Consider the following 144,179-nt stretch of genomic DNA (forward strand, 5'->3'; position numbering starts at 1 on the left):
CTTTCCACAGCACTGTTGTGGGAGCTTCTGGAGTAGACTCGGGGCTGCGGCTGTGGGGGGCCTCCTGGGCAGCCGGGGCCCTGCTTGGGGGTGTTCCCACCTCGCTGGTGGGCGGGGTTATTTACTGGACAGGAGCCCTCTGGGCCTAGCGTGTGTCTGGCTTCATCATTCAATGATGTGGGCTGTGCCTGGGCCAGGTGCTCTGGTCTTCCTGCTCAGTTTGGGTCTGTGCCTGTGTCAGGTGACCCGGTCCCCCGATAGCCTCAAGACGAGGCAACTTGCCAGAGAGGCCAGAGAGCGCAGGACGAGCTGGTGCAGGACGAGCTGGTGCAGGCGGGGCCCGTGCACTCTGTCCGGCCAGGAGAGGAGGGCCGGAGACCCAACTGATGAAAACTCATGCATGCAGATGGCACCCAAGAGAGCTGCCGTGGGTGGCCAAGAGGGCAGGACCCCTCAGTCCAGGCTGTCCACATCCCATGGCACACCTTCAACAAGCAGGCAAACCTCAGATGGGCGCTCCTGAGCTGCAGCCTGCCCCTCCAACGCAGTCAAGGCTGACGGGGTGGGAGGGTGGCCCCGGGTGGGCTTGTCTGTGGGGATGCGCTTGGGGACCACGCCCTCAGCCTGTGCAGTCTGTCTGTCTCGGGGAGACTTCATCAGAACAGAATCAGGGAAAGCCTGGCTGTCTGCAGAAGCGTCCTGTGTGAGAGCAGAGGGGAAGGGTGAGCAGAACTCTCCCCTGGAAGCAACCAGGGAGGAGAGTATAATGTGACCTGCAGCTGGCCTGTGCACGTGTGGGGGTGTGTGCACGCGAATGTGCACGTGTGTATGCACGCACATGTGTACGGTGGTGGTGGTGGCGGCTCTGCTGTCACGTGGTCTGCTCTACTGAGCGCCTGCCAGCTGAGGCTTTCTTGGCCCTTTGCCAAGTCTGTTGCAAACAAATGCTGATCTTGGAAAATGAATTTTAGAATACATTAGTTAACTGAATTTGAACAAGACCCTGCAGCGGATGGACCCGCCTGCTCCTCTCCCAGCAGAGGGCGTGTGCGATGACTGCAGTGCTCAGCCTGCAGGCATCTTCTGGTGGTGCGGGGGGACCCCTGCTCTCAGGCGAGCCCCGCTCTGGGCTAGTCAGCACGGGGTCCTTTGGGAAATCCCAGTCCACAGCAGCCAGGATTCAGACCAGTCATCACACCCAGCCGTGCTCGCCCCCCAGCTGTGGAAGAAGGTATAGCTGAACCCCACACGGTGCACAGCGGAAGTCTCCAGACACCAGAAATCTGCATACGCAAGAAGGGGGTGCCCAGGTTTGGTAGGGTAAGTGTAACGACAGTGGCTGAGGTGCAGTGTGTTCCCATGGCTGCCGTGTCTGACGGTGGTCCCTGGAGGAGGTGGGCCCTGCCCTGCCTGGCTGCCATGGTGCTGCTGCTTCAGAATCACACTACCACTGAATCCTGCTTCTTGACAATGAGGGCAACAAACTAAAACCAAGCTCATACCCTCCTCTAGGGTCAGCCTGTGGCCTGTGTGCCCCAAGCTGGGACCCTCCTCTCGGGTCAGGCTGCAGGCCTTGTGGCTGTGCTCCCCCCACCCCATGCTGGTTTCCAGGCGGAGTCTCCAGCCAGGTTACCTGAGGGTGCACCTGGGTCTGCACGAGGTGGACAGCCCCCCCATGTGCCGGCAGTGAGGGCTGAGGAAACCATGAGGCCTTAAGGCGGGCGTGTTCTGACGCCCTCAGTGCAGCGGAGGCTCACAAAGAGGCCTTGGGTCTTGATTTGCCTCCCAGGTGATGGTTACGCCCAGGAAATGCCACCAGTCCTGGGTGGCTGTCTCTGCACTGGACCCGAGGCTTGGGATGGGCACTGTGGACAGGCCTGGTGTGGACAGGCCTGGTACGGAGCCTGCCCTGCTTCTGGTTGGCATGCAACACAGTTTTCACAGCATTGACAAAGGTCTGACCAGGAATGCATACCCTGCCGGGCAAGGGATTCACAGCGTCCTGAGATTGCTGCTGCCTTGGTCACACAGAGCCATGGGCTGGGCATGTCCCCCCCCACGTCCCCACCCCGGCTCCAGGGCAGCCCGGGCCAGCCCTCCAGAGGTAAGTGGGTCTGTGCGGCACGTCTGCTGGAGGGAGCGGTGCGGCGGGCTGTGTGCACACTCTACAAGAAGAGCACTGGAGTTCAGAGGACGAGGGGACCTGGCTGCATGTCCTTGCCAAGGGGGCCCCAGAAGTCCAGTTCCATCTCCTAGACATGACCCCATAGCTGCAGCCTCCCAGCACAGGGCTGACCGAGGGCCCCAGGGTCCCTGTTCCCAGTTTCTGATCCTGCCGGTGTGAGCATCTCCCTGGATCAGTCGGGGACACTGAGTCAGTCCCTGCTCCTAACCCTGTGCCTAGTGCACACAGCGCCTCCACCACTCTCACACACTCATGTGTGCAGCTCATCATCCACACATCACAGCACAACACACATTCCCGTGTGCCCTGGGGAGCTCGCACTCGCCCTGCGCCAGTCATCCCCGAGTGTGCCACACGCCCGCTCACCAAGGAAGGAAGGAACCCACACCTCGGCAGGCAGGCCCTCTCTGCTCCGTGGTTCTGTGTCATGAGTTCAACCACAGGACACACAGGGCTCTCACAGCCCGGCTCTCAAGTGGACACCAGAGGGAAAATCATTACTGAAACACAAGCAGCGACATTTCATGCCGGGTTTCCTTGGCTGAGTGGTGAAGCACTTCTTGACTCTGCCAGGGCACCCGGGGCAGCAGGGCCCAGGGCCTGGACGGGGCCCCACCTGCCCAGGCCTCCTTCCCTGTCAAGGATGAGACACACACACGCATGTTCAGATTGAACAGCCTCACCATGGCAAATAATGAAAAACACTGTAATTTGTCTGGACGTCTGCATCTACAGCACGTACACAGCTTACACAGATTCTGCACATGTCAGCGATGGAAGCAGGGGAGGAGACTGGGTAGGTCCAGGGGCTGAGTGCCTGACGGTCCTCTGCTGCCCATCTGCTGACCTGAGGGACACGGGGAGTCTGTGCTTGTGTGGCTCACTTACAAGCTTGGGTCAGGGCCTCCAGGCTCTGTACTCAGATACCGAGGGCCACCTTTGCATGGCTCCTCCCGTGGCAGAGTGCTGCCCCGAGGCCTTGGACTCAGAGAGCCCCTTCCTCAGGGCTCACATTAGGCTGCTCTGCTCCATGAAGCCGCCTGTCCAGGGCAGAGCACAGTGAGTCACAGTGACACTGCTGCTCAGGGCTGCAATGGAAACCCCAGTGCTCATGTGGCTAGAAAACACACCAGTTCTGTGTATGAACATGTGCATATATGTGTGCATGTGTGAGTGTATTGTGTGCACACATGTGTGGCAGTGTGCAGACACATGCACGTCAGTGTGTTCTGTAGTATGTGTGTGCAGGTATTTATATACACGCACACGTGGTGCATGGGTGTGGGGATGCAGGTATGTGCATGTGGGATCACGCAGTGTGCCATGAGCACATGTGCGTGGACATCTGTGCACAGGAGTGCATGTGTGTTCAATCGCGGTGTGCGCGTCTGGCGTGAGGCAGACAGGGAGAGGGCAGGCGCAGTCTCACAGGAGCAGCCACTGGACACTGCCTCTCTGTGAGGCCCCTTCCTGGGGTCAGACATCAGCCCGTCCTTTACGTTGGGGCTGTGTTCTCAGAAATCCAAAGGAAATACATGTTGTGTTGATGAACGTCGGACCCGGTGAGCCCTCTTCTTGGGAATGAACATGGAATTGTTGCTGCTCACGCTGGCGAGGAGCGGGTCCTGACAGTGGATGGCTCTGGATGTTTTCCAACAGCACAGTCCAGGAGCCTGGCAGCGTCAGCTGCACCCCCTCCTCTCAGCCCTGGAGCCCTCGGGTCCTCCAGCACCCTCGGTGCTCTGGATGCCAGCCACCCCAGGGTGGATGCTCTGATGGACAGAGGTGCTAGAGGGGTCCAGTGAGGATGCAGGGGTGGTCAGCATAGAGGCTGTGGAATCTGCCCCGAGGAAACTCTCAAGCCCACACTGGACAGAGCCTCCGCGGAGAGCACCTGGGCCATGCCTGGTGGCTCAGGAAGGGCCCCGGGCCCTGCGCTCGGGCTCCAGGCTGCCCTAGGCATGGATGTACAAAGAGAAAGTGGGCGGCACGGCCACAATCTGCCTTGGGACTGGTGGCAGCTGGCCTGGCCTGAAGTTTTCCTACTGGGTTCTCCCGCACAAAGCGTCACAGCTGAGGGTGGAAGCGGCGTGGCCCTGGCTTCCCTGGCGCCGACTTTGTGTAGCAAATGGGCCTCTTCGCACTGAGGCCCCACCAGGGGCGGCCCCAACTATACTGTAGTTTCATTTTTCCACGGCCCCGTTCGGATGTTGCCTGTGCAGTCGGTGCCGAATGGCAGGCCTCCCCGGACACTGCCCTGGAGAAGCCCATCCGGGCTGGGCCCGCTGAAGGACAGGGACGGCGTCCTGCGGAGCATCTCCAAGTGGGCTGGGCCCGGAGGCAGCCGCATGGGGCAGCCATAGAGCCCAGGGCTGGCATCGCTGCCCTCAGGCTGGCTGACCATGGGGAAGGGGTCGGCCTGGGCACAGCAGGCCAGGGTGTGCATCCCCATCGGGCCCTCAGGAGAGCTGGGGGGACTGTCGGTGTGCGAGCTGTGGGCGCTGCCGTCCAGGCTGGAGGGGATGTGGTAGGCGTAGCCCTGATAAGCCTGGTGCCGGCCGAAGTAGGGAGGCTTAGTTCTGCCCTCCAGACACCTGTGCAGGTGCGGGTCGTGGGGGAAGGCATCTTCCTCGGCCATGTGCACGTGGGCCTCCTCCTCCATTAGCTGCTCACAGTGCATCTTGGCACAGCAGGGGGTGGCTGGTGACAGGCAGCTGACATGGCCCTGAGCAGCCTGCAGGTTGGTCATCTTACAGTGGCCGGCGGGAGGGTGGCCAAAGCCCCTGGGCTTGCTGGCGCAAGGCGAGTCCTGAAGGCAGGTGGTGTGGCCCAGAGCATCCCCGTTGGCATTGAGTGTGGGGGGGGCCCCGGGCTTGGAGGTGGCAGCGTCCCCCGGGGAGGGGCAGCAGGACCACCAGCACTGCCATACGTCCTCCCGCTTGGCACAGTGGTGGATGAGCACAAAGAGCCCCAGTGTCACGCAGAAGGCTCCGTACAGACAGCTGAAGACCATGTCCAGGAAGTGGCCCTGTGACACAGCCAAGGCCCCGAAGGTCCACGTGGCCATGAACAGGAAGAGCGTGCAGGCGGTGGCCCTCAGCTGGGCCTTGAAGGAGTGCTCGTTCTGCAGCTGGGAGGCAGCCAGCGCCTCGCAGGGGGGCGGCGTGCCGGGCCGCAGCCCGTGGCGGTGGCCCCCCTGCGGCAGGGCCAGCCTCTGCTGCTCCTCCGTGCGTCCTCGGAGTTCGTACCGGCGCTCAGGGTGGCGCCGCAGCTGGATGTAGGTGCCAAGGAAGTAGACGCAGGTGACCAGGGTGATGAAGGCCGCTGGCCCATAGAACGCACCCAGGCTGGGCTCCCAGGCCATCCAGCAGCTGCGGGGAGATGAGTCAGAGTGGGCCTGGGTCAGGCCGCACACCTCCCTAGCCCAGGGGACACAGGACCAGGTCAGCAATGAACTGCAGCCATCTGCCACGGCGGCAGAGCCACAGGCTGGGGGGGAGCTGGGGCTGAAGTTGCCTGCACTGGCAATGGGTGGCCAGGTGAGCTGGGGTGGGAGGGGAGGTCCTGGGCAGGGAAGGTGGGCAGAGGTGTGCTGGGGTGGATGTGGAAAGCACAGGGAGAGCTGGGGTTCCGAGGGTGAGGAGGCCAGGATGTCCCTAATTCAGCTGGGTGTCTAGGCCCTACCTGAGTGTGCTGCTGAGGCTTCACTGCACCAGGCCCTTCCTGTTTGGGGTCCAAAGGAAGGGGGTGAGCGGACACGGGGGTCTGTCAGCAGGGGGGAGCCTGCTGGAGGAGGGGGAGCCAGGCAGGGGGAGAGGGAGGGGAGCCACAGCTCCAGAGGTTGCTCAGAGGCCAGGCCCTAAGCCTGGTGGCTTGTCTCAGGGGATCCCCTCAGTGTGGGCGCCTTGGCAGTGCCACACGAAGACTGCACCCCTGGCTGGGTCTTCTGACTCCCCTCATCCAAGCATGGGCACCCTCGTGCTCTGCCTGCCCTACCCCCCCTGTGAGGGCCAGTACTCACTACGCAGCATTCTCGTCCTCTGTCCCATAATTGCTGATATTTGTGGCGGCAGTGACACCACAGATGATGAAGGGAACTCCTCCGCTGATGAGGTAGAACCTGCCAGAGGACAGAGGGGCTGAGTCTGTCAGGGCGGGACATCATTTTCACCTTGTAAGGAGAGGTGGACAGGATTCTGGGTCAAGCAGCCTCTGGGAACCCAGGCCTGGCTGAGTTGCCCAGCAGCTCCCCTGCCTGGCTGGTGGCTGGGGGCTACAGGTACCAGGGGTACATGGTGACTCTGGTCTGCTGGAGACTTTACAGAGCCTGGTGTGGAGTCGGGACAGGTGCCAAGAGGAGGAGCCAGCCTGCCTGTGGGGCTGTGGGTGAGAAGGTGCCGTGCAGGAGCTGAGCACGCATGCTCGGGTCTGAAGAGCTGAGTACACGCGCTGAGGTGTGGTGTCCTAGCGGAACTCGTCCTCAGAACTCCAGAGTGCAGGCCACACCCCTCCCCTTCCTCTGCGCCAGCCAGTGGTCCCGTGACCACGGCAGGAGGGTTTCACAGCTCCACTCAGCCTAGGATGAGGGGCTCAGGCCCAGCCTGGGACCTGCTGGAGAGGGGCTCACTTTTAAGCCACGCCCTGCTCACCCCAACAACAGTTGGCCATGGCCAGGCTGACTTCCCCTCTACAGGGCCTCAAACTAATGGCTCCACAGAGGAGGATCAGGGCCAGTCACTAATACGGTGTGGTGTCCTGGCTTTGGGCCATGACAGGCTGAGAGCTCCCGGTTCTACCCAGCCCTGGTGGCCTCTTGGAGCCACTCAGGGATGAGCTCCAAGAGGGTCCATGGAAAAGGGCCAGTCTCCTGGATGTCCCGGAGAACCGCAGTGAGCAGCACAGCAGCATGTCCCCACAGCAGTCGCTGGGCAGGGGTGGGGCTAGAAGGGCCTCTAAGCAATCTTGGTCTCCCAGAGTTCTGTTTCCAAAGAGAACCAGGTGCACAGCACCGTGACAATCCCAGAATTTAGGGGACTGAGGCAGGAGCACTGTAAGATAAAGTCAGGAGCTATGATAAAAATGCTTCCCTATAAAAATGTAACTAAGAAGTTGTCTCAAGTCAACTGTGCTTCAAGAAAAGCTTCAGGAGATTCTTCAGGACATTGCACCAGAGAGAAGCCTGGACATAAGGAAAGAATGAAGAGCGTCAGGAGTGCCAGGTATGCCAGCTGCATAAACTGGTACCAGGAGGGTACAGGCACTGGCCATTGAGAATCCAGCTGTTGGGGACGCTGGGTATCAGGTGTCCAGCTACTGGCGACACTTCCTAGCAGTACCAGTCATGAGGAAATTAGTCCTCAGGGAGTCAAGTCATTGAGAGTATTAGTCATTATGGAAGCCACACGGAAACACTTTTTTAAAAAGTCATATATGGAGGGGGGAGCATGTGACATTTGTGGAGTGAGGGTGCTGGGAGCATCCCGAGCTGCACATTGTCTCTACGCTTCAGGCAGCAGAGTAGCACAATTATATTCCACACAACTTGTCAACAGCTGTTAAGCAATCACCATAAGTCAATTAGAAGGAGGCTGATAAGAACATTGAAATGGACAGACACAAGAAATTAGAAGGAAGAAAAAGAAGACAAAAGAACAGAAACCAAACAATACAACAAAAGAGGTAGAAGGGAAAAAGAAGTAAAAGGGAGACAATACAACCAAACAAAAATTAGATTATCCCATTAATAAACATTCCAGTTCTAGGCAGAGTGTCGGCATTGATGGGCAGGCCTAGAGCCGAGTGCTAGTGGCTTACACTTGTAATCCCAGCTCTCCAGGAACCTGAGAAATAGACAATCACAGTTTGAAGTGAGCCAGGGAAGAGAAATCTGTGAGATTAAGTGTTAAAAAAAGAAGATATGGAAGTGGCTGTGGCTCCTATCGGGAGAGCACTAGCCTTGAGCTGCAGAGCTCATGGGCACTGGAAGAAGCCTATGTGCATATAGGAAATAATGCCACGGGCGAACTCCTAGGGAAAAAGGGTAAATTAGCAAATATTAAAGGCAGAATTACTTGACTCTAGTAAAAATGTCAACCTCAGCATCTGAGCATGCGTAGTAGGCTGACGGGGGGGTGTGTACCACTTCTGAGTCAGCTCTAGCCATAACAGCAGCCCTCAAGGGTGAAGGACAGGGCCCCTCGCCCATTCCGAGGCTGTGGGGGAGCCTGATCTCAAACCCAGACCCGGGCATTGAGAAGGCAGCGCCCATCTCCCAGGGACAGCAGTAAAGCCTCTAGTAATAATCATACAGAGGCAAGAGAAAGCCAGGAACTTCATAGAGAGGACAAAGCATTACGACCAACAAAGACTGACCCCCAAATGGGGAGAAAGTCAGTGCAGTCCAACATGGAACAGTGTGATCACTGATGGATGTCTGGAAAACATCTGGAAAAAGGACAGGTTTTCACCATGAAAACACAGCGACATAGGCCATAAGGCCCTTAGTTTCTACAGGAACATACAAAAAGTTCTACCAGGTAACCAATGAGAAAGTGTTTCCTTTTCTAGATGGCACTGGGATTGCATGACAGACGCGGGATTTGTAAGACGGGGCTAGGCCTACGGCGTGTTGTAAAGGTCACAGACATCAGTCTGATAGGGACATAGCCTCAGGAAGCAGAGTCACAGTCCCAGCAGAGCTGCTTTGTGTAAAAGTTGAGAAATGTACTTTAGAATCCATTCTGGAATATAGATGACCTGGACTATTCAGAGCTGTCTTCAAAGATGCATACTAACACCAAACTATGTCCTAGGGAAAGGACTTAATTGACAAAAGCAGGGCAAAGACACAGAGCCAAAGAGCCCCAGGACAGACCCACAGGCACAAGGAGATGTTCAGGTTAGAGTCATGGTGGTCTAGCGGAATGATTTTGAGCTCATCACAGTAATAGGGAAGGACAGTCCCTTCTGTGGTAGAAGGAGGCTAGAAGATCTTGGAAACTTGGCGTATTTACACTGAATACGAACCTGCCCTCTAGAGTGTGATCCCATGGCAGAATGCTAGCTTAGCATGTGTGGGGCGGGGGTCCTGTCTTTACCCATCCACATCAATAGATCTGGAAGGAAGATCAGCAGGATCTGTGGGGGTGGCTGGGGCTCTCCTCACACGTGGTCAGGGCGTGGGGTGACGGAGGCTCTCCTCACATCCTCCAATGCTGGGGTGAGGGGAGAAGCAGCTCCTGGGTGAGGCGCCTTCCTCGAGGAAGCTGAGCACATCTAGCCAGCAGGACTGGCCTTTGCGTAGGGCCTGGTGTGAAGCTGGAGCAGCAGGGCAGCTACCTCAGGACAGAGCTATGTGGGCTTGGAGAGGAGTGGGGGTCTGGCTGGGCTGGGCTGAGCTCTATCTCCAGGCTTCTCACACACCCTGGCAGGGCCCTCCCCCCTTCCCTGGATCTACCAATGTCCCCCTGGCTCTTGTTGCAGGTCAGGTTGGACTCTTAGTTCTCAGACTTGCCTTGAGCTCTGGAGCCCATGTCATCTGTGCCTCTAGCTTTTCACCTCTGGTTAGGGACCCATTCTGCCCACTCCAGGATCCTGGTACATCCACCAGACCCTGCCCAGGTTCTGTGGAGATTCTTGGGTTGCAGTGCAGCCTGACGAGGAGCAGAGCTGCCTGCTCTGTCCTGGCCTCTGCCCCACCTGCCCCATCTGTGAGGAGGTGGGCCTGGTGTCACACAGTTGCCAGGCCTCCCCCACACCTCTACCCCAGCCCTGCATGGGTCTGGCCTCTGTCTCCTGCACACAGAATGTTTCCTCCCAGAGGCCACGCTTCCCCAGGGGAGGGGCAGGACTGGACTCTCATCAGGGCAGCTTTAGAAACCAGGATGTCCCTTAATCAAGAGGCAGCACAGTCACCCAATGACAAGGACCATCGAGGCCAGACACCTGTCCCCTTCCCCAGCCACCCCTCCAACAGCAGTGTCCCCCGCCCTGCCTTCTTGGCCTCTTCCTGCCCTGCCCCGCCGCTCTGCTCAAGCCCTGGCCCTGTACGCCTGACGCCCCCTTCCTTCACCTCTCGGTTTCCCAGCGAATCGGGGCCTCAGTGGACCCCCCCACGCCCAGCGAGCAGGGAACGGAGGGAGGTGACTGGTCTCTGTCCTAAAGGGCTCCTGGCCGTTGTTGTTGCTTTTCCTGGTGAAATGGGGAGCATGGAGAAACCCTGGACTTGCCATGTGACCCACACCTCACACCACCACTCATGAGGAAGGGAGCAGTGGATTTATCAGGAAGACACTGTCCCAGGAGGTCAAGGGGCCAGCCTGAGGCCAGACATCAGGAGGTGCGCCCTGGCCGGACGCCTCCGGTGTGCAAAGTGGGGTGCGTGGCTGCGGTGCCGGGGGTGTGGGAGCACACACCGCAGGTGAAGGGACAGGCGGCAGGAAGGCTGCCGTGATCACCATGGCTGAGGGAAGTTTCACGTTCCTCCCCGATTTACACGCAGGGACACATTCTGTCAGCAGAGGGCGCGCGAGGCCACTGCAGAAGCCTTCCCTGGGCTCCCCGCTTTCCTGGTTGCTGGGTGGCCATCGGGGCAGAGCCTGTCCAGGAACTGCCCAGGGGCTCTGAACTCTGTGTACAAACCCAGCCTGTCCTCAGCTGGATAGTGACCGTGTCCGGTGGCAGCGGATCTTGGCAGTGGTGGGCTGGGATGGAATCTCCGCAGGGGAGCCCCGGGGCTTCCTCCTCTGGACCCCTCGTGTGCCTCGGCAACTCATGTATCACTTTATGCCACAACAATCCCCCCTCAGGGAAGCGCTGTCTTCTGAGAGCATCCGTGCTCATGGATAGAGCCCCTTGTGACATCACCCCCTGGTGACAACGGCTCCTGGTGACATTGGCCCAGGAAGCAACCAGCCATCTGCACTCCTGCTCAGCATCTAGCATTTAGGGCAGGGGAAACTGGCCCTGTCCATGAACCCACAAGTTTTCCTGTCTCTCAGCTACTCTTGAACACTCACAAACACCATAGCATACAAGCACACTTGCAAACACACGCATGTCAGTCCCACACACAGTCATGTGTCTGTGCTCTTACATGTTCCCACTTGTTCTCAAAAGCATTCACACAGTCACACATACAGCGTATACTCTACTACACTCACCTGTGTTGCACATGCCACACACTCTGTGGCACTTGTGTTGCACAAAACTCCTGTCTTAGTAGTGCGTCAGCACAGCTCTCTGAACGATACTAGGGTTGGTGAGGCAGAAGCCTCACTGCAGCCTCAGGCCTGTGGCAGGCAGGGAGCCTGGCTCCTGCAGCTGCCCTCGGTGCACTCTGGGCTCCCGGTGTGAACAGCTCCTGATGCTTCTCGTGGGACCCTCGGCCTGCTTGCCAGCTGTCCAGGAGGGGTGTGTATGGTGAGCCTGTGCTCCTGAGGTCTGGAGAGCCCGGGCTTCGGCTCTGCTCCTATGTGGACTTTGGGAGGTGAGTTTCTGGTTCCATGTGGACCTTAGGGTTTGGTTACCCTATCTATCTACTAGTAGACACCAGTAGACATGGGGTGGGGGAGGTCTTTATCCTTTTTGAGTTTTTTTTTGGCCTAGGTACTGTCCCTGAGCTTCTTGGTTTTGTTTGTTTGTTTGCTTTTGTTTGTTGAACTCAGGGCCTCAGCACTGTCCGTGGGCTTTTTCCTCAAGGGTAACACTCTGCCACTTGAGCCACAGCATCATTTCTGGCATGTGGTACGAGGAATCGAACCCAGGTCTTCATGCAGGCTAGGCAAGCACTCTACCACTAGGCCAAACTCTTTGTCCTTTTGGAGTGTGGCTCGGTCCTTTGCAGACAGTTGAGCTCTCTGGTAGAGCACCAACATAGACCTTTTCAGGTGGTAGGATCTTGACAGGTATGAGCCTGTCATGTCCTCAGTGGACACCCTGTGTGTGCTGGGTAGGTGGCCACCATGGCAGAGCCAGCAGAGGTCTGGAACCAGAGTGGGTCTGGGGTGAGGAGGGAGGACTCAGGGGAGGCCTGGTGTGAGGAGGGAGGACTCAGGGGCGGCCTCACCTGCTGTGTGATAGAGAGACGGACTGTGTACAGGGCTCCCTGTTACTGAGGAGCTGCCTCTTGTCTTCTGGTATCCCATTCTTCCCAGGCTCCCCACGGGGAGCCAGACTGTCGTTCTCTGATGTCACTCGTCCCTGGTGGCACTGTCCTCTGAGGTTACCCATCCCTGGGGGAGACTGTCCTCCCTTGAAATCACCCATCCTCAGTGGAGGGGCTGACACTATCTTCTCCCAGACTCCACCCTGCCCTGGTGAGGACAGAATGTGTCACCCGAGGCTCGTGCACAGGTCCAGATGCCGTCTTATCTATGCCCCTATGCCAGCATCACCCACCCCCATGCCCCTGTCCCACCATGCCTGGCACTTCCCCGCGCTCCATACCTTTACTGGTCTCAACCCCTGTCCCAGGACCCCACCTCAGTCCTGAACACTGTCCTAGCCCCACCCCATCCAGGCTCTTGGCCACCTAGCTGAGGGACCACCCTTAGGCTGAGTTCCTGAGGAGGCAGCTTGCTGGCCAGGGAGGCATGTCACAGTCAGGGGTACCTAGTCCCAGGTGGCAGAGGGGCTGCGGGCACGCTTGATTACCTGAGCAGGGGCTGCTTGGGGTATGGTGGCTGGTCTGCACCAGGGCATGGAGGGGCCTTCTTGGTCACTTGCTTGTAGATGTTTCTGGCAGTCACCCCGATCCACAGCATGGTGGACAGTGTGGAATAGTGCAGCGCAATGCCCACCTAGAAGGGGAGAATGTCAGCTAGCCCAGCTTCTCCTCCCCCAGCCGGCTGCCCCTCGAAGCTGACCCTCTGAGCACAGCACGGCCTTCCACGGCTGTGAGAGACCAGCAGAAGGACAGTACCCCCGCCCCCATCCCTGCAAGAGGTGGCCTCCTTCAGAGGGAGGGGCCCAGGTGGAAGGAGGTGTGGCTGTGCTGTCGCTGTGGCACTGTGTCCTGGGCACTGCACCCTGAGCACTGCATCCTGGGCATTGCACTGTCGGCACTGCACCCTGAGCACTGCACTCCAGGCACTGCACCCTGAGCACTGCACTCCAGGCACTGCACCCTGGGCACTGCACCCTGGGCACTGCACCCTGGGCACTGCATCCTGGGCACTGCACTGTCAGCACTGCACTCTGGGCACTGCACTCCAGGCACTGCACTCCAGGCACTGCACCTTGAGCACTGCACTCCAGGCACTGCATCCTGGGCATTGCACTGTCGGCACTGCACCCTGAGCACTGCACTCCAGGCACTGCACCCTGGGCACTGCATCCTGGGCACTGCACTCCAGGCACTGCACTCCGGGCACTGCACTCCAGGCACTGCACCCTGAGCACTGCACTCCAGGCACTTCACCCTGAGCACTGCACTCCAGGCACTGCATCCTGGGCACTGCACCCTGGGCACTGCATCCTGGGCATTGCACTGTCAGCACTGCACTCCGGGCACTGCACTCCAGGCACTGCACCCTGAGCACTGCACTCTAGGCACTGCATCCTGGGCACTGCACCCTGGGCACTGCATCCTGGGCATTGCACTGTCAACACTGCACTCCGGGAACTGCACTCCAGGCACTGCACCCTGAGCACTGCCCTCCGGGCACTGTACCCTGGGCACTGCACCCCAGGTGGGGTTCACCCCCCTCCAATGCAAGTCAGTGACTCCTCGCCATGGAGACAGCAGGGGAAGCACAGCCCATCTACAGCCCATTCACAGCACTCTGCACCAGCTAATTGTATATTCTAACTCCTTCATCTCCATCTGATTCCATAAAACGAGGCTACCTTGGAGGTAATAGGCTGACATTTTGAAATGACAAGTAAAATATTGCTATAGTTGGAAAGGACATAATGTTTAAGGAATACAGAAATTCCTTGAAGAAAGGTAACATACCATTATAATGGTTTATCAAATCCAGAGCTCAAGTTTTACTTGTGAGCAAGCTCTGTAGCAGTGGATGTGGAAAGTTTAGAGTGGCATGTGGTTTCGGGTGGGGTTGCTGGGGACAGCAGGCAGATGATGGTCAGCCCTTTTCACCTTCCTGGCTCTTGGGGGAGGGGGCTGGGTGGATAGATCCAGGATGTAGGCCTCACCCTGCCTGGCTGACAGTGGAAGGTGCTGGAATCTCCCTGAGAGAAGTCTGCATCCAAGACTGGGGAAGAGCCCAGCCCTGGATGGCAGCGAGGCCTGCAACAAGGACTGCACTAATGCACAAATGATGCAGAGATCCTCCGCAGGCTTCTGACCCTGTCCTTGAGGCACTGACCCAGGGCCGCAGGAGGGACAGGGTTGGCCAGTCAGATGGTGTGCATGGCGGCACTGGCAGGCTCACCCAGGCCTCCTGCTTGCTGATCACAGAAGCTGTACTCCAGCTGTCTTCAGAAACGCTGTCTCTCAAATGCCGGCTCAGGGCTGGACACGTGGGGAGGCTCCAGAGAGGCCATCTTGGCTTCCTACGCTGTCTGCCATGAAGAGAAGACAGGGCGGGGCATGGTCTCTTGCTTCTGGGCCAATGCGGATGCACACTCCTGAAGTGGGACTAATGGCAGTTGTCTACTTTTGTTTATGATGTCACTTAGTACTTTAATGAGGCTCATGGCTCTCTTCCTGTTTCCATGACAACGGTCTCCTCTCCATCCATCCAGCTCCCTGGACCACTTCTCCTGATTGCACTGTAGCGACACTGAGCTTGAATTACAGGAAAGGACAGAGAGTCCTGTGTTTAGCCACTGGGAAGATGACATGGGTGGCTGGTCAAGGTGGGGCACGTCTGGTTTCCAGTGGCCTAGTTTTAACCTGCTCGGCCTCAGGCGTCTCCCTTCCGGGAGGTGAGGCAGAGTGGCTGGGCTGGCTGAGCCCAACTCCTCCCTCTGACACACTAGGCTGCCCAACAGAACCAAGCCTGGGCTCTGGCTGAGAGGGGACTCGCAGGTGCCTGAGATTCACGTTCATGTCCACAAGTGGGTGCAGAGCTCCTCATGGACAGAGAAGCTGCCATAGGCAGGGAACCTCAAAGTGCAAGGCACGTGTCACCAGCAGAGCTGGCTGTCTCCATCTCCCTCGTCCTTTCTCCAGGAGTGAGGGGTGCCGCGTCTTGGGCCCCTTCCTGCCTGCCTTTCCCGCTGCATGTCTGTGGCCACACTCTCCCAGATGGAGGCTTCCATCTGCACAAGCCCACTGGGCAGATTTCTGGCTGGTCCAGCCCTGGTACCTGGGTCTGTGTCTGGCAGGCATGCTTGCTGAGTGCAGGATGGGTGAGAGAGAGGCCTGCCTCTCTTGCAAAAGCAACCAGGGTCTGGGGTGTCTGGAGGCCACCATCTTCCTCATTGCATCACCCAGGTCTGACTGGCTCCTCAATATGCAGGCAGGGATTAAGCATTTCTCACAGAGCAGGCTCTCAACACTTGGAATCCTTCCAGACCATCTCTGCCCCGCCTACCAGACACCTCTGCTAGGCTGACACCAGCCTTGGCCTCAGGCCATCGCCTACCCTCCTGGGCTGGAGCCCGTGCCAGCCTCCCCAAGGGCACTGGGAAGTGGTTCAGTCGCTGGTAGGCCCTGCTCATAGAGCACTTGGTGGTAAAGTGCAGACATAAAGGTAACGACCCATTTGATTGCTTTTCCAATGGCTCCAGGCAGGCGTTTACAGCAGGAGAGAATGGGATTCCGGGCTCTTGCTGAGTTGTAGCTGTTCCAGCTTGTGGAGAGGCAGTAACAGAGGGTGTGGTGTCCCCCTCGCTCCCTTCAGGCCTGGGCTTCTATCCAGCTCAAGCAGTGATAGTGGGCCTGGCTTCCCGGGGGTAGATGTGTCATTTGGTCATTCATGAGTTTGGGACATCTCCTGGTCCACAGGGCTCTGGGGCAGGGGTTCCATCTTCTAGATGCGAACATCTTGTTCACAAAACAGCCAGACTCGAATTGTGTTGTTGCTGGGAAAGGAAGTGCAGCCCTGTGGCCTGAGCCAGGCAGGCCCGGGAGAAGAGGGGTCAGGTGCTTCCCTGGACGGCTCTGAGTGCTCCAAGGGACAGCCTAACCCTAAGACCACTCATCAGTGCTCCCAAGCGGGTAGACAGGCCAGGGAGGAGGTCAGCCTGGCTGGTGGCCATCGTGTTCTGTGTAGGCCATGCTTCTCCTGGTATTGTGTACATGTTGCTTCTGTGGCCGTCATGGGCATTTGGTGAATTTGTAGAGCCTGGGCAAGGAACGGGCCTGAGAGCTGGTGTGCACACCCTGCCAGGGGCTGCAGATAGACTCCACTCCTTGGCCCAGAGCCATACCAGTGGGGGTGTAGGTGCAGGGTTGTGTCGGGTGAAAAGGTCCCCGGCAGGACAGAGGTCACTTAACATTAATACCTTCTTATTTTTATTTTTATTTATTTATTTATTGCCAGTACTGGTCTTGAAGTTGGGGCCTGAGCACTGTCCTTAGGCTTTCTCAAGCCTAGAGCTCTACCACTTGAGCCACTTCCAGCTTTTTCTATGCATGTGGTACTAAGGAATTGAACCCAGGTCTTCGTGCACGCTAGGCAAGCACTCTACCTTTAGGCCATGCTCCTGTCCCTCAACCCGTTTTTATATCAAAGCAAGACCAGGGCACATGTGCAATGGCAGTCTCTTTAACTCTTGTTTTGTTGGTGCTGGTGTCGTCTCTCGCTGGCCCAGTGAAAATAAATAATCTGCTATGATCAAACATTGGGCAAAGTGCAGGAGGCCCCCGAGGAGGAGAGGCTGGAGTAGGGAGCCATTCCCTTCCTGAGCAGCAGCCCAGCCAACAGTGGGAGATTATTTCCTAAGAGAATCACACATTTCCCCATGGGGAGAGGCCGATGCGAACAGTTCATTTTGTAGCAGTACTCACCGCCTGGCACAGGATGGGGTATTTGGTGCGGTTGATGCCACCAGCAAACACAGCAAAGGTCAGGGCAGTATGGAAACAGAAGTTGAGCAGTGCGTGACGGCCTTTCTGACTGATTCGGATGGTGCTGTGGGAAATGGAGATGCCTTGTGAGAACCAGAGAGCAGGGGAGGAGGGAGGTTCACACCCTGGGTTCCCCCTCCCCACACCGGAGAGCGGGTCTGTGCAGTGGCCTCTGTAGGCATGGACTGGGCCGAGGAGGACACCTCAGGGAGCAGCTTGGAGCTATTTGGTAAGTGGAGGTGCTGAGGCCGAGCTATGACTTGTCTACTGCCTCAGAAATGGAAATCATGTCCCTGCTTCCCTCTGAGCAGGTCTTAGCGATAACTATGCCGGCGGTATAGCCTGGACATTGCCCCTGCCCACCCGGCTGCTGATACCCAGGTGTTGGTAATTTGCTGCAGTGGCCCAAACACACTCAGACAACAGGCTCACCCTACGTGATCATGACTGCTAAACTCGGGTTCTTCCATGACGAATTCTGCAGATGTGGCCAGGCCTCAGCATTGCCGATGAGTTTTTGTTGGTGGTTTGGCCAGGACCCCTCCTATCATTTACAGTGCATTTCCAGAGACAGGCACACAGTTGTCACCATGGCTCTCAGGCAGCGGTGCCAAGCACAAGCCCAGAAGAACAAAAGGCCTAGATCCCCTTCCTGCAGAAAGCCTAGACTTACCTTCTTGTGTAAAGATTAGATCCTCTTCCTGTATAAAGCCTAGATCCTAGTCCTGTAAAAAGCCTAGATCCTCTTCCTGTATAAAGTCTAGATCCTCTTCCTGTATAAAGCCTAGATCCTCTTCGTGTATAAAGCCTAGATCCCCTTCCTGTATAAAGCCTAGATCCTCTTCCTGTATAAAGCCTAGATCCCAGTCCTGTAAAAAGCCTAGATCCCCTTCCTGTATAAAGTCTAGATCCTCTTCCTGTATAAAGCCTAGATCGTCTTCGTGTATAAAGCCTAGATCCCCTTCCTGTATAAAGCCTAGATTCCCTTCCTGTATAAACCCTAGATCCCCTTCCTGTATAAAGCCTAGATCCTCTTCCTGTATAAAGCCTACATCCTCGTCCTGTATAAAGCCTAGATCCTATTCCTGTATAAAGTCTAGATCCCCTTCCTGTATAAAGCCTAGATCCCCTTCCTGTATAAAGCCTAGATCCCCTTCCTGTATAAAGCCCAGATCCTCTTCCTGTATAAAGCCTAGATCCTCTTCCTGTATAAAGCCTAGATCGTCTTCCTGTATAAAGCCCAGATCCTCTTCCTGTATAAAGCCTAGATCCCCTTCCTGTATAAAGCCCAGATCCTCTTCCTGTATAAAGCCTAGATCCTCTTCCTGTATAAAGCCTAGATCGTCTTCCTGTATAAAGCCCAGATCCTCTTCCTGTATAAAGCCCAGATCCCCTTCCTGTATAAAGCCTAGATCCTCTTCCTGTAAAAAGTCTAGATCCTCTTCCTGTAAAAAGTCTAGATCCTCTTCCTGTATAAAGCCTAGATCCTCTTCCTGTATAAAGCCTAGATCCTCTTCCTGTATAAAGCCTAGATCCCCTTCCTGTATAAAGCCCAGATCCTCTTCCTGTATAAAGTCTAGATCCCCTTCCTGTATAAAGCCTAGATCCTCTTTCTGTAAAAAGTCTAGATCCTCTTCCTGTAAAAAGTCTAGATCCTCTTCCTGTATGAAGCATAGATCCTCTTCCTGTATAAAGCCTAGATCCTCTTCCTGTATAAAGCCTAGATCCTTTTCTGTATAAAGCCTAGATCCCCTTCCTGTATAAAGCCTAGATCCTCTCCCTGTATGAAGCCTAGATCCTCGTCCTGTATAAAGTCTAGATCCCCTTCCTGTATAAAGCCTAGATCCTCTTCCTGTATAAAGCCTAGATCCTCTTCCTGTATAAAGCCTAGATCCTCTTCCTGTATAAAGCCTAGATCCCCTTCCTGTATAAAGCCCAGATCCTCTTCTTGTATAAAGCCTAGATCCCCTTCCTGTATAAAGCCTAGATCCTCTTCCTGTATAAAGCATAGATCCTCTTCCTGTATAAAGCCTAGATCCCCTTCCTGGATAAAGCCTAGATCCCTTCTTGTATAAAGCCTAGATCCTCTTCCTGTATAGAGTCTAGATCCTCTTCCTGTAAAACGTCTAGATCCTCTTCCTGTATAAAGCCTAGATCCTCTTCCTGTATAAAGCCTAGATCCTCTTCCTGTATAAAGCCTAGATCCCCTTCCTGTATAAAGCCTAGATCCCCTTCATGTATAAAGCCTAGATCCTCTTCCTGTATAAAGTCCAGATCCTCTTCCTGTATAAAGCCTAGATCCCCTTCCTGTATAAAGCCTGGATTGTCTTCCTGTATAAACCCTAGATCCCCTTCCTGTATAAAGACTAGATCGTCTTCCTGTATAAAGCCTAGATCCCCTTCCTGTATAAAGCCTAGATCCTCTTCCTGTATAAAGCCTAGATCCCCTTCATGTATAAAGCCTAGATGCTCTTCCTGTATAAAGTCTAGATTCCCTTCCTGTATAAAGCCTAGATCCTCTTGCTGTATAAAGTCTAGATCCTCTTCCTGTATAGAGTCTAGATCCTCTTCCTGTAAAACGTCTAGATCCTCTTCCTGTATAAAGCCTAGGTCCTCTTCCTGTATAAAGCCTAGATCCTCTTCCTGTATAAAGCCTAGATCCCCTTCCTGTATAAAGCCTAGATCCCCTTCATGTATAAAGCCTAGATCCTCTTCCTGTATAAAGTCCAGATCCTCTTCCTGTATAAAGCCTAGATCCCCTTCCTGTATAAAGCCTAGATCCCCTTCATGTATAAAGCCTAGATCCTCTTCCTGTATAAAGTCCAGATCCTCTTCCTGTATAAAGCCTAGATCCCCTTCCTGTATAAAGCCTAGATCCCCTTCCTGTATAAAGCCTAGATCCTCTTCCGTATAAAGCCTAGAGCCCCTTGCTGTATAAAGCCTAGATCCACTTCCTGTATAAAGCCTAGATCCTCTTCCGGTATAAAGTCTAGATCCCCTTCCTGTATAAAGCCTAGATCCCCTTCCTGTATAAAGCCTAGATCCTCTTCCTCTATAAAGCCTAGATCCTCCTCCTGTATAAAGCCTAGATCCTCTTCCTGTATAAAGCCTAGATCCTCTTCATGTATAAAGCCTAGATCCTCTTCCTGTATAAAGCCTAGATCCCCTTCCTGTATAAAGCCTAGATCCTCTTCTTGTATAAAGCCCAGATCCTCTTCCTGTATAAAGCCCAGATCCTCTTCCTGTATAAAGTCTAGATCCTCTTCCTGTATAAAGCCCAGATCCCCTTCCTGTATAAAGCCTAGATCCTCCTCCTGTATAAAGCCCAGATCCCCTTCCTGTATAAAGCCTAGATCCTCTTCCTGTATAAAGCCTAGATCCCCTTCCTGTATAAAGCCTAGATCCCCTTCCTGTATAAAGCCTAGGTCCTCTTCCTGTATAAAGCCTAGATCCTCTTCCTGTATAAAGCCTAGATCCCCTTCCTGTATAAAGCCTAGATCCCCTTCCTGTATAAAGCCTAGATCCTATTCCTGTATAAAGCCTAGATCCTCTTCCTGTGTAAAGCCTAGATCCCCTTCCTGTATAAAGCCTAGATCCCCTTCATGTATAAAGCCTAGATCCTCTTCCTGTATAAAGCCTAGATCCCCTTCCTGTATAAAGCCTAGATCCTCTTCCTGTATAAAGCCTAGATCCTCTTCCTGTATAAAGCCTAGATCCCCTTCCTGTATAAAGCCTAGATCCTCCTCCTGTATAAAGCCCAGATCCTCTTCCTGTATAAAGCCCAGATCCTCTTCCTGTATAAAGTCTAGATCCTCTTCCTGTATACAGCCCAGATCCTCTTCCTGTATAAAGCCTAGATCCTCCTCCTGTATAAAGCCCAGATCCCCTTCCTGTATAAAGCCTAGATCCTCTTCCTGTATAAAGCCTGGATGCCCTCCCTGTATAAAGCCTAGATTCTCTTCCTGTATAAAGCCTAGATCCTCTTTCTGTATAAAGCGTAGATCCTCTTCCTGTATAAAGTCTAGATCCCCTTCCTGTATAAAGCCCAGATCCCCTTCCTGTATAAAGCCTAGATCCCCTTCCTGTATAAAGCATAGATCCTCTCCCTGTATGAAGCCTAGATCCCCTTCCTGTATAAAGCCTAGGTCCTCCTCCTGTATAAAGCCTAGATCCTCTTCATGTATAAAGCGTAGATCCTCTTCCTGTATAAAGTCTAGATCCCCTTCCTGTATAAAGCCCAGATCCCCTTCCTGTATAAAGCCTAGATCCCCTTCCTGTATAAAGCATAGATCCTCTCCCTGTATGAAGCCTAGATCCCCTTCCTGTATAAAGCCTAGATCCCCTTCCTGTATAAAGCCTAGGTCCTCCTCCTGTATAAAGCCTAGATCCCCTTCATGTATAAAGTCTAGATTCTCTTCCTGTATAAAGCCTAGATCCCCTTCCTGTATAAAGCCTAGATCCTCTTCTTGTATAAAGCCTAGATCCTCTTCCTGTATAAAGCCTAGATCCCCTTCCTGTATAAAGCCAAGATCCTCTTCCTGTATAAAGCCTAGATCCTCTTCCTGTATAAAGCCTAGATCCTCTTCATGTATAAGCGTAGATCCTCTTCCTGTATAAAGCCTAGATCCTCTTGCTGTCTAAAGCCTAGATCCTCTTCCTGTAAAAAGCCTAGATTCTCTTCCTGTATAAAGCCTAGATCCTCTTCATGTATAAAGCCTAGATCCTCTTCCTGTATAAAGCCTAGATCCTCTTCCTGTATAAAGGCCCGGCCTCCCCTTCCTGTATAAAGATCCAGCCTCCTCTTCCTGTATAAAGGCCCAGCCTCCTCTTCCTGTATAAAGACCCAGCTTCGTCTTCCTGTATAAAGGCCCAGCCTCCCCTTCCTTTATAAAGGCCCGGCCTCCCCTTCCTGTATAAAGGCCCGGCCTCCCCTTCCTGTATAAAGATCCGGCCTCCTCTTCCTGTATAAAGGCCCAGGCTCCTCTTCCTGTATGAAAGCCCAGCCTCCTCTTCCTGTATAAAGACCCAGCCTCCTCTTCCTGTATAAAGGCCCGGCCTCCCCTTCCTGTATAAAGACCTGGCCTCCGCTTCCTGTATAAAGATCCAGCCTCCTCTTCTTGTATAAAGGCCCAGGCTCCTCTTCCTGTATGAAGGCCCAGCCTCCTCTTCCTGTGTAAAGGCCCAGCCTCCCCTTCCTGTATAAAGGGCACGTGCACAGCAGTGTTTACGTTCTTCAGGACATGGGCCCTTGGGGCACCTGTGTCACGAGTGATTTATTTCAACTGGTTGATGAGGACATTGTTTGTCTTGAGACAGCCTCACGGAGGAGGCCCGGAGGGCAGGTGTGCCTGCTGCCACTTGTGGGAGGGCCTGGGGCAAGCTCGAGTGCTATCTCGAGTGGGAGGTCTCAGCCTGGCCCGTGCCAGCCTTACCTCCGGTGCACGACGTAGGTGAGGATGGAGGCGAGGAGGCACAGCAGCATGACGGCGGTGCAGGCGTACACCACAGGGTGCAGGAACTCCCCGGGGAACTGGGGCTGGGAGATGGGGGTCTTTAAATCCTGGAGAGGAAGCAGAGGAGACTGGTGTGGCTGGGGTGGCCAGTCTACAAGGCAGCCAAGACTTCCTGAGGGCGCTTCAAGAGAGCCCTCCTTTGAATGACCTTTTGCAGGTCTCTCAGGACAGAGGAGGCTAGTGAATGAGTGCTCTGCCAGTGGTCATGGCGGGGGTGTACAATGCCCCAGCGCCGTGTGTGTGAGTGTGTGTATGTTCATGTGTGTGTGCACGTGTGTGTGAGTGTGTGTGAGTACATGTATGTGAGTGTGTGTTAGTGTGTATGTGTATGTGTGCGTGTGTGTGTGAGTGTGTGTTAGTGTTTGTGTGTGAGTGCATGTGTGTATGTGTATGTGTGCGTGTGTGTGTGTTAGTGTTTGTGTGTGAGTGCATGTGTGTATGTGTATGTGTGCGTGTGCATGTGAGTGAGTGTGTGAGTGTGTAAGTGTGTGAATGTGTGTGTGAGTGTGTGTTAGTGTTTGTGTGTGAGTGCATGTGTGTATGTGTATGTGTGCGTGTGCATGTGAGTGAGTGTGTGAGTGTGTAAGTGTGTGAATGTGTGTGTGAGTGTGTGTGAGTGGGTGTGTGCACACGCACTTCTCCTTCTGTCCCTTCCATCTATGCCGCTGGCAGAGGGCAGGGCACGGCGCTGGCCTGCACAGCACGCGTGTCTCCGGGCAGAACCCCACTTTACAGGAGACAGGGAGGCAGCAAGCTCCCCCCCCCACCACACATCTGCTTTTCAGTCTCCTAGAAATTCACCAGAGTCCAGGGCTGTGATGTGGAGAAAGGAAAGTGGTGATGAACAGGGCCTGGCCCCAGGCCTTCCCTCACGTCTACAGCACATCTCTGACCCAGGTCCAGGAGAAGGGGTTTTGGTCAGAGGTTAAAGAATACGAGGTGGACACTGGAGAGCCATCTAGGATGAGGGGAGGAGGAGGTGGACACTGGAGAGCCGTCTAGGATTTGGGGAGGAGGAGGTGGACACTGGAGAGCCGTCTAGGGTGTGGGGAGGAGGAGGTGGACACTGGAGAGCCGTCTAGGATGAGGGGAGGATGAGGTGGACACTGGAGAGCCTCTAGGGTGTGGGGAGGATGAGGTGGACACTGGAGAGCCGTTTAGGATGAGGGGAGGAGGAGGTGGACACTGGAGAGCCGTCTAGGATGAGGGGAGGAGGCGGTGGACACTGGAGAGCCGTCTAGGATGAGGGGAGGAGGAGGTGGACACTGGAGAGCCGACTAGGATGAGGGGAGGATGAGGTGGACACTGGAGAGCCGTCTAGGATGAGGGGAGGAGGAGGTGGACACTGGAGAGCCGTCTAGGATGAGGGGAGGAGGCGGTGGACACTGGAGAGCCATCTAGGATGAGGGGAGGACGAGGTGGACACTGGAGAGCCATCTAGGATGGAGGGAGGACGAGGTGGACACTGGAGAGCCGTCTAGGGTGTGGGGAGGATGAGGTGGACACTGGAGAGCCGTCTAGGATGTGGGGAGGAGGAGGTGGACACTGGAGAGCCGTCTAGGATGAGGGGAGGATGAGGTGGACACTGGAGAGCCGTCTAGGATGTGGGGAGGAGGAGGTGGACACTGGAGAGCCGTCTAGGATGAGGAGGAGGATGAGGTGGACACTGGAGAGCCGTCTAGGATGTGGGGAGGAGGAGGTGGACACTGGAGAGCCGTCTAGGGTGTGGAGAGGAGGCGGTGGACACTGGAGAGCCGGTCTAGGGTGGGGGGAGGAGGAGGTGGACACTGGAGAGCCGTCTAGGGTGTGGGGAGGAGGATGAAGTGGACACTGGAGAGCCGTCCAGGATGAGGGGAGGAGGAGGTGGACACTGGAGAGCCGTCTAGGATGAGGGGAGGAGGAGCTGGACACTGGAGAGCCGTCTAGGATGGAGGGAGGACAAGGTGGACACTGGAGAGCCGTCTAGGGTGTGGGGAGGAGGCGGTGGACACTGGAGAGCCGTCTAGGATGAGGGGAGGAGGAGGTGGACACTGGAGAGCCGTCTAGGATGAGGAGGAGGATGAGGTGGACACTGGAGAGCCGTCTAGGATGTGGGGAGGAGGAGGTGGACACTGGAGAGCCGTCTAGGGTGTGGAGAGGAGGCGGTGGACACTGGAGAGCCGGTCTAGGGTGGGGGGAGGAGGAGGTGGACACTGGAGAGCCGTCTAGGGTGTGGGGAGGAGGAGGTGGACACTGGAGAGCCGTCTAGGGTGTGGGGAGGAGGAGGAGGTGGACACTGGAGAGCCGTCTAGGATGAGGGGAGGAGGAGGTGGACACTGGAGAGCCGTCTAGGATGAGGGGAGGATGAGGTGGACACTGGAGAGCCTCTAGGGTGTGGGGAGGATGAGGTGGACACTGGAGAGCCGTCTAGGATGAGGGGAGGATGAGGTGGACACTGGAGAGCCGTCTAGGATGTGGGGAGGATGAGGTGGACACTGGAGAGCCGTCTAGGATGGAGGGAGGACGAGGTGGACACTGGAGAGCCGTCTAGGATGTGGGGTGGAGGAGGTGGACACTGGAGAGCCATCTGAGGGGGGACAGGATGAAGCTACAGCACCTGTGGAAACTCCAGGCTGTGGCCCACACTGCCCAAGGCCCTCAGAGGCGCCCTGTGGAAAGGACCCCACCCAGCTCACCTCGGAAGATCAGGTCCTTTCCCCTGACCTGTGCTCCAGCCCAGCAAGCCTTTTGCAGGAGTCCCCCACACCTACATGGTGACCCCTGAGCCCAGCCAGGACTGGGAGGTGGCTGTGGGGTCACCTGGGCATCTGCAGTGGGCACAGCAGGGTGGTTTGTGTCCCCAGGCTGTGTCCGTGGCTGGCCCTCGCCCCGTGGACACTGAGCCCGCAGCTCTGAGGGTGAGCGTGGAGCTGCTCTGACTGGGTGTTGACTGTCAGTGACGCGGGGTGGGGGTCTGGGGAGCCCTTGCATGGCCCTTGAGCATCAGCCATGCTCAGCATGTTTCCACAGGGACAGCGCTGGAGTCATGGCAAAGCACGCTCAGTGCTGACGTCCCGTAGAGGGCGGCTCATCCACGGCACGGATCCACTCCACAGATGTGTTGATCGAGAGAATGTCCACGAGGCCAGAGAAAACGGGGCCTCCCCAGGACCGCTTGAGCACACAGGCCTTTCCTCCCCTGTCAGTCCTCCTCCACTTACTATTACGAGCTTCAGGTGTGTGTGTGTGTGTGTGTGTGTGTGTGTGTGTGTGTGTGTGTGTGTGTGTGTGTGTGTGTGTGAGAGAGAGAGAGAGAGAGAGAGACAGAGACAGAGATAGAGACAGAGAGAGACAGAGACAGAGAGACAGAGATAGAGAAAGAGACAGAAAGGCCCAACACCATCCATTGTAAGTCCTTTCCTCCTTTTCTTGCTCTATCAGGACAATTCTTGATGGCTCCCTGGATGTAGGACTTTGCAGTGAAGCACAGGGGTCCTTCCCACAATGACCACTTCCCCTGCGCCACCATCATGGGTGAGAACGCTGAGGGCACAGCTTCCTGCTGGGAAGGACTGGAGGGGCTGTTGGAGTGCTCGTCGTGGGTATCCAGAGCTGTGACCTCAGTATCCGGGCCTAAGTAGACCCTGCGTCTGGACATGCCTGGTGTGACACTCCATAAGACACCAGCACTGTGTTTGTGCCACAACAGAACTATCAGACTGCTCAATCTCAGTGCCAAGTGTCACAGGACGCTGCCCAGCCAGCACCAGGCTGGGGCCCAGTGCTGAGAAGAGGCTTCTGACTTCCTACCCTCTAGAACCCCTGTGAACCTGGAGGCTGGGGCCTGAGAGTGTCACCACATGGGGATGGGCCTCTGCCCCTGGGGACAGATGGAAATGAGCGTCATAAGAAATAAGGGCTTGGCTTGGTTTCCTTTTTTCTTTCTTTCTCCAAATCAGTGATTGGCAGTGCCTCTGCATTTTTAGAGGTGACATTTAAAATTCAAAGTAGGCAATGCAAAATGGAGATATATTTTATATTGTAAACTTCACACACGGGCAAATTCCTCAGAAGAGTCTACTGTGCACACGTTCCTTGATGATCTATGTGTGGTTAGATAGACCTGCCTGGCTCCAGGAGACCATCGGTCCCCAAACACAGTCACACACACCCCTCTCAGCAACCCCAGAACCTGCCCGGCTCCAGCAGACCATCAGTCCCCACACAGCGACACACACACCCCTCTGAGCAACCCCAGAACCTGCCTGGCTCCAGCAGACCATCAGTCCCCACAAAGCGACACACACACCCCTCTGAGCAACCCCAGAACCTGCCTGGCTCCAGCAGACCATCAGTCCCCACACAGCGACACACACACCCCTCTGAGCAACCCCAGAACCTGCCTGGCTCCAGCAGACCATCAGTCCCTGCACACAGCGACACACACACCCCTCTGATCAGCAACAGGGGACAGAGTGGAATCTCTGATCAGTGAGGCTTTTACAGGGACCCCTTACTCTGACATGGGAGCAGGGGTGAAGCATTGCTAGAGTACTGTTAAATTGCCGGTGATATTAGTTAAGTTATGATAAGCCTTTATTATAAGCATCCCTTTTAACGGTCATTTTTTCTTTAAGTAAGCTCAGATGTTGGGGCTGGGGTGATTTTACCCCCTGTCCATGGTGAAACCCATTCTGGAGCCCTGCTTGCCCTTCATGAAGAACCCTCCTCAGCTAAGCAGGCTGCCCAGCCCAGCCAGATGCCCGAGGGCACTGCCCAGCAGGCGGCTTGCACTGGACTGTGTTGTAACAGTGCTGGTGAGCTCCAGATGGGATCTTCCAAGCTTCCCTGCCCAGGCTGCCCTCAGATCACAACCCTCCCGTGGTGCCACCCCCTGTGTTGAGCCTCGAGGGACGGGGCCATGGCTGGTCCTCACTCTCCTTCTGGCTGCGTCAGAGGCTGCGTCAGAGGCCAGGCAGGAGAGGCCAGGCAGGAGAGGCCCTCTGCGATCCCCTCTGGTGCTGCGACATTCTGCCCCACGTGTTCTTTCCTGCCCATTTTTGATTCTCATCACTAGTAGAGTGGCTGAGCTGGTACTGAAGAGAAGAGAAGCGGCTGTGGCAGACGCTACAGAGCAGGGGTGGCCCAGGCCTGCAAGGCTGGTACCAGTGGTAGAGTGAGTAGCCGCAGACGCAGTGTGGGGCTGGTGGTGTCCGCTGTGGTGATGGAGAGCAGGGCAAGATGGCAGAGCAGCCCTCGCTGTGAGGCGGGCCTCACCGGGAGGCGGAGGCTGCCCTGGCTGTAGCAGGGCACAGGTAACCAGACAGCAGTGACAGCAAGGCAGTGGCCACGAGGGGCAGCCCCGGCAGAGGCCGGGTGACCGTCCCGGGGCTGTGGTCTGTGGTCATAGGAGAGCACCGTAGCTCTGTTGGGTCCCTAATCCAGGCCCAGGAGGGATCACACAGGTGGTGGCAGGGCTAAGGGCGGCAGCACCCAGGTCTTGCATGAGAGCTGGACACAAAGGGACGCCACCTGCCGCTCCTGCTGCTGCCTGCGGAGCCCTGGGCACCCAGCCAAGCGGGGGGTAACTGGAGGAATGCCTCCTTGCCCATCCATGATTCCTGCCAGTCAGCTGATTGTATGGAGAGTGTCACCACACCAAAGCCTGCAGTCGTCACAGCAGATGGTGATCAGGGTGGCCAGCTTGTGAAGGTTCACCCCGGGATGCCGATGCTCACAGGCACGTGACGCTGGTCCTGTGGACTCTGCTGGGCTCAACCTAATCTCCTTAACTGAGAAAAGCAGCAGCACCACCCCAGGCCAGGCCCCGCCCCGCCCAGCCTGGTCAGGGAGGAAGAAGACGCCCTGGTTCCTCCAAGTTTCCTCCTTTTCCATGACAAACGGAGGACAGTGTGCATGCCGCACCTTCAGAACCGGGCTCAGTGAGAGCCTGGACTGCAGACCTGCCCTGCAGAAGGCGACTTTCTAGTATGATCTTCCTTCTCTATTCACTGGCCAGGTAATAAAATATTCTGCTGGCTCCCAGAACAGTGTACTTATTTGCAACCAGTACTGAGTAGGAAAAGAACGTGCAGGTTTCGTGACAAGAAGGATGGGAAGAGCCCAGAGACCCCCAGGGGCAGAGAGGGAGGAATGGAGGCTGCTGCCAGCCTTCTGGGGGACTGGTGAGAGGCCAAAGACCTCTTGTATCTGTGTCTGCAGACAAGAGTTGCTGTGGAAGGCCCATGGGGGCTGAGGCGGCTGCCTCCAGGGGAACTCCAGCTCCCCTTTGCTCGCTGCAGCGGTAGCCCCACCAGTCTGGGCCCAGACACACGGTGTGACTGGTGCTCTGTTGTGTGGTATCTCTTGCTCCCTGGAGTCATGACTTCCTTTTCTATCTTTTTAAAAATATAGATGTGTCCTTTTTGATGTATTCTGCGAATGGAATGAGTCAGGGTGTTAATGAGGAAGATGGGAAGAGAGAGGCCGATCATGTCATGAGTCAACTCTGATCACAACGCAGTCTTCCGTGCCTGGCAGTGAAGCAGTCGCCCTTCGTCCCAGACTACCTCTCAAGGCAGACCGCTCGGGGAGAAGAGTGCGCAGGGCTCCAACTGAGCCTGCAACCACTTCCCCTCTCGATTTCTGGACTCCTTTTATTCTTCTTGGTTCATCTTTTTGGTCTTTCTGGTTTATATTTTTATTCTTTTTCCTAGTTTTTCCTCTTGGTTCTGCACCAACACAGATAGATTTACCTAGAGTCTGATGTGTTCTCTTGTTTTCTACCATCTTTTAAAAAATGTTATCATCCAAATGGTGGTACAATTTACAGGTCCATTTATGTGTGTGATGCATCCCGATCAGTGTCCCCATTCTATCATCCCCACCTACCACCTACCTATCCACCTCCACCTCCTTAATTCTTCTTCCTCCTCTTCTTCCTCTTCTTCTTCTTCTTCTTCTTCTTCTTCTTCTTCTTCTTCTTCTCCTTCTCCTTCTCCTTCTCCTTCTTCCTCCTCCTCCTCCTCCTCCTCCTCCTCCTCCTCCTCCTCCTCTTCTTCTTCTTCTTCTTCTTCTTCTTCTTCTTCTTCTTCTTCTTCTTCTTCTTCTGCTGCTGCTGCTGCTGCTGCTGCTGCTGCTGCTGCTGCTTCTGCTTCTGCTGCTTCTGCTGTTTCTGCTGCTTCTGCTTCTGCTGCTTCTGCTTCTACTTCTGCTTTTTCTGCTTCTTCTGCTTCTGCTTCTTTTGCTTCTGCTTCTTTTGTTGCTGAGACTGGGCCTTGATATCAGATACTGGGTATCTGATGCTTTGCTCACTGGCTGGTACTCTACCAAGTGAGCCACAGCTCCAGCTCCCCTAGGTCCATTTTCATGTATTTACATTGGGTAATATTCTTGTCTTTTTTTCAATGTGAATGGTATCTTATTAACCCATCAGCTTTTCATGGAAATAATTTCAGAGAAAGGCAGAATGAAAAAAATAACTTTTCATTGAAAACACTGGATACCCAAATTGGGCATTCCATGCATCTAGTTTACTCTAACCTTCCTTTTGCAGGGATCCACAGGACTGTGAAATTATAAATCTATTAAGAGAAAAACACATTTGGGAAGTACCATGGAGATGTCCTTCCATATTGGGAGATTCTTCTTTGAAGTCTGTAATCCAAGGGGAATGTTAGGTGGGATGGCAAGGGCTCCATCTGTGCAAGAAAGGCAGGTTTTGGAAGCTTTCAGTAATTTAGACATCGGACTGAACACAAAGCAACCACTTGAAAACAATTTACTAAAGTTAAGCCATGTTTATGAACATGAGCAGCTTCTATGCTGTGCTAGGAGGCGCCCAGCCCCTTGCACCTCCTGTGCTCCAGAGTCTGGCCAGAGCCACCACGGTGGCTTTGTACATGCCTCACAATGTAGAGCTAGGACTCCAGACATCCATTTTTGGCTGAAGTTCTGGTCCTGGCTCTATCTGAGCTGACCTGCATGCCTGGTAGTTCCTGAGAGGCTCCTGCTTTCAAGACTAGCCCTCCATGGAGAGGAGCCTTCTCTGAGCACAGTGCCATGTCTGAAGGCTCCGTCCACCTCTGTCTGACCAAGGCATTTGGGTTTTTAATTCCAGCACGTGTTCTTGACTATGGGCAGTTATGTGGGAAAGGAAGACGCAGCCACAGCATCCACTACAGTGGGCGTTCTCCCAACATACACTGAAGGTCCCCATCTCAAACAGGGGCTGTCTCAGGTGTGGCCCCTGAATTATCATGGCCTTGAGACCCCTGCAGAGCTTGGGAAAAATCACGGCAGAGATAGGTTTCACTGAGTCCAGAGTGAGCAGGGCCAGAAGACCACGAATTCTGCTGCTGCTGCAGCTAGACACCAGTTGTGTTTGTGCCACAGAAATGCCACAGAGAAGCCATGTCCACACCACAGCAATGACACGGAAAAGATATGTCCACACCACAGCAATGACATGGAGAAGACAGGACCACACCACAGCAACGACACGAACAAGACATGACCACACCACAGCAATGACATGGAGAAGACATGAACATATCACAGCAATGACACAGAGAAGACATGACCACACCACAGCAACGACACGGAGAAGACATGACCACACCACAGCAATAACATGGAGAAGACATGAACACACCACAGCAATGACACAGAGAAGACATATCCACACCACAGCAATGACATGGAGAAGACAGGACCACACCACAGCAATGACATGGAGAAGACATGTCCACACCACAGCAATGACATGGAGAAGACATGACCACACCACAGCAACGACACGGAGAAGACATGACCACACCACAGCAATAACACGGAGAAGACATGAACACACCACAGCAATGACACGGAGAAGCCATGTCCACAACACAGCAATGACATGGAAAAGATATGTCCACACCACAGCAATAACACGGAGAAGACATGACCACACCACAGCAATGACACGGAGAAGACATGTCCACATCACAGAATGAAACGGAGAAGACATGAACATATCACAGCAATGACATGGAGAAGACATGACCACACCACAGCAATAACACGGAGAAGATATGTCCACACCACAGCAACGACACGGAGAAGACATGTCCACACCACAGCAATGACATGAAGAAGATATGTCCACACCACAGCTGAGACACGGAAAAGATATGTCCACACCACAGCAATGACACGGAAAAGATATGTCCACATCACAGCAACGACACGGAGAAGACATGACCACACCACAGCAATAACACAGAGAAGACAGGACCACATGACAGCAATGACATGGAGAAGACATGTCCACACCACAGCAATAACACGGAAAAGACATGACCACACCACAGCAATGACACGGAGAAGACATGACCACACCACAGCAACGACACGGAGAAGATATGTCCACACCACAGCAATAACACGGAGAAGACATGACCACATGACAGCAATGACATGGAGAAGACATGACCATACCATAGCAATGACACGGAGAAGACATTTCCACACCGCAGCAATGACATGGAGAAGATATGACCATACCACAGCAATGACACGGAGAAGACATGACCACACCACAGCAATAACATGGAGAAGACATGAACACACCACAGCATGACACAGAGAAGACATGTCCACACCACAGCAATGACATGGAGAAGACATGACCACACCACAGCAATGACATGGAGAAGACATGTCCACATTACGGCAATGACACGTAGAAGACATGACCACACCACAGCAACGACACGGAGAAGACATGACCACACCACAGCAATGACACGGAGAAGACATGAACACACCACAGCAATGACACGGAGAAGCCATGTCCACACCACAGCAATGACATGGAAAAGATATGTCCACACCACAGCAATAACACGGAGAAGACATGACCACACCACAGCAATGACATGAAGAGGATATGTCCACACCACAGCTGAGACACGGAAAAGATATGTCCACACCACAGCAATGACACGGAGAAGATATGTCCACATCACAGCAACGACACGGAGAAGACATGACCACACAACAGCAATAACACAGAGAAGACAGGACCACATGACAGCAATGACATGGAGAGGACATGTCCACACCACAGCAATAACACGGAAAAGACATGACCACACCACAGCAATGACACGGAGAAGACATAACCACACCACAGCAACGACACGGAGAAGATATGTCCACACCACAGCAATGACACAGAGAAGACATGACCACATGACAGCAATGACATGGAGAAGACATGACCATACCATAGCAATGACACGGAGAAGACATGTCCACACCACAGCAATGACATGGAGAAGACATGACCATACCACAGCAATGACACGGAGAAGACATGACCACACCACAGCAATGACACGGAGAAGACATGTCAACACCACAGCAATGACATGGAGAAGACATGACTACACGACAGCAATGACACGGAGAAGACATGAAAACACCACAGCAACGAAATGGAGAAGCCATGTCCAAACCACAGCAATGACACGGGAAAGATATGTCCACACCACAGCAATGACATGGAGAAGACAGGACCACACCACAGCAACGACATGGAGAAGACATGTCCACACCACAGCAATGACACGGAGAAGACTTGACCACATGACAGCAATAACACGGAAAAGACATGACCACACCACAGTAACGACACGGACAAGACATGACCACACCACAGCAATGACACAGAGAAGACATGTCCACACCACAGCAATGACACGGAGAACACATGACCACACGACAGCAATGACACGGACAAGACATGAACACAGGACAGCAACGACACGGAGAAGACATGACCACACCACGGCAACGACACGGAGAAGACATGTCTACACCACGGCAATGACACGGAGAAGACAGGTCCACACCACAGCAATGACACGGAGAAGACATGACCACACCACAGCAATGACACGGAGAAGACATGAACACACCACAGCAACGAAATGGAGAAGCCATGTTCACACCACAGCAATGACACGGGAAAGATATATCCACACCACAGCAATGACATGGAGAAGACAGGACCACACCACAGCAACGACACGAACAAGACATGACCACACCACAGCAATGACATGGAGAAGACATGAACATATCACAGCAATGACACGGAGAAGACATGACCACATGAGAGCATAACACGGAAAAGACATGACCACACCACAGCAATGACACAGACAAGACATGACCACACCACAGCAATGACACAGAGAAGACATGTCCACACCACAGCAATGACACGGAGAAGACATGACCACATCACGGCAACGACGCGGAGAAGACATGACCACACCACAGCAATGACATGGAGAAGACATGTCCACATTACGGCAATGACACGTAGAAGACATGACCACACCACAGCAATGACATGGAGAAGACATGACCATACCATAGCAATGACACGGAAAAGACATGTCCACACCACAGCAATGACATGGAGAAGACATGACCATACCACAGCAATGACACGGAGAAGACATGACCACACCACAGCAATAACATGGAGAAGACATGAACACACCACAGCAATGACATGGAGAAGACACGTCCGCATTACGGCAATGACACGTAGAAGACATGTCCACACCACAGCAATGACGTGGAGAAGACATGACCATACCACAGCAATGACATGAAGAAGATAAGTCCACACCACAGCTGAGACACGGAAAAGATATGTCCACACCACAGCAATGACACGGAGAAGATATGTCCACATCACAGCAACGACACGGAGAAGACATGCCCACACCACAGCAATAACACAGAGAAGACAGGACCACAAGACAGCAATGACCTGGAGAGGACATGTCCACACCACAGCAATAACACGGAAAAGACATGACCACACCACAGCAATGACACGGAGAAGACATGACCACACCACAGCAACGACACGGAGAAGATATGTCCACACCACAGCAATGACATGGAGAAGACATGACCTCATGACAGCAATGACATGGAGAAGACATGACCATACCATAGCAATGACACGGAGAAGACATGTCCACACCACAGCAATGACATGGAGAAGACATGACCATACCACAGCAATGACACGGAGAAGACATGTCAACACCACAGCAATGACATGGAGAAGACATGACCACACGACAGCAATGACACGGACAAGACATGACCACATGACAGCAATGAGACGGAGAAGACATGAACACACGACAGCAATGACACGGAGAAGACATGTCCACACCACAGCAATGACACGGAGAAGACATGACCATACCACAGCAATGACACAGAGAAGACATGACCACACCACAGCAATGACATGGAGAAGACATGACCACACCACAGCAATGACACGGAGAAGACATGAAAACACCACAGCAACGAAATGGAGAAGCCATGTCCAAACCACAGCAATGACACGGGAAAGATATGTCCACACCACAGCAATGACATGGAGAAGACATGACCACACCACAGCAATGAAATGGAGAAGCATGTCCACACGACAGCAATGACACGGGAAAGATATGTCCACACCACAGCAATGACATGGAGAAGACATGACCACACCACAGCAACGACATGGAGAAGACATGTCCACACCACAGCAATGACACGGAGAAGACATGACCACACCACAGCAACGACACGGACAAGACATGACCACACCACAGCAATGACACAGAGAAGACATGTCCACACCACAGCAATGACACGGAGAACACATGACCACAGGACAGCAATGACACGGACAAGACATGAACACAGGACAGCAACGACACGGGAAAGATATGTCCACACCACAGCAATGACATGGAGAAGACATGACCACACCACAGTAATGACACGGAGAAGACATGAACACACCACAGCAACGAAATGGAGAAGCCATGTTCACACCACAGCAATGACACGGGAAAGATATGTCCACACCACAGCAATGACATGGAGAAGACAGGACCACACCACAGTAATGACACGGAGAAGACATGAACACACCACAGCAACGAAATGGAGAAGCCATGTTCACACCACAGCAATGACACGGGAAAGATATGTCCACACCACAGCAATGACATGGAGAAGACAGGACCACACCACAGCAACGACACGAACAAGACATGACCACACCACAGCAATGACATGGAGAAGACATGAACATATCACAGCAATGACACGGAGAAGACATGACCACACCACAGCAACGACACGGAGAAGACATGTCCACACCACAGCAATGACACGAAGAAGACATGACCACATGACAGCAATAACACGGAAAAGACATGACCACACCACAGCAATGACACAGACAAGACATGACCACACCACAGCAATGACACAGAGAAGACATGTCCACACCACAGCAATGACACGGAGAAGACATGACCACATCACGGCAACGACGCGGAGAAGACATGAACACACCACAGCAATGACATGAAGAAGACATGTCCACATTACGGCAATGACACGGAGAAGACCTGACCACACCACAGCAATGACACGGACAAGACAAGACCACACCACAGCAATGACATGGAGAAGACATGTCCACATTACGGCAAGGACACGTAGAAGACATGACCACACCACAGCAACGACATGGAGAAGACATGACCACACCACGGCAACGACACGGAGAAGACATGTCTACACAACTGCAATGACATGGAGAAGACATGTCCACACCACAGCAATGACACAGAGAAGACATGACCATACCACAGCAATGACATGGAGAAGACGTGACCACACCACAGCAATGACACGGAGAAGACATGTGTACACCACAGCAATGACATGGAGAAGACATGACCACACCACAGCAATGACACGGAGAAGACATGTCCAACCACAGCAATGACACGGAGAAGACATGACCACACCACAGCAATGACATGGAGAAGACATGTCCACACCACAGCAATGACATGGAGAAGACATTAACACACCACAGCAATGACATGGAGAAGACATGAACACATCACAGCAACGACACGGAGAAGACATGACCACATGACAGCAATGACACGGAGAAGACATGTCCACATCCCAGCTACACATGGAAAAGACATGAACACACCACAGCCATGACACGGAGCAAAGTGGTCCACACCACAGCAATGACATGGAGAAGACATGACCACACCACAGCAATGACACGGAGAAGACATGTGTACACCACAGCAATGACATGGAGAAGACATGACCACACCACAGCAATGACACGGAGAAGACATGTCCAACCACAGCAATGACACGGAGAAGACATGACCACACCACAGCAATGACATGGAGAAGACATGTCCACACCACAGCAATGACATGGAGAAGACATTAACACACCACAGCAATGACATGGAGAAGACATGAACACATCACAGCAATGACACGGAGAAGACATGACCACACGACAGCAATGACACAGAGAAGACATGAACACACCACGGCAATGACATGGAGAAGACATGAACACACCACGGCAATGACACGGAGAAGACATGAACACACCACGGCAATGACACGGACAAGACATGAACTCACCACGGCAATGACATGGAGAAGACATGAACATATCACAGCAATGACACGGAGAAGACATGTCCACATCACGGCGGTGACACGGAGAAGACATGAACACACCACAGCAATGACACGGAGAAGACTTGAACACACTACAGCAATGACACGGAGAAGATATGACCACACCACAGCAATGACACGGAGAAGACAGGACCACACCACAGCAATGACATGGAGAAGACATGTCCACACCACAGCAGTGACACGGAGAAGACAGGACCACACCACAGCAATGACACAGAGAAGACATGAACACACCACAGCAATGACACGGAGAAGACATGTCCACATCACGGCGGTGACACGGCAGGTAGTTTGCACACAGCAGTTAGGAGGTGGTCATCTCAACAACTCCATTCCAACACACAACCATGTGAAGTCAGGAGCACCCAGCCGCTCCCCACTGTGTACCATGGAAACCATGCCACTGCCATTCACGTCATCCACCAGGCTACTTCACTCCACATCACCAAAAACAAACCACCAATCAGACACTGCATATCCTACTCGACACCCACACCAGGTCATATGACGCCCTGCTATACTACCCCACGCTTTTCTATACTATGCCATCCATGACACACCACTGTCACCAGGCCATGCTCACCAGACCATCCCATACAATGCTGTCCATGTGCATCACTACTTCAGATCATCCCCTCCACACACACCATCCACACCATGCCCTCCACATCATTCCCTCCACACCATCCCCTCCACAACATCCCCTCCACACCATCCCCTCCACATCACCCCCTCCACATCAACTCCTCCAACCATCCCCTCCACACCATGCCCTCCACATCACCCCGTCCACACCATCCTTCACATCATCCCCTCCACACCATCCCCTCCACATCACCCCTTCCACACAATCCCCTCCACATCATCGCCTCCAAACAATCCCCTCCACACCATCCCCTCCACATCACCCCTCCACACCATCCCCTCCACACCATGCACTCCACATCACCCCCTCCACAATATCCTCTCCACACAATCCCCGCCAAACCATCCCCTCCACACCATCCCCTCCACATCAGCCCTCCACGTCACCCCCTGACACCATCCCCTCCACATCACCCTCTCCACACCACCCCCTCCATATCATCCCCTCCACACCATCCGCTCCACACCATCTCCTCCACATCACACCCTCCACATAACCCCCTCCACACCATCCCCTCCATATCATCCCCTCCACACCATCCCCTCCACACCATCCCCTCCACATCACCCCCTCCACACCATCCCCTCCACAATATCCCCTCCACATCATCCCCTCCACATCACCCCCTCCACACCATCCCCTCCACAACATCCCCTTAACATCATCCCATCCATGTCATCCTTCTCCACATCAGCCACACCACACCAACCCTCTCCACACCATCCCAATCTACATCATCTCTACACACCATCCCCTCCACAACATCCCCTCCACATCACCCCCTCCACACCATGCCCTCCATAACCCCTCCACATCATCCTTCTTCACATCCTACCCTCCACATCACCCCCTCCACACCATCCCCTCCACATCATCCCCTCCACACCATCCCCTCCACACCAGCCCCTCCACATCATCCTTCTCCACATCAGCCACTCTACACCAACCATCTCCACACCATCCCTCTCTACATCAACCACTCCACACCATCCCCTCCACATCATCCCCTCCAGATCGCCAGCTCCACATCACCCCCTCCACACCATCCCCTCCACATCATACCCTCCACATCACCCCCTCCACACCATCCCCTACACATCATCCCTCTCAACACCATCCCCTGCACACCATCCACTCCACATCATCGCCTCCACACCATCCCCTCCACATCACCCCCTCCACACCATCCCTCCACATCATCCCCTCCACACCATCCCCTCCACATCACCCCCTCCACACCATCCCCTCCACAACATCCACTCCAGACCATCCCCTCCACAAAATCCCCTCCACATCACCCCCTACACTCCATCCCCTCCACACCATCCCCTCCACATCACCCCCTCCACATCACCCCTCCACAGCATCCCTTCCACATCATCCCCTCCCCATCATCCCCTCCACACCATCCCCTCCACATCATCCCCTCCACACCATCCCCTCCACATCATCCCTCTCAATACCATCCCCTCCAAACCATCCCCTCCACATCATCCCTCTCAACACCATCCCCTCCACATCACCCCCTCCACACCATCCCCTCCACACCATCCCCTCCACATCACCCCTCCACATCATCTCCTCCACATCATCCCCTCCACAGCATCCCCTCCACATCATCCCCTCCACACCACCCCCTCCACATCATTCCCTCAGCATCATCCTCTCTGCATCACCACCTCCATACCATCCGATCCCCTCCACATGAACCCCTCCACACCTTCACCTCCACATCATCTCATCCACATCATCCCCTCCATATCACCCCCGCCACACCATCCCCTCCACACCATCCCATCCACATCATCCCCTCCACATCATCCCCTTCACCTCATCCCCTCCACAGCATCCCCTCCACATCATCCCCTCCACATTATCCCCTCCACAGCTTCCAATCCACATAATCCCCTCAGCATCATCCACTCTGCATCACCCCCTCCACGCCATCCCCTCCACATCCTCCCTCTCAACACCATCCCCTCCAACCATCCCCTCCACATCCTCCCTCTCAACACCATCCCCTCTACAAATCCCCTCCACATCATCCCCTCCACACCATCCCTTCCACATCACCACCTCCACACCATCCCCTCCACACCATCACCTCCACACCATCCCCTCCACATCACCCCCTCCACATCATCCCCTCCACATCATCCCCTGGACATCATCCCCTCCACATCATCCCCTCCACAGCATCCCCTCCACAGCATCCCCTCCACATCATCCCCTCCACACCATCCCTTCCACATCACCACCTCCACACCATCCCCTCCACACCATCCCCTCCACACCATCCCCTTCACATCACCCCCTCCACATCATCCCCTCCACATCATCCCCTGGACATCATCCCCTCCACATCATCCCCTCCACAGCATCCCCTCCACAGCATCCCCTCCACATCATCCCCTCCACACCATCCCCTCCACACCATCCCCTCCATATCATCCCCTCCACACCATCCTCTCCACACCATCCCCTCCACATGATCACATCCACATCATCCCCGCCATATCACCCCCTCCACACCATGCCCTCCACATCATACCCTCCACACCATCCCCTCCACACCATCCCCTCCACATCATCTTTCTCCACAGCATCCCCACCACATCATCTCCTCCACACCATCCCTCCACACTATCCCCTGGACATCATCCCCTCCACATCATCCCCTCCACACCATCCCCTCCACACCATCCCCTCCACACCAAAGCCTCCACATCACCCACTCCACACCATCCCCTCCACACAATCGCCTCCACATCATCCCCTCCACACCATCCCCTCCACATCACCCCCTCCACACCATCCCCTCCACACCATTCCCTCCCCACCATCTCCTCCACACCATTCCCTCCACATCACCCCCAACACCATCCCCTCCACACCATTCCCTCCCCACCATCCCCTCCACACCATCTCCTCCACATCACCCCCTCCACACCATCCCCTCCACACCATCCACTCCAGACCATCCCCTCCACACAATCCCCTCCACATCACCACCTCCACACCATCCCCTCCACACCATCCCCTCCACATTTCCCCCTCCACACCATTCCCTCCCCACCATCCCCTCCACACCATCTCCTCCACATCACCCACTCCACACCATCCCCTCCACACCATCCACTCCAGACCATCCCCTCCACACAATCCCCTCCAAATCACCCCCTCCACACAATCTCCTCCACACCATCCCCTCCACATCAACCCCACCACACCATCCCCTACACATCATCCGGCTCATCACCATCCCCTGCACACCATCCACTCCACATCACCGCCTCCACACCATCCCCTCCACATCATCCCCTCCAGATCACCAGCTCCACATCACCCCCTCCACACCATCCCCTCCACATCATACCCTCCACATCACCCACTCCACACAATCCCCTACACATCATCCCTCTCAACACCATCTCCTGCACACCATCCACTCCACATCATCGCCTCCACACCATCCCCTCCACATCACCCCCTCCACACCATCCCTCCACATCATCCCCTCCACACCATCCCCTCCACATCACCCCCTCCACACCATCCCCTCCACAACATCCACTCCAGACCATCCCCTGCACACAATCCCCTCCACATCACCCCCTACACTCCATCCCCTCCACACCATCCCGTCCACATCATCCCTCTCAACACCATCCCCTCCACACCATTCCCTCCACATCATCCCTCTCAACAGCATCCCCTCCACACCATCCCCTCCACATCACCCCCTCCACACCATCCCTCCACACCATCCCCTACACACCATCCCTCCACACCATCCCCTCCACATCACCCCCTCCACATCATCCCCTCCACACCATCCCCTGGACATCATCCCCTCCACATCATCCCCTCCACAGCATCCCCTCCATACCATCCCCTAAACACCAAACCCTCCACATCACTCCCTCCACACTATCCCCTCCACATCATCCTTCTCCACACCATCCCCTGCACACCATCCCCTCCACACCATCCCCTCCACATCATCCCCTCCACACCATCCCCTTCACATCATCCCCTCCACATCACCCCTGTACATCACCACCTCCACACCATACCCTCCACATAATCCTTCTCCACAGCATCCCCTCCACACCATCCCCTCCACATCATCTCTCTCAACATCATCCCCTTCGCACAATCCCTCTCCCTATCAACCACCACCACACAATCCCCTCCACACCATCCCCTCCACATCACCCCCTCCACACCATCCCCTCCACATCATCCTTCTCCACACCATCACCTCCACACCATCCCCTCCAGACCATCCCCTCCACATCATCCCCTCCACAACATCCCCTCCACATCATCATTCTCCACATCACCCCTCCACATCACCCCCTCCACACCATCCCCTCCACACCATCCCCTCCACACCATCCCCTCCACACAATCCCCTCCACACCATCCCCTCCACACCATCCCCTTCACATCATCCCCTCCACACCATCCCCTCCACACCATCACCTCCACACCATCCCCTCCACACAATCCTCTCCACACCATCCCCTCCACATCATCCCCTTGACACCATCCCCTCCATATCACCCCCTCCACATCATCCCCTCCACATCACCCCCTCCACACCATCCCCTCCACATCATCCCCTCCATATCACCTCCTCCACATCAACCCCTCCACACCATCCTCTCCATATCAGCCCCGCCACACCATCCCCTCCACACCATCCCCTCCACATCACCCCCTCCACACAACCCTCTCCACACCAGCCCCTCCACATCACCCCCTCCACCCCATCCCCTCCACATCATCCCCTCCATACCATCCCCTCCACATCACCCCTTCCACACCATCCTCTCCAGATCATCCCCTCCACATCACCCTCTCCACATCATCACCTCCACACAATCCCTCTCCATATCATCCACCCCCACGTCATCCCCTCCACACCATCCCTTCCACATCATCCTTCTTCACATCCTCCCCTCCACATCCTCCCCTCCACACCATCCCCTCCACATCATCCCCTACACACCATCCCCTCCACATCATCCCCTCCACATCACCCCCTCCACACCATCCACTCCACACCATTCCCTTCGCACGATCCCCTCCACACCATCCCCTCCACAACATCCCCTTAACATCATCCCATCCACGTCATCCTTCTCCACATCAGCCACACCACACCAACCCTCTCCACACCATCCCATTCTACATCATCTCTACACACCATCCCCTCCACATCATCCCCTCCACATCACCCCCTCCACACCATGCCCTCCATAACCCCTCCACATCATCCTTCTTCACATCCTACCCTCCACATCACCCCCTCCACACCATCCCCTCCACATCATCCCCTCCACACCATCCCCTCCACACCAGGCCCTCCACATCATCCCCTCCACATAATCCCCTCCACATCATCCTTTTCCACATCAGCCACTCTACACCAACCCTCTCCACACCATCCCTTTCTACATCAACCCCTCCACACCATCCCCTCCACATCATCCCCTCCAGATTGCCAGCTTCACATCACCCCCTCCACACCATCCCCTCCACATCATACCCTCCACATCACCCCCTCCACACCATCCCCTACACATCATCCCGCTCATCACCATCCCCTGCACACCATCCACTCCACATCATCGCCTCCACACTATCCCCTCCACATCATCCCCTCCAGATCACCCGCTCCACACCATCCCCTCCACATCATACCCTCCACATCACCCACTCCACACAATCCCCTACACATCATCCCTCTCAACACCATCCCCTGCACACCATCCACTCCACATCATCGCCTCCACACCATCCCCTCCACATCACCCCCTCCACACCATCCCTCCACATCATCCCCTCCACACCATCCCCTCCACATCACCCCCTCCACAGCATCCCCTCCACAACATCCACTCCAGAGCATCCCCTCCACACAATCCCCTCCACATCACCCCCTACACTCCATCCCCTCCACACCATCGCCTCCACATCATCCCTCTCAATACCATCCCCTCCAAACCATCCCCTCCACATCATCCCTCTCAACACCATCCCCTCCACAACATCCCCTCCACATCATCCCCTCCACACCATCCCCTCCACATCACCCCCTCCACACCATCCCCTCCACACCATCCCCTCCACACCATCCCCTCCATATCACCCCCTCCACATCATCTACTCCACACCATCCCCTCGACATCATCCCCTCCACATCATCCCCTCCACACCACCCCCTCCACATCATTCCCTCAGCATCATCCTCTCTGCATCACCCCCTCCATACCATCCGATCCCCTCCACATGAACCCTTCCACACCTTCCCCTCCACACCATCCCCTCCACATCATCTCATCCACATCATCCCCTCCATATCACCCCCTCCACACCATCCTCTCCACATCATCCCCTCCACACCATCCCCTCCACACCATCCCATCCACATCATCCCCTCCACATCATCCCCTTCACCTCATCCCCTCCACACCATCCCCTCCACATCATCTTTCTCCACACCATCCCCACCACACCATCCCCTCCACACCATCCCCTCAGCACCAAAGCCTCCACATCACCCCCCCACACCATCCCCTCCACACCATTACCTCAACACCATGCCATCCACATCACCCCCTCCACACCATCCCCTCCATTCCATTGCCTCCCCACCATCCCCTCCACACCATCCCCTCCACATCACCCCCTCCACACCATCCCCTCCACATTATCCCCTCCACATCATCCCCTCTACCCCATCCCCTTCACATCACCCCCTCCACACCATCCCCTCCACACCATTCCCTCCACACCATCCCCTCCCCACTATCCCCTCCACATCATCCCCTCCACATCAACCCTTTCACATCACCCCCCACACCATCCCCTCCACACCATTCCCTCCACATCATCCCTCCACATCATCCTTCTCCACATCAGCTACTCCAGACCAACCCTCTCCACACCAACCTACTCTATATCAACCCCTCCACACCATCCCCTCCACATCACCCCCTCCACACCATGCCCTCCACATTATCCCCTCCACACCATCCCCTCCAATCATTCCCTCCACACCATCCCCTCCACATCAACCCCTCGACACCATCCCCTTCACACCATCCCCTCCACATCATCCCTTCAGCACCATCCCCTCTGCATCACACCTTCCACACCATCCCATCCCCTCCACATCAACCCTTCCACACCATCCTCTCCACACCATCCCCTCCACATCATCCCATCCACATCATCCCCTCCACACCATCCCCTCCACATCAACTTTCTCCACAGCATGCCCAACACATCATCTCCTCCACACCATCCCCTCCACACTATTCCCTCCACATCATCCCCTCCACATCATCCCCTTCACACCATCCCCTCCACACCATCCCCTCCACACCAAAGCCTCCACATCACCCCCTCCACACCATCCCCTCCACCTCATCCTCTCCACATCATCCCCTCCACACCATCCCCTCCACATCATCTTTCTCCACACCATCCCCACCACATCATCCCCTCCACATCATCCCCACCAAACCAACCCCTCCACACCTTCCCCTCCACATCATCTCTGCCAAACCATCCCCTCCACACTATCCCCTCCACATCATCCCCTGCACACCATCTCCTCCACACCATCCCCTCCACACCAAAGCCTCCACATCACCCCCTCCACACCATCCCCTCCACATCATCCCCTCCACACCATCTCTTCCAGACCATCCCCTCCACACCATCCTGTCCACATCACCCCCTACACACCATCCCCTCCACACCATTCCCTCCCCACCATGCCCTCCTCACCATCTCCTCCACATCACCCCCTCCACACTATCCCCTCCACATCATCCCCTCCACATCATCCCCTCCAACCCATCCCCTCCATATCACCCCCTCCACACCATCCTCTCCACATCATCCCTTCTACGTCATCCCCTCCACACCATCCCCTCCACATCACCCCCTCAACACCATCCCCTCCACAACAAAGCCTCCACATCTCCCCTCTACACCATCCCCTCCAGGTCATCCCCTTCACATCATCCCCTCCACACCATCACCTCCATAGCATCCCCTCCACATCGCCCCCTCCACACCATCCCATCCACACCATTCCCTCCCCACCATCCCCTCCACACCATCTCCTCCACATCACCCCCTCCACACTTACCCCCCACATCATCCCCTCCACATCATCCCCTCCACACCATCCTCTCCACATCACCCCTCCACACCATCCCCTCCACACCATTCCCTCCACAACATCCCCTCCACATCATCCCCTCCATACCATCCCTTTCACATCACCCCCTCCACACCATTCCCTCCACACCATCTTCTCCATGTCATCCCCTCCACATCATCCTTCTCCACATCAGCCACTCCACACCAACACTCTCAACACCATCCCACAGTACATCACCCCGTCCACACCATCCCTCCACATCATCCCCTCCACACCATCCCCTCCATACCATCCCCTCCACACCATCCCCTCCACATCACCCCCTCCACACCATTCCATCCACATCACCCCCTCCACATCATCCCCTCCACATCATCCCCTCCACACCATTCCCTCCACGTCATCCCCTCCACACCATCCACTCAACACCAACCACTCCTGACCATCCCCTCCACACCATCCTCACCACATCACCGCTGCCACACCATCCCCTCCACACCACCTCTCCACACCATCCCCTACACACCATCCCCTCCACATCATCCCCTCCACATCACAGACTCCACATTACCCACTCCACACCATCCCCTCCACATCATCCCTCTCAACACCATCCCCTCCACACCCTCCCCTCCACACCATCCCCTCCACACCATTCCCTCCCCAATATCCCCTCCACACCATCTCCTTCACCATTCCCTCCACCCCATCTCCTCCACACCACTCCCTCCCCAACATCCCCTCCACACCATCCCCTCCACACCATCCCCTCCACACCATCCCCTCCACATCATCCCCTCCAGGTCATCCCCTCCACACCATCCCCTCCACATCACCCCCTCCACACCATCCCCTCCACACCATTCCCTCCACACCATCCCCTCCACATCATCCGCTCCACACCATCTCCTCCACACCATTACCTCCCCACCATCCCCTCCACACCATCTCTGCCACATCACCCCCTCCACACCATACCCTCCACACCATCCACTCCAGACCATCCCCTCCACACAATCCCCTCCACATCACCCCCTCCACACCATCCCCTCCACACCATCCACTCCAGACCATCCCCTCCACACAATCCCCTCCACATCTCCCCCTCCACACCATCCCCTCCACACCATACCCTCCACACCATCCCCACCACACCATCCCCTCCACATCATCCCCTCCACACCATCACCTTGACATCACCCCCTCCACACCATCCCCTCCACACCATTCCCCCCCCACCATCTCCTCCACACCATCCCCTCCACATCACCCCCTCCACACCATCCCCTCCACACCATTCCCTCCCCACCATCCCCTCCACACCATCTCCTCCACATCACCCCCTCCACACCATCCCCTCCACACCATCCACTCCAGACCATCCCCTCCACACAATCCCCTCCACATCACCACCTCCACACCATCCCCTCCACACCATCCCTTCCACATCACCCCCTCCGCATCATCCCCTCCACACCATCCCCTCCAGATCATCTCCTTCACATCATCCCCTCCACAGCATCCCATCCACACCATCCCCTCCACATCATCCCCTCCATATCACCCCCTCCACACCATCCCCTCCAAATCACCCCCTTCACACCATCCCCTCCACACCATTCCCTCCACACCATCCCCTCCACACCATCCCCTTCACATCACCCCCTCCACACCATCCCCTCCACACCATTCCCTCCCCACCATCTCCTCCACACCATCACCTCCACACCATTCCCTCCCCACCATCCCCTCCACACCATCTCCTCCACATTACCCCCTCCACACCATCCCATCCACACCATCCACTCCAGACCATACCCTCCACACAATCCCTCCACATCACCCCCTCCACATCATCCCCTGCACACCATACCCTCTACATCATCCCCTCGACATAGTCCCCTCCACATCATCCCCTCCACAGCATCCCCTCCACATCATCCCCCCCACATCATCCTCTCCACAAGATCCCCTCCACATCATCCCTCTCAACACCATCCCCTCCACACAATTCCCTTCACCTCATCCCTCTCAACAGCATCCCCTCCACACCATCTTCTCCACATCATTCCCTCCACACCATCCCCTCCACATCACCCCCTCCACACCATCCCCTCCACACCATCCCCTCCACACCATCCCCTACACACCATCCCTCCACACCATCCCCTCCACATCACCCCCTCCACATCATCCCCTCCACACCATCCCCTGGACATCATCCCCTCCACATCATCCCCTCCACATCATCCCCTCCACATCATCCCCTCCAACCCATCCCCTCTATATCACCCCCTCCACACCATCCTCTCCACATCATCCCTTCTACGTCATCCCCTCCACACCATCCCCTCCACATCACCCCCTCAACACCATCCCCTCCACAACAAAGCCTCCACATCTCCCCTCTACACCATCCCCTCCAGGTCATCCCCTTCACATCATCCCCTCCACACCATCACCTCCATAGCATCCCCTCCACATCGCCCCCTCCACACCATCCCATCCACACCATTCCCTCCACACCATCCCCTCCACATCATCCCCTCCAGGTCATCCCCTCCACACCATCCCCTCCACACCATCCCCTCCACATCATCCCCTCCAGGTCATCCCCTCCACACCATCCCCTCCACATCACCCCCTCCACACCATCCCCTCCACACCATTCCCTCCACACCATCCCCTCCACATCATCCGCTCCACACCATCTCCTCCACACCATTACCTCCCCACCATCCCCTCCACACCATCTCTGCCACATCACCCCCTCCACACCATACCCTCCACACCATCCACTCCAGACCATCCCCTCCACACAATCCCCTCCACATCACCCCCTCCACACCATCCCCTCCACACCATCCACTCCAGACCATCCCCTCCACACAATCCCCTCCACATCTCCCCCTCCACACCATCCCCTCCACACCATACCCTCCACACCATCCCCACCACACCATCCCCTCCACATCATCCCCTCCACACCATCACCTTGACATCACCCCCTCCACACCATCCCCTCCACACCATTCCCCCCCCACCATCTCCTCCACACCATCCCCTCCACATCACCCCCTCCACACCATCCCCTCCACACCATTCCCTCCCCACCATCCCCTCCACACCATCTCCTCCACATCACCCCCTCCACACCATCCCCTCCACACCATCCACTCCAGACCATCCCCTCCACACAATCCCCTCCACATCACCACCTCCACACCATCCCCTCCACACCATCCCTTCCACATCACCCCCTCCGCATCATCCCCTCCACACCATCCCCTCCAGATCATCTCCTTCACATCATCCCCTCCACAGCATCCCATCCACACCATCCCCTCCACATCATCCCCTCCATATCACCCCCTCCACACCATCCCCTCCAAATCACCCCCTTCACACCATCCCCTCCACACCATTCCCTCCACACCATCCCCTCCACACCATCCCCTTCACATCACCCCCTCCACACCATCCCCTCCACACCATTCCCTCCCCACCATCTCCTCCACACCATCACCTCCACACCATTCCCTCCCCACCATCCCCTCCACACCATCTCCTCCACATTACCCCCTCCACACCATCCCATCCACACCATCCACTCCAGACCATACCCTCCACACAATCCCTCCACATCACCCCCTCCACATCATCCCCTGCACACCATACCCTCTACATCATCCCCTCGACATAGTCCCCTCCACATCATCCCCTCCACAGCATCCCCTCCACATCATCCCCCCCACATCATCCTCTCCACAAGATCCCCTCCACATCATCCCTCTCAACACCATCCCCTCCACACAATTCCCTTCACCTCATCCCTCTCAACAGCATCCCCTCCACACCATCTTCTCCACATCATTCCCTCCACACCATCCCCTCCACATCACCCCCTCCACACCATCCCCTCCACACCATCCCCTCCACACCATCCCCTACACACCATCCCTCCACACCATCCCCTCCACATCACCCCCTCCACATCATCCCCTCCACACCATCCCCTGGACATCATCCCCTCCACATCATCCCCTCCACATCATCCCCTCCACATCATCCCCTCCAACCCATCCCCTCTATATCACCCCCTCCACACCATCCTCTCCACATCATCCCTTCTACGTCATCCCCTCCACACCATCCCCTCCACATCACCCCCTCAACACCATCCCCTCCACAACAAAGCCTCCACATCTCCCCTCTACACCATCCCCTCCAGGTCATCCCCTTCACATCATCCCCTCCACACCATCACCTCCATAGCATCCCCTCCACATCGCCCCCTCCACACCATCCCATCCACACCATTCCCTCCCCACCATCCCCTCCACACCATCTCCTCCACATCACCCCCTCCACACTTACCCCCCACATCATCCCCTCCACATCATCCCCTCCACACCATCCTCTCCACATCACCCCTCCACACCATCCCCTCCACACCATTCCCTCCACAACATCCCCTCCACATCATCCCCTCCATACCATCCCTTTCACATCACCCCCTCCACACCATTCCCTCCACACCATCTTCTCCATGTCATCCCCTCCACATCATCCTTCTCCACATCAGCCACTCCACACCAACACTCTCAACACCATCCCACAGTACATCACCCCGTCCACACCATCCCTCCACATCATCCCCTCCACACCATCCCCTCCATACCATCCCCTCCACACCATCCCCTCCACATCACCCCCTCCACACCATTCCATCCACATCACCCCCTCCACATCATCCCCTCCACATCATCCCCTCCACACCATTCCCTCCACGTCATCCCCTCCACACCATCCACTCAACACCAACCACTCCTGACCATCCCCTCCACACCATCCTCACCACATCACCGCTGCCACACCATCCCCTCCACACCACCCCTCCACACCATCCCCTACACACCATCCCCTCCACATCATCCCCTCCACATCACAGACTCCACATTACCCACTCCACACCATCCCCTCCACATCATCCCTCTCAACACCATCCCCTCCACACCCTCCCCTCCACACCATCCCCTCCACACCATTCCCTCCCCAATATCCCCTCCACACCATCTCCTTCACCATTCCCTCCACCCCATCTCCTCCACACCACTCCCTCCCCAACATCCCCTCCACACCATCCCCTCCACACCATCCCCTCCACACCATCCCCTCCACATCATCCCCTCCAGGTCATCCCCTCCACACCATCCCCTCCACATCACCCCCTCCACACCATCCCCTCCACACCATTCCCTCCACACCATCCCCTCCACATCATCCGCTCCACACCATCTCCTCCACACCATTACCTCCCCACCATCCCCTCCACACCATCTCTGCCACATCACCCCCTCCACACCATACCCTCCACACCATCCACTCCAGACCATCCCCTCCACACAATCCCCTCCACATCACCCCCTCCACACCATCCCCTCCACACCATCCACTCCAGACCATCCCCTCCACACAATCCCCTCCACATCTCCCCCTCCACACCATCCCCTCCACACCATACCCTCCACACCATCCCCACCACACCATCCCCTCCACATCATCCCCTCCACACCATCACCTTGACATCACCCCCTCCACACCATCCCCTCCACACCATTCCCCCCCCACCATCTCCTCCACACCATCCCCTCCACATCACCCCCTCCACACCATCCCCTCCACACCATCCCCTCCACACCATCTCCTCCACATCACCCCCTCCACACCATCCCCTCCACACCATCCACTCCAGACCATCCCCTCCACACAATCCCCTCCACATCACCACCTCCACACCATCCCCTCCACACCATCCCTTCCACATCACCCCCTCCGCATCATCCCCTCCACACCATCCCCTCCAGATCATCTCCTTCACATCATCCCCTCCACAGCATCCCATCCACACCATCCCCTCCACATCATCCCCTCCATATCACCCCCTCCACACCATCCCCTCCAAATCACCCCCTTCACACCATCCCCTCCACACCATTCCCTCCACACCATCCCCTCCACACCATCCCCTTCACATCACCCCCTCCACACCATCCCCTCCACACCATTCCCTCCCCACCATCTCCTCCACACCATCACCTCCACACCATTCCCTCCCCACCATCCCCTCCACACCATCTCCTCCACATTACTCCCTCCACACCATCCCATCCACACCATCCACTCCAGACCATACCCTCCACACAATCCCTCCACATCACCCCCTCCACATCATCCCCTGCACACCATACCCTCTACATCATCCCCTCGACATAGTCCCCTCCACATCATCCCCTCCACAGCATCCCCTCCACATCATCCCCCCCACATCATCCTCTCCACAAGATCCCCTCCACATCATCCCTCTCAACACCATCCCCTCCACACAATTCCCTTCACCTCATCCCTCTCAACAGCATCCCCTCCACACCATCTCCTCCACATCATTCCCTCCACACCATCCCCTCCACATCACCCCCTCCACACCATCCCCTCCACACCATCCCCTCCACACCATCCCCTACACACCATCCCTCCACACCATCCCCTCCACATCACCCCCTCCACATCATCCCCTCCACACCATCCCCTGGACATCATCCCCTCCACATCATCCCCTCCACATCATCCCCTCCACATCATCCCCTCCAACCCATCCCCTCTATATCACCCCCTCCACACCATCCTCTCCACATCATCCCTTCCACTTCATCCCCTCCACACCATCCCCTCCACATCACCCCCTCAACACCATCCCCTCCACAACAAAGCCTCCACATCTCCCCTCCACACCATCCCCTCCACGTCATCCCCTTCACATCATCCCCTCCACACCATCACCTCCATAGCATCCCCTCCACATCGCCCCCTCCCCACCATCCCCTCCACACCATCTCCTCCACATCACCCCCTCCACACTATCCCCTCCACATCATCCCCTCCACATCATCCCCTCCACACCATCCCCTCCACATCACCCCTCCACACCATCCCCTCCACACCATTCCCTCCACACCATCCCCTCCACATCATCCCCTCCACACCATCCCTTTCACATCACCCCCTCTACACCATCCCTCCACACCATCTTCTCCATGTCATCCCCTCCACATTATCCTTCTCCACATCAGCCACTCCACACCAACACTCTCAACACCATCCCACAGTACATCACCCCGTCCACACCATGCCCTGCACATCATCCCCTCCACACCATCCCTCCACATCATCCCCTCCACACCATCCCCTCCATATCATCCCCTCTACACCAACCCCTCCACACCATCCCCTCCACACCATCCACTCCATACCATCCCCTCCACACCATCCCCTCCACATCACCCCCTCCACACCATTCCATCCACATCACCCCCTCCACATCATCCCCTCCACATCATCCCCTCCACACCATCCCCTCCACATCATCCCCTCCACACCATCCACTCCTGACCATCCCCTCCACACCATCCTCTCCACATCACGGCTGCCACACCATCCCCTCCACACCACCCCTCCACACCATCCCCTACACACCATCCCCTCCACACCATCCCCTCCACATCATCCCATCCACATCATCCCCTCCACACCATCCCCTCCACATCATCCCCTCCACACCATCCACTCCTGACCATCCCCTCCACACCATCCTCTCCACATCATGGCTGCCACACCATCCCCTCCACACCACCCCTCCACACCATCCCCTACACACCATCCCCTCCACACCATCCCCTCCACATCATCCCATCCACATCATCCCCTCCACACCATCCCCTCCACATCATCCCCTCCACATCACCAACTCCACATTACCCACTCCACACCATCCCCTCCACATCATCCCTCTCAACATCATCCCCTCCACACCATCCCCTCCACATCATCCCTCTCAACACCATCCCCCCCACACCCTCCCCTCCACACCATCCCCTCCACATCACCCCCTCCACCCCATCCCCTCCACACCATTCCCTCCCCAATATCCCCTCCACACCATCCCCTCCACCATTCCCTCCACCCCATCCCCTCCACACCACTCCCTCCCCAACATCCCCTCCACACCATCTCTGCCACATCACCCCCTCCACACCATACCCTCCACACCATCCACTCCAGACCATCCCCTCCACACAATCCCCTCCACATCACCCCCTCCACACCATCCCCTCCACACCATCCACTCCAGACCATCCCCTCCACACAATCCCAGCCACAGCTCCCCCTCCACACCATCCCCTCCACACCATACCCTCCACACCATCCCCACCACACCATCCCCTCCACATCATCCCCTCCACACCATCCCCTTCAGATCACCCCCTCCACACCATCCCCTCCACACCATTCCCTCCCCACCATCTCCTCCACACCATCCCCTCCATACCATCCACTCCAGACCATCCCCTCCACACAATTCCCTCCACATCACCCCCTCCGCATCATCCCCTCCACACCATCCCCTGGAGATCATCTGCTTCACATCATCCCCTCCACACCATCCCCTCCACAGCATCCCCTCCACATCATCCCCTCCATATCACCCCCTCCACACCATCCCCTCCAAATCACCCCCTCCACACCATCCCCTCCACACCATTCCCTCCACACCATCCCCTCCACACCATCCCCTTCACATCACCCCCTCCCCACCATCCCCTCCACACCATTCCCTCCCCACCATCTCCTCCACACCATCACCTCCACACCATTCCCTCCCCACCATCCCCTCCACACCATCTCCTCCACATTACCCCCTCCACACCATCCCCTCCACACCATCCACTCCAGACCATACCCTCCACACAATCCCTCCACATCACCCCCTCCACATCATCCCCTGCACACCATACCCTCCACATCATCCCCTCCACATCATCCTGTCCACACCATCCCCTCCACATCATCCCTCTCAACCCAATCCCCTCCACACCATTCCCTCCACATCATCCCTCTCAACAGCATCCCCTCCACACCATCTTCTCCACATCATTCCCTCCACACCATCCCCTCCACATCACCCCCTCCACACCATCCCCTCCACACCATCCCCTCCACACCATCCCTCCACACCATCCCCTCCACATCACCCCCTCCACATCATCCCCTCCACACCATCCCCTGGACATCATCCCCTCCACATCATCCCCTCCACAGCATCCCCTCCACAGCATCCCCTCCACATCATCCCCTCAGCATCATCCCCTCTACCTCACCCCCTCCACACCATCCCATCCCCTCCACATCAACCCCTCCACACCATCCCCTCCACACCATCCCCTTCACATCATCCCATCCACATCATCCCCTCCATATCACCCCCTCCACACCATCCCCTCCACATCATCTTTCTCCACACCATCTCCACCACATCATCCCCTCCACATCATCCCCTCCACACCATCCCCTCCACATCTCCCCTCCACACCATCCCCTACACACCAACCCCTTCTCACCACCCCCTCCACATCATCTCCTCCACACCATCCCCTCCACACCATCCCCTCCACATCATTCCCTCCCCATCATCCCCTCCACACCATCCCCTCCACACCATCCCCTAAACACCAAAGCCTCTACATCACCCCCTCCACACCATCCCCTCCACTTCATCCTTCTCCACACCATCCCCTGCACACCATCCCCTCCACACCACACCCTCCACATCATCCCCTCCACACCATCCCCTTCACATCATCCCCTCCACATCACCCCTCTACAACACCTGCTCCACACCATACCCTCCACATAATCCTTCTCCACAGAATCCCCTCCACACCATCCCCTCCACATCACCCCATGCACATCACCCCCCTCCACACCATCTCCTCCACATCATCTCTCTCAACAACATCCCCTCCACACAATCCCTCTCCCTATCAACCACCTCCACACAATCCCCTCCACACCATCCCCTCCACATCACCCCTCCACACCATCCCCTCCACATCATCCTTCTCCACACCATCACCTCCACACCATCCCCTCCAGACTATCCCCTCCACATCATCCCCTCCACAACATCCCCTCCACATCATCCTTCTCCACATCAGCCACTCCACATCAACCCTCTCCACACCATCCCTCTCTACATTAACCCCTCCTCACCATCCCCTCCATATCATACCCTCCACAACACCCCTCCACATCACCCCCTCCACACCATCCCCTCCACACCATCCCCTCCACACCATCCCCTCCACACAATCCCCTCCACACCATCCCCTCCACACCATCCCCTTCACATCATCCCCTCCACACCATCCCCTCCACACCATCACCTCCACACCATCCCCTCCACACAATCCTCTCCACACCATCCCCTCCACATCATCCCCTTGACACCATCCCCTCCATATCACCCCCTCCACATCATCCCCTCCACATCACCCCCTCCACACCATCCCCTCCACATCATCCCCTCCATATCACCTCCTCCACATCATCCTTCTCCATATCACCCTCTCCACATCACCCCCTCCACACCATCCCCTCCACATCATTCCTATCAACAGCATCCCCTCCACACAATCCCTCTCCATATCATCCACCTCCACACCATCCCCTCCACACCATCCCATCCACATCACCCCCTCCACATCACCTCCTCCACACAATTCCCTTCACATCATCCTTCTCCACACCATCCCCTCCACACCATTCCCTCCACATCATCCCCTCCACACCATCCCCTCCACATCATTCCCTCCACATCACCCCTCCACATCACCCCCTCCACACCATCCCCTCCACATAATCCTTCTCCACATCAGCCACTCCACACCAACCCTCTCCACACCATCCCTCTCTACATCAACCCTCTCCACATCATCCCTCTCCACACCATCCCCTCCACATCATCTCTTTCCACACCATCCCTCTCCACACCATCCCCTCCACATCACCCCCTCCACACCATCCCCTCCACACCTTCCCCTCCACACCATCCCCTCCACATCATCCCCTCCACATCAACCCTCCACATCACCCCCTCCACCGCATCCCTTCCACATCATCCTTCTCTACATTATCCCCTCCACACCATCCCCTCCACATCACCCCCTCCACACCATCCCCTCCACATCATCCTTCTCCACACCATCCCCTCCACATCACCCCCTCCACACCATCCCCTCCACATCATCCTTCTCCACACCATCCCCTCCACATCATCCCTCTCTACATCAACCCCTCCACACCATCCCCTCCACAGCATCCACTCCACATCATCCCTCTCAACACCATCCCCTGCTCACAATCTCTCTCCCTATCATCCACCTCCACATCATTCCCTCAACACCATCCCCTCCACACCATCCTTCTGCACATCACCCCCTCCCCACCATCCCTCTCCACGTCATCCATCTACACACCATCCCCTCCACACAATCCCTCTCCATATCATCCACCTCCACATCATCCCCTCCACACCATCCCTCTCCATATCATCCTCTCCACATCACTGCCTCCACATCACCCCCTCCACATCATCCCTCTCTACATCATCCCTCTCCACACCATCCCCTCTCCACATCATCCCCTCCACATCATCCCTCTCCACACCATCCCTCTCCACACCATCCTCTCCACATCACCCCTCTCTACATCATCCCTCTCCACATCATCCCCTCCACACCATCCCCTCCACACCATCCCCTCCACATCACCCCCTCCACATCACCCCCTCCACATCACGCCCTGCACATCATCCCTCTCCACACCATTCCCTCCACACCATCCCCTCCACATCATCCCCTCCACATCACTGCCTCCACATCACCACCTCCACATCATCCCTCTCTACATCATCCCTTTCCACATCACCTCCTCCACATCACCCCCTCCACACCAACCCCTCCACACCATCCCCTTCACATCACCCCCTCCACATCACTGCCTCCCCATCATCACCTCCACATCATCCCTCTCTACATCATTCCTTTCCACATCTCCTCCTCCACATCACCCCCTCCACACCATCCTCTCCACACCATCCACTCCACATCATCCCCTCCACATCACTGCCTCCACATCACCCCCTGCACATCATCCCTCTCTACACCATCTCTCTCCACATCATCCCCTCCACACCATCCCCTCCACATCATCCCCTCCACATCATACCCTCCACATCACCTCCTCCACATCATGCCCCTCTACATCATCCCTTTCCACATCACCCCCTCCACATCACCCCCTCAACACCATCCCCTCCACATCACCCCCTCAACACCATCCCCTCCACACCATCCCCTCCACATCACCCCCTCCCCATCACCCCTCCACACCATCCCGTCCACACCATCCCCTCCACATCACCCCCTCCACATCACCCCCTCCACACCATCCCTCTCCACACCATCCCCTTCACACCATCCCCTTCACATCACCCCCTCCACATCACTGCCTCCCCATCACCACGTCCCCATCATCCCTCTCTACATCATTCCTTTCCACATCTCCTCCTCCACATCACCCCCTCCACACGATCCTCTCCACACCATCCACTCCACATCACTGCCTCCACATTACCACCTCCACATCATCCCTCTCTACATCATCCCTTTCCACATCACCTCCTCCACATCACCCCCTCCACACCATCCCCTCCACACCATCCCCTTCACATCACCCCCTCCACATCACTGCCTCCCCATCACCACCTCCACATCATCCCTCTCTACATCATTCCTTTCCACATCTCCTCCTCCACATCACCCCCTCCACACCATCCTCTCCACACCATCCACTCCACATCACTGCCTCCACATTACCACCTCCACATCATCCCTCTCTATATCATCCCTTTCCACATCACCCCCTCCACATCATCCCTCTCCACACCATCCCCTCCACACCATCTCCTCCACATCATCCCCTCCACATCATCCCTCTCTACATCATCCCTCTCCAGACCATCCTCTCCACATCATACCTCTCCACACCATCCCCTCCACATCATCCCTCTCCACGTCACCCCCTCCACACCATCCCTCTCCACACCATCCCCTCCACATCACTGCCTCCACATCACCCCCTGCACATCATCCCTCTCTACAGCATCTCTCTCCACATCATCCCCTCCACATCATCTCTCTCCACACCATAACCTCCACATCACCCCCTCCACATCATCCCCTCCACACCATCCCCTCCACACCATCCCCTCCACACCATCCCCTCCACATCATCCCCTCCACATCATCCCCTCCACATCACCTCCTCTACATCATGCCTCTCTACATCATCCCTCTCCACATCACCCCGTCCACATCACCCCCTCAAAACCATCCCCTCCACACCATCCCCTCCACACCATCCCCTCCACATCACCCCCTCCACATCTCCCCATCCACATCATCCCTGTCCACACCAACCCCTCCACACCATCCCCTCCACACCATCCCCTCCACATCATCCTCTCCACATCATCCCCTCCACATCACCTCCTCCACATCATGGCTCTCTACATCATCCCTCTCCACATCACCCCGTCCACATCACCCCCTCCACACCATCCCCTTCACATCACCCCCTCCACATCACTGGCTCCCCATCACCACCTCCACATCATCCCTCTCTACATCATTCCTTTCCACATCTCCTCCTCCACATCACCCCCTCCACACCATCCTCTCCACACCATCCACTCCACATCATCCCCTCCACATCACTGCCTCCACATCACCCCCTGCACATCATCCCTCTCTACACCATCTCTCTCCACATCATCCCCTCCACACCATCCCCTCCACATCATCCCCTCCACATCATCCCCTCCACATCACCTCCTCCACATCATGCCCCTCTACATCATCCCTTTCCACATCACCCCCTCCACATCACCCCCTCAACACCATCCCCTCCACACCATCCCCTCCACATCACCCCCTCAACACCATCCCCTCCACACCATCCCCTCCACATCACCCCCTCCCCATCACCCCTCCACACCATCCCGTCCACACCATCCCCTCCACACCATCCCCTCCACATCATCTCTCTCCACACCATCCCTCTCCACATCATCCCCTCCACACCATCCCTCTCCACATCACTGCCTCCACATTACCACCTCCACATCATCCCTCTCTATATCATCCCTTTCCACATCACCCCCTCCACATCATCCCTCTCCACACCATCCCCTCCACACCATCTCCTCCACATCATCCCCTCCACATCATCCCCTCCACATCATCCCCTCCACATCATCCCTCTCTACATCATCCCTCTCCAAACCATCCTCTCCACATCATACCTCTCCACACCATCCCCTCCACATCATCCCTCTCCACACCATCCCCTCCACATCACTGCCTCCACATCACCCCCTGCACATCATCCCTCTCTACACCATCTCTCTCCACATCATCGCCTCCACATCATCCCTCTCCACACCATAACCTCCACATCACCCCCTCCACATCATCCCCTCCACACCATCCCCTCCACACCATCCCCTCCACATCATCCCCTCCACATCATCCCCTCCACATCACCTCCTCTACATCATGCCTCTCTACATCATCCCTCTCCACATCACCCCGTCCACATCACCCCCTCCACACCATCCCCTCCACACCATCCCCTCCACACCATCCCCTCCACATCACCCCCTCCACATCTCCCCATCCACATCATCCCTGTCCACACCAACCCCTCCACACCATCCCTTCCACACCATCCCCTCCACATCATCCTCTCCACATCATCCCCTCCACATCACCTCCTCCACATCATGGCTCTCTACATCATCCCTCTCCACATCACCCCGTCCACATCACCCCCTCCACACCATCCCCTCCACACCATCCCCTCCACACCATCCCCTCCACATCATCCCCTCCACATCATCCCTTCCACATCATCCCCTCCACATCACCTCCTCCACATCATGGCTCTCTACATCATCCCTCTCCACATCACCCCGTCCACATCACCCCCTCCACACCATCCCCTCCACACCATCCCCTCCACATCACCCCCTCCACATCTCCCCATCCACATCATCCCTGTCCACACCAACCCCTCCACACCATCCCCTCCACACCATCCCCTCCACACCATCCCCTCCACATCACCCCCTCCCCATTACCCCTCCACACCATCCCCTCCACACCATCCCCTCCACATCACCCCCTCAACACCATCCCCTCCACACCATCCCCTCTACATCACCCCCTCCACATCACCCCCTCCCCATCACCCCTCCACACCATCCCCTCCACACCATCCCCTCCACATCACTGCCTCCACATCACCCCCTGCATGTCATCCCTCTCTACACCATCTCTCTCCACATCATCCCCTCCACACCATCCCTCTCCACACCATAACCTCCACATCACCCCCTCCACATCATCTCCTCCACACCATCCCCTCCACACCATCCCCTCCACATCATCCGCTCCACATCATCCCCTCCACATCACCTCCTCCACATCATGCCTCTCTACATCATCCCTCTCCACATCACCCCCTCCACATTACCCCCTCCACACCATCCCCTCCACACCATCCCCTCCACATCACCCCCTCCACATCTCCCCATCCACATCATCCCTGTCCACACCAACCCCTCCACATCATCCCCTCCACATCATCCCTCTCTACATCATCCCTCTCCAAACCATCCTCTCCACATCATCCCTCTCCACATCACCCCCTCCATATCACCCCCTCCACAACATCCCCTCCACATCATCCCTCTCCACATCACCCCCTCCACATTACCCCCTCCACACCATCCCCTCCACACCATCCCCTCCACATCACCCCCTCCACATCTCCCCATCCACATCATCCCTGTCCACACCAACCCCTCCACATCATCCCCTCCACATCACCCCCTCCACATCACCCCCTCCACATCACCCCCTCCACATCACCCCCTCCACACCATCCCCTCCACATCATCCCTCTCTACCTCATCCCTCTCCAAACCATCCTCTCCACATCATACCTCTCCACATCACCCCCTCCACACCATCCCTCTCCACATCATCCCCTCCACATCACCCCCTCCACATCACCCCCTCCACATCACCCCCTCCACATCACCCCCTCCACACCATCCCCTCCACATCATCCCTCTCTACCTCATCCCTCTCCACACCATCCCCTCCACATCACCCCCTCCACACCATCCCCTCCACATCATCCTTCTCCACACCATCCCCTCCACATCATCCTTCTCTACATCAACCCCTCCACACCATCCCCTCCACAGCATCCACTCCACATCATCCCTCTCAACACCATCCCCTGCTCACAATCTCTCTCCCTATCATCCACCTCCACATCATCCCCTCCACACCATCCCCTCCACATCATCCTTCTGCACATCACCCCCTCCCCACCATCCCTCTCCACGTCATCCATCTACACACCATCCCCTCCACACAATCCCTCTCCATATCATCCACCTCCACATCATCCCCTCCACACCATCCCTCTCCATATCATCCCCTCTACATCACTGCCTCCACATCACCCCCTCCACATCATCCCTCTCTACATCATCCCTCTCCACACCATCCCCTCTCCACATCATCCCCTCCACATCATCCCTCTCCACACCATCCCTCTCCACACCATCCTCTCCACATCATCCCCTCCACATCATCCTTCTGCACATCACCCCCTCCACACCATCCCTCTCCACGTCATCCATCTCCACACCATCCCCTCCACACAATCCCTCTCCATATCATCCACCTCCACATCATCCCCTCCACACCATCCCTCTCCATATCATCCCCTCCACATCACTGCCTCCACATCACCCCCTCCACATCATCCCCTCCACATCATCCCTCTCCACACCATCCCTCTCCACACCATCCCCTCCACATTACCCCTCTCTACTTCATCCCTCTCCACATCATCTCCTCCACACCATCCCCTCCATATCACCCCCTCCACATCACGCCCTCCATATCATCCCTCTCCACACCATCCCCTCCACACTATCCCCTCCACATCACTGCCTCCACATCACCACTGCACATCATCCCTCTCTACATCATCCCTCTCCACATCACCTCCTCCACATCACCCCCTCCACACCATCCCCTCCACACCATCCCCTCCACATCACCCCCTCCACATCACCCCCTCCACACCATCCCCTCCACACCATCCCCTCCACATCATCCCCTCCACATCACTGCCTCCACATCACCCCCTGCACATCATCCCTCTCTGTACCATCCCTCTCCACATCATCCCCTCCACATCATCCCCTCCACATCATCCCCTCCACATCACTGCCTCCACATCACCCCCTCCACATCATCCCCTCCACACCAACCCCTCCACACCATCCCCTCCACACCATCCCCTCCACATCACCCCCTCCACATCACCCCCTCCACATCACCCCTCCACACCATCCCCTCCACACCATCCCCTCCACACCATCCCCTCCACATCACCCCTCCACACCATCCCCTCCACCTCATCCCCTCCACACCATCCCCTCCACACCATCCCCTCCACACCATCCCCTCCACATCATCTCTCTCCACACCATCCCTCTCCGCATCATCCCCTCCACACCATCCCTCTCCACATCACTGCCTCCACATCACCACCTCCACATCATCCCTCTCTATATCATCCCTTTCCACATCACCCCCTCCACATCATCCCTCTCCACACCATCCCCTCCACACCATCCCCTCCACACCATCCCCTCCACACCATCCCCTCCACATCACCCCTCTCTACATCATCCCTCTCCACACCATCCCCTCCACATCATACCTCTCCACACCATCCCCTCCACATCATCCCCCTCCACATCATCCCCTCCACACCATCCCTCTCCACACCATCCCCTCCACACCATCCCCTCCACATCATCACTCTCCACATCATCCCACTTCACACCATCCCTCTCCACATCATTCCTCTCCACACCATCCCTCTCCACATAATCCCTCTCTACATCATCCCTCTCCAGACCATCCCTCTCCACATAATCCCTCTCTACATCATCCCTCTCCACACCATCCCTCTCCACACCATCCCTCTCCACACCATCCCTCTCCACACCATCCCTCTCCACACCATCCCCTCCACACCATCCCCTCCACACCATCCCCTCCACATCATCCCTCTCTACATCATCCCTCTCTACATTATCCCCTCCACATCACTGCCTCCACATCACCCCTCCACATCATCCCTCTCTACATCTTCCCTCTCCACATCACCCTTCCACATCATCCCTCTCTACATCATCCCTCTCCACACCATCCCTCTCCACACCATCCCTCTCTACATCATCCCCTCCACATCACTGCCTCCACATCACCCCCTCCACATCTTCCCTCTCTACATCATCCCCTCCATATCACCCCCTCCACATCATCCCTCTCTACATCATCCCTCTCTACATCATCCCCTCCACATCACTGCCTCCACATCACCCCCTCCACATCTTCCCTCTCTACATCATCCCCTCCATATCACCCCCTCCACATCATCCCTCTCTACATCATCCCTCTCTACATCATCCCTCTCTACATTATCCCTCTCTACACCATCCCTCTCTACATCATCCCCTCCACATCATCCCTCTCTACATTATCCCTCTCCACATCACCCCTCCACATCATCCCTCTCTACACCCTCCCTCTCCACACCATCCCTCTCTACATCATCCCCTCCACATCACTTCCTCCACATCACCCCCTCCACATCATCCCTCTCTACATCATCCCTCTCTACATCATCCCTCTCCACATCATCCCTCTCTATGTCATCCCTCTCCACACCATCTCTCTCCACACCACCTCTCTCCACATCATCCCCTCCACACCATCCCCTCCACATCATCCCTCTCTACACCATCACCTCCACACCATCCCTCTCTACATCATCCCCTCCACATCACTTCCTCCACATCACCCCCTCCACATCATCCCTCTCTACATCATCCCTCTCTACATCATCCCTCTCCACATCATCCCTCTCTATGTCATCCCTCTCCACACCATCTCTCTCCACACCACCTCTCTCCACATCATCCCCTCCACACCATCCCCTCCACATCATCCCTCTCTACACCATCACCTCCACATCATCCCTCTCTACATCATCCCTCTCCAGATCACCCCCTCCACATCATCCCTCTCTACACCATCCTTTTCCACACCATCCCTCTCCACATCATCCCTCTCCACACCATCCCTCTCCACACCATCGCCCTCCACATCATCCCTCTCTACACCATTAAGACCACATATCCTATCCTCACCACCACCACTGCAACATCCACACCACTTTATTCCACCATATGCTGTGAACTTCTCATGGCACACCATGCCCTCAGCATGACACCAACCACACCGAATCAACCTCTGTGCACCATACTAACCCCACCACTCCCTCTACACCATTTTATCCCATGTCAGGCCATCACCATCACCCCATCCCACTGACAACTTCAGTACCCATCTATAGGACACCATCAACACCACACCATCAGATTCCCTCCAACCATCCACACCCCATCCCACTGACACCTTCAGTACCCATCACACCATTTATACAACACCATCAACACCACACCATCAGATTCCCTCCTACCATCCACACCCCATCCCACTGACACCTTCAGTACCCATCACACCATCTACACGACACCATCAACACCACACCATCAGATTCCCTCCTACCATCCACACCCCATCCCACTGACACCTTCAGTCCCTATCACACCATCTATACGACACCATCAACACCACACCAGCAGATTCCCTCCTACCATCCACACCCCATCCCACTGACACCTTCAGTCCCTATCACACCATCTATACAACACCATCAATACCACACCATCAGATTCCCTCCTACCATCCACACCCCATCCCACTGACACCTTCAACACCCATCACACCATCTATACAACACCATCAACACCACACCATCAGATTCCCTCCTACCATCCACACCTCATCCCACTGACACCTTCAATACCCATCACACCATCTATACGACACCATCAACACCACACCATCAGATTCCCTCCTACCATCCACACCCCATCCCACTGACACCTTCAGTACCCATCACACCGTCTATACGACACCATCAACACCACACCATCAGATTCCCTCCTACCATCCACACCTCATCCCACTGACACCTTCAGTCCCTATCACACCATCTATACGACACCATCAACACCACACCATCAGATACCCTCCTACCATCCACACCTCATCCCACTGACACCTTCAATACCCATCACACCATCTATACGACACCATCAACACCACACCATCAGATACCCTCCTACCATCCACACCTCATCCCACTGACACCTTCAATACCCATCACACCATCTATACGACACCATCAACACCACACCATCAGATTCCCTCCTACCATCCACACCCCATCCCACTGACACCTTCAGTACCCATCACACCGTCTATATGACACCATCAACACCACACCATCAGATTCCCTCCTACCATCCACACCTCATCCCACTGACACCTTCAGTCCCTATCACACCATCTATACGACACCATCAACACCACACCATCAGATTCCCTCCTACCATCCACACCTCATCCCACTGACACCTTCAATACCCATCACACCATCTATACGACACCATCAACACCACACCGTCAGATTCCCTCCTACCATCCACACCCCATCCCACTGACACCTTCAGTACCCATCACACCGTCTATACGACACCATCAACACCACACCATCAGATTCCCTCCTACCATCCACACCTCATCCCACTGACACCTTCAGTCCCTATCACACCATCTATACGACACCATCAACACCACACCATCAGATACCCTCCTACCATCCACACCTCATCCCACTGAAACCTTCAGTCCCTATCACACCATCTATACGACACCATCAACACCACACCATCAGATTCCCTCCAACCATCCACACCCCATCCCACTGACACCTTCAGTACCCATCACACCATCTATACAACACCATCAACACCACACCATCAGATTCCCTCCTACCATCCACACCTCATCCCACTGACACCTTCAATACCCATCACACCATCTATACGACACCATCAACACCACACCGTCAGATTCCCTCCTACCATCCACACCCCATCCCACTGACAACTTCAGAACCCATCACACCATCTATACAACACCATCAACACCACAGCGTCAGATTCCCTCCAACCATCCACACCTCATCCCACTGACACCTTCAATACCCATCACACCATCTATACAACACCATCAACACCACACCATCAGATTCCCTCCTACCATCCACACCCCATCCCACTGACACCTTCAGTACCCATCACACCATCTATACAACACCATCAACACCACACCGTCAGATTCCCTCCTACCATCCACACCTCATCCCACTGACACCTTCAGTACCCATCACACCGTCTATACGACACCATCAACACCACACCATCAGATTCCCTCCTACCATCCACACCCCATCCCAATGACACCTTCAACACCCATCACACCGTCTATACGACACCATCAACACCACACCGTCAGATTCCCTCCTACCATCCACACCTCATCCCACTGACACCTTCAACACCCATCATACCATCTACACAACACCATCAACACCACACCATCAGATACCCTCCTACCATGCACACCTCATCCCACTGACACCTTCAACACCCATCATACCATCTACACGACACCATCAACACCACACCGTCAGATTCCCTCCTACCATCCACACCTCATCCCACTGACACCTTCAGTACCCATCACACCATCTATACGACACCATCAACACCACACCGTCAGATTCTCTCCTACCATCCACACCTCATCCCACTGACACCTTCAGTACCCATCAGACCATATATACAACACCATCAACAACACAGTCAGATTCCCTCCTACCATCCACACCCCATCCCACTGACACCTTCAGTACCCATCACACCATCTATACGACACCATCAACACCACACCATCAGATACCCTCCTACCATCCACACCTCATCCCACTGACACCTTCAGTACCCATCACACCATCTACACAACACCATCAATACCACACCGTCAGATTCTCTCCTACCATCCACACCTCATCCCACTGACACCTTCAGTACCCATCACACCATCTATACAACACCATCAACACCACACCGTCAGATTCCCTCCTACCATCCACACCCCATCCCACTGACACCTTCAGTACCCATCACACCATCTATACGACACCATCAACACCACACCATCAGATTCCCTCCTACCATCCACACCTCATCCCACTGACACCTTCAACACCCATCATACCATCTACACGACACCATCAACACCACACCATCAGATTCCCTCCTACCATCCACACCTCATCCCACTGACGCCTTCAGTACCCATCACACCATCTATACGACACCATCAACACCACACCGTCAGATTCTCTCCTACCATCCACACCTCATCCCACTGACACCTTCAGTACCCATCACACCATCTATACAACACCATCAACACCACACTGTCAGATTCCCTCCTACCATCTACACCCCAACCCACTGACAGTTCAGTACCCATCACACCATCTATACAACACCATCAATACCACACCGTCAGATTCCCTCCTACAATCCACACCCCATCCCACTGACACCTTCAATACCCATCACACCATCTATATGACACCATCAACACCACACCATCAGATTCCCTCCTACCATCCACACCTCATCCCACTGACACCTTCAGTACCCATCACACCATCTATACAACACCATCAATACCACACCATCAGATACCCTCCTACCATCCACACCTCATCCCACTGACACCTTCAGTACCCATCACACCATCTACACAACACCATCAATACCACACCGTCAGATTCCCTCCTACCATCCACACCTCATCCCACTGACACCTTCAGTACCCATCACACCATCTATACAACACCATCAACACCACATCATCAGATTCCCTCCTACCATCCACACCTCATCCCACTGACACCTTCAGTACCCATCACACCATCTATACGACACCATCAACACCACACCATCAGATACCCTCCTACCATGCACAACTCATCCCACTGACACCTTCAATACCCATCACACCATCTATATGACACTATCAACACCACACCATCAGATTCCCTCCTACCATCCACACCTCATCCCACTGACACCTTCAGTACCCATCACACCATCTATACAACACCATCAATACCACACCATCAGATACCCTCCTACCATCCACACCTCATCCCACTGACACCTTCAGTACCCATCACACCATCTACACAACACCATCAATACCACACCGTCAGATTCCCTCCTACCATCCACACCTCATCCCACTGACACCTTCAGTACCCATCACACCATCTATACAACACCATCAACACCACATCATCAGATTCCCTCCTACCATCCACACCTCGTCCCACTGAAACCTTCATTACCCATCACACCATCTATACGACACCATCAACACCACACTGTCAGATTCTCTCCTACCATCCACACCTCATCCCACTGACACCTTCAGTACCCATCACACCATCTATACAACACCATCAACACCACATCATCAGATTCCCTCCTACCATCCACACCTCATCCCACTGACACCTTCAGTACCCATCACACCATCTATACAACACCATCAACACGACACTGTCAGATTCTCTCCTACCATCCACATCTCATCCCACTGACACCTTCAGTACCCATCACACCATCTATACAACACCATCAACACCACATCATCAGATTCCCTCCTACCATCCACACCTCGTCCCACTGAAACCTTCATTACCCATCATACCATCTATACGACACCATCAACACCACACTGTCAGATTCCCTCCTACCATCCACACCTCGTCATGCCACAACGTCCACACCACACCACATCTCATACCGTTTTATCAGTACCATATCCTCCCAGTTACACCATGACACTTCAGAGCATACCATCTTTATCACCCCTTCCCTTGCTGGGCCCCACAGTGCATGCACACTGTGCCATTAACAGCCCTGTCTGCACCTGACTCCTGCTCTGCCCTGTGCCCCTGGACACTCACCTTCAGACCCGTTCCAAACCACCTGTGCCCCTGGACACTCGCCCCAGTCCCATCTCAAACCACCTGTGCCCCTGAACACTCACCTCAGTCCCGTCCCAAACCACCTGTGCCCCTGGACACTCGCCCCCAGTCCCGTTCCAAACCACCTGTGCCCCTGGACACTCGCCCCCAGTCCCATTCCAAACCACCTGTGCCCCTGGACACTTGCCCCAGTCCCGTTCCAAACCACCTGTGCCCCTGGACACTCGCCCCAGTCCCGTCCCAAACCACCTGTGCCCCTGGACACTCACCCCAGTCCCGTTCCAAACCACCTGTGCCCCTGGACACTCGCCCCCAGTCCCGTTCTAAACCACCTGTGCCCCATTGCACACCACAAGGCTTACTCTGGCCATCACCTCATCAACACTATCCAACAAAACTCAAGCCACCTTCCTACACCTTGACCTCACAATGCCCTCGCCACTCCATCCACCAACAAACACCCACACAACACCTCACACTGTCCTATGCAGAGCTGCCACTTCACACCATTCTGTCCCCTTCCTTGTGGCCACATGTCAGTCACAGCAATCCTCCGTGCAGCTCCTGGCTTCTGAGCAGCCCTGCTGGGAAAGCAGACCTGTGCCTGCCAAGCACTTCTGGTTGGCTCACCAGCCTCATAAAGTGGGCAGACGGAAAGCAAAGGCTGCAGGCTTCTTAAAGTCACTCGTAGATGCCATTTTGTTCTAAGAGAATGTTTTTGAGGCTCTAAATGTGAAGATCACACAGTGACAGAGAGCGAAATGGTATGTGCCTGGGTGTTTGCTGGATTGAAATAGAAGTGAGACTGCAGCAACAATGGCGTTCTGCTAGGACTGAGGGGTCCCATATGTGGACATGGAGGAGACAATGAGTGTGAGCTTTGTTGACAGGGAGGCCTGGGGACTGGAGAGGAGGGTATGGGGGGAGGGAGGCCAGGCTGGACAGGTTCAGGGGGGCCTGGGGGCTGGAGAGGAGGAGCAGAGCAGGCCGGACAGCTCGATCCTCAGCTTGATCCTGCTGGCACATCACACGGAAGTACTGAGGTCATACCTGCCTCCCAAGGGCTGGCCAATCCACCTCTTATCTGTCAAACATCTTAAGTCTGAGGCCCAATCATACCAATAATGCCAACAGAAGACCCACAGCCATGTTGGGTGTGGCACCCAGGTGACAGCACCAGACTGGGTCAGAAGTGCTGCCCGGGCCTGCGGTTCTCTGATGGTTCTCTACTGGCTTCCAAGGTCAGCATGCTGCGTGTCCAGGAGGGAGTAGGGTCATAACTTTCAGCCTCCAGGATCATAGCAGCACTGAGACGAGTCTGAATTTTGGCAGAGAACATCTCCATCATTTGGACATTTTGAATGGAACAAGAGGAAAATGAGTCTGTGACTCACAGAGCACTCCTCACGAGGCAGACACCCAGGTCTGCACTGAGGCTTTCATAGTGCATCGGGCTGTGGACGTGCTGTCCTGAGAGCTGTTGGCATTCTCTGCACGTGCACTGGCCCCAGCACCCTGTCAGCTGTCCCTTACAAACACACACACACACACACACACACACACACACACACACACACACACACACACACACACACACTGCATTATTTACCATCCTGGAGTCTAGACTGGCAGCAGCCACAATAAAAGCTTGTAGGATGGGCTTAGTGGGTCCCGGCCAGCTGGCCACCCTTGCCCCTTTCTGGTGGGAGAAACACTCCCCCCACTCCTGGTCATAGCCTGCCGGTTTTCCGATGGGCAGGCGCAGGGGTCCTGTAGGGGAAGGGCCCCATCCTGGAGCCAGGCAAGTTCCTTGGGGTAGGCCCCTCAGGATGCAGCCATTCCGTTGATTAAATCATTTGACATTGCCATGTGCCTGTCGCTAATCAGTATGAAGAGCACTGAGCAAGCTGGCAAGCAGATGCAGAGCCTGGCCAGGCAGCTGGAGACCCCAGCGTGGCCAGTCCCTCACAGAGCTCCCCCGGCCCACACATGCCAGAGTGCATTAACTGAATAACAAATCACCCCACAACTCACTTTCCTGCCTGGACACTGGAGGCGAGGGCAGCAGCCCTTAGCCTGGCCACCAGGTGGGCAGCGCTGCCCGGAACTTGGCCCCAGCGGCTGCGTACTCACCATGGGCCCTGTGGAGTTACGAAGGCGCAGGTGCAGGTAGCGTGGCGCTGTTGGCAGAGACAACTATGTTGCACCGTCTTCCCCTCTAGCCTCCATGGCCATCCAGAAGGTCAATTGTCCTGAGCAGCAGCCACGGCCACAGCCAGGCTCCCGGGCAGGATGCCGCAGGGTGACCGTGGCAGGACTGCTGAAGGTCTGAAGTCTGCGCCCACCTGTGAAGACGGAGCTGGGTTAGAGGCACGGTGGAGGGTCTTTTCTGTCTGCCCACCGTGGCCACCCTTGGCAGTGGTCAGCCCCTCCCATTTCCCCCTCTGGGCCTGTTGGAGCCTCTGACCCAAGCCCTTGGGGGCTTATGAGGAGCTGTGACAAACCTGGGCTCAGGAGCCTGGGGGACTGCCTCTTGCACTCTTCTTCCTGCCAATCAATCAACCTCCTCTTACCATCCAACACAAGAGCCGAACTTGATCCTCTCTGGCTACACAAAGCCAGACCAACATGTCCGTCAGTTTAAATCAAGAGAACAGTAAACCTGAATTAATCTCCTAGGATTCAGCCGGGCGTGGCGGGTAGACTCTTTGGCTGGGGGCTGTGGCGACCCTTCCCACAGGGCTGCTCTTGCCACTGCTGGAGCTGCCTGGTCCCTCAGAGGCCCTGCTCCAGCATCACCCAAACTTCCTGCTTTCTCAGGAGAGTGGCCATCGTGCAGGGAGGTGTTTTTGCCTGAGATGGGCCCTTGTAAGCAGCCACTGCAGTGGCTGGCAGCTTGACCTGAAGGCCCGTCGGCCGCCCAGACCCCAAGACGACACAGTACAACGTCTCACCTATTTTGGTAACGACCGCTGTAGAGGCACAGGTCCTGCAGTTCTCATCCTTGTTGCAGGCGTAGCATGGCAGGCTCCCAAAGTCAGGGACCGGCTTTCCATCACGGACAGCATTGGGCTGGAGCTTGCTAGTGGAGTTGTCAACAGATTGCAGGGCTGCAGCTGGGGGCCGGTTGTGGCCGGTGTGGTGGTGGTGATGAATGAGTCAGAGGCACCGCTAGCAGGCATTCAACATGATCTCAGCAGGCAGGCTGCTCTGGGCTGGGGACCCCGGTGCCTTTGCCAGAGTCTTGCAGCAGCAGCAGCAGCAGCAGCAGCAGCAGCAGCAGCAGCAGCAGCAGCAGCCAGCGACCAGGGACCAGCAGGGAAGGCAGGGAAGCAGCAGCCGTAACCATGGGGACAGGGGAGGCGTGATGGCGGGCTCTCCAGGCCGGCTCCCTGCGGCAGAGGGGGAATGGTTCTTCCCAGCCAGCCCTGCGGGGCCACGGGCTGCCCGCCTGCTGGTCACACTGCAGAGCTGATTTAAAGAGACAACCTATCTTCCAATAGATTCAGACAACTCACATGAAAGCCTGTCCCTGAAAGGAGGATGTGATTACATTTTAAAAAAGAAATCCCTGTCTGTCAAGGGCTCCAAGAACGGAAATGTGAAAAAGGAAATTGGTTTTGGAAGAATTTTTATTGTCCTCACATGTAAATCTTCTCAAATCCAAACATGCCCAATCTGAGGAGAAGCATCCCAGGTGTGAGTCAGCAGAGCTGCTCCTGCTGTGGAGGGAGCCCAGTGGACGGGGTGGCCCCGCCCCCACGGTGCCCCTCCCACCCTCCCGGCTTTCTGGGTTTTGAGGGTTCTGTCATGAAAACTCTCTGGGCTTGTTAAAAACCATGAAGACAGCCGGGCACAGTGGCTCACGCCTATAACCCTAGCTTCTCAGAAGGCTGAGATATGAGGATCAAGGTTCAAAGCCAGTCTGGGCACAAAAGGACCTGAGAGACTCATCTCCAGTTAACTTTTAGGAAACGGGAAGTGGGGCTTGGCTCAAGGGGCAGGGTGGCAGCCTTGAGCTGAAGAGCTCAGGGACAGCACCCAGGCCCAGAGTTCAAACCCCACGACTGACACACAAAAAAATTATGAAGACAGAATTCAACCCCGGATATGACAGGCTTTGCCTCTGAGTGGGGTGTGCTCAGCTGTCCTGTCAGGTGCCCTGAAAGAATCTGTGACGAGCCCTGAACTGAAGCTGATGGAGGAGACCCGGGAGGGGACTTGTCAGCTCACAAAGCTCCATAAAGCCAGGTGACCTCCAGGCCACCCTGCTTCCTCGGGTAGCATCGTGGGGGACACAGGGAGCCAAGGACCTCCCTGGGGTGGGCCTGGTCAAGAGTTCTGGGTAAGTGTGTGTGCACACATGTGTGTGTGTATGTGTGTGTGTGTGCGTGTGTCAGCTCCTTGGGAAACACAAGGACCTCTCTGTGGTGGGCCTGGTCAAGGGTTCTGGGTAAGCGTGTGCACACACACGTGTGCATGTGTGTGTGTGTGTGTGTGTGTACATGCGTCAGCTCCTCAGGAAACACAGGGACCTCTCTGGGGTGGGCCTGCTCAAGGGTTCTGGGTGTGTGTGCACACACGTGTGCATGTGTGTATGTGTGTACATGTGTCAGCTCCTCGGGAAACACAGGGACCTCTCTGTGGTGGGCCTGGTCAAGGGTTCTGGGTAAGCGTGTGTGCACACACGTGTGCATGTGTGTGTGTGTGTGCACGTGTATGTGCGTGTGTCAGCTCCTCAGGAAACACAGGGACCTCTCTGGGGTGGGCCTGGTCAAGGGTTCTGGGTAAGCGTGTGTGCACACACGTGTGCATGTGTGTGTGTGTGTGCACGTGTATGTGCGTGTGTCAGCTCCTCAGGAAACACAGGGGCCTCTCTGGGGTGGGCTGGTCAAGGGTTCTGGGTAAGCGTGTGTGCACACACGTGTGTGTGTACATGTCAACACCAGCTCCTTGCTGACTGGCACAAGGCCGACCATGGGTGTGGTGTGCAAGGGAGGATGGAGCTGCCACGTCCCCCCCTCTGGCTCCCAGTCCATGGTGCGGCGACTCTGGGCTGGGGATGGAAGCCTGGTTTGTTGGTCTGGTGCTGTGCACAGCGTGCCAGGGCCCTGAGCTCTTCTTGGAGGATGCAGAACTAGGCTGGTCATGTTCTCGTAGCGGTGCAGTTAGGTCCTGACTAGTCCAAGTCCTTGCCTGGCACCCCTGCCCACTGGTCACCCTCCGTGGCTAAGCACTCAGCACCGGGGGCTGGGTGCAGAGGGCGTCTGCTTCAGATGCCATCTCTTGGTGGTGCTGAGGGCAGGGTGTCTTCATGGCTCACACAGTGGCCCGTGCTCTGCAGCAAGGAGAGACTGAGGCACAGAGCACTTAGGTTCTTTTTCAGTTACCCGCCCCGCCACTCGCGGCCATTCCAGGGTCTTCTGGCCCTGGCTCATACTGGGAATGCAGCTGGCTTTCTGGCAGTTTTGTGCAAGTAGGACGACCTAGTTTGGTGGCAGAGGTCTCAGATTCCCTTTCCCTCCACTGGGAACGCCTGCCATCTCAGATCCAGGAGGACTGTGCCCTTGGGCTGCACTCGGGTGATGTTTGTGGTGAGCTGACAAGGTGCTGGGACTGGAAACTCCTGTCTCCAACATCCCACCCAACCACCAAAGAGAAAAGCAAAGGACAGTGTGACACTGTGATGCCGCGACAAAGCAGCCTGAAGCCTGTGGCCATTTCAGATGCTGAGATCCAAGTTCTAAGCCAGCCCAAGCAGACACATTTGAGAGATTCTTATCTCCAATTAACCAATTGAGTTTGGAGATTTTTTTTTTTTGCCAGTCCTGGGCTTGAGCTCAGGGCCTGAGCACTGTCCTTGGACTTTCTCAAGGCTAGAGCTCTGCCACTTGAGCCTCGGCACCACTTCCAGCTTTTTTTTTATGTATGTAGTACTGAGGAATCGAACCCAGGTCTTCATGCATGCTAGGCAAGCACTCTACCACTAGGCCAAACTCCAGGCCCTGAGTTTGGAGATTCCTATCTTCAAAAAGCTAGACCTGGAGGCATGGCTCAAGTGGTAGAATACTAGCTGTGAGAGAAAAACTAGAGCTAAGGGAGAGCAAAAGCCCTGGTTGAAGTCTGGGTTCCGCCCCCCACCCTGCCACACACACACACACACTCACACACACACTCACACACACACACTCTCACACACACACTCACACACTCACACACACACACTCACACTCACACACACACTCACACACACTCACACACACTCACACACACACACACTCACACACACTCACACTCACACACACACACACACACTCACACACACACTCACACACACACTCACACACACACTCACACACACTCACACACACACACTCACACACACACACGCACACACACACACACTCACACACACACACTCACACACACACACTCACACACACTCACACACACACACTCTCACACACACACACTCACACACACACTCACACACACACACTCACACACACACACTCACACACACACACTCACAATTTCCCCTCTACAGGAGCATGTGACAGGCGATGGCTGCACTGGCTCTGGGGCCATCACCTCCCACCCCCTTGTAGGACAGCCTTCCTCAGGGTTCCTGCATGCCGCACGACGATGGGGGTGGAGCCAAGGCCGTCTTGACACTTCCATCACTGCCTCCATGGCGGCACTCATTCCTCCAGAGTGGTGCCTGGCCTCTCTGTGCTCAGGCTCTGCTTTTCAACAACTGAGTCTTCTGGATGTCCACGAAGGGTATCCAGTAGCTTTACATTGCTAGACAGGGACTCCAAAGCCCTTGGGTCTTGGCCGCAGATGTGGCCCCTTGAGTTTGGTTAGGGAATCTCTCCTTAGAGGGAAAAGCTGCCCTTTGTGATGTGAAGGCCCAGGCCCCACGGCTGCCCCCATGAGCACAGCCATGAGTATCTGCTTGGCCTCCAGTGGGGCTGGCCCTGAGTGCTGCCTGGTTAGCGGGGGTCTACTCAGGCAGAGCCCGCTACATGCTCAAAAGGAAAGGAAGGGTTGATGTCTAGGTCCCAAACCCGAGCCCAGGGCCATGGAAGGCCATGCTTCTCTGCACCTGTAGCATCTGGAATTAGAAGTAAGGGCTGCCCCTGACCATGGGGGACTGGCCTGAACCATGGGACACTGTTCTAGACCACAGGGCACTGCTCTAGAACACAGGACACGGTCCTAGACCACAGGACACTGCTCTAGACCACGGGACACTGCTCTAGAACACAGGACACTGCTCTGGACCGCAGGACACTGCTCTAGACCACGGGACACTGCTCTAGAACACAGGACACTGCCCTGGACCACAGGACACTGCTCTAGAACACAGGACACTGTCCAGGACCACAGGACACTGCTCTAGACCACAGGACATTTCTCTAGACCACAGGACACTGCCCTAGAACACAGGACACTGCTCTAGAACACAGGACACTGCTCTAGAACACAGGACACTGCTCTAGACCACAGGACACTGCCCTGGACCATAGGACACTGCTCTAGAACACAGGACACTGCTCTAGAACACAGGACACTGCCCTGGACCACAGGACACTGCTCTGGACCACAGGACACTTCTCTAGGTCATGGGACAGTGCCCTGGACCACAGGGCTCTCAAGTCTTTGCAACTGCTTGCTATTTCATGAGGACTGAGACCCTCAGAGGAATAGAAATGTCAGAGATGTGACCATGGTGGCCTCTGCTTAAGTAGCCTGGGCCTGGCCATGGGGACAGTGGCTGGGGCTTCCCTGCATGTAGCGTCCAGGCTATGCTGTGGAATGAAAAAGTCTTTTTGGTTGCTGTGGAAACCAGCTGTCCCTCCCAACTCCCCAAACGACATCAGTCTGAGTTTGTGCCTAGTGTTCCTACCAGAGTCAGTGCCAGCAAGCTCATCGTTTGAGAACCAAATAATAAAATGAGCACGTCTACCTGCCGTGGGAGCTGTGAGAGGCCTGGGGGAGTCCAGCCTCGTGGAGGACACAGACAACTTCATGCACCTGCCCACCGTGCTTTGTAATGACCACGTGCCCATAGTATTCAGGAGTGGACTCATTGCTTTGAGTCTGCATCTACGCCCTTGGAGGCTCTGGCAAGTCGGGAAAGCTCTACTTTTGTGATGTGGGCTGGACTGTGGGACTGAGCTGGCCATGGCAGGGCAGGGGTAGGCACCCTCTGCCTTCGAGTGCTTGGTGCCTGGTTTGGGCTACCATCTGCACCCTGGGCCTTAGATGCCTTCTCTTCCAGGAGGAGGGAGACCCCTCTTCCCAGGATCTTTGGGTCTGTGTGAGGTTTGGGGAGGGGTGAAGGGGTGCCTATGGAGCCACCTATGGCTCCAGCCTGCTCCTGTCCGCCTGGGGTAGACACCGAGGTGGCCTCCTGACCCCCACACCACCCCGTCTAACAGGGGAAGTCCAGGATGCCATTTGGAGCTCGTATGGGAGGTTGGACATGTGCGGAACTCTCCCTTGTTCTGGAGGCCCTGGGGAGCCCGGATGGTGCCTGTGGGATGGAGTGCGAGTGGGGTTTGTGCTCTGCTGCCGTGCTCCCCATGGAACACTCTGTGATCTATGGCCCGAAGCTCCCTCTGTGCCCTCCCTGGAGGCCCCACAGACCTCCCCTGGCCTAGACATGGCCCTCCAACACCCTTCGTTGCCTGTGGGTCACACATCACTGGGGCTCCAGCACTCTGCTGACCAGTTTGGGAGGACACGAGGGGTGAGGGGCTCTGGACCCCATACTAGCCAGGCCACAAGAAACATGCCCAAGGCCCTCTCTGTGACGCACAGCAGCTGCTTCACTGGCAGGCCAGGGTATGTGGATGGGGATGACAGTTCAGCTGTCCTGTCTCTCTCAGGGCTTTGGCAAGGGTGCAACCTCACTTCTGGCTGCTACCTTTGACCCCTGGTAAGCCTGGACATGCACCAAGAAGCTTGATCCCTGTGTGTGAAGTGGGGTTCTCCAGAACCGAGGGGGACCTGCTGGTGCCTGACGGGGAGTACGCACAGATGCCATGCTGGTGACGGTGGCTGTGCTGGGCAGACCCATCCATGTCACGCTGGAGCCCCACGCAGCCCCAGCCAGAGACCAGGGAGCTTCCGGTGAACTCTGCAGAAACCTGTGCAGTGGCACAGAATGTTAATGTGGCTCATGGCAGAGAGAGATGAGCAGTACACAGAGCTCTGCTTGGGCGAGCTGGCAGCCATCTCGACCAGGAGGACTGGCTTTGCAGAGACATGGACATGGAAATGCAGCCATTTCACACAGATGGCTCCTTTGAGGCTCAGAGCCAGCTCCAGTTCTTGGGAACTTTGTAAACGGCAGATTTTTCAACCGGATCTTCTGGACTCTGCAAAGAAGGTGTGTTCCCACCTCTTGGGCTCAGAAGCTGTCTGTCTTCATTGCAATGTGGGCTAAAGACTGACAGAAACAGCAGTCCTGAGATGGTGATGAATATGAGGGGCTATTTGAGTTTCTAGACCCAAACAAGCAAGAAGCCCTCAGGACTTGGTTTTCAGGTGACATCTGCCTTGTGGGGTGGGGCTGGTGTGGCAGGACCTAGCTTTCCTGGGAGAGGTGACCTTCAGGCTCACCACAGGTAGCACATGGCCATGGGCCTTTGTGTGTCTCTCAAGGCACCTATGGCCTGCCAACCTGGCAGTGGATGCAGTCAAGGGGATTTAGGCCCAAACCTTTCCTCTCAGCGCCTCACTTAGGCCAAGACAGGAGGCCCAGGGATAAAAGGCTGAGACTCAAGAATCCTGCTTTCTAACACCCCCCACCCTACCTCTCCCTTTACTTGTGTGGGCACAGGCACCCTTCCTCCTGACTCCCTGGTCACCCTCAGCTGGGGAGCAGTGCTAAGACTCAGGAGGTCTAGAAGGGGTCCACCCACATTAGAGACAGACCCTGGGAGGAGCCATTCAGACAGGCAGGACCTTGAGGAAGGCCCTGGGACCGTGCTGCCTGGACGGCCCCTCCCTCATAGGTCCAGGCTACCTGGACTGTCTGTGCCATGGACCAGGGTGCCTGGAAGGGTCTGCCCAAAGACAAGTCTACGTGGATAGTGACTTCCAGGGACTAGCCTGCTGGACAGCCCCTGTCAGAGTCCATTCTGCTTGGGAGCAGTTTCTGGCACTTAGGCCTGGCCCCTTATTCAGCTAGAGCCAGAACATCTCGGCTCCCCTCCTCTGAGCCATCTTGGTCCAGCTGCCCGTGCCCTACCTGGGGTGACGCCTGCCTGATCCACCCCTGCCAGCTGCCTGCCTTCCCTGCTGGCCTAGACACTCCTGCCAAGGCCCCTGGCATCTGGGCTAGAGAAATGTCACCATTGTAGGTGTGATGGAAAGCCAGTCGCCTCACCTGACAACTTGGCTGAAGTAACTATTATGTTACCAAGTCACTAGTTTGTCTAGTAGTGAGCAGAACAGTTTTCTGCTTCTTTACATTTGGAACATTTCTTTCTCTCCTTTAAAAATATCTCTAAGCCTAAAAATAATCCTTACACTTAAACATTGCTAATAAATTTTGAGCCAGTCATTTTTGAGCTGTTGTTAATCGTAGACATTTGGAACAACTTAAATATCTAATGGTAGGGTTGGGCTGAACTGATAGACCACCCACACTGGACGGGTTAGCCAGTCAAGCTGGCTGCAGTGGGAGCACTGATTCACACACTTACTGCAAAGTACTGAGTGCATGCACGTGCATAGTGTGCTTGTACTGCAAGCCTTTGCATACAGTATGATGTATGCAAACTGTATTATACAGGCACATAACGGGAAGCATGTTAACTGTATTCATGTGAATGTGTGCTCCAGTGTGAGTGTGCAAGCATGGGCAGGGCTGTGACCATGTGTGAATTTGAATGTGTGTGACATGAGTGCACGGATGCGTGTGTGAGTGTATGTTGGTGTATGAATATGTGAGTGACATGCAAATGTGTGTGAATGTGTAGTTGTGATTGTGAAAGTGATTGTGTGTTCGTATGTGTGTTAGCATGAGCCATGAGTATGCACAAAAACATGTGCACACTGTGTGTTTATGTAGGTGACTGCTTAAGTGTGTGAGTGCAGGTGTGACGTGGGAGAGGGTGAATGTTGGTGTGTGTGAGGATCACATGTGAGTGTGTGATGAAAGTGCACGAGTATGTGTTGGTGTGGGAATGTACTGATGATGAGTGTGAGCAGGGTGTGAAGAGCGTGAACATGTGATTGTGAGTACATGAATGTATGTGGTTGAGATCTATGACTGTGCATGTGCATGAATGTGTGAATCTATGTCATTGTATAAGTAGCATATGAGCATGTGTGTAAATTTGTGATGGGAGTGCATGAGTGTGTGGTTGTGGGAATGTGGAGTTGTCTGTGTGGACACATGGAGTAGAGTGTCAGTGTCAGGTGTAGGAGTGAAGGGTGGGCATCAGTGTCTGAGTGTGCACCTGAAGGTGCGTTTGAGTGTGTCAGCACAGCGGGCCCAGGCAGTGAGCTCTGACTGCACCGGTGGGTAGGAGGTGTGTCAGCACAGCGGGCCCAGGCAGTGAGCTCTGACTGCACCGGTGGGTAGGAGGTGAGCACAGGCCACCAGGTAGGAAGGGAAGTCGCTGTCTGAGTGTGCCATGCACTGGTGGGTAGGAGGTGAGCACAGGCCACCAGGTAGGAAGGGAAGTCGCTGTCTGAGTGTGCCATGCACTGTGTGTGTCACAGGTGTGATCACTCACCACATTCTTCTGTTTCTAATTTTCAAATGTTTTCCTCATTATGCAATGTCGTGTTAAAAACTCAGCAGTCATTTTGAATAATAAAAGTGAAACCTCTATGGATACGATATTCAGTTCTTTTTGATTTGGTCTTTGGTTTGTTCCAATCTTTGCCTACACTACAAAGCGCTACAGGAAAATAGCTAACATAATTCCAAACACAAAGTCAACAAATAAGTGGAAATGAGTGAGAGCAGCGCCCTTCTTCTGCAGGAAGGGCAAAGCTTTGCTCTCCACTTGTGAGTGTGTGGACGGGCCCCAGACCTGCTCCTGGACAAGACTGGGAGGTTGGGGTGACTTCCTGCCTGGAGCCTGGTGGGGTTGGAGCAGAGCTCCAGGGGCACAAACCACCCCCTGTGCTTGCAGGTGATGCCCAGTGCTTTAAAGGTGGCAAGGCAGGTGGAGGTGCCACTGGGCAGAGAAGACATCCTCAAAGCCAGGGCCTTCTCAGGACTCCCAGGGGCATCGTGCTGCAGTGCCAGCACGCAGGGGGAAGTGCAGCGGATGAACCAGGGGGCCCAAGGCAGGGCTTGGGTCTGAAATGTCCCCCTGTGGGCCTGGCTCCTGGTACAGCATTGGTCAGGCAGCCAAGTGGACCCAGACTGAAGCCGTGATGAATCTTTTCCCTCAAAGTCGATGTTTGAAGCCAACCCAGGAGGATTCAGCACGGAGAGGTCACCCACACCCACTGCCCTCTTCCACCCACTGCCCTCCCCTGCCCACTGCCCTCATCCACCACCCACTGACCTCATCTATCACCCACAGTCCTCACTCTCCCCCTGCTCTTACCCGCCACCCACTGCTCTCATCCATCCACTGCTCTCACCCATCCACTGCCCTCACCCACCCACTGCCCTTGCTCTCCGCCCTTGTCAGAGCTGGAGCCCTTTGCTTGTATACTGGAATGCTTCTATTTCAGAAATCTTTAAAGCTAAACACCTTGTTATTTTCAAAACACAGTTCGCAAACTCCCAATATTTGCCCAGTCCAGACATAGGTTCAGCAGTTTTTTCAGCCAGCGCGGAATCAAAGGAGGAGCCTTGGGCACATGTGGTGGGCAGTGGAGGGCCCTCTGTGTTTCCAGGACAGTGCGACAGAGTGAAGACCAGGAGGGAGGGCTGGGGGTGGGTCAGGGGACGAGAGGGTGAGGGGCACTTCGGTGTTCTCCATGTTGTCCTCCTAACTCTGGTGGGCAGATGAGGGAGCGGAGAAAGCTTCAGCCTCCCTCCTCTCTCTCCCTCTTGGACCAACTCCATCAACCTAGCCCTGTGCCCCGCTGGCCCCATGGAGTCCATGCAGGCCCTGCTGTGGAGACTGGCTTCCTGCGTCCAGCTCATACTGAGACATGCCGGAGGAGCCGGAGTGGCCATGCTGGAGACTGGGCACACCAACAGGATATGGGCCCTCAGACGCCCAGCATTTGGGAAAGGTGCCCAGGTCAGCCCTGACTGGGTGATGACCCTTCTAGTGGAGATGCTGGGAATGAAAGTCAGGGCAGATTTCACAGACCTGGGGAGAAATCTGTGGGCATCCTGGCCGCACTCGCCAGTGTCTTTGTCCCAGTATTGCTGAGGGCAGGGGAGGGTCACAGGCCAGAGGGAGCCCGTTCTCTGTCCTTTTGGCTTCCCTAAACTCCTGACACGCAGGCCTGACAAATCCTCACTTGAACAGAGCCCAGATGAAGGAGCCTGCAAGTGTGATGGGACTTAGCCCATTGCTCTGTGGACTTTCTGTCCACACCTCACCTTCCACCCCCAGTGACCATGGCATGTGGCCTGGGAAGAACAAAGATGCTCTAACTGAGTAGTGGACAGCCATGGGAAGAGTTCAACTCAGACCCTGACCTGGAGGTCTGGCCAGCCTAGAGCTCCTGGTGAGGAGACCGGCCCCACCCTGGCCCTCCCAGCCACCACTGGAGCTGACCCCACTGAGGACTCCTGAGCAGGCTGCCTGGGGTCCTAGCAGTGGCCCCTCAAGGTGGACACAGGTGGCAATGGATTCAGGCTATAAACACAGTTCCCTCTTCTGACCTGAGCTCCCCTGACTGACCCTGACTGCGGTCAGCCTGTGCCTGGCCTCTGGGCTTCTCACCATCCTATGCTGGGGCTAGCCTATAAGGAATTTGGTGAAGGGGTAGTGGGATCCTGTGGATTTGAGGTCATCTACAGTGGCTTTTTTTGCTATGCAGAGACAGGCTGGGGTCACTTCAGCAGTGCTGGCCTGTGCCTGTGCCCCTCCACCCCCTGCGTGCCTCATGGGCAAGGTGGAGTCAGCCCTGAGCTTGCACAGCTCACAGGAAGGCTGAGGACAGGCCAGCTTAGAAGTCTCGCTTTATGGAAGTATTCAGTTGCAAGGATGGGAGACGGCAGTGGGTTTTGTCAACCACCGATTGGCAGGGCCTTAGCCTACTGGCATACACATCATGCGGGGCACAGGACTCGGGGCCATGGTGAAGCCAGAAAGGGGAAAGCAGGGCAGACACATGGAAATCACGTGAAAGAAGTGAAAGGTGAGGTACATCCTCGGGGGGGTGGAGTGACCTTCAGATGCAGGGCCAAGGTCATGACAACCTAAAGAACACTAAGCCTGGGCTTAATTTAATGTTTAAGTAAGGGAATCTTACCACTGACTTTTGAAGGTTAGATAGTGGTATTATTACTATGTTTTAAATAGCCATTATCTTTCAGCTACCATGCTGAATATTTATAGCAGTGATGAAACGTCTGGGGTTTGTGTCTAGATAGTCTGTGTGAGGAGAGAAAGGCCTGATCGTCCAGATTCAGGTGGTGGTGTTTGGAGGGTCATGGAGCCCTGTGAACTTGCCAGATGCCGTTCTCTCATCACTGCACTAGACCGAAAATGTCATGACAAGAGTTAAATGTGTGACCATGTTTGCACGTGTATACATGGGCACATATTTTACAGGCTGCCACTGTCTGTAAAGTAACCAGCTCTCCATACCATCTTCCCAGCCACGGGACAGCCACAGCTCTCCACACCACCTGTCTCCCAGCCAGACAGCCACGGGTTCCCATACCATCTTCCTAGCCACAGGGCCAGTGGCTTAAGCTGGAGTAGAGTCTGTAGTGTGACCTTCCTGACTCTGACTGGTGAAGGACAGTCTGGGAGTCCCCAGTGTCATCTGAACCAGAACTGTGCTAAGCTGCAGGCTAGTGTCTCTTAGAGGTACGTGGATATGTTTATTAGTTTTTGTCTGAAGCAGAAGAAAAGTCACCAAAGGGTTTTGCAATAATTAAAATTGGCTGCTCAGGCCACAGTGCTGTGAAACAGCAGCCCTTGCAGCGAGCAATCTCTTCTATATGTCCACAGAGCCCAGCCACCAGGCTCACAAGAGGTGACAGAAGGCCAGGGTCAATATGTGTTAATTAAAAGGATGAAGTGCCAGAGGCCTCAGGAGCCCCAGGAAGCCCAGGCAAGTGGCAGCTTTGGAACGAGGGCCTCAGGCTGCCTGTGACCGATGGCCGGGACTGGTCTTGGTATCAGAGGAGGAGGCCTCTCTGAGTACCAGTAGCCAGAGCTGCCAGGATGAGGGCGAGTGGACAGTAGTACCAGAGGCCACGAGATGGGACATGAAACTTCCTGTCAAGACAACTGCAGCAGAGGTCTAGGGCCTCTGAGGCTGGGTTGGGGAAAAGGCCAGCACCTCTCCCTACCAGGTCCACAGGGTCAGTGAATATATGGGTGTCATGGGGTGTTCCCATGGTGAGAGCATGAGCAGACAACCTGTGTGTGCACCCACTGCAGTGAGACTCTTCTGGCCCCAGGGGCAAAGAGGATGCTTCTTTCATCCCATGTTGGCATCTATTCACACTGTGTTCACCTGTGCTACTACATCCTGTGTCAGTGTCTGTGCAAACAGTGTTCACATGTGCTACTCCATCCTGTGTCAGTGCCTGTGTACACTGTGATCACATGTGCTACTCCATCCTGTGTCAGTGTCTGCGCACACTGTGTTCACATGTGCTACTCCATCCTGTGTCAGTGCCTGTGCACACTGTGTTCACATGTGCTATTCCATCCGGTGTCAATGCCTGTGTACACTGTGATCACATGTGCTACTCCATCCTGTGTCAGTGTCTGTGCAAACTGTGTTCACATGTGCTACTCCATCCTGTGTCAGTGCCTGTGTACACTGTGATCACGTGTGCTACTCCATCCTGTGTCAATGCCTGTGTACACTGTGATCACATGTGCTACTCCATCCTGTGTCAGTGCTTGTGTACACTGTGTTCACGTGTGCTACTCCATCCTGTGTCAGTGCTGTGTACACTGTGTTCACATGTGATACTCCATCCTGTGTCAGTGCCTGTGCACACTGTGTTCACATGTGCTACTCCATCCTGTGTCAGTGCCTGTGTACACTGTGTTCACATGTGCTACTCCATCCTGTGTCAGAGTCTGTGTACACTGTGTTCACGTGTGCTACTCCATCCTGTGTCAGTGCCTGTGTACACTGTGTTCACATGTGATACTCCATCCTGTGTCAGTGCCTGTGCACACTGTGTTCACATGTGCTACTCCATCCTGTGTCAGTGCCTGTGTACACTGTGATCACATGTGATACTCCATCCTGTGTCAGTGCCTGTGTACACTGTGTTCACATGTGCTACTCCATCCTGTGTCAGTGCCTGTGCACACTGTGATCACATGTGCTACTCCATCCTGTGTCAGTGCCTGTGCACACTGTGTTCACATGTGATACTCCATCCTGTGTCAGTGCCTGTGCACACTGTGTTCACATGTGATACTCCATCCTGTGTCAGTGCCTGTGTACACTGTGATCACATGTGATACTCCATCCTGTGTCAGTGCCTGTGCACACTGTGTTCACATGTGATACTCCATCCTGTGTCAGTGCCTGTGTACACTGTGATCACGTGTGCTACTCCATCCTGTGTCAATGCCTGTGTACACTGTGATCACATGTGCTACTCCATCCTGTGTCAGTGCCTGTGTACACTGTGATCACGTGTGCTACTCCATCCTGTGTCAATGCCTGTGTACACTGTGATCACATGTGCTACTCCATCCTGTGTCAGTGCCTGTGCACACTGTGTTCACGTGTGCTACTCCATCCTGTGTCAATGCCTGTGTACACTGTGATCACATGTGCTACTCCATCCTGTGTCAGTGCCTGTGTACACTGTGTTCACGTGTGCTACTCCATCCTGTGTCAGTGCCTGTGTACACTGTGATCACGTGTGCTACTCCATCCTGTCAGTGCCTGTGTACACTGTGTTCACATGTGCTACTCCATCCTGTGTCAGTGCCTGTGCACACTGTGTTCACATGTGCTATTCCATCCGGTGTCAATGCCTGTGCACACTGTGTTCACATGTGATACTCCATCCTGGGTCAGTGCTGTGCAAACTGTGTTCACATGTGCTACTCCATCCTGTGTCAATGCCTGTGTACACTGTGATCACATGTGCTACTCCATCCTGTGTCAGTGTCTGTGCAAACTGTGTTCACATGTGCTACTCCATCCTGTGTCAATGCCTGTGTACACTGTGATCACATGTGCTACTCCCTCCTCTGTCAGTGCCTGTGTACACTGTGTTCACGTGTGCTACTCCATCCTGTGTCAGTGCCTGTGCACACTGTGTTCACGTGTGCTACTCCATCCTGTGTCAGTGCCTGTGCACACTGTGTTCACGTGTGCTACTCCATCCTGTGTCAGTGCCTGTGCACACTGTGTTCACGTGTGCTACTCCATCCTGTGTCAGTGCCTGTGCACACTGTGTTCACATGTGATACTCCATCCTGGGTCAGTGCTGTGTACACTGTGTTCACGTGTGCTACTCCATCCTGTGTCAGTGCCTGTGCACACTATGATCACATGTGCTACTCCATCCTGTGTCAGTGCCTGTGCACACTGTGTTCACGTGTGCTACTCCATCCTGTGTCAGTGCCTGTGCACACTGTGTTCACGTGTGCTACTCCATCCTGTGTCAGTGCCTGTGCACACTGTGTTCACATGTGCTACTCCATCCTGTGTCAGTGCCTGTGCACACTATGATCACATGTGCTACTCCATCCTGTGTCAGAGTCTGTGCACACTGTGTTCACATGTGCTACTCCATCCTGTGTCAGTGCCTGTGCACACTGTGTTCACATGTGATACTCCATCCTGTGTCAGTGCCTGTGTACACTGTGATCACGTGTGCTACTCCATCCTGTGTCAGTGCCTGTGTACACTGTGTTCACATGTGCTACTCCATCCTGTGTCAGTGCCTGTGCACACTGTGTTCACATGTGCTACCCCATCCTGTGTCAGTGCCTGTGTACACTGTGTTCACATGTGCTACTCCATCCTGTGTCAGTGTCTGTGTACACTGTGTTCACATGTGCTACTCCATCCTGTGTCAGTGCCTGTGCCACTGTGATCACGTGTGCTACTCCATCCTGTGTCAGTGCCTGTGCACACTGTGTTCACGTGTGCTACTCCATCCTGTGTCAGTGCCTGTGCACACTGTGTTCACATGTGCTACTCCATCCTGTGACAGTGCCTGTGCACACTATGATCACATGTGCTACTCCATCCTGTGTCAGAGTCTGTGCACACTGTGTTCACATGTGCTACTCCATCCTGTGTCAGTGCCTGTGCACACTGTGTTCACATGTGATACTCCATCCTGTGTCAGTGCCTGTGTACACTGTGATCACGTGTGCTACTCCATCCTGTGTCAGTGCCTGTGTACACTGTGTTCACATGTGCTACTCCATCCTGTGTCAGTGCCTGTGCACACTGTGTTCACATGTGCTACCCCATCCTGTGTCAGTGCCTGTGTACACTGTGTTCACATGTGCTACTCCATCCTGTGTCAGTGTCTGTGTACACTGTGTTCACATGTGCTACTCCATCCTGTGTCAGTGCCTGTGCACACTGTGATCACGTGTGCTACTCCATCCTGTGTCAGTGCCTGTGCACACTGTGTTCACATGTGCTACTCCATCCTGTGTCAGTGCCTGTGCACACTGTGTTCACGTGTGCTACTCCATCCTGTGTCAGTGCCTGTGCACACTGTGTTCACATGTGCTACTCCATCCTGTGTCAGTGCCTGTGCACACTATGATCACATGTGCTACTCCATCCTGTGTCAGAGTCTGTGCACACTGTGTTCACATGTGCTACTCCATCCTGTGTCAGTGCCTGTGCACACTGTGTTCACATGTGATACTCCATCCTGTGTCAGTGCCTGTGTACACTGTGATCACGTGTGCTACTCCATCCTGTGTCAGTGCCTGTGTACACTGTGTTCACATGTGCTACTCCATCCTGTGTCAGTGCCTGTGCACACTGTGTTCACATGTGCTACCCCATCCTGTGTCAGTGCCTGTGTACACTGTGTTCACATGTGCTACTCCATCCTGTGTCAGTGTCTGTGTACACTGTGTTCACATGTGCTACTCCATCCTGTGTCAGTGCCTGTGCCACTGTGATCACGTGTGCTACTCCATCCTGTGTCAGTGCCTGTGCACACTGTGTTCACGTGTGCTACTCCATCCTGTGTCAGTGCCTGTGCACACTGTGTTCACATGTGCTACTCCATCCTGTGACAGTGCCTGTGCACACTATGATCACATGTGCTACTCCATCCTGTGTCAGAGTCTGTGCACACTGTGTTCACATGTGCTACTCCATCCTGTGTCAGTGCCTGTGCACACTGTGTTCACATGTGATACTCCATCCTGTGTCAGTGCCTGTGTACACTGTGATCACGTGTGCTACTCCATCCTGTGTCAGTGCCTGTGTACACTGTGTTCACATGTGCTACTCCATCCTGTGTCAGTGCCTGTGCACACTGTGTTCACATGTGCTACCCCATCCTGTGTCAGTGCCTGTGTACACTGTGTTCACATGTGCTACTCCATCCTGTGTCAGTGTCTGTGTACACTGTGTTCACATGTGCTACTCCATCCTGTGTCAGTGCCTGTGCACACTGTGATCACGTGTGCTACTCCATCCTGTGTCAGTGCCTGTGCACACTGTGTTCACATGTGCTACTCCATCCTGTGTCAGTGCCTGTGCACACTGTGTTCACGTGTGCTACTCCATCCTGTGTCAGTGCCTGTGCACACTGTGTTCACATGTGCTACTCCATCCTGTGTCAGTGCCTGTGCACACTATGATCACATGTGCTACTCCATCCTGTGTCAGAGTCTGTGCACACTGTGTTCACATGTGCTACTCCATCTAGTGTCAGTGCCTGTGCACACTGTGTTCACATGTGATACTCCATCCTGTGTCAGTGCCTGTGTACACTGTGATCACGTGTGCTACTCCATCCTGTGTCAGTGCCTGTGTACACTGTGTTCACATGTGCTACTCCATCCTGTGTCAGTGCCTGTGCACACTGTGTTCACATGTGCTACTCCATCCTGTGTCAGTGTCTGTGTACACTGTGTTCACCTGTGCTACTCCATCCTGTGTCAGTGCCTGTGCACACTGTGATCACGTGTGCTACTCCATCCTGTGTCAGTGCCTGTGCACACTGTGTTCACATGTGCTACTCCATCCTGTGTCAGTGCCTGTGCACACTGTGTTCACGTGTGATACTCCATCCTGTGTCAGTGCCTGTGTACACTGTGTTCACATGTGATACTCCATCCTGTGTCAGTGCCTGTGCACACTGTGATCACATGTGCTACTCCATCCTGGGTCAGTGCTGTGTACACTGTGTTCACGTGTGCTACTCCATCCTGTGTCAGTGCCTGTGCACACTGTGTTCACGTGTGCTACTCCATCCTGTGTCAGTGCCTGTGCACACTGTGTTCACATGTGCTACTCCATCCTGTGTCAGTGCCTGTGCACACTGTGTTCACGTGTGCTACTCCATCCTGTGTCAGTGCCTGTGCACACTGTGTTCACATGTGCTACTCCATCCTGTGTCAGTGCCTGTGCACACTGTGTTCACGTGTGCTACTCCATCCTGTGTCAGTGCCTGTGTACACTGTGTTCACATGTGCTACTCCATCCTGTGTCAGTGTCTGTGTACACTGTGTTCACGTGTGCTACTCCATCCTGTGTCAATGCCTGTGCACTGTGTTCATGTGTGCTACTCCATCCTGTGTCAGTGCCTGTGCACACTGTGTTCACATGTGATACTCCATCCTGTGTCAGTGCCTGTGCACACTGTGTTCACGTGTGCTACTCCATCCTGTGTCAGTGCCTGTGCACACTGTGTTCACGTGTGCTACTCCATCCTGTGTCAGTGCCTGTGTACACTGTGTTCACATGTGCTACTCCATCCTGTGTCAGTGCCTGTGCACACTGTGTTCACATGTGATACTCCATCCTGGGTCAGTGCTGTGTACACTTTGTTCACGTGTGCTACTCCATCCTGTGTCAGTGCCTGTGCACACTATGATCACTTGTGCTACTCCATCCTGTGTCAGTGCCTGTGTACACTGTGATCACGTGTGCTACTCCATCCTGTGTCAGTGCCTGTGCACACTGTGTTCACGTGTGCTACTCCATCCTGTGTCAGTGCCTGTGCACACTGTGTTCACGTGTGCTACTCCATCCTGGGTCAGTGCTGTGTACACTGTGTTCACGTGTGCTACTCCATCCTGTGTCAGTGCCTGTGCACACTGTGTTCACGTGTGCTACTCCATCCTGTGTCAGTGCCTGTATACACTGTGTTCACATGTGATACTCCATCCTGTGTCAGTGCCTGTGTACACTATGTTCACATGTGATACTCCATCCTGGGTCAGTGCTGTGTACACTGTGTTCACGTGTGCTACTCCATCCTGTGTCAGTGCTGTGTACACTGTGATCACATGTGCTACTCCATCCTGTGTCAGTGCCTGTGCACACTATGATCACATGTGCTACTCCATCCTGTGTCAGTGCCTGTGCACACTGTGTTCACGTGTGCTACTCCATCCTGTGTCAGTGCCTGTGCACACTGTGTTCACGTGTGCTACTCCATCCTGTGTCAGTGCCTGTGCACACTGTGTTCACATGTGCTACTCCATCCTGTGTCAGTGCCTGTGTACACTGTGTTCACGTGTGCTACTCCATCCTGTGTCAGTGCCTGTGCACACTATGATCACATGTGCTACTCCATCCTGTGTCAGTGTCTGTGCACACTGTGTTCACATGTGCTACTCCATCCTGTGTCAGTGCCTGTGCACACTGTGTTCACATGTGATACTCCATCCTGTGTCAGTGCCTGTGTACACTGTGATCACGTGTGCTACTCCATCCTGTGTCAGTGTCTGTGTACACTGTGTTCACATGTGCTACTCCATCCTGTGTCAGTGCCTGTGTACACTGTGTTCACATGTGCTACTCCATCCTGTGTCAGTGCCTGTGCACACTGTGTTCACATGTGCTACCCCATCCTGTGTCAGTGCCTGTGTACACTGTGTTCACATGTGCTACCCCATCCTGTGTCAGTGTCTGTGTACACTGTGTTCACATGTGCTACTCCATCCTGTGTCAGTGCCTGTGCACACTGTGATCACGTGTGCTACTCCATCCTGTGTCAGTGCCTGTGCACACTGTGTTCACATGTGCTACTCTATCCTGTGTCAGTGCCTGTGCACACTGTGTTCACGTGTGATACTCCATCCTGTGTCAGTGCCTGTGTACACTGTGTTCACATGTGATACTCCATCCTGTGTCAGTGCCTGTGCACACTGTGATCACATGTGCTACTCCATCCTGTGTCAGTGCTGTGTACACTGTGTTCACGTGTGCTACTCCATCCTGTGTCAGTGCCTGTGCACACTGTGTTCACGTGTGCTACTCCATCCTGTGTCATTGCCTGTGCACACTGTGTTCACATGTGCTACTCCATCCTGTGTCAGTGCCTGTGTACACTGTGATCACATGTGATACTCCATCCTGTGTCAGTGCCTGTGTACACTGTGATCACATGTGATACTCCATCCTGTGTCAGTGCCTGTGTACACTGTGTTCACATGTGCTACTCCATCCTGTGTCAGTGCCTGTGCACACTGTGTTCACATGTGCTACTCCATCCTGTGTCAGTGCCTGTGCACACTGTGTTCACATGTGCTACTCCATCCTGTGTCAGTGCCTGTGTACACTGTGTTCACATGTGCTACTCCATCCTGTGTCAGTGTCTGTGTACACTGTGTTCACGTGTGCTACTCCATCCTGTGTCAATGCCTGTGCACTGTGTTCACGTGTGCTACTCCATCCTGTGTCAGTGCCTGTGCACACTGTGTTCACATGTGATACTCCATCCTGTGTCAGTGCCTGTGCACACTGTGTTCACGTGTGCTACTCCATCCTGTGTCAGTGCCTGTGCACACTGTGTTCACGTGTGCTACTCCATCCTGTGTCAGTGCCTGTGTACACTGTGTTCACATGTGCTACTCCATCCTGTGTCAGTGCCTGTGCACACTGTGTTCACATGTGATACTCCATCCTGGGTCAGTGCCTGTGCACACTGTGTTCACGTGTGCTACTCCATCCTGTGTCAGTGCCTGTGCACACTATGATCACTTGTGCTACTCCATCCTGTGTCAGTGCCTGTGTACACTGTGATCACGTGTGCTACTCCATCCTGTGTCAGTGCCTGTGCACACTGTGTTCACGTGTGCTACTCCATCCTGTGTCAGTGCCTGTGCACACTGTGTTCACGTGTGCTACTCCATCCTGTGTCAGTGCCTGTGTACACTGTGATCACGTGTGCTACTCCATCCTGTGTCAGTGCCTGTGCACACTGTGTTCACGTGTGCTACTCCATCCTGTGTCAGTGCCTGTGCACACTGTGTTCACGTGTGCTACTCCATCCTGGGTCAGTGCTGTGCACACTGTGTTCACATGTGCTACTCCATCCTGTGTCAGTGCCTGTGCACACTGTGTTCACGTGTGCTACTCCATCCTGGGTCAGTGCTGTGTACACTGTGTTCACGTGTGCTACTCCATCCTGTGTCAGTGCCTGTGTACACTGTGATCACATGTGCTACTCCATCCTGTGTCAGTGCCTGTGCACACTGTGTTCACATGGGCTCCTCTATCCCATGTCAGCATCTGTTCACACTTTGTTGACATGCGTTGTCTCATCCCATGTCAGTTTTCGTGCACACTGTGTTCATATGTGCTGCTCCTTCCCATGTCACCATCTGCTCACATGGTTTTCATGTATGCTGCTTGTATCCATGTTAGCATCTATGCACACTGTGTTTGTGTGTGCTGCACCAGGCCTTGTCCACATCTGTGCATGCTATGTTCACGTGTGCTGCTCCATCTGTGTCCACATTGGTGCTCACTGTCCTTTCTTGTGCGGTCCCACCCTGTGTCAGTGTCTATGACAGTCTCTTCATGTGCATTGCTCTATCCTGTGCCAGTGACTGTGCAGTCTTCATGTGTACTGCGGTGGGCTCTTCTGCCCACAGAGGGCCATGCTCTGCTTAGTTCCCATCCATACCCTTGCCAGTGGGAAGCTTGGGCCTAGGGATGGGCTAGCTGATTCTGTGTGTTCAGGACCCCACAGCACCTGTAGAGGCAGCTGTGACCCAACTCTGGAAGGCCCCTATCCTGGGCCTCCTGTAACTTGGCCAGGTGTCCCCATGGCCTTCTGCTCATGCCAGTCTCTTTATACATCTCATCCAGGAGCAACAGGAAATTCTGAGCCTGTATTCCAGGACAGTGGTTGCCCATATGTTCTGCACAGAAGCCCCAACTTGTGAGAGGCTCATAGGTCAGAGCAATCCTGTAGTTCCCCATGGCACCATGTCGTGGCTGCCCGTGTCCCATCAGAGGCTCAAGGTTGTGGTATGTACCACTCCTCCCAATTCCCCCTTGTTTACACACTTAGTCCTCTCCTCAGGAATCCCTACCCTGCAGCCCTGGCTTTGCCACCTGCGTCAACTAGATCGAGAGTGCCAAGCTGTGGATGTGGGCAACAAGGACGGTGGCCTGTGAGCTGCGATTGGACACGGCAGCCCTCTCTGAGCTGTGTTGGGTGGGTACATTGTTGAGTCTGAGCTCGGGCTTGCCTCTTAGGCATCACCCAGCTGTGACCACCCGAGCTGGACTGATGTCTACCCAGACACAGCTGTCCACTCATTAATACAGAACTTTCTGGAACTTTCTCTGGTTTTCAGAAATGGGATGAGGAGATGGATGCCCAATGTATGCTGCCCCACGTGCTACAGATGTGCACAAAACCCTGTGTGTCGTGAGGCTGAGCAGAGGGTGACTAGACCTTGGTTCAGGGCTTGGAGCACCAGAGTCCACTTGCCAGGCTGGCCCATGAGACCCCGGGCTGCCCTTTACCTGCCCCACTGGCTGGCATCTCACTTGGCACCTGATGGTCTGTCCTCAGGCCAGCCTCTGGCTGGGACCAAGGCCAGCACTGAGCAAAGAGACAGGCTAGAGCAGCATGCTGCTGACATCCAGGGACCCGTGAGAGTCCTCTGCCAGATTGGTGAGGCTTAGCCTTCATCAGGAGGTGCATGGCACGGACAATGGCTCATCGTCCAGCCATGTGAGGCCCCTGCCCTCCCTGCCTGCACTGGCCAACAGAACACCCAGTGGCCATGACCGTTCCACATCAGCCTGTGGCTAGCCATGCTCCTTGATGGGACAGGTCCCCATTGCGAACAGTGTCCATGTGCCTGTCTCGGGACCCTCACCAGAGCTGCTCTGGGGCTGTGTAAGTCACATGTGGCCACCATCCACCTATACGCTAAGTAAGGACTGGTTTAGGAAATAACACCAAAACTACAATTGCTTTGCATCCAACAGAATAATTTTCACACAGTAGTTGGGGAACTCTCAAACATGTTTGTTTCTAGGCCGGGAGTTGGGCCTAGTGGTGGAGTGCTTGCCTAGCATGCACAAAGACCTGGGTTTGATTCCTTGGTACCACATACATAGAAAAAGCTAGAAGTGGTGCTTGTGGCTCAAGTGGTAGAGCTCTAGCCTTGAAAAAGTCCAAGGACAGTGCCCAGGCCCTGAGTTCAAGGCTCAGGACTGGCAAAGCAAAAAACAACCCAAAAAAAACCCCCATGTTTGTTTCCATTAAAAACTAATTTGTGTGTTTATGACACTTAACCTTGTTTAGGAAATGTTACTTAAGAAGCATTTGTTTGTGGGTTTGCCTCACTCCTCAGCCACGTCCAGAGCCCTACCATGGCAGCCTGCCCACACTGAGAAGGAATAAAGGGTTCTCTTCTAACCTTTGGAATTCATTGTTACCCACGAGCTGATGAGTTTTTTTTTTTTTTGGTTGGTCATGGGACTTGAACTCTGGGCCTGGGCACTGTCCCTGAGCTCTTCAGGTCAAGACTACCACTCTACCCCTTGAGCCATAGTGCCACTTGCAGTCTTCTAGTAGTTAATTGGAGATAAGAGTCTCACAGACGTTAGTGCCTGGGCTGGCTTTGAACTGTGATCCTCAGATCTCAGCCTTCTGAGTAGCTAGGATTACAGGAGTGAGCCACCGTGCCCAGTTCCGATGATTCTTTTATAGGGGACAAGAGATAGAATTTTTCTTTCCACCTATTTCATCCACTATTGAGCTTAAAGAAAAATTTTCTTGTAAAAAGAATCAATAAATATCTGCACAGTCTGTATTCACAATGGTATAATGACTTCTAGGGGTAAAATAAATGTTGTACTCAACTGCCATTCCTTAGAGACAACTGGCTGTGTGTGTGTGTGTGTGTGTGTGTGTGTGTGTGTGTGTGTGTGTGTGTGTGTGAAATATGAGATTATTCTGCATTCTTATATTTATCTTTTTGTCCACTCTCAGGCATCTGTTAGTTCTTTTTCTCCCTTATCTCTGTCACCCTTCAATCTATGCTTTTGTCTATTCATCCTTCCAATGCTTTATAACCCAACGGAAATTTGTGCTCATGTCTTCTAAAGAAAGGTAAATATATGTTTCCACCGGGATTGTTTTCCTCAGGTCCAGAATCCGGAGCCCTCTTTAGCACTCACCTGTGGTAGAAGGGCCGAGCTGTGGGGCTCATACGAATCCTGCCCAGCAACAAGCTGTTGCCAGCAGAAGGGAGCCTGTTAATGGCTCAAGGGCGTCCCTGGATGGGAGCCAGGTGGCCCCGAGGCCGTGGTGTCTCCCCTTCCTGTAATCTAGCTGCCTAGTTACACCCAGACATGTAGGGTTGGGGTCCTTCCCCAAACAGGGTCAGTAATGTACTGCCCTGAAAGGGTTTGTGGGTGAAAGGTTGCTAGCCCGGAGGGGGGAGCAGCCGAGGAGAGGCAGCCTGTGAGGGGCAGCACTTTCACCAGGCCTTCCAAGTGGCACTGGCCTGCAGGACCATCTAATTGTCCATGGCACAAGGGGAGGGCCAGGACACTTTCAGTTGAAGACAAGCCTGTGCCTCTGCCACCCAGGGAAGAGAGCGCAAGCGTGAGCTCACAGCTGGCCACCAAGGGCGAAGCTGCCTGCCTCCAGCCAACGAACATTCTTGGGCTGAATTTTTTTTCTGTGCCCTAAATTTAAACAGCTAGAATTATTTTTCAAGCACCATCATATTTAACCTTTAGAAATGGTTGGCCTCCTAATGGGGTGACTGCTTGCCTGCGTGGCTGGAACGTGATGTCCTGGTGCCTTCGAGCACTTTTCTTCACAGGGCAAAATTAACCACCATCAAATACCCATTATGCCCTTCTGTGTGTAGGGCAGGTACTGGCCAAGGGGCAAGGGGATGGCCAGTGTGGACCCAGTGGTACCTGAGGCTTAGAGGAGGACAGCTCCCTTCTGCCTCTGGACCAGCAGAGTCAGGTGTGGGGAGACAGTGGGCTGGAGCCTGGCCTGACTGAGCAGTGTAGGTAGGGAGGAGGGGTCAGGGGTTGAGCGGCTGGAAACTGGCACCTCAGGAGGTCTCTGATGGGGGGGAAGTGCCTAGTTCTGGCTTAGACCTGTAGGAAGCAGGGCAGGTATTTCAGGAGGCAAGAGGAGGTGGCTGTGGCCTGGCACCATGCACGGCCCTACAATTGCTAGTGTGTGGGGGTAAGATCTGGTCCTCCTTCCTTCAGATGTGGACACAAGGACCCTAAGACAGAGGCAGGCTGCTCCAGAAGATCTGCCCAGGCTCTGGTGGGGCTCCAGTGAAGGCCACACCTGAAGCAGGCTGGGAGCTCTGGCTGCCCCTGGAGCCCATGCACACAGCAGCTTCCCCAGAGAGGAGAGCAGCTCAAGGGGCTGCGTGATGCAGGTGTGGTCCTGTAGCTTGATGTGGTGTCAGAGCTGGGGGTGTGGCGATGCAGGTGTGGTCTCAGAGCTGGGGGTGTGGAGATGCAGGTGTGGTGTCAGAGCTGGGGGTGTGGCGATGCAGGTGTGGTCTCAGAGCTGGGGGTGTGGCGATGCAGGTGTGGTCTCAGAGCTGGGGGTGTGGAGATGCAGGTATGCTCTCAGAGTTGGGTGTTTGGGAAGTTGCAGGTGTGGTCTCAGACCTGGGGGATTTGGGGAGCACACAGATGTGGTTTTACAGGGGTCTAGAGGCTTGGAACCCTGGCCTTTGTGGAAAAGGCAGTGTGGTAACAACCAAAAAGCATTTTAGTTTTTCCTGGAAGTCTGGTGTAATCCAGTACTGGAACATGAACTCTGCCAAGAAAGCTGCCCTCTGCATCCAGGCCCCAGCCCACCAGCTCCCTCAAGCCTGGAGCTGTGACACAGTCTGGCACAAGTCAAGGGTGGGCCCAGTGATGAGGATTGCTGAGGGGGGGGGCTGTCTGGTCTCGGTCCCTCCGGGTCCCCATGCCGCTGGGTCATTGGTCAGGTAGGGGTGGCCTCGTCACGTGGCTGTGAAGTGGAGCCTCAGTGGCCTTGGTGAGCCTGTCAGGAGCTCCAGTCTCCCTGGCCCACGTACCTGGTTGAGAACAATGGCAAGACACGGAGAGGGTGGTGTGTTCCCTTGGCTTTCCTAGGAATCGTATTAGCACTGCAGTTAGGTGACCGTCAAGAAGGCCTGAAGCTTCTTCCCCTACCATGGAGCCTGCTACACGGCCTCAGCCTCAGTCTCTCCAGACAGAGGCCAAGGCTTCCTTTAGAACTAGGAGAGGCAATGTGACTGCTGGGCTCTGGGTGCCGAGGACAAAGCCTGGGCCCTCACCCCACTGTGTGCCCTCAGCTCACCCTGCCCTCTGCCCTCCCCCCACATCTGCCCCAGCCCTTCACCCTGTGCTAAGGAGACCGGTGGAGCCCTGTCAGTGGGCTGGGTGTCTCACTGTCCCCGAGGCCTGAGGAATGGAGCTGTGAAGCTGAGTTCTGGTAGGGGTCCGGCTGCCTGGTGAGATGTGGTGTTTGCGGGGTCTGTGTGGTTTGGGTCTTCTTCTACTCAAGGGCCACCACCCCCTCTTGGCTGGTGGGCACACATCTCCCGCGAGTGCCCTCTCTGTTGGGGTGAAACACCGCTCTCCAGGATACTCTGGCTGCTGGTCGTGTTGTGTGCCCTCCCTGACCTCACTGCCTGTCCGCTGCGCAGTCCAAGTGTGTGCAGGGCCGCCTCTCCACAGCACCTCTCCCGCCCTCTTCATGGCTGTGCCAGCATCCCACGCATTTGGGAGCACTGAGGAGGGCAGGCACAGCCCGCAGGCTGGCCCCAAGGCTCTGGCAGGTCTGCAGGTGGTGGTCCAGGGTCTCGAGTCTTCCTGGACAAGAGGCTCTGTGTGTCCCCCAACCCCACCACACCTGATGGGTGCCTACTGTCCAGCCTTTGTGCATTCCCATTCCCAGCCTGCCTCCTTATCCTCCCGTCTAACAACGGCGGGGGCTGAGGCCCCCACAGCCACAGCCTGATGAGTGTTCAAACCCTCCAGGCCTGTGTGGTGGTGTGGACTGAGTGGCTATGCTTGAGGATTTAGGGGCCTGAAGCAGCTGATCCTTCACTGGGCATAGGCCAGGAGAACAACTTTGCACAAGGTTTCTTCAAGGTTGATATCATTTATTTCTTTCCTTCAAAATTAGCTTTGAGCCGAGCAGGGTTCTGAAGACATCTGGCAGACAGATTGATGGGACCATTGCAGGGCCTCTCCAGCCCTCTAGTGCACCATGTACCAATGTCAGGGTCCCCTCTGTGTACCAGTGCCAGGCCCCCTCCAGCCCTCTAGTGCACCATGTACCAATGTCAGGGTCCCCTCTGTGTACCAGTGCCAGGCCCCCTCCAGCCCTCTAGTGCACCATGTACCAATGTCAGGGTCCCCTCTGTGTACCAGTGCCAGGATCTCTCCAGCCCTCTAGTGCACCGTGTACCAATGTCAGGGTCCCCTCTGTGTACCAGTGCCAGGCCCCTGCCAGCCTTCTAGTGCACCGTGTACCAATGTCAGGGTCCCCCTCTGTGTACCAGTGCCAGGATCTCTCCAGCCCTCTAGTGCACCGTGTACCAATGTCAGGGTCCCCCTCTGTGTACCAGTGCCAGGCCCCCTCCAGCCCTCTAGTGCACCGTGTACCAGTGCTAGAGCTCCTTTGGTCATCTAGTGTTCTGTGGCTCTCATTCAATGCCAGCGTCTGTGTGGACGCTGAACTGGTGCTAATTCAATCCTTGTGTGGATAGTGGCTCCCGCAGCAGTCTCTCCTCTGTGTGGCTCATTCCTGTGGCTTAGGCTCCTGGACCTGAGGCCCTGAGCTCCACTGAAGGTCCAGCTTTGAGGAGATGCCTGGGGGAGGCACCTGATGTCTCCACGCTTGGCCACAGGGTTTCTGCTCTCTCCGACTGAGGAGACTGGAGAGGGTGGGGTTTCGATTGGAATTGGCAACCCTGAGGGAGTGTGTCCACCCTGCCTTCAGAACTTCCACGACCATAGCCACCAAAACTGACCCACACTGGCTTCAGCCTGCGCAGGACCGCCTCTAGGACGACTTTCTCCCAGCTCACTGAGGAAGCCAACATTCTTCCATTGTCTGTGTGTGGGATCCGTCCACCTGCCTGTCCTGTGTGGCCAGCTCACTGGCTGAGTGACCTTGCCCTCCTATTTCCTCCCTCCATGCTTTTCTCTGTGGGATGGCCCTGCTGGCCGATGCTGACCTGGAATCCCTGGGGCCCTGCTCTGCTGGCTGGCAGAAGGTGGTAGCTCTGAGCATACCTGGGCCAAGCCACAACAAGAGTCTTCCCACACCTCTGAGTTCCCAGCTTCTGCCTCCCATCTCTGTCCACTCACCAACCGTACTTGCTGGAGTGAGCATGACCACGCCCGTGACCAGGAGCTGCTGTGGGCACTGGATGCTCCTGAGTCCCACCAGGCACGTGTGCATGCTGTGTTCTTCCTGACCTGGGCACCCAGGCGCCTCTAGCAGCAGTGGCTGGGATACAACATCCATTCAGATGAGCTACTAAGAGGCTCTGCTCAGCCCTCTGTCTGGGCAGGACTCCAGGCCATGTCCTGGTACTGGCCAGGTGAACCTCCATCCTGGCTGAGCTCCCACAGTGCTCTGTGGGGGCTTTGAGCTCTGGGTGCCACCACCCTGTCCTGGATTCCGTGACTTGATGCTGAAACCACTGTGGCCTCCATCAGCTCTCCTGGGACCAGCCTGGGGCCAACAGGATACTGTATCACCTTGAATTACCTTGAAGGCTACAGAGGCCTCAGCTTCAGACAGGTCATCCAGGTCTGGCCTCAGAGCTCAGACCCTTCCTCCCCCATGGATGGTGGGCCCACACTGAGAGGCTGCAGTGACTGACTCCTGGGTGCTGGGCTTGACCCTCTGAGGGCACAGGTGTGGGTGGGAGGACAGTGGGGGCCAGAGAAGTCCCTGCTGAGCTTAGCAGGGCCAACATCCCACCCATAGCCAGGGATGCCAGAACTCCATGGTCCTGCTGTCCTCAGCCTGGGCCGTGCTGGGTCCCAGGGTGTCCACACGGAGTCCCTGGGGCATGGTGTCTCCCCTGCCACCCTGGTGCCAGACTCACCTCCACACATCAGGGCCGTGCGGCTCAGGTAGTGGCTTGATGCAATCTTCAGGGCTCAGGCAGCCGTCTGCCACTCCCTTGACTGAGCTGTGGCTGCTCGGGAGCCCCTGCAGCCTGCAGCACAGTCTCTGCTGGGAACAGCACTCCTGGGAGAGGCCCCCACTTCTGGCCATGTGGGAAGGGCTACAGAGAGCCTGGCTGCATGTCAACCACTAGCCCTGAGGCAGGCAGCCCTTCTGGGGTGGAATCTGCGCGCCCAGCTTTCGTGGGCAAGCTGATGGAGAAAGCAACCTCGGGCCACTTGGAATAACCTTGTTCTAACTGGGCATGCCCGTTCACGCTGCAGTTCTTCAGAGGAAAGTAATGTGGCTCCATCCGGAATCCGCATTTAAATGAAGAGATAACTCCCTCCAGCACACCAGGCTGAGCTGTGACAAAAGTGGCTGTAATTGCGGTGACATCGGAGAGCAAATGACAGTGAGCAGGATGTACCTGGTGCCTAGAACAGGCCAGGATGCTCCAGGCTGGGGCTGGCTGGTCTTCACACATAACAGTGAGCCAGAATGGAAGAATCCAGACTCCAGAGTCCCCTGGCCCATACCAGGGCTTCAAGTGTGCCAGAGGCCTCCCACATCCCAGGAACTCTGACCCTTCTCCTTTCTCTTACGCCTGGTGGGCCCGGACTCTAGTCCCTTTGTCTTTGTTTCCAGGCAGAAGCCAGATGTGGAGGGCACAGATCAGGGCCTGAGAGAAGTGCAGAGCCACCTTCAGGCAAGGCAGAGCAGGGCACACGGCTTGGTTTTCAGGGGAAAGAGATGAGGACCCCAAACTCAGGGACAGCTGGGCATTCTCTTGGCTGTGCGTCATGGTGGCTCCTTCAGTGCCAGCTGCCTCCTGCTGGCTCGGGGTAAGAAGGAAGTGGGGATGGGCACCCCAGCTTCCTCCCCTGATCCCTGAGGCCAGTGGATAGCCCCAGTCCTGAGCTCTTGCTCTTTCTTCTGCCTTCCAGTCCCACACTTTCCTGAGCCCCTGTGTGCCCAGGAAGGGGAGTAAAACAGAAGTGGCTCTTGTACCTGTGGTCTTGAACTCTCAAGCTCTAGCACTGAGCTGGGATGTCTTCCTCTTGGCCCTCAGATGGGCTGGGGCTCACAGGACAGCGAGAAGTGCCAGCTGGAAGCTGGCCAGGGCTTTGCCCTCAAGCACAGGCCCCCGTAGCCTGCTGAAAGCCCTGGCTAAGCGCCAGATGCCCTTGCTGGTGACAGCGAGGGCGCCTTTTCAGCATGAGCACCAAGTGGAGGTCATTAACGGGCCTGCAGCCCTAGCCCTGTGGCCAGGCCCAGCCCAGCGCTGCAGTGGCAGGTGTGGGCTCTATTTCAGGAGCCCGGTGGGAGCTGCCTGCCCAGCAACAGCAAGGTCTGCAGGCCCACAGTCTCCATGCAGGTCCCTGGACACAAGACAAGCCTGCTGGGTCCTTCTGCCCATCCCAGGTATGCAGGGTAAGGAGTGGCCAGAGGTGGTCCTGGCCCCATCTCAAGGACAGTTTGTCCTTGTAAGCTCCAATAAGATTTTGGTTCTTCAGGGACTGAGGCCAAATTTGACCATGAGCACCAGTCACTGCCTTTGCCCGTCCATAACTCACAGCTGCCAGCTGGCTGAGAGCTAAGGCAATTAACACAGATCCCTGTTTCCTAATTTAACATGGCGGGCTTGATTGGTGTGCTGGCTGTAGAGGCAGTGGACGTCCTGTGCTCACGACCTGAGGAGCCAGGCCTCAGAGAGACGTGCTAGAGGGGCTGCCACCCCCGGCTGCTGGGCAGGCCCACCCCAGGCTCTGGCCTGAGGCTAGGCAGAGAGGGTCCAATTCAGCCTTGGGGCGGTGCTGCCCCACTGTTGTGGAGCCAGGCAGCTCTGTGAGGCAGTTCTCACCCGGCCCCTGTGCTGAGGGCCCATCCGTGCAGCAGGGGACACTGGAGAGAAAGGGGGCCGGGACTGGCCGTGGAGATTCGCAGCATGTTTCTGGATTGACAGGGGCTTCAGGGTGGACACTGGGCTTCCTGAACATTGCACTTGCCCTCTTAAGTGGACACAAGGCCACAGACATTGTCCTGCCTTCTGTCAGAGCCCAGAGGACGTATAGAGAGGCCAGGCGGAGCGCTGGCAAAGAGTGAGGATGCACAGAGAGACACAGAGGGCTTTGCCACAGGGCCCAGTGCACCCATCACTAGAGCACCTGTAACGAGCAAGTAGCGAGGACACGCAGAGAGACACCAGTACCTGCTGCTCCCAGGAGGATGTGAGCAATAAACTGAAAAAGCACCACAAATGGCTAAGCTGACCCTCCATGAGGGAGGTGACAGCAAGGGCTCAGCCCCACTTGGCAGTGACCCAGCAGGGGAGCTGACTTAAAGTGGTCCTCACTGGTGGAAGAAGACCTCTGGGGAGAAAGCAGGCCATCAAGCATTCAAACAGACCTAATGCCTGCGGATCCTGTGCTTGGCAGGACCCTAGGTGGCAGTGTGCCAGGGGCTGTGCGTGCATGTGTGTGCGTGTGTGTGCGCGTGCGCGTGTGCGCACGCTGGGGTCTAGGAGGGAAGTGTGGCCCCAAAGGTGTGTCCAGACACCTGAAGGAGGGTCCCCCTGGACAGGAGCCTGGCAGGACCCCGCGGTGCGGGCAATCTGGAAGGGGCTTCGGGTGGTGACTGCTGGTCCCAAGTCCTCCCAGTCTACCAGGGCCCAGCCGGGACCCTGGCGATTGCATTCCTGAGCAAATCTTCTCTGCCACCACATCCCAGGCGAGCCAGCCTCCAACACATGTCAGGAAGAAGTTCAAAAAGATCTCACCGTGGGTGCCACCTTCTTGGTGTGTGGTGCACAACCATTATTCATGTGGAACTCTGCCACAAGTTCTATTTGTCTGCTTCGAGCAACGCAGAGACTTAAAAATTACTTTCAAGTTTCCTCCTCAGCTTGCACTCACTTTGCTAAAGTAGTTTTCATTTGAGGATTTTCTCTTCCTTGTGAAAAAGCAAAATGATAAAAACCAAATGGAGCCGCATTGCCTGTGTGATATGACTACTGAATAGAACTGTCTGGGGAAGGAGGCTGCTGCTGGACGGAGAGGGTAGAGGCTGGGAGGGGTAGAAGAGAGGGGGGGGGAGGAGAGAGGGAAGGGAAGGGGGGAGAGCATTTGCTTTCCTTTGGGCAGTGAAGAGTCACAGCAAGGGAGGCACCAGAAGTACAGAATCTGGTCCACATTCATGGTGAGTTTAATTGGTGTCCCCTAACCAGCAAGTGCAAGCAGACCAACGAACTGGTCCTGAAGCCAGGCCTGAAGCTGCCGTGTGTTGCGTGAGGCGGAGGTGCAGAGGAATGGGGGAAGGAGGTTTTTTCTCTTGTCAGGCTGATGATGGGGAAATAGGCCAGTCTCTGTACTGGACAGGTGAAGGCCAGTCTCAGGTGCTGGACAGGTGGAGGTCAGCCTAGGTGCTGGACAGGTGGAGGCCAGTCTCAGATGCTAGACAGGTGGAGGTCAGCCTAGGTGCTGGACAGGTGGAGGTCAGCCTCAGGTGCTGGACAGGTGGAGGCCATCCTAGGTGCTGGACAGGTGGAGGCCAGTCTCTGTACTGGAGAGGTGAAGGCCAGCCTCAGGTACTGGACAGGTGGAGGCCAGCCTCAGGTGCTGGACAGGTGGAGGCCAGCCTCAGGTGCTGGACAGGTGGAGGTCAGCCTCAGGTGCTGGACAGGTGGAGGCCAGCCTCAGGTGCTGAACAGGTGGAGGCCAGTCTCTGTACTGGAGAGGTGAAGGCCAGCCTCAGGCACTGGACAGGTGGAGGCCAGTCTCTGTACTGGAGAGGTGAAGGCCAGCCTCAGGTACTGGACAGGTGGAGGCCAGCCTCAGGTGCTGGACAGCTGAAGGCCAGCCTTTCTCAGCTTCTGACCTCCTTGGCTCTAAAAATGTCTCCCGAGTAAAAGTTTCAACATCCCAAGGCCAGAAAACATCTTTTTCTCAGTATGAAAGGCTCAGTCACTCTCGAGGAATTTTATCCATTACAGGTTTGCATTCGGATGAAACGAGTTTACTTTTGGATAAGGTGGGATAACATGTCCATCCAGCCTCAGAGGCCCAGGCACACATGAGTCTTGGGTGTTCTGGAGCCCTGGTGCTGTCTTCACAAGTCAGTCAGGACCACGTGACAGGTACAGTACATGCCGTTTTGTATTCTGTGTCCCCAGTCATCCGACCTCCAGTCGGGAGACCTGGGTCTTGAAGCCTCAGGGCACAGGCTGTGGTGGGCTTAGGCTGTCTCTTCAGGGGCCTCAGCCATCTCAGAACCCTGCGAGGGCCCCGCCTCGAGTCTAACGCAGCGCTCACTTGGTCCTGGCTGGAGAGGACCTTGTCCCACAATGCTGGGTTTGAGCCCAGAGCCAAGCTGGCATCTGTCCCCTTTGCAGGCTCCGTGCGGCTGCTGGGCTGCTGGATGAGAAGGTGACATTCCCTCAGACTGTGGGTGTCTTCCACCACGGGTCCACCCTCACCTGGTCTCTGGGCTGGTCCTGGGCAGGTAGCTTGCGGCCCTGTCCGCCCTGAGCTCCTGGAGGACCTGGCTGCAGTCTGACATTGGCCCCGGGCTGAGCCCTAGAGGGGTCTAAATGAGGCGGCCATGATTAATCACAGATGCAAATGGCACATTTAAAGAAATTAATCACACCAGGATGGCCTGATTCATTATTCAGCACTTGCAGTGCGCTCACAGAATTCCTGATGACCTGCCAAATCAAGGATGAACAGACCCAGCAGCGCGTCTGTGGGGGCACGGCGTGCCCTTCCCCCACAGGGAAGGCCTCAGTGCTGCCGTGAGAACTGCACGCAGGCTGGGCACTGCAGACTTTGTGAGTCCCAGGACACGGGAGAGGCCAGATCTTCTGGCACAGATAGCCAGTCTTCCTGGGAAGCCCCGAAGCAAGCAGCATCATTTCACTGAAAATGAAGCTCCAGGATCCATGCAGGTCACCCAGAGCCAGGAGGGTTCCTGATAATGAGGCCTCCGCCCATTCTCCATGACCAGTCCTGGGGACCCTGAGATCTGATCCCATCTGTCGCCCCCCCCCCACCTCACAGACACTGGCCTGCTCATGGACAGAGGGGCCTCCACACTTCTCCCCAGACAAGACAGTCTGCTATTGGGACATGGAAGCATGGAGGCCAGAGGAATGTGTGTGAACTTGCCTTCCAGTGCAAGCCTCCAGCCCATCGAGGAGCCGATCCCCGCCTGCAGCCGCGCAGCGGGGGCGGAGATGCTGCAGTCCTTCCCATGCTCTCCCACTCAGCAGAGGAGGGGCTGGAGGGACCCACAGGTTAGAGGTCCCTTCTGTCCTCCTCTCCCTGCAGGACAGACACACCAGGAGCCCAGGGCTCTGAGTTATTGTCCACAAGGAGTCCACCATAATGTCTTGTCCCCACAGTCAGCCATTGTGACACACGATGTGTCGGTCATTTTGCTCCAGCCTGGGCTCCCCATGGGGTGGAGGTGGGAAGGAGACAGGGACAAGCAGACGGAGCCTGAGGCCAGGGCCGGCCTGGAGCTAGCCAGTCCTGCTCCACTGGAGCGGGCTCCATTCCTGCTCTGACCAGCGTGCTGCGGGATCTCCCCACCCTCCACCGCCATGCGCTGCCCTTGGCCCACTGTGGCGGTGGTTTGTGGAGGGACCGGCTGCAGTGGCGCGTCCTGCCCGGCCACTCTGCTGCTGGTGGAGGGAGCAGGTGCGTGTGCACCCGTCACCCTGGCGGAGGGGTGGCTTGCTCATCGGATGTGCTCCAGCCAGCAGCATTGGATGGAAACTTTGTCTCCTGGCCTGGGTGTAAGTCTCTGACAGGTTCTACTGGGCCTCTGGGCTCTGCTCTAGCCACATTTACAGGAAATGCCAAGGTGGGCAGAGAGGGGGTGGCCCCTGAGGCCCAGCTGGTGTCCACCAATGGAAGACTGGCCCAGCCAAGCTGGACTAGAATCAGAGCAACTTTAAGGCAGGGCTCTGGGGGAAACCACCCTTGCCCTCCTTCTCAAGGCCAACAGCCATGAATGCTCAGGGCCCTCCCCTGGCGCAGGGGGTTCCTGCACACACAGGAGCCTCTGTGGGGCTGACTGAGGGAGGCCTCCCTCAGGCACCCACACCCCTGTGTCTGGGACCCTGGACTGGGCCACAGGTGGTTGGAGCGTGGCTGTCACTTCAGCTCTGCTGCCTGATTTGGAGTCAGGAACCTGTGAGGCTCTCCTGCTCTCATGGCCCAGGGAGAGCAGGTCGTGTTCATGGCCGGGTCCACTTCACATCACACTGAGAAGCAGCGTTTGCCCTCATGGCTCTGGTTGCTGAGAAGTCTAGTTGTCAGCATAAGCTGCCGCCCGAGGCTGAGGGTTCATGTGCCAGCTGCCCACATGGGCAATGTGAGGGACAGCCACGCAGACCCCTGCCACAGCCGGCTGTGCCCCTGACACAGTGGAAAGCCATCCAGGTAGGTTAGCCCCGGGGTCTGCAGGTGTGCCTTGCAGGAGGCAGGTGCTCCGGCAGGACAGAGCAGGGTGCAGACGCCACCAGCTGGGCAGGGCGTGTAGCAGGAAAGGGTCAGCTTGCTCACGGGGGCACTTCCCGTGTTTAGAGCCGGCAGGGTGTGTGTGCAGGTGTGGCTTCAGTGGGAGTGTGGGGGAGGACGGCGGCCTCATGTGAGGAGGCCTGGGGCCCAGAGCTAGGAGCGGGGGACTCCAGGAGGGAACCCCAGAAGGCAGTGGACAGGCTATGTCCAGGGCTGATGTTCCGGGAGTCACGTCCATGGGACCCGATGGCAGTGAGGGCAGGGGACGGTGCTCCCTGTTCCTCGGCCCCCTCCTTTCCATAAAGTCACGTCATAGTCAGAGAATGCTGTGGCAGGGTGGGCATCGGCAACCACAGCCCAGGGAGGGCAGCTCACCAGCTCCCCCTCCCCCATGCAGGATGGCTCCTTATTGATGCTCGCGTCAGAGTCAGGGAAGGCATCTCCTGACTGGAGCCCCCTGCCAGGCTGTCTGCAGGGCAGGGGAAGCCGGGCTCCACTTGCCCAGACCCAGTCAGATGTCTGGCACGCGCGTGAGGGCCCAGAGTCCCGAGGTCAAATCCTGCCTTCCAGAGCTTCCGTTAGAGGTCAGGGCCAAGGCCTGGTCACAGGGCAGTCTCCCACTTGACTCCCAAGAAAGACCGCTGGCCAGAGCCTTAAAACCCTTTCCTGCCCCCTCCGTCCATGGAAGATCTCATTTAAATGTTAATGTGAAAGCTTGGGCTCTCACAGCATGGAGTCTGCATGTGAGGACTCAGCTCCCAGAGCACCTCAGTCCCTTCCAGCACTGCAGACAGTGTTGGGAGGGGCCTGGGCCCTGTGACCCACACTCCTGCCCCTCTAGGCTGCCAGAGCAGCTCCTTACCCCCTGAATGGACGGGGCAGCATTCCTGGCATCATTCAATTTGTCTCATCTTCAGCAATGATGTGGAATTTATGTGGGTCCTGAAGACTTGAGATTTCCCTCCCTTGCTCCCTCCTTGCCTCTCTCCTTCCCTTCACCCATCCTTCTCTCCCTCCCTCCCTCCCTCAGTCTTCTCTTCCTCCTTCCTTCCCTCCATCCATCCTTCTCTCCCTCCCTCCTTCCCTCCACCAATCCTTCTCTCTCTCCCTCCCTCTACCCATCCTTCTCTCCCTTCACCCATCCTTCTCTCCCTCCCTCCCTCCCTCTGTCTTCTCTTCCTCCTTCCTTCCCTCCATCCATCCTTCTCTTCCTCCATCTCTCCCTCCACTCATCCTTCTTCTCCTCCCTCCCTCCATCCATCCTTCTCTCCATCCATCCATCCTTCTCTTTATCCATCTTTCTCTTCCTCCCTCCCTCCCTCCCTTCACTCATCCTTCTCTCCCTCCCTCCTTGCCTTCCTCTTTTCCTCCCTCCCAGCCTCCTCCTCTCCCTCTAGTCAGCCCTCTCTCCCTCCATCCTTTTGCAGAATTGGACTTGAACTCGAGTGTTCTGGTGCGTGAGCCACACCCCCAGACGGAGGTTTTTCTTAGGAAAGGAAAATGCTTCCTTGTTGGCGTGACATCAAGTTTCTCTACTTACTTTCCCAATTTTGGACTGGGGCATACAGATTAAATCCTATAATGTAATAATGTGTGTTATATTAAATGTCACTGAAAATGTTATGTTGGCAAAGGCAGAGAGTTTTTCTTAAAAGCCTTCCTTAAAATGCTCAAAAACTGTGCTTGCTTCAGACAGAACTGATAAAAAGTTCATTAGCTTCCTTCAAAATGCCTGCATGCTAGAGTGCTCCTTGACGGGTAGAGGATTCTCCATTCTCTTCCCAAACACACTGTAAGCACAGGTGGTTTCTAAGCACACTAGAGTTTCTCTTCAAACCCAAGCTGTTTATTTTCTAAAACAGCTAAGCCCTATATGAGTTTTAAAGCATCCTTTGTGGCAGTTTGTTGTTCTTCCATTCAAAGTCCCAAGTGTCTGAACCACGTTCGAGTCTGGGCACCTGGCCAGGAGGCCTCTCGTACACAAACATCATCTCTTTTGAGCTGCAACTCTCCTCTGGGCAGGAGGCTGGAAGGTACTGCTACCTTGTCCTTCTGGAGAGGAAGGAGAGAGCAGGGAGCAGCCTCCTATCCCAGGACGGTGGAGGAGAGGACAGGGGAGGGCCTGAGCTCTACGCTGCCTTGTAGCCATTCCTTCTGCTCTTACTCCAGTAACTAATTTTTCTAAATAACAACAGCATTTTAAAACAAACCATTGTATATGCTCATTATAGAAAAATTTAAGCTGCACATAAAACTGTCAAAGTAAGAACTTATCTAAAATCTAATCATCTCATACATCTATCTATCTGTATCTCTATGGAGATAAATTATTTTTGAAAATACATAGTAGTTTAATAAAACTAAAAGATATATTTTACACGAAGTTAACAAAAGAAATTGGCTATTCTTTTTTTTTTTTTTACCAGTCTCAGGCTTGAGCTCAGGGCCTGAGCACTGTCCTTGGACTTTCTCAAGGCTAGAGCTCTACCACTTGAGCCCCAGCACCACTTCCGGCTTTTTTCTATGTATGTGGTACCGAGGAATCGAACCCGGGTCTTCATGCATGGTAGGCAAGCACTCTACCACTAGGCCAAACTCCCGGCCCCAAATTGGCTATTCTTGAGAGAGGAAATGTTTCCACTGACTGTCCACAGCAGTCTGGGAGAGCAGGCAGGGGCCTCTTCCCTCCTCCTTTCTGACTGTCTCTCCAGGTGGCTCTGGGCGGCTCTGGGTGGCATGCTCAGCCCCTCAGCTCCTCCAAGAGGAGGATGTGTTTTCTCTGGGATGTCCCCTCTCCTGAGTGGCTGCTTCCGAGGCCTGTGGCCCAGGGTAGAGTGCTCTCCCCGCAGGTGGCCTGGGTCAGTTCTATTCTCAATTCGCAGTGCTGCAAGTAAACAAAACGCTTCTTCACCAAGTGGCTGCTTCTGTGCCCCCCGAGGCTGGCACGGCACGGCATGCCACCTCAGGCTCTGGTGTCCTTGGGGTCTCACAGTCTAGCTAATGGGTTTGCATTATCTGTAAGGGTCCCGAAGAAGACTCTTCTCTAGGGCCCACCTAGGACTTGAGGCCGCATTCTGATCAAAGGAGCAGAGACCATGCCGTCTGGACGCTGTGGCTGGGGTGGGCATGCTGGGCAGAGGCCTGGGGTCTGCATCCTGTGTGTGGACCCTGGTAGCTCCTCGGTGGCCCGAGCTCAGGTGGACAGCCTCACCCTCACCTGGAAGCTCCGGTCGTAAACACCTTCATTTCACGCCCCACCCCCAGCTGCGGCTCAGCAACCAGTGAGTCTGCAGGAGGATTTCAGTTCTGTGGACAGCGATGGTGGGGTCACAGGGCAGGTGTTCTGGCAACTTCCTGAGGGTGCAGAATGCAATAGCATTTTTGAAAGGTCCGATGATTCTTCCTCCATCTGCAGCCAGCTGTGGTGGGAGATGAGGCAGCTCCGGAAGCCACAGCTGCCCACAAATCCCCAGAGCTGAGGAACCACAAGCCACAGACGGTGGTAGCTACAGGCTTGGGGGACAAGAAGGGGGGAGGGAGAGAGTTCCCAAGGTCCCCACAGGGGCAGCGTTCAGAGGTGAGTGGACTGGCCTTGTCTGTGGGCTAATCCACTGATGGAGTCACAGCTGAAAGGGTCATTGGGAGGTGGAGGGGCCTCAGGAGTGGGCCTTGGGGATTTGTGCTGTCCCAAGGACCCGCGCCAGGGGCCAGCTTTGCTCACCTCATGTCTGCCATGATGGAAACTCACCAGGGCCCAAAATAGGGGCTCCAGTGTGCAGGCACAAACCCTCTGAGACTGGGCCCACAGAGTCGTCCTGCACGGAGACTCAGCAGAGGCATCTGACTGACATGGGGGATTCTGCTACCTGCAAGATCACCAGAGCACGCACTCCTGGGAGGAGGAGCGGCCATTGTCCTGCAGATGTCAGGAATGCCCCGTGCTTCTGGAAGAAAGTCACCCTCATTACGTCCTGCGGGAGGTAACATGGCGTGGACAGAGAACACCTGAAGCCTGGCAAGGGCAGCGCACTCCTGCCTGGCATTCTCAAGCCTCTTAACAAGCAGGGCTCAGCATGGTATCATCCTTTTACCACAGGCACTCCACTGTCAGAGTTGTAGTGGCAGGGCCGGGGAGCGCATGGTACAGGCCTCTGCTCTGCCAGCACAGCTTGGCCTCCCATCCAGGTGTCAATGATAAATGTCACCTGTGCCTCCAGAGACCTGCACAGTGTGCGCCACGCTGGGGGAAGCAATGTTCACAGTGGCTCTCTCATTCCACCAACGGCCACAGATTGGCCTTCGAGTTCTCCTTTGAAGTGTGACTGGCCTGCAGCTGGACCTCACAGCCGGCCCTCCGAGCTGTCCCGGGCTTTTGGACAGGGTCACACGCGGCCTGCTGGGCAGCATCTGGGGCCGGGCTGAGTGCACTGGGAGGGTTTGCTGGCTTGACACACCTTTAAGTCCAGAGGAGTGGGAGCCTGAAAACCAACATCCAGTGGCGTGATGAGGGACGATCCACAGTGGGTGAGCACCGTGCAATGACAGACGCCACTGGCTTCCATGGAAAGCGCAGGCATTTCTAACAAACCTTTTGTTGTGAAGAATGAGGATCTGTTCTGGCTCTGGCTTTGCAAACCCTGGAGCTCGGAGGAGGGCATTATGCTGCTCAGTGCCAGCTCAGACCATGTGCTTTTAAAGTTTTATTTTTAACTGGAACATTCAACCCCAGGACCAGGAAGCAAGGATCCGTCCAGAGTTAAGACAGCTTTATGTTTAAATGAGAAGAGACATGCTGGAGTCTGGCTTCCAATGGCTTCTCAAAAACAGCTTTGTCTTGTCTGCGGCTGAGGGCATCTGGTGGGAGGAGGCATGGCTCACAGACATGGCTTCCCCACCCTCAGCGCTCTTGCTGGACTCTGAGGCCAAGCCAGGGCAGGTTTCTGGTCCATAGGCTGGCTCTCTGCCGAGGCAGCAGCGCCCTACAGCTGGAGCTGGGCGTCACAGACGGGGACAGCTGTGAGGTCCGTGTGGCCTGTCTCCGAGGAGGTCTCCAGTGTTTCTTGACAGGGCCTGGCTCCACCTCCCTGCAGAATCCACCACTCTGTATTCATGTGCCATTGTCAGGTGTGATAAGGATCAGTTCACGTTCATCCCGGTGGCAAGTCTGCGGCCTGCGTCAGGACAGCTGGCGTCCTTACTTTCTGTGGACTGCAGCCTGAGAGGAGCTCGTAAGTCAGGGGTCTCATCTGCAAGGCTCTCTGGTCAGCAGCATTGTGGAATCTGGGCAAATCTGGAAATCTGTTTTTCCCCCCAGTCCTGGGGAACTCAGGGCCTGGGCACTGTCCTTGGGCTTTCTCAAGGATAGAGCTCTACCACTTGAGCCCCAAGCACCACTTCTAGCCTTTTCTGTGGATGTGGTACTGAGGAATTGAACTTCATGCATGCTAGGCAAACACTCTACCACTAGGCCACACTCCCGACCCCGGAATCCTAATGTTTTATACAGAATGCTTAATTATTCACTAAGCCTGAGGCTCTGCGCAGCTCTGCCCTGCCCCTCTCACTGGCTATGGGGCCTGGGTGGGAATCTCACTTGGGCTGGGGGCTGAGTGCCCAAGCCGCCCCTGGGCACACAGGACAGTGCCGTCTCGCAGTGACACAGTCCCCGAGTCTTTCCCCCTTGACTTGCTTTTCGAAGTCAGTTGTGTCCAGCGAAGTCAAGAGCTGATCCTAGCGGGAGCCTCAGGGTTCTTCCTGTGCCACCCTCTTGGGAGCCCGGACCGCTGCAGGTCTGCACCCTGCCGATGCCCTCTGCAGCGTCAGGTCAGTGCTGCCGGACGAGACCCCTGCAGCTGCCCAGGTCTCCATGGCTGCTGGCGAGCCCTCTGCAAGGAACACGGGCTGCTCCTTCCCAGACCTCCTCCTCCACGTGCTTTGTCTCTGGGAACAGCTAGCCTGGTGCTCTCAGGACGCAGACTCAAGTCCTTTCCACCCCTAGCTGCTTGGGATGTTCCGGTCACAGCCCGGCTCACCGGCGGCTGGTCACCCTCCCCCTCCCCACCCCAGGACCCATCTGCTGTCCGGTTAGCAGATGAAGAACCTTCTGAGCCCTGAGACAGGAGGCTCGGGTAGGGGAGGTGCAGCCTGGCCTGGGGCCCGCCAAGTTCCAGCCTGAGGTGGGTACTACTGTTCAAATATGACCGAAGCCATGAGGAGATGTTGTGGCTGCAAATGAGCAAATGTGTCTAGGAGCAGAGGTGGGACTGGCAGAGCGGGAAGAGGCCCCGAGGGCAGCCGCTGAGCTCACATCTGGAGAACACGCAGCAGGCTGGCTTTGGCCAATCCAAACTAGGACTACTTCCACGTGTGTGAAGGCCTCTGGAAACCCAGGAGAACTGCCACAGATTTGTGGGGCGATGACCGATGGCCAGTGGAGTCTGGACAGCCACCAGGCAGCAGCCTGTCCTCTCTTGTGGGGTCTCTGTGTTCAGACACCATTGATGAGGTGCCTGACCCAGGCAGAATCACAGGGGACCACAGCCACCCTGGACGACCCAGGGGTCAGAGTCTCCCCTGGGCCCTAAGACTGAAGGGACCCCAGGACGGCCTCCTCCATCCATAGACAAAAGTCCAACACTCTCTCTCCCTCCCCCCCTCTCTGTCTCTCTGTCTCTGTCTCTCTCTGTCTCTCTGTGTCTGTCTCTCTCTGTCTCTCTGTGTCTGTCTCTGGCTCTCTGTCTCTCTGTCTCTATCTCTCTCTGTCTCTCTGTCTCTCTGTCTCTGTCTCTCTGCCTCTCTCTCTCTCTGTGTCTCTGTCTCTCTGTCTCTGTCTCTCTGCCTCTCTCTCTCTGTCTCTCTGTCTCTGTCTCTGTCTCTCTGTCTCTGTCTCTCTATCTCTCTCTGTCTCTCTGTCTCTGTCTCTGTCTGTCTCTGTTCTCTCTCTGTTCTCTCTCTGTTCTCTCTCTCTCTCTCTCTCTCTCTCTCTCTCTCTCTCTCTCTCTCTCTCTCTCCCTCCCTCCCTCCCTCCCCCCCTCTCTTCCTCTCTGTCAGGGGCTTGAACTCTGGGCCTGAGTGCTGTCCCTGAGCTCTCCAGCTCAAGGCCAGTGCCACACCACTTGAGCCACAGTGCCACTTCCCCAGCAAATTCTTTTGCATAAGTTGTCCTCCATCAGGAGTGGCCAGTCTGATTCTGACTGCTGCCGGGGGCGAGGAGGGAGGTGAGGAAGGCTCTCCAGCACCAGACCCAGTTGCACAGCGCCAGTTGTTTGCCAAGTTCCGGTTCCGGTATTTTTAGCTGCCAGAAACCTGCCTTCACCCACGTGACGACTGAATTTCTAGGTCCACAAGATTCAGAACTTCATCTGCAGCACCTGTTTTGCCAGGGATCAGGGGCTTCTGTCTTCAGAGCCTCAGTCCTGAGAGAAGCGTAACGTCTCTCTGGGGCTGGTGCTGGCTCTGCCTGTGCCGGCATCAGGTTTCCAGGGGCTCCAGGGAAGTGTATGTGGTAAAGCCGAGCTATCACCATGGCTGACAGACCGCAGGCCACAGGCCACAGGCCTGGGATGTAGGGCAGACCCGCTCCTGGCCAGGGAGCGGAGTGGGAGGAGTCCGTCCCTCTCACAGGGCCAAGTGTCTCCTCTCCCCACTACGAGGGACCACAAAGCCCAAGAGAGCCTCACTTTCCTGGGGTGGAATTGTAAACGAGGGAGCTGGCCTCTGAGTGTGGAGAAGAGCCTGGGGCTGCATGTGCGGGCTAGGGAGGGCCCGGCCCCCCAAGGAGAGCTGTGGGATGCCTTAAACTCAGGTGCCCCCCAGACAGGAGCACAGCACCCTGTAAAGATGCACTGCTTCGGTGACCCCACCACACCACGCCTGAGCAGGGGCTGCTCCGCCACAGACCTGTGTTTGTCCTGAAACTCAAGCAGGAGAGCAAATCTTTAGTCCCCCGTGAGCAAGTCAGCCTGTGTGCGAGGACACACTCCATCCTGCCTCTTCCCCTGCCCCTTGGCACGAGTCAGAGGGCTCTGCGCCTGCTGTGGACAGCGGCTCTGGAGGGCATCTTCAGTGCCCACTGGGTCTCATGGACCCTCAGCTTCTGTCCTGTGTCTGCAGTGTCCTCTGAGACAGCTGAGCTTCAGATTTGACACACTGAGCCAGGCCCGTCTGTATGCCCGGGTACTCACTGTGTGGCACGGGACGCTCTGACCTGATGTCTGGTGCTGGTGAGGTTTGCCCAGCTCTGAGGGTCCCAGGCTGGGACACCGGCCCTCCCCTGAACCCCACCCTGGCCTGCTGCCTCCCAGTATGCTCACAGGTGAGTGACCATGTGCATGGGACACATGCAGAGTGTGGTCAGAGGCTGGCACCCAGAGCTCGGGGCACCCCAGAGTGGGGTGTGTTCAAAGCATATGCACACAAGCACACTTACCCCGAACAACCCCCGCCTGTGTTCCAATCTGGACAACGGTCCCTGTGTTCAGAAAGGGTGTCGCTTTGGGATCCACAGCCATCGGGGCATCTGAGCTGTGCATGGCCTTGCTGCTCAGTTTATTGCACGAAATGAAGAGGAAGACACAGAGCTCTCACAGATGTCACAAAAGAAACCCATATTTTATTCAGTGTAGTTAAAAAAAAAACAGCTGCTTAAAATCATGGTATAGAAAACCAGACTCCCCAACTCCTCTTTCTGAGAGCCCCGCCCACCCCCAGTGTCAAGGCAGCAGATATGGAGTCCTGACAGTGTCCTCCCAGGCAGCACTGCACGCTGACATCTGGGACCTTGCACCTCCAGAGCATGGTGGTCATTCCCGGCCAGGGCCTGTTGCCTGACAGGGTCAGCACAGGGGCTGCGTGGAGATAGGGGTTCATGTCAGAGGTGGAGACCCCCGGGACACCCCCGGGGGCTGGGGCCCGGTGGGATGGGGGGGTCTGTGAGACGACACCCAGGCAGACACACCGTGGTGCCTCAAATCCTCACCAACTGTGGGGGCCACATGGCACCCTGTGTATCCTGTGGCCTCTGTCACCATTTTTCCCTGCTCAGCCCCAGGCTTCTGGAGACAGGCATGAGTGGAGGGAAGGGGCCTCAGCTCCCAGACTCTGGGCTGTGGGAGGACTGAAGGACCGGGCCTGCGCTCTGCCCCCGCGGGGTGCGGGGACACAGCCAGGTGCCAGCCAGCAGGGACACCTTCTATTTCCAGCTCACTTCCTGTTATCTTGACGCTGTGCTTTGATTGCCAATCGTCTGGTAGAAAGGAGGGGTCATCAAGCAGGCTCTGGAGACCCTCTTCACCGCTGATTGATGGGGTGATTGCCAGATTTCATTGATTAGAGGATTATGGAGCCTGGGGAAGGCAGGTATCTTGCTCAGCAGAAAGCGGCTGGCATGCTGTGTGGCAGGGCTTGTCCCAGGCTGGGACCCTGCCTGGTGACTGGGCACCCAGGAAAGGGGAAGAAGTGCCTGCTCTCGGAATCTCTGCAGCCAGGGGCTTGGCCCTTCCCTGTTGACTCTCCTGGGTCCAGGCCTGAGCCCTGCCCGCTGCCTGGAGCCAGACTCTCCTGAAGGTAAGAGAGCTGTATGTGTTGGTGCCGGAATCATCTTTTTGCTGAAAAGTCCTCTTCAGTTTTTATTTTATTTTATGTTTTGTGCTGCTTCTGAAGTGTGAATGTAGGGCCTGGGCACTGTCCCTCAGTGTGTGTGTGTGTGTGTGTGTGTGTGTGTGTGCATGTGTGTCTGTTTGCCAGTTCTGGAACTTGAACTTAGGGACTGGGCACTGTCCCTAAGGTTTTTTACTCAAGGCTGGGTGCTCTACCCTGGAGCCACAGCTCCATTTCAGGCTTTTTTGTGGTGGCGAATTGGAGATGAGAGTCTCACAGACTTTCCTGCCTGGGTTGACTTTGCACCACGATCCTCAGATCTCAGCTTCCTGAGTAGCTGGATGACAGGTGTGAGCCACTGGCCCGCAGACTATTTTGATGGTGTGGCAAAATGCACAGATGTGAGGTGTCTCCCTCAGAATGCATGGGCGCCTCTGAGTGGGCGTGGCGCCTGCTCTCTGCCAAGCACGAGTACTGGCCTCTGACCTTTGCTTCCCTGCTTCCTCACCCTCGTGGGAGGCCTGCTGAGTGGACAGATGATAAGTGCTTAGCACAGTTGAGTGGACAGGTGCTAGGTACTTTAGTAGAGTTGAGGGAAGACAGAAAGCTCCTTTGTTCTTTTTGTTTTCCCAGCAAGCCCGTTCAAGCATTCTTGCCCTGGCTGAAGACGCCACTGCCCATGTCCCTGGGGACAGTGGCTGTCCACACCGAGGGGCGCCTGTGTCTGCCCTCCAGGAGGCCAGGCCTTCTTTCTGGCTCTCCATTTCTCCTTCAGTGTTGCAGGCAGGACTGACTTAGCTCTGGGGTCACTCACTCAGGTCACTGCTCAGGCCCACTGGAGACATGGCCCCTGGAAACTTGGTGGCATCTTAATGAGCCAGGAAGAAGCTCTACTTAAAGGGGTGCCCTTGAAATCGGAAGTGCCAGCGCTGGCTGCAGGGTCAGCTCTTTTCTCCTCAGGACCTTGGCACTGCCTGGGGCCACCAGATGCCCATATCCATCTCTCCATCCTTGGGTGGCCAAGGGAGGACCGGAGCCACCTGGCTTCCCCAAGGACGCTGCCCAGCCTGCTTTGATCTCCACCTCGCCCCTGTTCTTACCATCCCTCCAGCCCTGTGGTCGGCAGTGTCCGGCTCTCTCTGGAGCAGCCAGGGCAGGGTCCAGCATCGATGACAGCGGTGGTCCCTCCTGGATCATATCGTGGTCCCCTTGCCTGGCTGTGTTTAGGGCTCTGTGAGGTACTTGCCGCCATGACAGTGGACTCTGAAACAGTCCTTTCCTGGAGCCATGTAGGTGGCTGCCTCAAATGTTGGCCTCTGGGCTTCCCCCCGGGGCTCTACCCAAATGTCCAGGGGACCACAGCAGCCCCACATGAGGGGCTGAGCTCTTCCCCTAGGCACCTCCTAGCCTCTGATTCTGACAGACAATAGAGACAGTTAGTCCCTCACAGGGTGACATCACTTCTGGGTGGAATAGTTGGAGGGAGGGTAAAGTGTGGGGCAAGGACGTGCAGACACGGAGTGCACCTCACTGTCGGAGCTCTTCCATTCCACGTGGTGGGGTTTGTGCTGCTTTTTCCCTTTCCGTGACAAGTGTTCTGGCCCCTTTTCTGCACAGTCCTTATTTTGGGAAGCTTAACTACTCACGATTATGAGCAGTTCTTTGGCCTAATTGCAATCTGCCCATCTTTGTTTGTACCGGCTTGTCATGCAGCCGCAGCAGTGCCGACAGCTGGGGGTGGGGGGCCCTGCCCGGGACACACTGCCTGCAGGCTCTTCTGCCATGGTGCTGTCCTAGCTCAGGTTCACACAAGGTCCCTGCACTTCTCTCCTGAAAGTGGCTTCTATGCAGGTTGTGATCTGGGTTCTGCTGAGGGCAGGGAGGAAAAGCCCATGGCTCTTCCTGCTCTGGTGCCACAGGGCCCCTGGGGGATCCCCTAGCCCACTGCCTATGTCCAGTCCTCTGCACTGACGTCAGGTTCCCTGGAGTTTCTTCAGACTTTAGCCAGCCATTTCCACAGGACTCAGTGGTCATTCCTGCCAAAACTTAACTGTACCGGAGGAGGCCGGGTGGGGGAGGGAGGGTGTCACCGGAGGAGGCCCTGTGGGAGAAGAAGGTGTCACCTGCGAGGCTGGGCAGGAGGAGTAGGCTGTCACCGGAGGAGGCCTGGTGGGAGAAGGAGGAAGTGAGGCTCCAGAGCTTGGTCTCTGGATGGGGTGGGGAGTCTGCCTGCTGTGACTGTCCCCAGGGGATCCCTACACCAGCACTCGGACTACAGCGAAGCCTGTGGGCTGGCCTCTTACTGTCACATCTAATCTGACCACAGCATGGGAGCCATGCGCAGCTTTTCTAGGACCTTCCACATGACACACGCTTCGGCTGCTTCCCTCCTTTACTTATTCAGCGGATACTTATTCCATCCTGTGTTCCAGACCTTGTCCCAGAAAAATGGCAAACTAGTTGCTCTTACCCCTGGTCTGCATGGTTTTGCTTAGCTCATCATCACACCCCGTTCACTTCTGCATTTTACAACCAGGCAGTCAGGACCTGTGAGGCGCCAGCAAGCCGAGGTGGGGCCAGGAAATGTGCTCCACGCAGGCCAGGCCCTTGTTGGCACCCTGGGCTGGCCTAGGCAGTCCCGACTGCCAGGGTAGAGCAAGGCTCGGCTCTCCTGCCTCCTGGCTCTCCTCCTATCAGAACTGGGGAATGACAGCCCCTGGGCCAGTAGCACCCCTGCAGTGGAGCGAGGAAGAACTCACAGCCTGGCTCTGGGAAGCCATTGCCCCGGACACCCCACCCGAAGAGACAGCTTGCCATGCTTCCCCCCCCATTCCAGCCTGGAACCAGCCACCCCTGAAGCCCAGCCACTGCCCAGCCTCAGAGGCCACTCTCCAGTGCCCTGAGCACGGCGGGGCCTACTGCATGTGCCGTGGTGTCAGGACCCTGGGAGAGCTGGTGTGCTGTCCCAGCACAGTGCGAGCCACGCTGCTCCTCTGACAGTGACCACACAGCACGGAGCGTGCCTTGCAGCAGGCCTTTCCCGCACACCCTGGGCGGTGGGACACAGAGCTGTCCTGCCGGGACAGCTGAGGCTCAGCGCCAGGCTGCCTGCCCGCCTGGATCTGGAGCCTCTCCTCTGTGGAGTTTCTTCAAAGCCCGTCCACGCCACGTGGGAGTAGCTCTGCCACATAAGGGCGGGGGCGTGGTGCCTACCAAAAGTGAAGGCCCCATCCTCACACTCATCATCCCCACATTCACCATCCCTGATCCCCTCCATCCTCACCCTCCTCCCTGATCCCCTCCATCCCCACACTCCTCCCTGATCCCCTCCATCCCCACATTCACCATCCCTGATCCCCTCCATCCCCCCCTCCTCCCTGATCCCCTCCATCCCCACACTCCTCCCTGATCCCCTCCATCCCCACACTCCTCCCTGATCCCCTCCATCCCCACCCTCCTCCCTGATCCCCTCCATCCCACACTCCTCCCTGATCCCCTCCATCCCCACACTCCTCCCTGAGCACCTCCATCCCCACACTCCTCCCTGAGCACCTCCATCCCCACATTCCTCCCTGATCACCTCCATCCCCACACTCCTCCCTGAGCACCTCCATCCCCACACTCCTCCCTGATCACCTCTGTCCCCACACTCCTCCCTGATCCCCTCCATCCCCACACTCCTCCCTGATCCCCTCCTTCCCCACCCTCCTCCCTGAGCACCTCCATCCCCACACTCCTCCCTGATCACCTCTACCCCACACTCCTCCCTGATCACCTCCATCCCCACACTCCTCCCTGATCCCCTCCGTCCCCACACTCCTCCCTGATCCCCTCCGTCCCCACACTCCTCCCTGAGCACCTCCGTCCTCACACTCCTCCCTGAGCACCTCCATCCCCACGCTCCTCCCTGATCCCCTCCATCCCCACGCTCCTCCCTGATCCCCTCCGTCCCCACACTCCTCCCTGATCACCTCCGTCCCCACACTCCTCCCTGATCCCCTCCGTCCCCACACTCCTCCCTGATCACCTCCGTCCCCACACTCCTCCCTGATCCCCTCCGTCCCCACACTCCTCCCTGATCCCCTCCGTCCCCACACTCCTCCCTGATCCCCTCCATCCCCACACTCCTCCCTGATCCCCTCCGTCCCCACACTCCTCCCTGATCCCCTCCGTCCCCACGCTCCTCCCTGATCCCCTCCATCCCCACGCTCCTCCCTGATCCCCTCCGTCCCCACGCTCCTCCCTGATCCCCTCCGTCCCCACGCTCCTCCCTGATCCCCTCCGTCCCCACGCTCCTCCCTGATCCCCTCCGTCCCCACACTCCTCCCTGATCCCCTCCGTCCCCACACTCCTCCCTGATCCCCTCCGTCCCCACACTCCTCCCTGATCCCCTCTGTCCCCACACTCCTCCCTGAGCACCCTTCGTCACCCCCTGAGTACCCGCCAGGGCTCTGTCACCAGCACTAGGGTGCAATCGAGTGGGGGCCCTGGCTGTGTTGTCAGCACGGCCTTTGTCTGCTCCTTGATTTGTACAGAGTCCCTGGCTTCTGCTCTGTAGCTCAGCTGTGTGTGAGAACGTCAGCAGAGTGGATGGCATCTGGCTGCCATGGGCCAGGAGGGAAGGCGACTACCTTCTCCATGGGGACCTCCTCCCTGGCTGATAGGGAGTCTGTGAAAGCCAGGGCCCCGCTACAGAGCCTCCAAAGAACTCCAGAGAGAGAGAGAGAGAGAGAGAGAGAGAGAGAGAGAGAGAGAGAGAGAGAGAGAGAGACCCCTAAGCCTTCAAAGGATGGAAGGGCAGGGCCCAGCCACCTTCCACAGCTCCAGAGAACTCCAGAAAGTGAGGGGAGGAAGAGAGAGGGAGAGAGAGAGGGAGAGAGAGAGAGAGAGAGAGAGAGCCCCCAAACTCTCTGGGGACAGAAGGGCGGGACACCCATGAGCACCCATGAGTAGGCTGGTGGCCTAGGATGGGTCTCCACAAGGGAAAGTGCAGCTAGGGGCCAGGGGCCCACGGAGGGCAAGTCATGACTGTCGCTTGGTGTGTACAGGGCACTGGCTCCAGGACTGGCAGACACCCGCACCCACGGGTGTCAAGTGGATTCCCTACAATGGCAAATCCACCCAGGACCTGCCGTGCACCTCCAACCACCTCCAGGTGCCTCGGGGCAATGCTGTGCTGACCGGGACCGTGTGCAAGGAAACCATCTGCCCACGTTCACTACTGTGCAGGGCTCGCTACCCCTCTCCCAAGTGGGAGGGGATCGTTGCCCTCTATTGAACAAACAAGGGATTGACTGTACACGATCCAGAGTTCTGTCTTATATGCATGCCTCCTGTCCCTGAAGGGAGCGGAAAGGAAACCTAAACAGAAACCAGGAAGAAATTCTGACATTGAAAAGCACAATAACCGAAATAAAATCTCAGTAGACTGGAAGCAGTCCGGAGCAGGCAAGAGAATCACTGAACCTGACGAAAAGCTGGAATGTGGAGCCAAGGAACAGACAGAAGAAAAGGCAGGGCCAAAGTGAGCAGAGCCTCGGGCTGGTGGGGTCCTGGGTGGGGCATCCCAGACGTGTGACGGGAGCCATGGCTGTTGAGGAGCCAAAAAAAAGCACCCCGTTCCCAGGTAGTAACCATCTTGCTGTTTATATAAACTATGAGTGACCCAAAAGCGCACATAAATTAAAGAAACAGAATTGTGGTGCCATTAAGTCCCAGGACTGACCTGTCTGTGTTAAAATTAAGCAAAACTCAGGTAAATTCAAGGGATGGCATTTGTTTTCTAAGCCATAAAACTACTCTGACAGTTGAATGGGCCATTAGCCCAGGTTGTTCCCTAATCCCTACCTTATCTCACCCAACCCGCCCCCCCCCAGCTGTAAATCTGTGATTTTTGCCTTTAAAAAGACTGTGTAGACCCTGATTGACAACTCCTTTGGAATTCCTTGCCTGGCTTGTAACCCGCAATAAACCTTGCTTTTGTATTCCAAAGGCCTCAATCTTGGTGGTTTTCTTTGGAGACCCCATCCCAGGGCACAACAGCTGTGAACATCCAAGGAACTTAACTACCTCCACGAAGAGTGAGCTCCGTTTAAGCTTCAGAAGGCAGTGTTGTATGTTTTGGTGGCCCATGGGTTGGTTTGAACTCAGGACAATGGCACTCAGGAGTCAGGCACTGTTACACTGAGCTGGGCCTCTGGTCATGTCTTTTGCTGATTGTTTTTGAGACAGGGTTTTGCTTCCTGCCCTGACACACAGCTGGCTATGGTCCGCCTATGTTTGCCTTTCCATCCTAGCCAGAATGGCAGGCACATGCCACCATAGCCAGCCCTGTTAAGAAGGGTTCTTGTGAACTTTTCTGCTCCATCTGGCCTCTAACTGCAACCCTTCCAATCGCAGACCCCCAGGGAGCCGAGGGCACTGCCAGCAGCAGGGAGAAGAAACTCTTCCCATGTGAGGGACCCTCCCTGCACCTGACGGCACAGTCTCTTCAATATTCCGAGAAACAAGAGTCGGGGGCATTTATCACCACAAGACCTACCTGTGAGGGCCGCTTAGGGGTCCTGCAGGGTGAACTGGCAGAGCTGGAGGACGAGGAGGGGTCTGGAGCTGTGGAAAGATACAGAGCTCCGAGAGGCAAATGCAGGGGAATGGGAAAGGCTACTACTGTAATGTTAGCTCACAACACCACACTCTGTTTTCTTCGTGATTTAGGGCTTGTCCATGTAAATGAATGGCAAGTTTACGTTCTTGGGGTCACAGTGCATAGAGATATCGTTGTGTGAGGCTGGAGCAGTGGATGGGAGAAGTTTCCTGTGCTCTTAAGATGACTGAAGTCAGAATGCTGTCAGGCTATTAGGGTTTCAATGCGATCCCCATGGCAACCACAAAGAAAATGGAGAGCAACACAAAAGGGAATGAGAAAGGAGTTTAAACTTTTCACTACAAAAGAATCAACCAAACACAAAAGATCATCTTAGACAACAAAGGAGAAAAGCTATACCAAAAACAAGTGGGAAAATGACAAAAGTCCTACTTACCAGTAATTACTCTAAGTGCAAATGTATTTCCCCATGGAACAGAAAACCAGAGATTGTAAAATGGATGGTGACACTTGACCTAACTGTATGTTCTCTATAAGAAACCCACTTCACACAAGCTACAGGAGGCAAATAGACCATTCACATTCATAAAAGAGTCAGTGCAGCAAATAGGCAATTAAAACCATTCGCACACCAGTAACAGGCCAATAAGTGAGGCAAAAGCTGACTGAATTGAAGCTCAAAGAAGGTTTCCAGAAATGATTGGAGACCTTGGCGTGCTTCTTTGGTTAATCGATGGGACAAGACAGAAGATGGCAAAGCTCCCATGCCGGACTGGTGGGAAAACAGACGGGCCTGCTCGGCTGGCTGTGGTAGAAATACCTCATCCTTTGGAAGATGGGAGGATTCTAATAACTATGAGATGGAAGTTGGGCATTTTTTGCTAGAAGAATTTCACTTTAAAATTGTAGGTTTGTAGTTTTGTTATGCCCAAGTCTCAGGACGACCACCAAGAGACCACCGAGAGTCAGACGTTCCGAAATGCAAAAGCAAGGCTTTATTCAGGCGGGCTAGCTCCGGGCTCCGTCCTACACTCCCATACAGCGGGAGCCCAGGAGGAAGCCCTGAACAGCTTTTCTACAGGGCTTTTAAAGGCAGACTACAGATTTACATCAACACAGCAATCAGCTATTGGAATGAGATAAGGTAGGGGTTAGGGACAGTTCAGGGCGGTTGGAGCTAAGGGGGATTCCTATACCAGTAGAGTCCTAATTAGCTGTCTAAGGGTAGTTTTATGGTTTTAGAAAACAAATGCCATCCCTTGAATTTACGTGCGAGTTCTGCTTTGGAAAACAAATGCCATCCCTTGAATTTACACCGAGTTCTGGTTAATTTTAACACAGACAGGTCAGTTCCTGGGACTTAATGGCACCACAATTCTGTTTCTTTAATTTGGGTGCACTTTTGGGTCACTCACAGTTTAGATAAAAAACAAGACAGTTGCTGCTTCAGAATGGGGGCGCTTTTTTTTTAGCTCTTCATTCTCCCCTTTTCTTTTAGACTAGTCAAATCTTTGACTATTTACCTCAGTAATTACACATAACATTAAAATAACCACCAGAGGTCCAATAATGGCTGAGGATTAGGGAAGTTGCCCAGGGGGACCAGTTGTACAGCCTCTCATCTCATCCTTGGGACCCCTGTCTCTCCCTTTCTCGATCATCTAGTCTCTTCTTTATAGCTGCCAGGCTGTCTTTTATTACCCCAGTGTAGTTTGCTCAAAAGCAACATTCTTCTCCCATGGTGACACTCAAACCTCTAAGAACAATATATCTAGTCCTCTTCTGTTCTGGAGGACAACTTTAGCTAAGGACCTCAGTGAGTTAGTGAGCTTGTCAATTGACTTAGACATACATCTCAGGTCAGCATCTGTTTGGGACCCAAAAATGTCAAAAGTCCATTCCTCTGGGAGTCTGAAAGTCCAGGATTCTCACACGCCGTCTTCACCTTGGAGTGATGAACCCAGTAGCTCTTTCCTGCCACCTTCTCAATGGTTGGAGTGTGGGGAATCACAGTGCAGGTTCACTTGAGTGCCAGGGTACTGGAACATGTCTGCAGATCAACTTGTAAGGCCTGTAAGGACTGGATTGAATCATGGTTAACAGTGCCAGCCAAGATAACATATGGCTGGGGGGGCTAACAATTGTTATACTTGGGCAGACGGCATTCTCTGGTTTGGAGGGGCATAGAGCATATCCTCCCAGTTTTGCACCTAAGAAAGCCCTCACAACCAGGAAATATACATCCAAGCATAGCAACTCCTCAGGTGGGCACAAAGAATAGTTCCACATCAGTATAGCAATCCTAACCCAGTTTGTATTATGGTTGACTCAATTACATGCCAATTTTATTGCAAGCTCCATTCTTAAGACATGCTCATACCGTCTACTACATACAGGAATTCTCTAGGATTTTTCTTTCTCCCTTTTTGTAGAACAAACATAAGACAATTCTTTCCAGATCCCCCTTATCCATAAACTATTCTTCTGTTTTCGCAATTCCTTTCCAAAGGTTTTATTTACTAAATGTTTTCTCTCTTCTTTACCTGACTATAGCCCTCATTCACATTTAGCACCTCTCACACCTAGGCTGTTCAGCACTGGATGGAAAATTCCCTTCACCCATCCAGTCATCATAATGGCTGCAAAAACCTAGGGGACTTTGAATTTAGTACAGAATGTCCCATCACCAAGAGTTTAGTTCCAGTCCTCTCAGGAAACAACTTCGAGGTGGTTTTGGAATCAGGCAGCACAGCAGCTCCAATGGAATGTCACACCTCCTGCTGGGTCGCCTGCAAATTTCTAAAGAAGTTTAACCTAAGGCCTGACTCTGGTGAATTCTCCCAATGCTTTCCTATTTGCTTTACCTGAGCACACTCATTTTTGCAGGCTGGCACCCCATTGGTTTTTAAGACCGTATAGGGTTGAGAATCTAAAGTAATACCAGGGTGACAACTTTTAGTAACTAGATTAAACAAGGCTAGGATTCTCTAGACAGGCACAGAAGACTTGAAACTGTAGCCATTCCCCACAAGTGCAGTCTCTACTCTTGCACATCTATTACTATTTTTCTCCATGCCTTTAACTTATGCTGTCTAAAAAAATTTTTTTCTTTAAAACAACAACCACAACAACAACAACCACAACTCTTTGGTCCCTTTATCTAAAGAGGATTGATGGGCGACGATCCGTCTTCTATAACTTCTTCAGGCTGACTCAGGGGCGTTGTCTCTATACCTAGCCAGGGACCCTAAAAACTTAGCCTATTTTACCAAGAGGTTGCCAAGATTACATATCAGGAGGGATATTTTACTTCAAATTGGAGGTCATGTAAAGCATTTAACAACTGCACAAACTTTTTCTCTTTGGCTACAACAGTGTAGCTTACTTAGCACCCATTTGCAAAGGCATTTTCCTGATTGTCTGGGGAACTTAACCCCTGCGACTCTATCTATGCTTCAGTTGCCAGATCTAAACAGATAATAAGGACACAAGCCTCACATCCACAAACTTTCCTGAATTTGTGGCTGGTGTCAAATCAAAATTCGCTCAGTTAGGACTTTAAACTACCCACTATCACAGATGATTAACAAGTTCCTGCCCAGTTATGAAAGGCACGGGCATTAGTAAGGCATGCTTACAAACTATTCTATGACCTCCCGGCTCTGATTAATTTTGAATGGCCAAACACGAGTGACTCTAGGATCTGACACCATCTCTGCCATCCAAGTAGAGGCTTTCTACACCTGGAGGCTTTTGTCCCAGTAGTGTCTCTCCATGCAGGGATAAACATCCCATTGGCATTTCACTTTGTTGGTTGCTGAACTTGAACTCGGGGCCTGGGTACTGTCCCTCAACTCTCCAGCTCAAGGCTAGCACTCTGCCACTTTGAGCTCCAAAGCAACTCTGCCCCAGTATTCTGCTGGCAGATTAGACACCACAGTCTCACAGGGACTTTGCTTTGCCCGGGCTGGCTTGAAACTGCAGCTTTCAGATCAATGAGTCTTACAAGAGGCCACTTTACTCCAATTAAGGCAACAAGTGGTCAGCACAGAAATAGTCTCTAAGCATGAGCTTACCTGGAACTTGGTAAGAGCCAAAGTTACATCTGAATAAGGATTGCTGTCCTCCATGGGCCAGCTGGAAATTGCTATAAGAAGACTTATAAGAGCAGGCTAAATAGCAATTAAGCAATCATTTTGGTAGTCTTAATTTTCCCTTTTTTTTTTTTTCTTGAAACAAGCATTTAGGACAACTTCACTTTCAAATTTTGTTCAGAAACCCATTTCCAATGTTCTTTAAAACTTTTACTGATGTTTGCTTGAACAATTAACACTTTAGCCTTTATTTGCATTTGAAAAATCTTTAAGGGCCCAAGAAACCCCCCTTTGCCTTCAGGCTTCCTTTTAGAAGAGTCTTTCTCTCTCTCTCTCTCTCTCTTTTTTTTTTTTCTGCAGTCTAGATTACTGCCTAGAACTCCAACGACAGTTTAAACTCAAATAAGTTTTCCTTAATTCAAGAACTACAAACATCCTCAGTACACCAAAAGTCTAAGTCTGGACTTAGTTTTCTTCTTTTTCTAAAATACGTTCAATTGCAATCCGGTGGCATAAAACCAAATCATACAAAGATAAACTTTTAAACATTCCTTTAAAAACTCTTTTCCCAATTTAATACATTTTAGGGGGCAGTTTAAGAAACACTAATCACATCACCTCTGACAATGATAAACAAATTCTGACACTTATCTCCAAATTGGACCTCAAGGTAATAAATTCCAAATTCCCTAATACCTCTGTGCTAAACAGTTACAATGTTTACAATGTAAACAGTTCAATGCATTACAATAACAGATTTTTTTTTTAAATTCAGATTTCAGAATCTTTAGAAAAATCCTATTAACCAGTTTCTCTTTAAAATAATGCAATAATCCTTTGAGACACTGTAGAACATTGAAAGCTAATACTTTTTCTTGAAGTTTACACTTAGATTTACTCAATTGCCTTAGTGTTTCAAATATGAGCTCATCCATTCTTTTACACAGCATGCTGACAATTTAACCTTGAACTTGTTCACTCACACCCATTCGCACACACATTCATACTCAAAGATCTTAAAGCGCGCAAAATTAATATCGGCCGTTCATTTTCCGGAAATTCTAGTATCATGAGGATTTTTTTTTCCAATCTTATTCTTAGAGGTGACAACCAGGTTTTAAAACAAAGCTTTTTAACAAGGCAACTTAGCTGAAATTTATTCTTCCAGAGTTTGTTTCTGATATCAGACATATTACTTTTTGCAGATGAAAGCTGGGTGGGAGTCTTAAACCTAGGAGAACTAAGACTGAAGTCTGTGTCCTGCCACCAACTGCCTCCAGACTGCCACTTCAGCAGGTTGTTGGGAAAAAGGTAACTGGACTGAGTCTGCAGCTGCTTTGTCTGACTTTGGCTCACGTCAACTGCAGCGAGGGGGAGGGGCCATACCAGGCCCTAGACCTACCCCCGGTGGGGCCAAAACTTTTACTTCCTAGAAATATTCAAATAGATAACAAAGATGTGTGCGTGAGCACACACACAAAAAACCACATATTTAGAACTGGTACAATTTCAAAGACAAAACTGCACAAGGAAAAATACCCAAGGAAAAATACCCAAGGAAAAACCAGAACAAGACAGAGAAGCAGAGGCTTTTAAGTAACTCCTAAACTCCTGATGACATGCCTGGAAAGACCATGGTGCCCTGAACTCAGAAGGCGCCTCTACCCAAGGAAAAACCAGAACAAGACAGAGAAGCAGAGGCTTTTAGGCGCCTCTCCTACAGAGATTTCCATTCCCTGGTACCCCGCAGGCAGGGGCCATCCTAACCTACCTACAAAAGGCTCTCAAACAAAACCAGACATTGACTTATAGCAAGAAAATTGGACTTAATCAGATACACTTAACACAAAAACATGAACTCAGAAGAATGTTCTCACCAAACAGCTTACTTAGATTCAGACTTATCTTGCTGGTGGGACTCTCAGACAAGCTCTGTTACCAACAAGAAACCCAGAAGCGGGGTTAAGGTGTCCCTTGACCACCCAGGCCTTAGAGAGCTTGCTGCATCCAACTTTTTCCTCTCTGTTTTAGGCCCACAGTGCACTTTCAAAACAAAACAAAACAAAACACAGACATACAGGAGGTCGGCCGATTTCTACTTACCTCTGGAGGCCTTTGCTTTTCCCCTGGGCATCTTTCCCCCCAAAAAAAATTTGTTAAGAGGAATGGGAAAAAAAAAAGGAACAAAAACAATCCTTTATCTCAATAGCATACAAATTATCAGGAATTGATGAAAGACTTGGGAGCCCTGGCCTGGCTGCATAAACCTGTATTTTCCTGGCCCTTTTGGTAACAGAAATAGGGAATTTTGAAGCTGTTTCTATACTAATTTTAATAGCTCCAATTGTTTTTCTGCCAATAGGCTGCTGCTCCATCCATACACGGTCATATGATTTTCAACTGTGGCCCCTAGAATTGAGGGGCAGTTTTATGCCAATTTTTCCCTTGCAGGTGAGAACCCGGTTTGAAACAAAACTTTTTTTTTACAAGACAACTTAATTACATAAGGAATTTAACAAATGGAAAGGTAGGGACAGAGGCAGAATCATAAAGGGCTTTGAGTTGGGGCCACACTCTCTTGTACACGAGCTGTAGATAATCAAACGTAGGCAAAAATTCAACATCATCCAGGTCAGTTAATAGATCAGTCTGGAGACTAGGAACCATGGGTGTGTGTGCGGTGTCCATACATTATTTCAAAAGGATTAAAGCCTAGATGATAGGGAGAATTCCTTACTCTAAATAGAGCAAAAGGAAGAAGTGACACAGAGTCCACGCCAGTCTCTAAGGCCAATTTGGTTAAAGTCTCTTTCAGGGTCCGATTCATTGTTTCTACCTGTCCTGAACTCTGGGGTCAGTAAGCACAATGCAACTTCCAATCTGACCCCAGGGCAGAGGCTATTCCCTGACTTACTTTTGAGACAAAGGTTGAAAGTCCTTCCTTCTATTCTTGGGGCATTCTTTGGCCCAGTGCCCTTCTTTCTTGCAATAAGCACATTGGTCACATTGGTTTTTCCCTAATTTCAGTCTTCTATTTTTATCCTCTGGCTTGCCAATGGTGGCTAGGAGCACCTGCTCCATTTGCTTTGCTGTCTATCTAAATTCTTCTTTATCTGTCTTTCCTGTCTCCTGTCTCTCTTGTAAAGACACACCTTGCCTGATTGCTACAAAGGGATGCATTGGTGGAAGAAAATCTCTTTCTCTTATATACTTTCTGTGCCACAGCTACTAGTTCTCTTAGTCCTTTATCACCTAGTCATTCCAAGGACTGCAATTTCTTCTTGATGTCTGGTGCTGCCTGGTTAATAAAGGCTAAAATAACTGCTTGTCTGCTCTCTTCCAGCGCAGGATTATAAGGGATGTACTGCTTGAAGGTTGCCATGACTCTCTCTAGATAAGCTGCTGGACTTTCAGTAGCACCCTGCTTAACATCCTAAACTTTGGTCATATTAGTAGGCTTGCGAGCTGCAGCCTTGAGACCTGCCAACAGAGCCTGGCGATAGACCTGGAGCCGCTCCTTACCTCCTGCTTCATAGTAGTCCCAGTTGGGGTGTTCAGAAGGGAAGGCTCTGGGTAGGGTCTGTGATGGGGTCTCCCGTGGGGCACGGGACAAGTTTCTTGATGTTTTCTAGGATTCTGTTCCTTTCCTTGGTGGTGAACAGAACTCCCGGGAGCTGCTGACAGTCATCCCAGGTTGGCTAGTGGGTAAAGAGAACAGTTTGAAGCAAATGAATTAAATCCTGGGGTTTCTCAGAAAGGGGTGTTCTGAGTATGCCAATTGTAAAGGCCAGTAATGGAACTGTTGCCGACCATCTGCATCCTCAGGACCTAAAGGGCGAAGGGGAAGAGCAGCAGAATTAGGAGGAGGTGTAACTCCTAGGCTCTGGCGAGTTGACTGGGCGGGACCCCCTGGAGCGGAGGGCACAGCTGGAGCCTTTTCATTTTCAAAGTTCTCCTTCAGCGCCTTAGGTGGAGTTAACTGGGGTGGGGAGTAGGAAGGGGGAAATGTCTCGTCCTCTGCGTTCCCTCCCTGGAGGACGGGCAGGTATAACTTTTCTTTTTCCTTTCTTAATAGTTACATTTTGGTTTTGAGCTGTTTCCTTAACTTCTTTCCAGTGAGCTAGCGTCAAGTCCAAGGGCTAGATGGAGTATCACCCAGGGTTTTCAGTCTCGTCAGTCGTTCAGTCCACAAAATAACAATATGCAAGACAAATATCAAGAAGACACAAAACACACAGGCCTGAGCTTTACAAGACTTACTAGATGGAGATCTCCCATGTTGGTCTGCTGACTCCTGTGGAGAAACAGAAGGAGCAGACCCAAGATCAAGGTGGGCCAATTTAGTCTCGGTTAGGAGACTTCCCGGTCAGTGCTGGTCAAAAACCAGACTGACTTACGCCCTACGAGTACCAATTTACTAGGAAGGGGTTCCAGGGACCCCCTTCTACGAGTGGAGGGTCTGGGACGTCTCCCAGTCCCTCCTGGGTTGCCGTACAAGCGCGTCCGCTTCGGCAATCCCTTCGAGAAATACGAGTTGGAGCGGCCGTCCTCAAGCGAGAGTGAGACAGACAGACAGATGACAAGACACGACAAATCAACAGCGCTGTTTCCTTACCTTCGGGGTCTAGGGTCTCGGGGGTCTTTGGGGGTATCCCGGACGAGCCCCCAACTGTTATGCCCAAGTCTCAGGACGACCACCAAGAGACCACCGAGAGTCAGACGTTCCGAAATGCAAAAGCAAGGCTTTATTCAGGCGGGCTAGCTCCAGGCTCCGTCCTACACTCCCATACAGCGGGAGCCCAGGAGGAAGCCCTGAACAGCTTTTCTACAGGGCTTTTAAAGGCAGACTACAGATTTACATCAACACAGCAATCAGCTATTGGAATGAGATAAGGTAGGGGTTAGGGACAGTTCAGGGCGGTTGGAGCTAAGGGGGATTCCTATACCAGTAGAGTCCTAATTAGCTGTCTAAGGGTAGTTTTATGGTTTTAGAAAACAAATGCCATCCCTTGAATTTACGTGCGAGTTCTGCTTTGGAAAACAAATGCCATCCCTTGAATTTACACCGAGTTCTGGTTAATTTTAACACAGACAGGTCAGTTCCTGGGACTTAATGGCACCACAATTCTGTTTCTTTAATTTGGGTGCACTTTTGGGTCACTCACAGTTTAGATAAAAAACAAGACAGTTGCTGCTTCAGAATGGGGGCGCTTTTTTTTTAGCTCTTCAGTTTCACTGTGCCTCCATGAATCACAGTTGGTTTGATTTGATTTGGTTGACTTCACATATCAGATGGCAAAATCGAATGCCACAGATACGATTAGATTGTAATAGTTGGCTTTATCCTCAGGAGAGCTCAAACACCCCAGCTATTTTCAGGAACCAAGGGCATCTTAAAGCCACCACCACAAGAGCAGAAACAGCTCAGTTCTGTCAGTTCACGTCGGCCCAGCGCTGGTTCTGGCAGACTTATGTGCAGTCGTGCTGCCTCCACAACGACCAGGCCCACACTCTGTCTCCTCTCCAGACTTGAACTCCCTTAGTGGCCCAAGAAACGCCAGCAGCATCCCCGGCAGACAGCCAAGGAAGAGCTGACCAGGGGTCTCTCACGATGGGTAGATGCTGGCCCAAGCCTCTCAGAACCAGGTTATGGAACTTTCCAGACAGAAGGTTAGCTGATGGGAGCATGGGCGGGAGAAGCAGGAAGACATCCAAAGCTGAGGAAGAGCACGCCTGTGAAGCCCACGATGGGTGGAGGCTCAGGCTGGCTCTGAGGGATGGCATGAGCTGTCCCCACTCCTGCTCTCCCTGGAGCCCTCCCAGATCTCCTGCTGCTTGGGTAGGAAGCCGAGGTGGCTCTCAGGACCTCCTGTCTGGTCAGGATGCCTGGGGCTCACCCGGCCCAAGCCCTCCCTCTTGACTATCTTCCTGGTCTAGCTGGCACTGACCAGGCTCTGGTCACATGAGGACCTCAGAACCCTACGCTGTTACTCTGTCCATTGAAGATCCCTTCAGTGGCTCCCAAGAGCCCCCAAGGTGGCTAGGGTGAGAGACCAGAGCCCCTCTAGGCAGTTGGCGTGGTGTCATGGCTGACTTCAAGAGTGGGAAGCCAGCCTAGACTTTGTGGTTTCAGTGAAAGAGTGCCTGCCCACAAGCATGAGTCCCAAGTTCAAACCCCAGCCCCTCCAAAAGAAAATAGCACATCAAAATGTGAAGGAGGCAATGAAAGGTAGGCCAAGCTATGAACTTATACTACTAAACATACCAGAAAAGGGAGTGCTTCAACCAAGCTCCTACCCCAGTAACCTAGAAAAAGAACAAACTAAGGAGGAGGGAGTTTGGGCCAGTGGTAGAGTGCTCGCCTAGCAGGCACGAAGCCCTGGGTTTGATTCCTTGGTACCACATACACAGAGAAAGCCACAAGTGGCGCTGTGGCTCAAGTGGCAGAGCGCTAGCCTTGAGCAAAAAGTGTCCAAGGACAGTGCCCAGGCCCTGAGTTCAAGCTCAGGACTGGCAAAAAAAAGAATAAAAAAAGATCTTTCAGATGTCAAAAAGATAAAGATATTAAAGAAACACACCATCTCTCTCTCTCTCTCTCTCTCTCTCTATATATATATATATATATATATATGTATATATATATACATTTGATAATTTCATCACTTAGTGAATTCAAGGCTAGTTTAAGCAACATAACACAAAGGACTAGAGATATGGCTCAGTACCAGAGTGATTGCCTACCATGTGCAAGACCATGAGCTCTTCACTGCTGAAGAAAAGAAAGAAGGGAGGGAGGGAGAGAGAAAGGGAGGGAGGAAGGAAGGAAGGAAGGAAAGAAATATAATTCATAATTAAAAGACTCCTAAAATATTTCCAGGCCCAGATGGTTTTTGGGGAATTCAGCCAAACATTTAAAAAAACTTTAACACCAATTTTCTATAAACTCTTTCAGAAAAAAGGACTTCCTGACTTGTTTTATGAAACTAGCAATATAGATCAGAATAAGTAATGCCAGACACCAGAACCAAAGACTGTACAAGCCAGAGACTGACATCCCCCAGGTACCCAGGGGCTGATATCCTCCCAAAGGGTTGGTAAATAGAATTCAGCAATATGTGAAAGAAGCAGAATTGCATTCATATCAACTGATGCAGAAAAAGATGCTTGAGAAAGTCTATACATATTCAGGATTTTAAAAACCTTTCAGAAATATGGAAATGGAGACAAACCTTCAAGTTGAAAAACATCATCTAGAAAAAAAATAAGGAAAGTACACTGACCAGTTCCCACAAGGAGGCAAACTTAGGAGTGAAGATCAGGAATCCTGACTGCTGTTTAATTGTGGCTTACATGGCCCAAACCAGCCGGGGGACCTGGGCAGTGTCTGCATTTTTGTACGCATGTGCCTCAAGAGTCAGTAAATGAAAATCCCTTTCAAATCACTGACCTCCTCCCAGAGGCCAGAGCCTCCTTCTCTAGCCCTAGGTCCTTATGCCCTGTCTCTAGCCCTAAATACTGCCTCACCCCTCCAGACAGCAGGATGCGCAGTAACCCAGGTTCACAGCTGATCAATCATATACCTAGCCTGACCCTCGCCAGGCGTTGTAGGCAGGCGAGGTGGACCCGTCTCAGCCTGCCTGCCTGCAGGCCTGCCTGTGCTTCCATCTATCCATCTGTCTCTCTCCCTCTCACTTCCCCCTCCCTCCCTCCCTCCCTCCCTCTCTCCTTCTTCCTCTCCCTCCCTCCCTCCCTCCCTCCCTCCCTCCCTCCCTCCCTCCCTCTCTCTCTCCCTCCCTCCCTCCCTCCCTCCCTCCCTCTCTCCCCCCCCCTCTCTCTCTCTCTCTCTCTCTCTCTCTCTCTCTGTCTCTTCCTTTTTCCCCCTTCCTCCTCTCTTCTCCCTCCCTCACCCCCCCCCCCAGGACTCCTAGGCCTCCAGCTTAGCATCTGCTGCCATAGCAGATCACACCCAGGCACTTTCATCTGCCTCAATGAAAAGTGATTACTCTACTTTGTTCTTTTAAAGAAGCACAATGCAGTTGTTTGCTCGGTTCCCAAATCTGTTCTTACATGCAGTTTCATCTGGTTCTAGTTCAATGTGCATTTTGTTTATTGCATATGATTTGGCTAAATAGTTGAAATATCTCTTGATGAAAAAAAACAGCCTTTAAACTTCATGTGGATTTTTGAGTGATGGCTACAGCACCATCTCCCCACTGCTTTAAAAAAGATCATTTTCTGACTTTTTAAGCTTAATAGAAGGCTGAGAGGTGGAATTCGATCCAGGCTTCCTGGCATAAATGGCTGGCTGTGTACATCTCCAGGCCCAGGGCGCTGTCCCCTCAGGCCTGACCTGACAGGGTCCTACTGCCATGGGACTCTGGAGATGCTATCTCCCCCATTCCTCCAGGCACCCTCCCCACTAGAGTCTCTGAGTCGCCTATACTCAGTCTGCTCCGGAGGCAAAATGTATCCTGGACTGTGAGGAATCTCCATAACGTCTTGCAGAGAGGAGACCTAGGCCAGCAAAGCTGTAGTGGTTCCTCCTAGAACAGGTGCTGAATGCCCTGTGAGGAGTGACTATGAGGAACACAACTGACTGGGAGGAATGAAGACTGACTGTGAGGAACAACTGACTGGGAGGTATGAGGACTGACTGTGAGGAAAGACTGACTGAGAGGAGTGAAGACTGACTGTGAGAAATGACTGACTGGGAGGAGTGAGGACTGACTCTGAGGAACAACTGACTGGGAGGAGTGAGGACTGACTGTGAGGAACAACAGACTGGGAGGAATGAAGACTGACTGTGAGGAACAACTGACTGGGAGGAGTGAGGACTGACTGTGAGAACAACTGACTGGGAGGAGTGAGGACTGACTGTGAGGAACAACTGACTGAGAGGAATGAGGACTGAGTGTGAGGAACAACTGACTGGGAGGAGTGAGGACTGACTGTGAGAACAACTGACTGGGAGGAATGAGGACTGACTGTGAGGAACAACTGACTGGGAGGAATGAGGACTGTGAGGAACAACTGACTGGGAGGTATGAGGACTGACTGTGAGGAAAGACTGACTGGGAGGAGTGAGGACTGATTCTGAGGAACGACTGACTGGGAAGCATGAAGACTGACCCAGAGGAACAATTGACTGGGATGAATGAAGACTGACTGTGAGGAACAACTGACTGGGAGGAATGAGGACTGAGTGTGAGGAACAACTGACTGGGAGGAGTGAGGACTGACTGTGAGGAACAACTGACTGGGAGGAGTGAGGACTGACTCTGAGGAACAACTGACTGGGAGGAGTGAGGACTGACTGTGAGGAACAACTGACTGGGAGGAATGAGGACTGACTGTGAGGAACAACTGACTGGGAGGAGTGAGGACTGACTTTGAGGAACAACTGACTGGGAGGAGTGAGGACTGACTGTGAGGAACAACTGACTGGGAGGAGTGAGGACTGACTCTGAGGAACAACTGACTGGGAGGAATGAAGACTGACTGTGAGGAACAACTGACTGGGAGGAGTGAGGACTGACTATGAGGTTCAACTGACTGGGAGGAGTGAGGACTGACTGTGAGGAACAACTGACTGGGAAGAATGAGGATTGACTCTGAGGAACAACTGACTGAGAGAAGTGAGGACTGACTATGAGGTTCAACTGACTGGGAGGAGTGAGGACTGACTGTGAGGAACAACTGACTGGGAGGAATGAGGACTGACTCTGAAGAACAACTGACTGAGAGAAGTGAGGACTGACTGTGAGGAACAACTGACTGGGAGGAATGAGGACTGACTCTGAGGAACAACTGACTGGGAGGAATGAGGACTGAATGTGAGGAACAACTGACTGTAAGGCATGAGGACTGACTGTGAGGAACAACTGACTGGGAGGAATGAGGACTGAATGTGAGGAACAACTGACTGGGAGGAATGAGGACTGAGTGTGAGGAATAATTGACTGTAAGGAATGAGGACTGACTCTGAGGAATGACTGACTGGGAGGAATGAAGACTGACTGTGAGGAACAACTGACTGGGAGGAATGAGGACTGACTGTGAGGAACAACTGACTGGGAGGAGTGAGGACTGACTGTGAGGAACAACTGACTGGTAGGAATGAGGACTGACTGTGAGGAACAACTGACTGGTAGGAATGAGGACTGACTGTGAGGAACAACTGACTGGGAGGAATAAGGAATAACTGTGAGGAACAACTGACTGGGAGGAGTGAGGACTAACTGAGAAACAACTGACTGGGAGGAGTGAGGACTGACTCTGAAGAACAACTGACTGGGAGGAGTGAGGACTAACCCAGAGGAACAACTGACTGGTAGGAATGAGGACTGACTGGGAGGAACAACTGACTGGGAGGAATGAGGACTGACTCTGAGGAACAACTGACTGGGAGGAATGAAGACTGACCCAGAGGAACAACTGACTGGGAGGAGTGAGGACTGACTGTGAGAAACAACTGACTGGGAGGAATGAGGACTGACTCTGAGGAACAACTGACTGGGAGGAGTGAGGACTGACTGTGAGGAACAACTGACTGGGAGGAATGAACACTGTCCCAGAGGAACAACTGACTGGAAGGAATAAGGACTGACTGGGAGGAACGACTGACTGGGAGGAGTGAGGACTGACTCTGAGGAAAAACTGGCTGGGAGGAATGAAGACTGACCCAGAGGAACAACTGACCAGGAGGAATAAGGACTGACTCTGAGGAACAACTGACTGGGAGGAGTGAGGACTGACTCTGAGGAACGACCGACTGGGAGGAATGAGGACTGACTGTGAGGAAGAACTGACTGAGAGGTATGAGGACTGAGTGTGAGGAACAACTGACTGGGAGGAGTGAGGACTGACTGAGGAACAACTGACTGAGAGGAATGAGGACTGAGTGTGAGGAATAACTGACTGTAAGGAATGAGGACTGACTTTGAGGAACAACTGACTGGGAGGAATGAAGACTGACCTAGAGGAACAACTGACTGGGAGGAATAAGGAATGAATGTGAGGAACAACTGACTGGGAGGAGTGAGGACTAACCCAGAGCAACAACTGGTAAGAATGAGGACTGACTCTGAGGAACAATTGACTGGGAGGAGTGAGGACTGACCCAGAGGAACAACTGACTGGAAGGAATGAGGACAGACTCTGAGGAACAACTGACTAGAGGAATGAGGAGTGACCTAGAGGAACCACTGACTGGGAGGAATGAGGACTGACTCTGAGGAACAACTGACTGGGAGGAGTGAGGACTGACTGTGAGGAACAACTGACTGGGAGGAGTGAGGACTGACTCTGAGGAACGAGTGACTGTGAGGAGTGAGGAGTGACTCTGCGGAACAACTGACTGGGAGGAATGAAGACTGACCCAGAGGAACAACTGACTGGCAGGAATAAGGAATGACTGTGAGCTTCAACTTACTGGGCGGAGTGAGGACTGACTGTGAGGAACAACTGACTGGGAGGAATGAGGACTGATTCTGAGGAACAACTGACTGGGAGGAATGAGGACTGACTCGGAGGAACGACTGACTGGGAGGAATGAGGACTGACTCTGAGGAACAACTGACTGGGAGGAGTGAGGACTGACTGTGAGGAACAACTGACTGGGAGGAGTGAGGACTGACTGTGAGGAACAACTGTCTGGGAGGAGTGAGGACTGACTCTGAGGAACGAGTGACTGGGAGGAGTGAGGAGTGACTCCGAGGAACAACTGACTGGGAGGAATGAAGACTGACCCCGAGGAACAACTGACCAGGAGAAATGAGGACTGACTGTGAGGAACAACTGACTGGGAGGAATGAAGACTGACCCAGAGGAACAACTGACTGGCAGGAATAAGGAATGACTGTGAGGTTCAACTTACTGGGCGGAGTGAGGACTGACTGTGAGGAACAACTGACTGAGAGGAATGAGGACTGATTCTGAGGAACAACTGACTGGGAGGAATGAGAACTGACTCGGAGGAATGACTGACTGAGAGAAGTGAGGACTGACTCAGAGGAACGACTGACTGGGAGGAATGAGGACTGACTCTGAGGAACAACTGACTGGGAGGAGTGAGGACTGACTCTGAGGAACAACTGACTGGGAGGAGTGAGGACTGACTGTGAGGAACAACTGACTGGGAGGAATGAGGACTGGCTCAGAGGAACAACTGACTGGGAGAAATGAGGACTGACTGTGAGGAATAACTGACTGGGAGGAGTGAGGCCTGACTCAGAAGAACAACTGACTGGGAGGAATAAGGAATAACTGTGAGGAACAACTGACTGGGAGGAGTGAGGACTGACTGTGAGGAACAACTGATTGGGAGGGGTGAGGACTGACCCAGAGGAACAAATGACTGGAAGGAATGAGGACTGACTGTTATGAGTGATGGCTGACTGTGAGGAATGACTGACTGTGATAAGTGAGAACTGATTATGAGAAATGATGACTGACTGTGAGGACTGACTTTGAAGAAAGACAGTGGACTGTGATGAGTGAGGGCTGGCTGTTAGGAATGACTGACTGTGATGAGTGAGGGCTGACTGTGATGAGTGCGGCATGACTGTTAGGAATGACTGACTGTGATGAGTGAAGGCTGACTGTGATGAGTGAGGCATGACTGTGATGAGTGTGGCATGACTGTGATGAGTGTGGGCTGAGTGTGAGGAATGACTGAATGGGATGAGTGAGGGCTGGCTGTGATGAGTGAGGGCTGACTGTGAGGAATGACTGTGATGAGTGAGGGCTGGCTGTGATGAATGAGGGCTGACTGTGAGGAATGACTGACTGTGATGAGTGAGGGCTGGCTGTGATGAGTGAGTGTTGACTGTGCGGAATGGCTGACTGTGAAGAGTAAGGGCTGAATGTGATGACTGAGGTCTGACTGTGAGGAATGACTGACTATGATGAGTGAGGGCTGACTGTGATGAGTGAGGGCTGACTGTGAGGAATGACTGATTGTGATGAGTGAGGGCTGACTGTGATGAGTGAGGGCTGACTGTGATGAGTGAGGGCTGACTGTGAGGAATGACTGACTGTGATGACTGGCTGACTGTGAGGACTGGCTGACTGTGATGAGTGAGGGCTGACTGTGATGAGTGAGGGCTGGCTGTGATGAGTGAGGGCTGACTGTGAGGAATGACTGACTGTGATGAGTGAGGGCTGACTGTGATGACTGGCTGACTGTGATGAGTGAGGGCTGACTGTGATGAATGAGGGCTGACTGTGAGGAATGACTGACTGTGATGAGTGAGGGCTGACTATGATGAGTGAGGGCTGGCTGTGATGAGTGAGGACTGACTGTGAGGAATGACTGACTGTGATGAGTGAGGGCTGACTGTGATGACTGGCTGACTGTGATGAGTGAGGACTGACTGTGATGAATGAGGGCTGGCTGTGATGAGTGAGGGCTGACTGTGATGAATGAGGGCTGACTGTGAGGAATGACTGACTGTGATGAATGAGGGCTGACTGTGATGAGGAAGGGCTGACTGTGATGAGTGAGGGCTGACTGTGAGGAATGACTGACTATGATGAGTGAGGGCTGACTGTGATGAGTGAGGGCTGTCTGTGAGGAATGACTGACTGTGATGAGTGAGGGCTGACTGTGATAAGTTAGGGCTGACTGTGAGGACTGGCTGACTGTGATGAGTTATGGCTGGCTGTGATGAGTGAGGGCTGACTGTGAGGAATGACTGACTGTGATGAGTGAGGGCTGACAGTGATGAGTGAGGGCTGACTGTGATGAGTGAGGGCTGACTGTGAGGAATGACTGAATGTGATGAGTGAGGGCTGACTGTGATGAGTGAGGGCTGACTGTGAGGAATGACTGACTGTGATGAGTGAGGGCTGACTGTGATGAGTGAGGACTGACTGTGAGGAATGACTGACTGTGATGAGTGAGGGCTGATTGTGATGAGTAAGGGATGACTGTGAGGAGTGAGGGCTGACTGTGAGGAATGACTGACTATGATGAGTGAGGGCTCACTGTGATGAGTGAGGGCTGACTGTGAGGACTGGCTGACTGTGATGAGTGAGGGCTGACTCTGAAGAGTGAGGGCTGACTGAGGAATGGCTGACGGTGATGAGTAAGGGCTGAATCTGATGAGTGAGGGCTGACTGTGATGAGTGAGGGCTGACTGTGAGGACTGGCTGACTGTGATGAGTGAGGGCTGACTGTGATGAGTGAGGGCTGGCTGTGATGAGTGATGGCTGACTGTGATGAATGAGGGCTGACTGTGAAGAATGACTGACTGATGAGTGAGGGCTGACTGTGATGAGTGAGTGCTGACTGTGATGACTGAGGACTGACTATCATGAGTTAGGGCTGTCTGTGAGGAATGACTGACTGTGATGAGTGAGGGCTGACTGTGATGAGTGAGGAATGACTGACTGTGATGAGTGAGGGCTGACTGTGATGAGTGAGGGCTGACTGTGAGGAATGGCGACTGTGATGAGTAAGGGCTGACTCTGATGAGTGAGGGCTACTGTGAGGAATGACTGACTGTGACGAGTAAGGTCTGACTATGATGAATGAGGGCTGACTGTGCGGAATGACTGACTGTGATGAGTGAGGCCTGACTGTTAGGAATGCCTGACTGTGGTGAGTGAGGGCTGACTGTGATGAGTGAGGGCTAACTGTGAGGAATGGCTGACTGTGATGAGTGAGGGCTAACTGTGATGAGTAAGGGCTGACTCTGATGAGTGAGGGCTGACTGTGAGGAATGACTGACTGTGATGAGTAAGGTCTGACTGTGATGAGTTAGGACTGACTGTGATGAGTGAGGACTGACTCTGATGAGTGAGGGCTGACTGAGGAATGACTGACTGTGATGAGTGAGGGCTGACTGTGATGAGTGAGGGCTGGCTGTGATGAGTGATGGCTGACTGTGATGAATGAGGGCTGACTGTGAAGAATGACTGACTGATGAGTGAGGGCTGACTGTGATGAGTGAGTGCTGACTGTGATGACTGAGGACTGACTATCATGAGTTAGGGCTGTCTGTGAGGAATGACTGACTGTGATGAGTGAGGGCTGACTGTGATGAGTGAGGAATGACTGACTGTGATGAGTGAGGGCTGACTGTGATGAGTGAGGGCTGACTGTGAGGAATGGCGACTGTGATGAGTAAGGGCTGACTCTGATGAGTGAGGGCTACTGTGAGGAATGACTGACTGTGACGAGTAAGGTCTGACTATGATGAATGAGGGCTGACTGTGCGGAATGACTGACTGTGATGAGTGAGGCCTGACTGTTAGGAATGCCTGACTGTGGTGAGTGAGGGCTGACTGTGATGAGTGAGGGCTAACTGTGAGGAATGGCTGACTGTGATGAGTGAGGGCTAACTGTGATGAGTAAGGGCTGACTCTGATGAGTGAGGGCTGACTGTGAGGAATGACTGACTGTGATT

At 54.4% G+C, this 144,179-nt stretch overlaps 1 protein-coding gene across 1 annotated transcript; it reads right to left on the reverse strand.

Annotated features, from left to right (window-relative positions):
• Window positions 1-3,579: 3,579 nt before the first annotated feature.
• On the reverse strand, window positions 3,580-73,344 carry Adgra1 (adhesion G protein-coupled receptor A1). The gene is made up of 7 exons (XM_090346838.1): window positions 73,164-73,344; window positions 72,343-72,554; window positions 22,598-22,725; window positions 17,106-17,229; window positions 12,839-12,984; window positions 6,207-6,305; window positions 3,580-5,556 (listed from the first exon to the last, which is right to left on the reverse strand). Exons 2-7 carry the CDS (start codon window positions 72,343-72,345, stop codon window positions 4,356-4,358), a joined length of 1,701 nt encoding a protein of 566 aa, XP_090202964.1. The 5' UTR covers window positions 72,346-72,554; window positions 73,164-73,344; the 3' UTR covers window positions 3,580-4,355.
• Between the last annotated feature and the right edge of the window lie 70,835 nt (window positions 73,345-144,179).

This window comes from Megascapheus bottae, chromosome 15, assembly GCF_031878675.1.
Source record: "Megascapheus bottae isolate mThoBot1 chromosome 15, mThoBot2.hap1, whole genome shotgun sequence".
In the NCBI taxonomy this organism is placed as follows: Eukaryota; Metazoa; Chordata; class Mammalia; order Rodentia; family Geomyidae; genus Megascapheus; species Megascapheus bottae.

What these genes read in the sequence shown, in the direction of transcription:
- Adgra1 (XM_090346838.1), bottom strand. An exon ending in ACCTACGTCGTGCACCGGAG is followed by an intron (nt 17,230 to 22,597) that starts GTAAGGCTGGCA and finishes CATTTCCCACAG; the next exon opens with CACCATCCGAATCAGTCAGA. An exon ending in GAGGACGAGAATGCTGCGTA is followed by an intron (nt 5,557 to 6,206) that starts GTGAGTACTGGC and finishes ATCTCCCCGCAG; the next exon opens with CTGCTGGATGGCCTGGGAGC.